Source organism: Phascolarctos cinereus, unplaced genomic scaffold, assembly GCF_003287225.1.
Source record: "Phascolarctos cinereus isolate Bilbo 61053 unplaced genomic scaffold, phaCin_HiC Scaffold_7;HRSCAF=346, whole genome shotgun sequence".
NCBI classification, from domain to species: domain Eukaryota; kingdom Metazoa; phylum Chordata; class Mammalia; order Diprotodontia; family Phascolarctidae; genus Phascolarctos; species Phascolarctos cinereus.
Window position 1 is genome coordinate 170,279,242 of NW_027556180.1, and position 137,561 is coordinate 170,416,802.

The 137,561-nt window shown below is 37.0% G+C and overlaps 2 protein-coding genes and 2 pseudogenes across 7 annotated transcripts; 2 read left to right on the top strand and 2 right to left on the bottom strand.

Annotated features, from left to right (window-relative positions):
* Positions 1-579: 579 nt before the first annotated feature.
* PCID2 (PCI domain containing 2) lies at positions 580-46,177 on the bottom strand. Of its 4 annotated transcripts, none has more exons than XM_078147335.1 (15): positions 46,110-46,177; positions 45,144-45,768; positions 35,417-35,506; positions 25,080-25,153; positions 23,987-24,069; positions 22,519-22,558; positions 20,980-21,034; positions 19,609-19,712; positions 13,906-14,014; positions 13,531-13,672; positions 8,305-8,405; positions 7,618-7,691; positions 7,345-7,470; positions 6,073-6,196; positions 580-5,716 (listed from the first exon to the last, which is right to left on the bottom strand). In XM_078147335.1, the coding sequence occupies exons 2-15, from the start codon at positions 45,177-45,179 to the stop codon at positions 5,627-5,629; spliced, it is 1,248 nt and encodes a 415-aa protein (XP_078003461.1). In that variant the 5' UTR covers positions 45,180-45,768; positions 46,110-46,177; the 3' UTR covers positions 580-5,626. The 4 variants fall into 4 exon arrangements, with proteins under 4 accessions (XP_078003461.1, XP_078003462.1, XP_078003463.1 ...); XM_078147336.1 differs by having other exon boundaries at positions 24,002-24,069; positions 46,110-46,175; XM_078147337.1 differs by having other exon boundaries at positions 13,906-13,981; positions 46,110-46,173.
* A 152-nt stretch (positions 46,178-46,329) lies between these two features.
* Positions 46,330-111,419, top strand: CUL4A (cullin 4A). Of its 3 annotated transcripts, XM_020965149.2 has the most exons (20): positions 46,345-47,226; positions 49,120-49,235; positions 61,034-61,137; positions 64,249-64,318; positions 66,098-66,171; positions 77,307-77,469; positions 82,477-82,566; positions 84,649-84,731; positions 88,278-88,345; positions 91,427-91,545; positions 94,165-94,357; positions 96,203-96,307; positions 96,586-96,696; positions 96,810-96,895; positions 97,003-97,110; positions 98,754-98,867; positions 100,265-100,370; positions 103,976-104,148; positions 107,167-107,319; positions 109,959-111,419. In XM_020965149.2, the coding sequence occupies exons 1-20, from the start codon at positions 47,061-47,063 to the stop codon at positions 110,052-110,054; spliced, it is 2,298 nt and encodes a 765-aa protein (XP_020820808.1). In that variant the 5' UTR covers positions 46,345-47,060; the 3' UTR covers positions 110,055-111,419. The 3 variants fall into 3 exon arrangements, with proteins under 3 accessions (XP_078003460.1, XP_078003458.1, XP_020820808.1); XM_078147332.1 differs by lacking the exon at positions 98,754-98,867 and having other exon boundaries at positions 46,344-47,226; XM_078147334.1 differs by lacking the exons at positions 77,307-77,469; positions 82,477-82,566; positions 84,649-84,731; ... (10 more) ...; positions 107,167-107,319; positions 109,959-111,419 and adding an exon at positions 66,672-67,075 and having other exon boundaries at positions 46,330-47,226.
* On the bottom strand, positions 57,226-57,730 carry LOC110193397 (small ribosomal subunit protein uS9 pseudogene; annotated as a pseudogene).
* Positions 89,066-90,638, top strand: LOC110193395 (poly(rC)-binding protein 2 pseudogene; annotated as a pseudogene).
* Positions 111,420-137,561: the final 26,142 nt, after the last annotated feature.

A 137,561-nucleotide genomic window follows, 5' to 3' on the forward strand; every position in this document is an offset into this window, starting at 1 on the left:
GTCAACCATTATGTCTAAACACTACATCCCTTTAGAACTCATCATTGTATACAGCACAGAAAGTCTGTCTACACTGAATTTCTGTCAGATTCTTTCCAGTTTTCCCAGTGGTTTCTGTTGGTTAGTGAATCCTTACTGCAGTAGCCAGGGCTCTTGGATTTACTTAACACTGGACCACTGTGTGTTTGCTTCCCTATGTTGCGTACCTAATCTGTTCCACAGATCAACTTGTTCTGATTACTGGTTTGTAGTAAATCTGAGATGTAGTACTGCTAAGCCTCTTCCTTCCCACTTTTTTGTATACTCTTTTATCTGCACACCCAGAGTATTTGATAGTTAAGTTCCCTAACCTTCCTCCCCTTTTCTTTCCAAATACTCATTTTTCCACACCCTTCCTTCAAGATCATTGAAACATAATGAAACCACTCCCAAGCCTATTGTCTTAGTCAGCTTATTCTATGACTCATAAAGACTTAACTTTATTCAACTCAAAAACCTGCCATGATTGCAGAGGCCTATGATGACACACACTCTCCACCTCCTGACAGAGGAGATGGATGCAGGAAACAGAAGGAGACATTTGATTATGCATATTTATTTTTCTTTTCTTTTTTCCCAAGGAGAGGGGACAAGTGTGGGTGAAGAGAAAACAAATGTGTATCTTAAAAAAGAAATCAAATTTTTAAAAAAGGATGCAAGCTCCTTAATGGAAGCTTGTTTTACTTTTGTGTTTTTATCCCTAGCCCTAGCCCATGGTAGAGATTTATGCTACAACCCATTTATACACAATGCATTAGGGGCAGGCTTACACAACCAAATCGTGGGCCTCTGTGTCAGAGTGGGTTTGTTTTGTTTGGAAGGGGGGAGGGGTTAAACGTGTGATTTCACTAGTATAGGGAATTTTCAATAAGAAACCTAAATCCCTCTACTCATATGGATCAGCAACTAAGGTATATTTTTATTATTAGTACTAGGATCATCAATAATTGTAGTACCAATAAAAGCAGCTAGTAGTTACACAGCGCTTTAAGGCTTGTAAAATGTTTTACTTATGTGATCTCCCTTGGTCCTTACAATAACACCAGGAAATAGGAGATATAATTATCTCCATTTTACAGATGAGAAAATAAATGATGAGAGAGATTAAATGATTTGCTGAGTGTTATATAAATAATAAGTATCTGAAGCAGGATTTGAATTCAGTTCTTCCAAACTCCATTTTCTGTTCTTTATCCATTTCACCAAGTTGCTTAGGGCACCGAGAGATTAAATGACTTGTTCTTGGCCACACGGCCTGAACTCAGACCTTCCTGATTCTGGACCAGCTCTTTATTAATTTTGCCATGCCAAGTCTTAAAAACCTTAGGAAACATTAAGGCCCATTCAAAAACAAGTGAAATATCAATAAGCACTGATATGAGGCCTATGAGTCAAATTTCCAATTACCTCCATTTTGAACATTGAAACCCATTTTTTTAGGAGACGCTCAGGTTCTAAGAACCTGGCTTAGGTAACTTAGAAAAATGGCACATGATAGCAGTTTATTCTGATTATTTTGAGCAAAGGTTAATAAGTCTAACAGTTAATGTAAACAGTACACGTACTTGGGCCTTTCCTGACACTTACATAAACACCAAGATTCTGTTTTTACCTCTATTTTCAAGGATGACAAACAAGGAAAAATACGCATCTACTACACAAAGGCAAAATCAGTTCCTATCCTCAAGGAGGTCATTTTCTAGCAGGAGAGAAAATAAAACTTGTGACCTAAAAACCCCAAACCTGTATGATAGGGCCCTGTTAGCAGCAGGCACACTAAGCATGTGAAAATGTTAAGTGAGCAGGAGTTTTTGCTATGAAATGCAAAAAGTATTAAGTTAGTGAACATTAATGACTTTTAAGTGCATTTAAAGATCACTTCAGGATAGGAATGGTAAAGAGGCTAATTTTTTTTAGCTATAGTCAGTAGAAATATTTCTGTTTCTTCCTTTAGTTTCAAGGATTGGGCCTTTCACAGTTATAAAAGGAGGCAAGTTGAGAACTTGTAACTCGAGTCTAAAATTAGCCAACTGAGATAAAAGTTTTACCCTCAGGAAAGGATACAAAATTAATCAGAAGACATATTTAGTGCCCAAAAGACTAGAGAGAATGGACCTGTCACAAAACCAAGGTAAGCAGATGGTCCCTGCAGTACGTATCCAGACCAGGCTGCAGAGATATATAGGAAGTTGTTTGGGAGTGGGTAGTATGGGGAAAAAATGCCAGGTCTAAAGAGGGTAAAGTCCAATGTGGAGTTCAGCACTAATAAACAAAAGGTCAAATTGAACTAGTGCATCATGGATAAGTAGGCAATATGGCCAAGGTAGGCAGTATCAAAATGAATAGTCTGATAAAGCAAGCCTCATTTTGCCTCTTAGAGACACTGGCCAATGACTATATATGGAAAGTACTGTTGAAGCAGACAGGCAGAGGTTGATGTCTAGGGGGTTAGAAAATGAAGACTATAGATCCAAGGAATGAAGTGACAGGGCTAAGGCAAAGATACTGGAAAATATAGCTCCACTGGGATCAATGAGGGAGATAATTAAACATAATAAAAAACCCCCAACATTTAAAAACAAAACATTTCATTTTGAAATATTTTTTCACTTACAATGGATGACAGAATATTTGATATTTTGAGCTATTTTCATTTAAAAAAAAGAGAGAGAGAGACTATTCTGTGAAGACTTAACTCAACAAACATAATGGTCTAGTGACCAGGGTGGTACAACATGTAAAGATCACTACACTTGGAGTCACTACACTCGGGTTCTTGTCCCAGTTATACCTGTATGAGTTATTACTCATCTATAAAAATGTAAAATACAAGGATTTGTCCCTTCCATTCTATGATGAATTATTTTTGCTCTTTAATCATCTGTACATATTTTTCTTCCTATCTATGCTCCACATATATAATACACTATGAAGAAATACGTTCATGTTCAAACTGATCATTTTTACATAAATGGTTTTAAATTATATGTATTCCACACAGATTGTGACTGAAGAAAGTATGGACCCTATAAATGGCTAGTGGCAGTGACTAGGAAAACAAAGGAAAAAAACAGCTCCTTGAGAAATTCCTCCACATCCTCAAAGTGACAGGAATGTCAAGCAGATCTTCTCAGTGATACTGACAGAGGAAAATATCTTAGAGGTTGTGTATTAAAACTTCCTCATTTTTCAAATGAGAAAACTGAGTTGAGATAGGTTAAATGACATGTCACACAGCCAGTTAAGATTAAAAAGATAAAAAAAAATTAAGCAGAGCAGACAATATGGGCTGGAGGTTTCTGAAATGTGAAGAAGCCATTACCTTTTCTTATATTTCTTAATCTTGAATATTATTCACCACCTTCCCTTATCAAAGTATCAAACTTGGTTTAAAGGATTTTTTCAATTTCTTTGTAGAATATCCCCACTACTTCATGCTCTGCAACAAATATCAGTATATACAGAAGCTGTAATAATCATCTTTGAGGCAGTCATGATGAGCAATGAAAAGCAAAAGTGTGATTCTGAGGTCTCACTTGGGACATGGAGGTGACTTTGGATTCTTGAAGGCTATACCAGGGAGGGAAAGCTTTGGTACAGGGGTGGGGAACCTGCAGTCTCAAGGCCACGTATGGCCTTCTAGGTCCTCAAATGTGACCCTTTGACTAAATCGAAACTTCATAGAACAAATACCCTTACTAAAGGATTTGTTCTGTGAAACTTGGACTCAGTCAAAAGGCCACACCCAAGGACATAGAAGGCCACATGTGGCCTTGAGGCCTCAGGTTCCCCACCCCTGCTCTGGTAGATTCTCTGTTGCTACAAGCATTTTGTGTATGGGCCCTAGAATGTTATTTCAAGATTACTTTTGAATGTATGAAATGCTAAACTCAACTTTCCAACTAATTAAATATCTTCTGTTTGCTAATTCTAAAGAAAATGTTAATTCCCTGTAGACCAACTAACATTGCTTCAAATGTGAAATTTGCTGATTAAAAAAATAAAGTGGACAATAAGAAAAACATCTAAGAAAAAATTTTTTCTTTTTCTTTAGTCTTCTCAAAGTTATGCACATAACAGTCTTGGAAAAAAGTAAGGATCTGCCTATGGTCAAAGATCCAGAAAATGGTCATGCTAAGGCAGTGATTCTAATTCAAGACTTCAAACTCTAGTGCTTATTTATAATACTGCACTATCTGCAAAAGTAATACTTCATATCAAAGAACTGGAAACAAAGCAGATAGATGCCCAACAACTGAAGAATGCCTAAACACATTATGAAATAATGTAATAGAATACTGTTATGCTGTAAGAAGTGATAGATATGATGGATACAGGAAAGCACAGAAAGACTTGAATGAAAGGATAGAAAATGATAAAATCAGAACCAAAAAAATATACACAATGACTGAAAATGAATGCTACAAAACTACAAATAATAAGCATGCACCCAAAGAAGAAATAAGGGAAGACAACTCCTCTCTCCCTGCTATTCCTTTGCAGAAGTTGAGGGTCTAGCAGTATGCACCTGTATACACTGCCATTTTTTTTTTATTGTACTTGTAGGTTTGCTGATTTTTTTCTCTTCTTTGTCTTAATTTTTTTTTTTTTGGTTACACGGAATGGCTCTCTGAGAGTAAAAAGGAACAGGGACGCAGGGAGAAATTTAAATGATGCAAAAATGAAAAGCTGTTCCAATCATTCTCACTGCATTCACAATATTGAGGGAATAGGGAAGACAGTTTTGCCAGAGTTCAAGTAAACCTGAAAATGAGAATGAACAAGGAGTAGGGGCTCTACCTTTGTATTCCTGGCAGACTGGGAGGAATCTGAACTTTAGAAGGGTTCCTTCCCTGGGACAAAGGGGACAGATATTTATAGAATATTTCTGTGCAACAAACTTGCAATATTGCAATGATTTAGGGGTCTGGGGCCATAATGACTCTCCAAAGCATTTTTCACAGTCAGAAAAAAAATGTGCTTATCCTGTAAAATCTGGAAACATAGGCTATAACGAGCAAATACAAGGAAAAGAAGCATTCAAAATCAAATGTATTTGCCTCTTAAAGGAATCTAAGGTTGCCAAGCTGTTATGGACAATATTCAAATGGAACACTAAAACCCTAATATTCTAAAAGACAACAGAGAATACACCATATTTTCATATATCCTGAATGGTTTTTTTCCCCAAAACAGTCAAGAAAAAGTACAAAGGTCATTTTATGAATAATACTATGAAAAGTAAAATGTGTAGCTGCCTTAAAAATATTCAAAACACCACCTTTTCAGAAGTTTTATAAAAGCTTCATGGTAGATTAGGAATGTTTTCTTTTCTCCTATAGAGAAACTTCAGATCATACTGAAGTTAACAGAAGCTGTATTTTATAAAGGAGCAATTCATGTCCTCTAGGTACTCTGCCAAGTTCATAGTCTCTGTGTCCCTGGGAAAGAAGCCATGAGAAGTTTCCAAGATTCCAGTTCCAAATGTAACAGGATTACTTTCGAGTTTCAACTACATGGCTTATTAAAAAAAAAGTTTTGCAAGTTTAATTTTTTGCAAAAATTGTTTGGACTTAGCGTTGTACAATCAACACACAGTTGAAAGTGGAGGAAAGGGATTTTGCTTGCTAACCACGAGCTTTTGATGCTGATGAGATATGTATCCTTTAATGTGGCCCTGAAAGAAGAGAAAAGAATAAAAGCAGGCTATTTAGAATTGGCTTCATATTCTTGAAATCACATTAAAGATGCAAAGTTTAGAATCCAGTCTTTGGCATGATTCCAAATACACAATGATCACTCAAGTTACTTCACTGTAACTTGGTACAGGAATCAAAATTACACAACCATAGAAGCCCTCTGCATACTACAGTACATATCAAAGAAAACTGGTTTTATTAAGAGACAGATACTGAAATGGTTCAACAAAAAAGAATAGATCACTAAGTGGTGTTAGGTTTACTTGAATAAAAATACAAATTCTAAAAAAAATTCTATTATGGCCATTGAAATTAAATCAAACAGAATACATACCATGTATATGAGATTGGCTAAAATGCACTGAACTTCATCAATATCAACATCTTCAACCTGCATGAATTTTAAGGCAACCAGAAAAGCATCAAGAGAGAGCTGATGTGTTTTGAGTAATAAGTATCTGAAATTAGAAAATACATTTTAGTTACATTTAGTTACAGAACCATTTGATAAGAAAAAAATCACTAATTATATTGATGGATTAAAACCAAAAAAAAATGTCATTCAGCATACTTTAGGTAACAGATGGGTCTTCAATAAAACTAAAAATTATGATCTGAAATAAAATCTATTAAGACAATTTCCTTTTCAGGGATGATGTGGGTTTAATTTACAAAGTTATTTCCTACAGTTAAAAAGTTTTTTATTCCTTCAGTATCAATTAGCTTAATAACTTGATATGACACTCAGAGATTTGCCATCCTAACCAAAAGCTTGATTTAAAATATTATAAAATCTTATTTTGCTTGCTGGCATTCTAAAGCTCAGCTCTTACTGAGAAAACAGAGGGGAAAAAAGCCTTATAACACATATGATATCATATAACATAAAAAGCTATAATAGTTACAAATTTAATTTTCTGATATATGGAGGGGAAAGCAATATCTGGTTGATTTTTAATAAAAGGGGCAAATAATTCAACATATGCCTAAAGCATGTGATTCAAACTGACAAAGTTTTAAAGTCTTCTTCTATTTTTCAATATATATGTAAGCACTTCCAAATCATAAAGGAGAATTAAATCTTTTTTTAACCCATTGCCAAAACACAACAGCAACAACAACAAGAAGCCACAGATGAGCCATGGGATAAGCCCACTGTGGGACGGAGTGGGCCTCTGGATTAGGGAACAGCAGGGGAAAACTGTCTGGCCAGCTTCATCTCTTTGCCCATGGCTGAACAAAAAATTGTGGGGCCATAGTCAGAGAATAAACTGATAAGACAAATTCTCCATGTCTCAAGAAAATGAACACCCTCTCTTTTTCATAACTTATTTGCATAATATAATTTATATACCACGATGCATTCTACTAGTTCAAGATTAATATTGCTGATATGCTTTTTAAAAAAAGTTATTAATATATTTTTAGCCAATATTGCTCCAGAAACACCCAAACAAACCCAACAAATATGCTTTGCTTACATTTAAAATGTAAATTGATACACTGAAAAAAAGATACTTCCCCACAAACACTTCACCCTTACTAAACGTCTTCTCTCTGCCCCTGTGCAATATCTTGTGTTATTTGAAAAAAGGGACATGCTTACACTTTCTTAAAGAGATTTCTATAGGTGATGATCTTCAGCTTCTCAAGAATAAGGAAAATACCACAGCGAATAAAGAAGGTTTCATGTTTTGTAAGAGCTTCATTTAGGAGCAGAAGATTTCCTTCACTATGGTGATTGATAGAAAAGATAGACAAGTGTAATTTATTATCCCAGTGAGAATTATCAAACAAAGCTATTTTTTACATATGACAAATGCACTTGAACTAATTTTACGGCATTTTAAAAATTAATAAATAAGAGAACATACTGTACCTCACAGCTTTGGTTACTTCTGCAAATTGCATAAGATGATATTTTTTCAAAAGCTCAACTGTTGGCATATGACCCTATGAAAAATGTTTACATTTTGTGGAATAAAAATTTTGGTATTTATAAACTGAACAAGCTTCTATAAACTCCTAACCAGTAAATAATAAAGTAAAACAAAAAAATTTATTGACTGCCTTCTTAGAATTTATTATTACCCTTAAAGACAGTCGCACAAAGATGTTTTCAATACAGGAAAAGTAATTCAATTAAGCCTAACAAATACTATCCATTTCTTTTTAAATACCAAATATAACTTTAATGTGCAGAAATTAAATACAGCTAAGATGAAACAAGAGGTGTTACATTTTCCTTGCTTTGGGAGTTAGTCTTTCTCAGGTAAGGTTGGCTAACTCACATGTTTTGTGAAAATAATAATGATCATGATGGGGGGGGTGTCTTTTTTTTTAAAGGAAGGTAACAGAAGCATAAGGCTGCTGAGATCTCCCCAAAATATCCATTATATAAATTAGTTCTACCCACCTCCCAAATTTCCTTTTCCTCTATTATTCCAATGACACAATACAGTTGAGATAATGATAAATTAAGAACATAAAATTAGCAATCAAGGCATCATTTCTTCCACTTCAAAGTCAACAGATCTAGAAAAAATGAAGATGCATAATCACTCACCAACAGCATTTTTACTGGCAGAAGATAAATCAGAATCATTCTTTTATTTTTCTGACTTGAACGGTGACAATGCTCAAAGGCAAATGATAGATATTCTTCAGCTGTAGGCAGAATACCCCCCCCCACAAAGAATATTTAAATTAAAGGTCATCCTAACATTTTTCAGCGCTTCTTTATCAACATTAGAGTAACATATATTACATTTTATCCCTCCTATGCCTAGGACAAAAAGTAGTCTCTTTTCCTCATACAAGAATGCAGCCTAACTCAATTTCTGTGATTGATGATTTTTTCTAAGGGTAGACCTCACCAAGATTCAACATAGATTGCCTGAGATAGCCTATTTTCTATGAATAAGAAAAAAATTCTTCTACGAAAAAGAAAAAAAAAGTCTTAAAATTCATAAGAATTGTCTAAGGATATTTGGGTTGGTTTTTTTTTTTGAGGAGGCAATGGGATTAAATGACTTGCCCAGGGTCACAAAGCTAGTGAGTATCATGTGTCTGAGGCCAGACATCTAAGGATATTTGGCAAGGCTGAAGCAACATCATAATTAGTCAACACAAAAGCCAACAATACATATACTTCGAAAAAATGAGTATGATAAAAAATGTTGTCTTAGTACAGGCTTCTGAAATGAACATACAAGTCATACAGGATAAAAATGGCATAGAGTAGCACTTACTGCCCTCTGGAACAATTACAGAATTTACTGGATCATACTATTTCCTTTAAACTACATGATGACTTATAAGCAGACTCTTATTATTACAGATTTGCAAATACCATGAGCAAATGAACTCAACATAACTACAAAATCTAATATAATGAATGAGGTGTCCATTAATATCTTCATTCCATTCTTGGATACCAATATTAAAAAAGGATTCTACTATGTGATTTTATATCATTTACAAATTAAAATTTGAAATAAGTCCTGCTAAAGACAAAGGTCTACTTTAAGATTTAAATAAATGAGATGGAGTGATTTTGTGAGTACCTGAATGTTTCTGTATTCTTCAAATTACTAAACTACTAGAAATAAGGTCAAGATTAGGTGATCCCTTTACCTGGCCTGATGTTGGACAAACCATAAATCATTCCACTTCCTACCAGATATTGGGGTAAATCTGAAGCATAGAAACTGGGTAGTATTATAGCATAGTATATATAGTCAACCTGGGTTGACACTTAGATTCTGAAACCCTGTGCCCTTGATACGGTAAATATTTTCTCCATGTCTACCAAGTATTAGCCTTTCTGTTGATTTCTAAAGTCTATAGCTTAAAAACAATTCTTTTTCCCTTGGTACAAAACTCAAATTGTAACCCAAGGGAAAATTTTGTTAAATTGACAAAAATTTGTTTTACAGTGTAGGAACATATATTTTACTATGTAAGATATGCCTATGATATTTTAAGATTATCCTTTTAATTTAAATCATGTATCAATATTAAAGCTATGATGGCCTCAGATTCAACAAAAAACACAGATATAGGAATATCTATATGAGATAATATTAACAAACTCACTTCTAGAAAATTAGTATCTTTTTTAAAGTTGAGCAATTGCTCAAAGGAAAAATATTAGTACACTAAATCTTAACTAGAATAAGCTTAAAACAAGTTACTATGCAAATTCATAGCATTTAAAAAAAACCCAAAACCTATTCCAGTCATTTTTTCCCCCTAAGTTACAGGCTTGGTTAAAGGAGAAACTGATCTGTATAGTCCTGTAAAATGAGATACTATAATTGCCAGCAAAATGCAGAGTTTTCACACTATTACCAAGTATTTGTAGCAGGTTCATTTCACAGACGATTGGAATGTGATCTAAGTGATTTAATAGACGTGTATAGAACAATCTCACTACTGTTGAACAAAAATCAAAAAAAAAAACCCCAAATAAATAAGGCTGAGAAAACTGATGATGCTAAGGGAGTATAAAATTTAAAAAATTTTATTAACAATTTTCTCAATGTTGGCTTAATGGTTCCTTTGAAACTAAAAACAGTAGAAAACTGCATATATATTAATCACTAACAGTAATTATGAGAAAGGAAACCACCAGAGAAAAATGGCAGAAAGCTTGCTAACCAAGTACCATTAAATTTAATGGCTGTGAATTGAACTTTCAAGTTCAAATCAACAGACCATGTAACTATAAAATCACTTAACTTCTTCATATGCCAATTTTATCATCATTTTAGATGATAACCATAGCTTTACAAATACAATGTTTTCCAAGCATAAAAGTTTTAGCTTATTTTAAGTATATTTACTTCCTCTAAAGCTGAACAGGTGGAAAACAGAAAGCAAATGTAATCAGTGAGAGCTAACAAGCATTTTACAGTGCTTATTATATGCTAGAAACTGTACTAAAGGCTGAAAATAGATAGCAATGATAAGGCTACACAGACAGACAGACACACACACACACAAAGTGGATAAATCATGAAATCTGAGGATCAATAAAAGGAACTCTGCTGTTTAACTGAGAGGAGACTCTTTAGAAACATAACTGCCTTCTTCGTGAAACTAAAGATCAGTCACATTCAAGAGGGATTAAATTTGTTTTGCATGTCTTCAAAAGGCAGAATGAAGAACAATAGTGGATACTGAAAAATGTACATTACTGCTGGACAGAACGAAAAACTTCCTAACCTGGAGAGCTAGCTGAAGATGGAGTGGGCTGGCTGGGGACAGAGTGGAGTGTTCATAACTTAAGATTTATAAGTGGAGGTTAGACAACCCTTTGTCAGGAATTTCTTGTTCACGTTGGACTAGGAAAGGTCAAGGCCATCTGAGTGCCCTCAACACCTCACACAACCTTTGCCAAGTCTTGCCATCTCTATGGCCCCAGGGAATGAGGGGTCCTTCACTTTCCCAAAGCTCCATCTGTGCCTTTGATCCCATCTTCCCCAATTTCCTGCAGGATCCCATAATCATCTCCCACATCTGATTTCTCTTCCATTTCTTCTCCTAGATCTACAAATCTGTTTAGGTCTCCCCTATTCTATAAAATCTTCCCCTTGATCCTGTTACCCCTTACAAGAACCATCCTATCTCTGCCCCCCTTCACTCACTCCTCTACTTGCAATCTGGCTTCTGCCCCACAATATTCCACTAAAAAAATGCTTTCTCCACAGATGTCAGAACCTCCTTATTGACAAGTCCATAGGAATTTAAGAGTCAGAAGGGACCTTAGACATCCTGGGATCACAGATTTAGAGTGGGAAGAAACCCTGTAGTTTATGTGGTCTATCCCACTTATTTTCTAGCTGAGGAACTTAAGGCACATAGAGGTTAAATGATTTGCTCTGTAAGAGGCAGAGGCAGGATTTGAACCCATGGCCTCTGACCTCAAATCCAGTGCTTTTCACAGAACTATGATGCCTCTCAATCATCTAGTACAACCCATCAATTTTAGAGATAAAGGAAGACAGTGATACCCAGGGAGGTGAAGCGACTTTCACTGAAGTTCAAACAAGTTAAAGTAACCAGAAGGGCAAGCTCCTAACCTAATTCTACCAATTCCAAACCCAGTGCTCGTTCCACCACAATCCAATGGTTGTTTTCAGTTCTGATTCTGCTTAATCCCTCTGCTGCATCTAACACTAATGACTACCCATTTTCTTCCCCCCGTCCTCCCTCCGGTGGATTCTAGAACACTGCACTATCCTGGTGCTCCTTCCTTTTTGGTCATTCCTTTTGTCTTTTTAACTGCCTCCCCTCCAAATGTGGGCCAGGATCTATTCTTTCTTTTCTCTTTTTACACTTTCCATTAGCAACCACAATCCCATGACTTCAATAATCACAGATCTAAAGATGTAGAGGTCAGCAAAAACCATCCAGTTCAAACTTTTTCTTTAATAGTTGAGGAATCTGAGGCCCAAAGAGCTTAAGCAATTTGCCCAGGCTGGTACAGTTATTAAGTGCCAAAAGTAGAATATGAACCCAAGTCCTCTGATATCAGAGCCAACACAGCACACCCATTCCACTGTACTATGATGATGCGGACCTAAACTGAATCACTTCTATGCAGGTAACTCCTATGTCTCTACCTCTGTTTCCGACCTTTTTCCCGTTAGACCCAGTTGGGAATTTCTACCTACCTACCTACCTACCTAGATACCTCAAACTGGACAGCCTATCACATCAAACTCAAGAAGTCAAACCTGGTCATACTACTCTTGCCCCAGCCCCATGCCCTACTTCTTTATTTCTGTCGATGGTGTCACTCTTCTACTTGTCACTCAGGCTCACAATTTAGGAATAATTTTTTTATTCTTCCCTTTCCCCCACAACATATCAGATCAATGGCCAGGTCTTATCAATTCTACTTGTGAAATCTCTCTTGCATCTGCGCTTTCCTTTCTAGCCCTATTGTGACCACCCTAGTTCAGGTATTCATTACCTCTTCTATGGATTATTATACAAGTTTCCTAAAAGGCCTGCCTCCAGTCACTGTCTTCTCTAAGCTATCCTTTACACAGATGTTATAATCATCTTTTTGATTAACAGATAAGATCATATCATTCCCCTGCACAAAAGCCTAAGTGGCTCATGACTGTTCAGCAGTGCCTGGCTTTCCAATCATGCCCCACCCTCTCCACTGTGTCTCCCAGCCCTGACACAGACCATCAGCCCATCTCAACCTAATGGAAACCTTTCCTTTCTACAATGTCCAGCTTAGGTGTCACCACCTTCTCCAAGCCTTTGCTAAGGTCTCCCAAAAGAGTGGTAACTTTTCTCTTTGCCCCCTTTTTATGGTATTTATAAATGGTATTAGAGCTATTTGTGTACTTGTCTTATTCTTCCACCAAGAATACAAGCAAGGATTGTGTTGTTTCACCTTCGCATCCACAGAGTATAGCAGAGTATGTGTGTGTGTGTGTATAAAAATATAGGCTGGTTCATTAACATATACAAAAAAGAGAAAGAAAAGAACAACTTTCAGTCTGTGATATTGGCTGTGAATTCTCTCTGTTGGAGGAGACAGCTGAGTCTTCTCTTGGCAGGAACAGGGAACTTTCAAATGTTTGATTTTCTTTGATTTTTAAGCAACTTTGGCTGCAACAAGGACCACAATCCAGCTCCCTTGTTACCTGCTGTCCTAAATGGAACTGAAATATAGTAACTATATTATGAGCTGAAGTTTTTTTTATTATGAAGCATGTTGTTTTCAACCCCTTTATCAATATCAATCACTTATCTATTAGGATACCTTGCTTAAAATCACTGTCAAACATCGCCTTGCGACCAACATAGTATTTGTACGTAACTCTCTGTGCTGTGCTGTAGTCATCTTTCAGATTTGAGCTATCAATTGCTCGAATTAAGGGCTTACAAAGATGAAGTTTGTTGATCTGTAAACAGGAGATTCAAGTTAGCACATAATATACAAAAATTAAATGTTAGATAAAATAGTACCATACTATCTCAGTAAGAATGTTTAAAACCATTCTATAAAATGGAAGTCATAAAACTTGTTACTTCCATCAACCAAGGTTAAGATAAATGTAGTATTCATGAGGTAATCTTCCTAGAAAGAAATGTACTTTATAAACACACATTATCAAGTATTAAACTAGAAACCTACCTTAAAATAAATTTTAAATAGTTGATTGACCAGAAATAGCATTCCCCATTTCTTAGAATCATCTATACCAGCACGACTGTTGCAAGAAAAAGAAGTGAAATTTCTGTGACTAGTTAAAATGAGAAAAACAAACAATTAATCAAATAAGCTTTTGGGAAGAAAGTTGTAAGAGCCAAGGGCCCTTCACATGTCACTACTAAAATGGAAGCAGGAAAAAAAAAGTGTCATCTAATACATGACACTAAAAAGGCTGAGAATTAGGAACTGTAATCCTGATTTAACATCTCTTAGGACAAGCTGTCTAACCTATTCTAAAAACAGTTTACAGCAATGTTATGCAAAAGCCTAATGGTGAAAAGCAGTTTGGAAAAATAGAAAAAGTTAAGATATGCCCTATTACATGAACATAAAACAAGGTTAACATTGAACAATTTAAATTTCAATTAAAACTAAACTTCCCATTCCACTGTGCCCTTTACATCTCTTAACTCTGCTGTCAACAAACATCCTTCCATCTTCAACTCATTTAAGCTCCACCTCTTCACTCTAACTAAAACCTTTTTCTCATCTGTGCACTTCACATCCCTTGAGACTGTCTCCACTGAAGTCACTCTTCCTGACTTACAGAGCAATGAGAATAAGTGGACATACTACTTGTTTCCCCACTGACAATTCCAGACTATTCCTCTACCATTATCTCTTAATGACCTCTCTCTTTGAAGTTCCATGTAATCCATGTATTATCTGCTCCCCCTATTTTTGTAGTTATATTCCAACCTCCAGATTATCCTTCCACTTTTTTTCTAGTGACTTTCATATTTAGCTCAATGTCTTCCCCTCCACTCTCTTTCCCAACTACTGCATTCAGGGATTTCATTGTTAATACCAAATCCCCGTTCACTAACCAGACCACACAATTCTTCAGCCTCTTCAACTCCGGTGACCTTCCCTATTCCACTTCAGCCATAGACATCATCTCTCTGAAATGAGTCACCTCCAAGAACCAGGATTTCTACAATTCTTCTGAATATAATTTCCTATCTTTATCATTCACAATGCCCTTGGCATGACCTTCAGTCTCCTGACCTCTGGATCTTCAGGGTCAATAATTTCCCAGCCTGGATCTTCATGGCCAACCACTTTAATGTTTCACAAACTACTGCTCTAGAATCCCCCTTCCCCTGAACTTTCAGCCATTTCTGACCTGAAAATCCTCATCCTTATACTATTGTACAACTTTGTACTATTATAGTTAACTTCTCAAATATAGTTTCAAATATAGTTAACTTTCAAAATTACCTCTTCAAATTACTTTGAATTGGTCAGGTGTGGTGGTGCATGCCAATGACCTTTGCTACTGGGAAAGACTGAGGCAGTGGGATAGCTTGAGTTTGGGAGTCCAGAACTACAGTGGAATTAAAGTTGAGTGGGTGACCACACCGAGTCTAACCCCAATATGATGAGCCCTTGGGACTGTAACACCTCTCGAATCTCTCTCTCAGTCTGTTGAGAGAGATTCACCACTCTAGTACAGGTCCTAATTTCCACCCATCTAGCTAACACCAACCACCACTTCACAGGTTTTCCTGGTCCAATTTAATCTGTTTGATTTCTCCTTTACACCAGGACTTCTTAAACTTTTTCCACTTGCAACCCCTTCACACTTCATAAACTACGATCATGATACCATACAGTTTAAGAAGTGGCAATTTATACCATTACAAGAATAATTTTTCTCATGTATATATCTGGTCATATTACTGCCAGTAGCCCTCTCTTGTCTGAGTAAAATGGAAACTCCCTCTACCTGGTATCTAAGATTCTCTGCAATCTAGTACCATACTACCCTTCTGGCCTCATCTCACATTACTCACTCCCCTCCTCGTATTTTCACCACAGCAAAACTAGACGACTTTTGGCCCCATGAACATGCAATGTGTTTTCTATTACTATGCCTTCACTCATACCATTTTTTATGTCTAACATGTCTTCCTTTCTCCACAGCTATTAAATATCTATCCATTCTTTAGAGCACAATTCAAAAGCCACCTTCATTAGAAAGTCTTCCATAATTCCTTCCATTAATAACAGTCTGCATCCTTACACTTCACATAGCACTTTGTTTGTAGCTTTACAATGAATATCATATATAGCTATTGGGATCAGTGTCTTATCCTTCACTAGACTGTAAGCTCCTTGAGGACCACGTCTTACTGAAATGTTGTAACTTCTTACAGATCATAGCACAGTGCTCTGCATATAGGAAGTACTTAATACTTCTTTCTTGTACTGTAAATTCATATGGAGAAGTGCACACTTCCCTTCCCCAATTCCTTAATGCCTTCATTATTAACCCAGTCTAGTATCTATAAACAAAGCAAAGAATAAAAACCATTTTCAGAAAAATTTTTAAAATTAACTAAAATTGTTTAATTGTAATTAGAATAGAGATTAAGAACACTTAACTATTCATATGACTACCTTTGCCCTTTACTTTCACAAAGGAAAACTCTGTGTGTTTTAAAAACACCTTTATAGAATAAGCATGTGCCTGTACAGAAGCTTTCTACAATCACAGGACTTTAGAGCTAGCAGGGAACATAGTAAAACCCCTTCATCTTATAGGTAAGGAAACTCCGTTCCAGGAAAATCAGCTGACTTTGCCAAGATCACCCCGGGAAAGGAAGGGAAGGGAACAAGTATTTTACTAAGTACCTACTATGTCAGGCACTGTTCTAAGCACTTCACAAATATTATCTCATTTGATCCTCACAATCCTGTGAGGTACACTGTATTATTACATCCATTTTACAGTTGAAGAGACTAAGATGGAAGTTAAGTGACTTGCCCAGGGTCACTCAGCTAGGAAGAATCTAAGGCTGGTTTTGAACTCAAGTCTTCCTGACTCCAGGCTCGGCACTCTATCTACTGATCAATGGCAGTGCTCTAACTAGGACTCAGGTTTCTCAATTCTTGGGATAATGTCATTACTTATATCAAACCCAGATTCTTTTCCTTCCAAAATTTTAGTGAATGTTAGAAAGGAAGTGACATACTCCATTTAAAGTGGCAAAAACTTTAATTGATTTTGTACAAATTATCAAAAAGATATATATGCTTGCCTCTAAAATGTTAAGTATCTGAAAAACCACTGTTTTAGACTAGCAAAGTCTGCCAATACAAAATAAGAGGCACAGAAATACAAACATAATCTGTATGTTTCTCCCTAATAATGAACCTTTGGCTGGTACCTTAAAGAACACAAACTCTTTTGCAGAAGAGTACACGCACACCCATGCTTGGGGAAGCAAGGGTTACACATTTACTTTACCTACTAGGAACAAATAGGAAAGACATCAAAATTTCAACTGAATCTAGGAAGCAGAACTGATGAGGGAGACTTTTTGGAAGACATTCAGATAGTTTCTCTTGTTCAATCACTTCAGTGGTGTTTGACTTTTTGTAACCCCATCTGAGGTTTTTTATTGCAAAAATACTGGAGTAGTTTGCCATTTCCTTCTCCAGCTCATTGTACAGGTGAGGAAACTGAGGTAAAGAGGGTGAAGTGACTTGCCCAGGGTCACCCAGCTGGTAAGTGCCTGAGGCCAGATTTGAATTCAGGAAGATGAGTTTTTCTGACTCCAGGCCCAATGCTCTATCCACCGTGCCACCTAGCTGACCATTACCTGATTTTTCTTCCCATTCATTCACTCACTCACTTGCCCACCCAAACTACGAGCATCACTGCAGAGAGATTCAGGATCAGCTTCCCACATCCCCCTGCTGTATTCAAAGAATTGCTTTTAATGTACAAATTCAGAGAAATTAGATATCAAGTCTGTCATGACCAGCTCCTATAGACCATTTTTATTCATGCACTCATCACTGCCTGCAAGCCTAATGTACAAAATGTGTTGTCTGGAGTTGGTATGATCTAGGGACCACTAAACAGTTGAGGCGCATTCCCTTCAGAAAACATCACCCAACTTTCTCCTCGGGGATCTGAAAGAATATGGAGTTGGCAGCAATGACTTCCCCCAAAAGCAGCAAATCAGAAAAAAATCCAATGGAGCGGTATATATCACTTTTGTGCAATGACAAATTCTCAAGAATAGAGGAGTTCCTGTGTCAGTAATTCACTGCATTAGAAGAAGTGTCCCTGAAGGATCTTTAATCACTAAATTTCAAGAGGGGAAACTTGCAGATTTCTTATTATTGTCTAAAATAGCTAAGAAGAGCTATGAATAAATGACTCAGAGCAGGTAAATGACCAAGTGATCATAAAGAACTGGCCTCCAGAAGAGGTGCTATATGAAAACCATGTAGCAATGGTGATTCTGATAGAGGGCGGAAATCAACCTACAAGAGCAGTCTATGCCAACAAAGTAGTACGGAAAGATCTGTCAGCCAAAGACTGCAACATTGGTAATCTTAGAAATAAGAACTAAGCAATGAGGAAGTGAACTTAAGAGTGCTGACAGTGATATCTGTTAGTAATAAAAGTTTATTTTATGTTGTGACCAGCATACTCTAAAATGGGAAAAGTGTCGGGCTACCAGTATGATGGACTGTCTTGGGGACTCAAAATACAAACATGACCTCTTTGACACAAAGGCATACACTTTAGCTCTCTAAGAATAACCATCCTACTTTTATGTTCTTCAATTTACTTTCACGATAATTTATAATGTTGTATGTAGTCATCAACCCCTGTACTAGAATGCTAATGATGAAGAATGCTACCCCCTTCCTAACAGAGAGGCAATGTACTCAAAGTGTAGAATGAGACATATATTTTCACATATGGCCATTATTGGAATTATTTTATTAAAAGAGCTAAAAAAATTTTTTTTTCAGTTGTGGAGAGGGCAATAGAAGGGAAAGGGTCTATAACGATGGAAACGAGGAAGGAATAAGAAGGAAAAGGAGGGAAAGGAAAGAGGGGAGGGGAAGAGAGAGAGAAGGGATAACAAAGCATTTTGCTAAAATGCAAAGAGAATATAAGGCCAAAAGAAAACAAGACAAAAGCAGGACAGCTCTTGAAAACTACATGTTGTGTTTATTATATGCTTAAAAAGAAAAGCAAGCTGTCCCTAATAGTCACAGTTTAATGGGCAATACTTTTTATTCTAACTTTGTATACAGAAACGCTCATTTTCTTGGGTATTAGATTCAAAATACAAAAATAGAATTCCTAACAAATAATTTTTATATTGTGTAAAACAAGTAGGGGTAATAGTTATGAGACTTTTTTAAACCTTTAGCACAGATGTTGCTTTGCTTACTGAGTGTGCAAAGTAGACTATGAAAAGGGATTAAAAATGAGGATGTTACAGCTGTGTTCTAGTTTTTAGAAATTCTAATGCTTTAAAGTAGAATTTCATCTATTTTACCTGCTAATCTGTAATTTTTCTTTGAAGACTTTGGGTATTTGCACAGAAAAGTAAATGAAAAAACTGTGCAGATTAACAGCCAACCCACTGGCTATTTCTCAGCACCACACAATAACATGATTAAACCAACTCACAAATGACAACTACAACAAAGAATTCTTAGTGATTAGGCTCTTACTAAATTATAAACTCCTAAGGGTATTTTGTCCTACTCATCTTGTATGCCCCCTCAATCCTAGCACAGTATTCTGCACATGGTAGGCATTCAACAGTGAACTGAATTAAATACAAACTTCCACTCTTTACTTACGTATCACTGGCACAGACTCTAAAACAGCTCATCAATAATTCAGCTGCTTTTTCCAACATATCCCCAACTTTACTTCTCCCTTTCTTCACCAACTGTTGGTCAGCCTAACAGAATACAAAGTGTTTTTTTTTCTGGATTACTTTATAAATTTAATAAATCTTCTGAATAACTTTAAAGTACAAAATATTTGACTTTAAAGCTAAAATATAAATTCATAATTGTAGAATAAAATCTGAGAAGTTAGATGATCTATGCTACTATATTTAAAGAATTTAAAAATAGAAAATTATCATTTAAAAAAACTCTAAGACTCAATAGTATCCCGACTCCGCTAAGTAACATATTCCAATTTAACCAGTTTTACCTTCATAATAAATAATTTGAGAGGGAACATGGTGAAGTGGATAGAGAGCCAGCATCAAAACCAGATCAAATCAAACAAGGGGCAAGTCAGACACACATAACATCTCAGAATGAATCTTGGGCAATCAGCTGCAGAAAAGCTGTTGACCTACATTCATGGAAGAAGTTTCCACATCAGAGAGTTCTTCACATTGATGAAATCACAGGTCCAAATGGAAAAATAAATTATTCAAAATTTAACTAAGGAGTTATTTAAGTTCTTCCTCATATCAGTCAGTAAACAAGAATTTATTTACCATTTACTATGCACCAGACACTCTGTTAAGTGATGGAGAGAATAAGAAAAGAATTTAATACACCTGTGTTGCATTTATGGTTTAGTCCTCAGTAAAGACAAGGGATGGCTGAGTCACTACTATGGAATAATAACTTTTCATATGCTTAAAGGTCATAAATTGGAAGTAAAAGGAAAGAGTTCTTGCTTCTTTTCTTTCGTATACTCTGACTATCCTGCCCCATGCCCAGCCACCAGGGAAGACATATCTGCATAGCCTAGCATTAGTTAACGCCTGGTTATATACTCACACTAGAAAATGTGTTAGCTGTCACTTGAACCTACACTCTCTCACGGTACAATTGCTTAAAAGAGGGCTTATCTCCTGTAATGAAAGAAAAACAGGAGTACCTCCTAAAGAATCATTGGCAGAATAATGAAGCCCTTTTGGCAACCACGTGGCAAGAATCACACATTTGTGGCTAGCTACATGCACAACTATACAACCTATCCACACAAATATCCCCTCAGAATCCTAGCACTTATGCCTTCAGAAAGTGTAGAATCAGTTAAGTCACTTCCTAAAGTTTTCTTCTCCATGCCAAATAATCCCAATTCTCGAAAATTTGGGGAAAAAGAAAATAAAATTATGCAGGAGCTAATAATAGATTTCAAGTACTGAGTTTACAGTCAACTAAGTAATCATAACATTCTTATGTTTTACTGCTACTTACATTATTTGCAAAAATTCGAAGGTCAAGCGCTACAGCATACATAATAGGCAAAGCCCTAGAGAAATAACAAGAAAAAAATTTTAAATATTTAAAGTAATTTTCTGTTAAGTAATTTTCTCTTAAAACTTCCCAACAGGTCCACCTGCACTTCCACACATGATTTAGGCATGTACTCGTCTGCTCAAAAATTTTCTACAGTGGTCCACCAAGAAAAATTTAAACTACTGGCAATCAAGGTCCCCCACAACCTGATACCACCCTACTTTTCTAATATTATTCTCTTTCACTTACTGAACTTAGTCTCTATCTCCCAACATTCCCTGGATTCTCTAGGCCAGAGCTTCTTAAACTTTTTGGTGTTGTAAATGGATCCCATGGACAGCCTGGTAAAGCCTATGGACCCTTTCTCAGAATAATATTTTTAAATACATATAATAAATTCTCCAGAATTACAAAGAAAATCAATTACATTGAAATATAGCTACCAATATATATTTTTTAAAGTTCACAGACCCTAGGCTAAGAATCCCTGCTCTAGGCCTTTTGTTTATCACATTCCTTATGCCTAAAATATCCTCCCATCTTTCTTCATCTGCTTAACTCCTACCTATCCTTTAAGGTCAACTCAAATGCCACCTCACATGTGAATATGTCTGTAACAATCTTCCCCTCCCATCATCATGATAATTAATCATGTTATCTACTGCTTTAAAGTTTGTGAAGGGCTTTACTTACATGATCTCATTTGATATTCTGCACCTGCTTAAGGTACTGCTATATCATTTAATTTTGTGTGTGTGTGTGTGTGTTTGTGTTTCATCCCCCTACTAGACTAGGGCTCTATAAGAGGCAGGGATCATAGGTTATCTAACCTCTGCATCTTTTCCAGTGCCCAGCAAAATGCTTTGACCAGAGCAGAGGTTTACTGAATGACCTGTTACACACTACATCCCTACAAGCAAATCTTTTCAACCTGTTTCATCTATACAAAGTTTAAAATCAAAATGAGAGTCAAATATACTTGTCCACAAAAAAGAAATGACCAAATACATTTCCTTCTTTGCAGAGATGAGGAAATACAATTGTTGAACACCACTGCATTCTGTCAGGAGTTGACTCGCTGGTTAGTTTTGGTGAACGGCTTTGTTTTTCCCATTTTTTTGTTACAAAAACACAGATGAGGGGCATAAAATGAAGGTAGGTAAAACAAAAGAGATCATAAAAAAATTTAAGTGTTGTCAAGATTTAAAACAGTTCAATGACTTAAAGGAGAAAAAAATAATATTCAATAAACTATGGGGGAGGGGGAGAGGAGATAGCGGAAATAAAAGGTTATTTATGAATAATATAAGCCCAAAATTTTTACATGCTACAGTCTTGATGACATGCCAATAAACTACACAGAATAATGGAGTTCATTTTTTTTTACTCAAATCTTAGAAACTCACCAAGAAAACACACATTTACAGATCAGAGAAGCTTAAGGACAAAAAAAATTTGCCACTTAAAAGTTTTTAACTGTTTTAGCAGACTACTTACCAGTTTTCTTCTTTGTGGGCTTGAAATGCTCGCAGGAAAGATGTGTTACATTAAGGAAGATATGAAATAGATTAAAACTCAAATTATATCATATTTAAAAAGACTATGTAGAAATAGTATTTAGGGGCAGCTAGGTAGTGCAGCAGATAGAGCACTGGCCCTGGATTCAGGAGGACCTGAGTTCAAATCTGGCCTCAGACACATAACACTTATTAGCTGTGTGACTCTGGGCAAGTCACTTAACCCCATTGCCTAGCCAAAAAAAAAAAGTATTTAAAAAATCATTCATGTTTGCCATTTTCCAATTATGTTACTAATATCTTCAGAATTCATTTTCATAAACCAATATTCCAAGTTGCTAAATTTCAACAGGTATAAATAGTCTAAAATAATTTTTCTTCATAATTACTGCCCCAAAGTCCACGAATATGCTGCTATGTAACAACACTGTAAAACATGTAGTGTAATTTCAAAAATTATATTTGGTTATCCCTAGCTTAGACAATCATATCATTATATTTATAATGGCAGTTATTCAGAAGCTTATAATGTAAAAGCTTATTTAATGGATCACAGAATTTTAGAACTAGAAAATCTAAAACCCAGAGATAATAAAGTTCTCATTTCTTATGACTGTATGTCAGATAGCAAAAGACTGTCTCTGTAGGACAGGAAATAAAAATTAGCACAATCAACAATCAGGGCTCTGGCTATAAGTCTATCAGTAAAGCTAATGATCTAAATATGCCTTAAGGTCATTTGTCACCATGAAAAATTAATGTGTTTTAAATACATAATTCCATGACTCAGGCTCAACCAACTGATACAATTAAGGCATAAAGCTTTAAATTAAACAAATAACTGTCCTTTACCACGGAAACATTAACAAAATCCTTGATCACAACATGGCTCAATGTTCCATCCTATGACATAATTTTTATATGAATTTAAATATTTAAGCCAGACGACACTTAGAGCTTTTCCTGTGCAGTTATATCTTGAAGTGATATACATCTTATTTATCCTATGTCATATAATGCCTTGCACACAATAGGCATACAATGGCTACTGAATGAATTAAGAAGGAACCATAAGCTACCTATGAGAAGAACTATGTCATTTTCATGTTCACATTCTTCAACAGCTGATGTAGTGCCTTGGACTATGTTGCTGTTTAATACATGATGAATTGAAAGGCTAAAATAAATTTTACTTCCTAATATTTTTCAATTCCTTTCCAAACTCCAAGGGGGCAGTTAGGTGGTGAAGTGGATAGAGCACCGGCCCTGGATTCAGGAACACATAACACTTACTAGCTGTGTGACCCTGGGCAAGTCACTTAACCCCACTGCCTAGCTCTCCACCCCCCCCAAAATAAAGTAAGAAAACTCCTCCCAAGCTCCACATTCTTGAACCTGTAATTAAGCACTCCAGTTATTACATAATTAACCTATGGGGAGAAAAAGATATTGAAAAAAAAGATATTGAACTATCACAGTCTGGCATTTGTATGCTTCAATGAAATCATGGTTTCCCACTGCATAGGTACACCTATTACAAAAAAAAGTTTTAGACAATTTATTTTTAGAAAAAATTATTTAAACATATCTTCCACTTCTACCACAAAATACCCTACCTTTGCACCGGTTTCTGAACGATAAGTGAAATGCTCCAAATTGAGCATTGGAAATGAGAGAAACAACTGTCTTAGAGGTGAGGCTGGATAGTGTTGAGATATGATCCCGCCCCTCACACAGATTTGGAACTACTTTGTGAAATCCCAGAAGCGGGGAGTCATTTCTTCCTGGTGTGATGAGTGGCCCTCAGCTATGTTAATAGGGTTAAGGAGCTTTAAATAGATTTATGTCTAGGACAAGTAAGCCTTATCAAGTTTCATCATGCTATCTGAAAGTATGGAACTCCACCAAAATCTGAACAGTGTGTTGAAAAGCAGTAAGAAGTGCTGGCTATCTCACTTCCCGAATGAAATCTCCCATTAGATTATTAGGCCTTTCTCTCTCACTTATTCAGTAACTATATTTAGGCTTCTCAATTAAACACATCCTAGCTTGAGAATAGTTTGTCCAAATGGATATTTAAGAAGTTAACAATAGTTATAAGAAGTTATATCCAAAATAATATTTACTTTGCTTCCATGCCTATTTCCTCAGCAGTAAGGCAAGAAGACATTTCCACACAAGTTAATAGTGAAGCTAAGAACAGAATCATGAATGCATTTTCCTCATACTTGAATGAAAACATTAAATATAGCGCCTTCAGAAAGATTAAGTGATGTATTTTATTTTATACTAGATACACATACAGAAATATAATTACCAACAAACTTAACTATAAAGGAAGCCTCAAGTTTCTTGAAATGGTGAAAAAATTTTTTTCAAAGCACTTAATGTTAACCATATAAACTCTTTATAGGCTATGTCACAGTAAAAACATCAAGATAGTTTTCTAATAGTTTCAATAAAAAAATCCAAAATAAAATCACCTAGTGAATTTAAGAATATTTAAGGGCCTCCCTTCCACCCACCACCAATTTACTCTACCTTAAATGAGCTGCAAACATTTCATCATACGGAGGTTCCAAAACTTGTTGACACTTCTCTTCTGGAGAGGGAAGCTGATTTATAGAAAAGGGAATAGACTTAAGATTTTAAAAGTCTGCACCAAAAGTAAAGGACATATGTAAAAAAATTTAAAACAGACCTTTTACAACAAAAGAAGTCATAACAGCAAAAATAAATAAATAAACAAGCCACCACAATAACTATATTTAACCTAGGTGTACAAAACACACTACATAGAATATAAACATCAACGGAAACCCAAACATATATTGTAATAGAGACCACAATGCTATTCTATCAGAGAACATTCTTCTTGCCTAAACTTCTCAATATTTCCAATCCTGTTAACATCACTATCATCTTAATATCCCAGGCTGAAATATTTGATGTCATCTTTCATTTTTACCTTTCCCCTAAAGCTCAAGTGTGTTACCAAGAACTGTGATTTTTTTCCCACCAAAGTGATTTTATTTTGGACACATACCACTGCAAACTTACAAAGAAATTTTCAATATTTTTACCTTGCTCAAGAATCAACATTGGCTCCCTACTGCCTACTGCATCGTATCTATGTGCATCTATCTACATTACTTACAAGGATTTCTAAATCTTGACTAGCTACATCCAATTTCATTTTCCACTATTCCTCAATGTGAACTTCTGGTCTAGTCAAGTCAGTATCCACAATATCTTTAACACGTTAATTCCTATATTTCCCCAGCTTTGTTCATGCTGCTCTCGCACTCTAAAACGTCTTCCCTACTCTTCCCCTTACTAACTCCTAGTTTATAAAGTCTAGCCTAAATACCTTCAATAAAATAAACTTTCCCTTAACAATTTCAAACTTTAGTCTAAAGGTCTACCTTTTATGGCTAAATCACTTTCAAGTGAAGGTACAGACACATAGATCAGTTAAGAAATGCCTGGGTTAACACAGGAAGTTGATTAACAGGCCGGAAATGAAATGAAAAAGTTCTCAGCCTCCAACCAAAGAAATCTGGCACAAAGGTGACACAAACAGTAATAAAATGTGACTGAATCATAGCTACAAAACATTTTAAATAATACCAAAGGTAATTTGAACTTAATCTAATTTTAAAAATGCTTAAAATAAACCAAGTATAAATTTTTTTTTATCTTATACTGAGTAGCATAACACACAAACTCAGATTTTAATTGTACAATAACAGCCAAATTCCAGAGCTCCCAGGGGTCAAGGAGAAAAAACTGCAAACAGCCAGAAAGAAACAATTTAAATATTGTGGAGTTGTTACAGTCAACAGTCAGGATTACACAGGACTTAGAAACTTCTACATTAAAGGATCAGAAGGCTTGGAATATTATATTCCTAAAAGCAAAGGAACAAGGATTACAACCAAGAATCATCTACCCAGAGAAACTGAGTATAATCCTTAAGGGGAAAAAACTGACCTACAATGAAATAGAGGACTTTTAAGCATTCCTAATAAAAAACCAGAACTGAACAGAAAATTTGATTTTCAAAGAATAAAGAGAAGCATAAAAAGGTAAACAGGAAAGAGAAAGCAGAAGGGATTCAATATGGTTAAATTACTTACATTCCTACATGGGAAGATGATGCTTTTAATTCTTAAGAACTTTATCACTATCAGAGCAGTCAAAAGGCAAATACAGTGACAGAGCACAGGGGTAATATCCAAAAACAAACAAACAAACAAACAAACATAGTAAGAAAGAGAACTGCACTGGGAAGAGGGAGGCAGAATGCAATAAACTATTCTACACAAAGAGGTACAGAAGAGCTACTACAGTGGAGGGGAAGGGTGGGTGGGTAATGTTTGAACCTTACCCTTATCAAAATTGGCTCAAAAAGGGCGTAACTTACACACTCAGTTGGGTATAGAAATCTATCTTATCCTGTAGGAAAGGAGAAGGGGAGAAGACTAAGAAGGGGGGCAGGAACTGGCAAAAGGGAGGGCAGATTGGGGGGAGGTGGTGGTCAGAAGCAAAACACTTGTGAGGAGAGATGGGGTGAAGGCAGGGAGAGAGAGGTGGGAAGAGGGAGGGAGGAAGAAAGAGAGGAAGAGATGAGGGGAGAGAGACAGAGAGAAAGATAGATAAGGGAAAAATAAGATGGAGGGAAATACATAGTTAGTGATCATAACTATGAATGTGAATGGGATGAACTCTCCCATAAAATGGAAATAGATAGCACAGTGGATCAAAAACTAGAATCCTACAATATGCTGTTTACAAGAAACACCTGAAACAGAGAGACACACACAGAGTAAAGGTAAGGAGTTGGGGCAGAATCTATTATGCTTCAGCTGAAGTAAAAAAAAAAAAAAGCAGAGGTAGCAATCATGATCTTAGACAAAGCAAAACCAAAAACAGATCTAATTAAAAGAAATAAGGAAGAAAACTACATCCTGCTAAAAGGTACCACAGACAATGAAGTAATATTAATACTAAACATATATGCACCAAAAGGTATAGCATGCAAATTTCTAAAGGAGAAATGAGTTATAGGAGGAAATAATAAAACTATACTAGTGGGGGACCTCAAATCTTCCCTCTTGGAACTAGATAAATCTAACCACAAAATAAACAAGAAATGGGAAGAAGACAAACTCAGGACTATATGAACAAAATTATAAGACACTTTTTAACACATATAAGGACAGAGCCAAGCAACTGGAAAAATATCAACTGCTAATGGGCAGGCAAAGCCAACGTAATAAAAATGGCAATTCTACCTAAGTTAATTTACTTATTCATTGCCATACCAATCAAACTAACAAAATAATTATTTTATAGAGCTAGAAAAAAATAATAAATTTCATAAGAAAAAAAGGTCAAGAATATCAAGGGAATAAATGAAAAAAAATGTGAAAGACAGTGACCTAGCTGTACCATTATCTCCAACTATATTACAAAGTAGTAATCTTAATCTGGTATTGGCTAAGAAATAGAGTGGTGGATAAGTGGAATAAATTAGGTACATAATACATGGTTGTAAATAAGCATAATAATCTAGTATTTGAGAAACCCAGAGATTCCAGCTTTTGGGACAAGAACTCACTATCTGACAAAAACTGCTAGGAACACTAGAAAATAGTTTGGCAGAAACCAGGCATACATCAACTTCGCATACAAGATCAAAACAGACAAATTAATTAGGACAAAAATTTAGACAAAGACAAATTAGGGGAACGTGGAATATTTTACCATAATATCTATGCATAAGCAAATTTATGACAAAACAAGAGATAGAGAATATCACACGAAATAAAATGGATAATTTTAATTACATTAAACCTAAAAGATTTTGCACAGGTGATCAGCTATGATTAACTTAGTTCTTCTCAGCAATACAATAATCCAAGACAATTCCAAAAGAGTCACATCCAGAGAAAGAATTATGGAGTCTAAATGCAGATCAAAGCATACTATTTATACTTTTTTTTGTGGCTTTTTCCCTTTTTTGTCTTTCTTCTTTCACATTATAACTAAGGAAGAAATATGTTTAATATGATTGTACATATATAGCCTATAGTAGATTGCTTGCCATCTTGGGGAGGGGGGAGAGAAGAGAGGGGAAAAAGACTTAGAACTCAAAATCTTATAAAAGTGAATGCTGAAAACTATCTTTACATGTAACTGGAAAAAATAAGATACTATTAAATGGGGGGGGGAAGGTTTTGCATAAACTAAACCAATGCAGCCAGGATCAGAAGAAAAACTGAAAATTTAGAAAAAAAAATTTACAGCAAGTTTTTCTGATAAAGGCCTCATTTCTCAAATATATAGAGAACTGAGTCAAATTTATAAGAATATGAGTCATTTCCCAATTGATAAATGGTCAAAGGATATGAACAGGCAATTTTCAGGTCAAGAAATCAAAGCTATTTATGTTCATATAAAAATGCTCTAAATCACCACTGATTAGAGAAATACAAATTAAAACAATTCTGAGGTACTACTTTACGCCTATAAGATTGGCTAAATGACAGAAAAGGAAAATGATAAAAGTTGGAAGGGATGTGGGAAAATCGGGACACTAATGCACTGTTGGAGTTGTGAACTGATCTAAACATTCTAGAGCAATCTGAAACTATGCCCAAAGGACTATGAAATCGTGATGAGCATCTCTTCAATTTCCGATTCTTAGCTACCACAAAAAGAGCTGCTATAAATGTTTTTGTACATATAGGTCCTTTTACTTTTTTTCCAAAAATGGGTGGAGCAGTTCACAACACCACCATTGGTGTTCACTACTTTCATGCTGGAGATCCAGCACAGTCTAAATCATATGTTATTCATTGCCATACCAATCAAACTAACAAAATAATTATTTTATAAAACTAGAAAAAATAATGAAATTCATAAGAACAAAAGGTCAAGAATATCAAGGGAATCAATGAAATAAATGTGAAAGACAATGACCTAGCTGTACCATTATCTGGTATTGCTAGAGTAAGTCCTGGACCATTGCAGAATGATTTCCTGGATGAAAGAATGTGGCTTGGGGCAGCTAGGTGGCGTAGTGGATAGAGCACCGGCCCTGGATTCAGGACGACCTGAGTTCAAATCAGGCCTCAGACACATAACACTTACCAGCTGTGTGACCCTGGGCAAGTCACTTAACCCCACTGCCTAGCCAAAAAAAAAAAGTGGCTTGATCATCCATACAATAAAAACCAAGTGGATGAAGAAACAGCTATTGTTCAGACTATAATATTCAGTTGACTGGACAGCCTATAAAGATCATCTATTAATAGACAGTCAGTAGTACCTTGGTCAGATACTGGAAAATGGACAATGAGTTAGTTGGGCCTATCTCTTTTTAAAAAACAGAATCTAAATCAAGGATGTATTCCACAGATGATTAGTTCTACCAAATAATCCTGTTTGCAGATAACATTGTGCTAGCTGGACCTAGCCCTGCAATACTACTGAGTTTCCTGGACAAGAGCTACAACCACTCAAAACTAAATACTGAGATGGGTTTGGAATTGATTGAGCAAAAGAAAAGGTTCTATTGCCTTTGGGAAATTGAAAAGCTCCTGTAATAACCTCAAATCTAACCCTAAAACAAAGATTTATCTTTTAAAAAGCAATTAATTTATATTAGTTTGATTCCAATGTTGTTTAGCTGTGTGTCATGCAAGGTTACAATTTTTGATCCTTTAAAAGACAATAAACCACATAAGTACCTGCAAAAAAAGGAAGCAGAGTAAGGATATCATCGACATGCATACTGAAAAATGAAAATGGGCTGGCAAGGATGAAAGAGAAAGGGATAAATGACAGACAGTAGTTGGTTGGTATCCTCATAACGTCAAGAGAAATTGAAGAAGGCCCTCAGAATGTTGGGTGGTATGCAGATGACAAATTACATTTAATGGAGAAAACATGCACATTGGTGAAATTATGGATCTGAGTATCTTAAAACAGTAAGAAAAAAGTTTGGCCTCGGTAGTCTGAGTACGAAAACGTCTGACACATTTCATTTTAATCCAACTTCTTATCTTATTTGCTATCAATTTACTCTCAGAAATGTGTTAATAATCAATCTGTGGGTATTCCTTCCAATAATATAAGTCACAAGCCTGTCCATGCTGTACTTACATCTGTCCATTAAGTTCATGAATAAGGTTCTAAGTAACATGCTAGACCCTTTTGCTTTCTCCTGACATTACAAAGGTAGCAATGGAACATGTGGGCTGTCTGTTTAATTCTCTCTTGTCTAGTAATCAGCCCCTATTTTTCAATTGTACATTTCTTTAATGACATCTTTTATGCCACTTCTGCTTTATTCCATGTTTGTAATATATTGCAGCTACTCAACTGACCATATACCCTTCCACTGCCCTGTAGGTTATCCTCAACTTCAATTCTATGAAGACTATAGTATTCTATGATTCACAGCCAAACAAAAACACTTAAAGAATAATGGTATTGAAAAGATGGGTGTTCTATCAATTAGGAAAAAACAACTAAGAAGTTGTGGTACATAATGTAAAGAAATTACTGTGCTCTAATAAATGACACATATGATGAACACAGAGATGCATGGGAAAAGTTATATGAAGTGATGCAAAGAAAAATTAGCAGAACCAGGAAAATGGCATTTACAATGACCTTGGATACGGATACACACACACACACACACACACACACGTGTGTGTGTGTGTGTGTGTTGCAAGCTAAGCAGAAAGAACAAAACAATCAAAACTTAATGTTGTAAAATTATAATGACCAACTTGCTCCCCAAAAGATATAAGGAAGCAATTTGTTCCCTTCTCTGCAGAAATTGCCCCCCTCAACACACACACAGACAGGATGGACTATGAGTATAGAATAGTATAGAAAACATAGATTTTATATAATCATTGTGTTGGTTTTTAGTTCTGCTAAATTGTTTTCTCTCTTCATTTTATTCTTTGTTACAAGGGATAGCTCTCTGGAGTCATTGGGAAAATGTAAAAATGAAAAGATGTCAGTTGAAAAATATTTTTTAAAAAGAGATAGGCCTTTCAAGGCCTGATCAAAAAAATCAAGACCATTAAAAAATAAGATATATCAAAGGCAATCCAGCCCTTTTCTCCACCTTTTAATAAATTGTGGGCCCAACTAACTCATTGTCCATTTTCCAGTATCTGACCAAGGTACAACTGACTGTCTATTAATAGATGACCTTTATAGGCTGTCCAGTCAACTGAATATCATAGTCTGAACAACAGCTATTTCTTCGTCCACTTGGTTTTTATTGTATGGATGATCAAGCCACATTCTTTCATCCAGGAAATCATTCTGCAATGGTCTAGGACTTACTCTAGCATATTATCTGCAAAAAGGAGCATCTGGAGGACCTTGCTTGCCATCCACAGGGAATTGGTCTTCACCTTGAATTTTGTACTGGCCCTCTTCCACGACTCTGGTGAGTAACTTTGGCAAATATGTTTCCTTGTTTTATGTTTCATTTGATATTAATAAGGCTTTTAAAGGCTATTAAAAAAAAATAATTTTTACATATGCATGAGATACACCCTGTTGAAGAAGAGTCCTTAAAGTCAGCATTTTTATCAATTCAAGCTTTATAAAAAGGTCAACAATAAATAAGCAGATACTATACCTTTCAGTCAACTGTGGTATATAAAGATGTGACCTACTGTCCAATACGCTTACAAAAGCCTGCCTGTTTCCCTTCTAATACCCTCAAACACGCCCTTGATACATATATAAATCATGCTCATAAAAAACTTTATTTGTACCAGAAACTAGGTAAATGGATCAATAGAAATTGTTAGTTGCTTTTTTCTAGTAATAATGAAGTCTGAGATTTTCTCCATGTCTTTGTTAGTTCCTCCTTCAAACACCTTGAAAATTGATTTAACACTCTCAAAACCAGAATGTCTCCAGCCTGAACCTCCTGATTTTTTTCACCTTTGTTTTCTTCAATGCCAATTCTACTTTCTCCAAAAGCATATCCAAGGACTATGATGCCAGATTATATATTATATATATATTATAAAAAACATCTGTTTAAAAAAATATTTGCAGGGGCTGCTAGGTGGTGCAGCAAATAGAGCTCCAGCCTTGGAGTCAGGAGGACCTGAGTTCAAATTTGACCTTAGACACTTGACACTAGCTGTGTGACCCTGGGCAAGTCACTTAACCCTGACTGCCTCACCAAAAAAAGCAAAAAAAATGTTTGCAGGTCTCTACAATTTTTTTTTGTTGTTGTTTGTTTTTGCTGGGCAGTGGGGTTAAGAGACTTGCCCAGGGTCACACAGCTAGTAAGTGTTATGTGTCTGAGGCTGGATTTGAACTCAGGTCCTTCTGACTCCAGGGCCAGTGTTCTATCCACTGCGCCACCTAACTGCCCCTCTGCAATCTTTCAGTAGTGTTTTTTGCCCTTCTCCCAGGTGCATCCTTAAATGTCCTTAAGATGATTTTGTTAAGTTGGCCAAGTTTTCTAAAGTCAGTTTTTTTCTCTACTGTTTCTTCCACTGTCTTATGAATAGATATGGTTCATAATCTTCCACTGTTCTTCACAACTTCCATCTGTCTTCTTTCATATATACCAAAAATGTCAAGACGAATAAGGCTCTATTTCTCCAGTAAGAATGCCCACCCACTGATCTTTCCACAATCTTACATTTCAAAAACTAACAGGTGCACTAGTGTTTATAGATGGTGTGATTTTTAGGGCCTTCTCTATTTTCTGTCACACTGCTACCTTCACTGCAAAATTAGAAGGGGTTTCATTGGTTGCTGCAGCCAAGTAACAGATCACTAATTGGTCAGTCTATTAGTCATGACCTATATGTACTTAAATAGGATAGTTCTTGGAAAGCAGATGAAGTCTGCTGCTATAAGAGTAGTCAATGTTTTGCCAGTATGGCAGAACCTGTCACATTTTACACTCCACTGGAACAGCCTTCAAGAAATCAAGATCACTTTCACACCACTGTGAGGGATCAGAATAGGGTTTTGTGAAAGAGAAAGGCACTACTGTAATATGAAACAAACAATACTATATTCCTAAGTGGGAAATAATTAAAATTTTGACTGCAAAGGATCTTGAAAATATAAAATGCTAAATAAGTGATACATAATACTACAAACTAAAATGAAGTGTCCAAATGATAAATTTCTTTCTCTTTTTTTTGCTAGGCAACAGGGTTAAGTGACTTGCCCAGGGTCACACAGCTAGTAAGTGTTATGTGTCTGAGGCCACATTTGAACTCAGGTCCTCCTGAATCCAGGGCCGGTGTTCCATCCACTGCACCACCTAGCTGACCCTCGAATGATAAATTTCCAACAAAGTGGTGTTGAAATTGTGATACCTTGGAGTACTCAAATTCTTCTCAACTTCTTATTCCAATGTTTCAGGAAAGCTACAAAGAACAACTCCACTTTTAAGGAAACTTGACAATCCTGATGGTATCCCCAACCAACAAAATGTGACATTAATTTGTTCCCCATGACCTGAAAACTCCAGCTTACAGACTGCTCAGGATGGCCCATGTTAGACAGTAGAAACTACTGGCAAAATGTCATCTTTCAAACAGGGCTCTAGATGCTGGAATACCCAGGCATAGAGAAAAAGGATTTCAGTGTTAGAGAGAGGCAAACTTCTGGGTACTTCCAGATTCCCCTTATACAAGCTATTCTGATGGTCAAGAATGGTTGTGAAGTGTATAAAGGACATGGGGAGATCCCAAATGTAAGAAAGTACTTCAGAATACTAAAACTCCTACAAAATAAACATTAACTACAAGATGAAGACTACAATTCTATCAGGCATATTTCCACTGGTAACTACTCATATGTATACTGTGTTTTATATTTGTTACATAATTATGTCACAAAACAAAATTTACTTGAAATGTATATGGTAAGTATTTTCACTTCTGAATAGGGCAATTAAGGCACTGAGGTGAGATATCTTACTAAAACTAGTCAAGGAGCAAGTTAGAAGCAAACCAGAATTCAACTGAGATCTTCTGACTCCTAGTCACATGTTCTTCACATTGTCGCATTTAAGGCCGCATCATCTTAATCTCTTCCAAATGAAAATTTTAATTTAGTCATTTGGAGACTCCCCACCTACCCTCCCCCCACCATCTCCCTTTACCTCCCTTTTCCTCTAATGCTACAAACTGAAAGAACTGGGGAAATACGGTTAATTTTTTTTTTGTTGATTTTTTTTTTTTGGCAATTGGGGTCAAGTGACTTGCCCAGGATCACACAGCTAGTAAGTGTCAAGTGTTTGGTCTGAGGCTGGATTTGAACTCAGGTCCTCCTGACTTCAGGGCCAGTGTTCTATCCACTGGGCCACCTAGCTGCCCCTAAATATGGTTAATTTTGAAAAGCTGAATTGAATTTTACTTAACTTTTATATAACTGAGGAAATAACTAAAGAATAAGGATTTTTGAAAAAGTAAATTAAAATTATATTCGCATATTTATTCTGTAACTTTAAAGAGACTTAGGGTTAAGAAGCCAGAGATGGCCCAGTTCAACAGAAAGAGCACTGAAATCAGAGTACGGTAACAGGGGTCTGAATATACCAGTCACGCTATTTATTTACTGTGTGATACTAAGTGTGCTGCTTAATCTCTCTGATCCATAAAATTAAGAGGTAAAATTAAATGACCACTGTGACTCTTTCCAGCTCTAACTATGATCCTATGAAACAAGGAGTCAAAAAGCTTTTGGTACTTCCACATCTGAATAGTAATACTTTTGTTTATATTCAAACAATGAACTTCCCTTAAGATAATGGCTATATTATATATTTTTCTCTCTAAACACATTTCACCTACCTGAAGCCGAGGATTTGCAACATGAGGATGCTTAAAAGATACCAACTCTGCACAAGATAATCCATCTCTGGTGTCAATTGCTTCATATACCTACAAAAATTAAAGGAAAAAACAAAAATGAAAAAAGATTCTTAAAAATTAGTGTTATACATCTGCAAGCTATTAACTTTTATATCAGACTTATATTCCTAATTAAATACTATTAAATTAATTTTCTTAACAAGAATTCCTTTAAAACTCATTCATTTATTTAATAAGTTTTACTAAGCAGCTACTATGTACAGAGGAGTATGTTAGGAACTGGAAGAGATAAGGCATTTTGCTTTCCCTCACAGAACTAATAGACAACAGTGGATAAGGCACCTACAGAAATAATTATAATCATGGACAATATTACATATTAAGTACATTTGAGAATTGGGAAAATAAGTACATCTGAGAAAACAAAGTGCTGTGGTAGGGTAAGTGACAGGTTTTGTGGGAGATGCTGGTTTTCAGTTAAGCTTTTTAGGATGAACAGGGATTCAAGGACAATGAGAAGGAGGAAGAGGAGTCCAAGCAAAGAGAACAGCAAAAAACAAAGGCAGGAGATCAAAGGGCATATTCAGGGGCAGCAGTACAGTTTGAATGGAGTTTAGGATGAATGGAACGTAATTGTATAAAATAAGGCTGGGCAGAAAGGATGGCTTCAGAGTGTAAAACGTTTTGAATGTTAGTCCAATCTGATTTAAATATCCCCATTCCTGTAATGGAATACTATTGTTAAAAAAAAATAATGAAGGCAAAAGTGTAGGAAAATCCTAGGAAGATGTTTGAACTAATACAAAGAAAAGTGAACAGATCCAGGAAAACAAGTTACATAATAACAACCTCATAAAAACAACTCTGAAAGACTTAATTCTGATCAACACAATGAGCAGAGGATTCATGATGAAACAGCCACCTCAAGACAAAAGATGCACTCAAGGTACAGATTGACATATATAATTTTTTGACATGACCAATGTGGGAATTTGTATTGCTTCTCTATGTATATATATTTTTATAAGGTTTTGTTTTTCCTTCTTCTTTTAATGAGGGGAGAAAAGATATTTTTGTTAACTGTAAAAATATTAAATTTAAAAAAATTCTCAATTAAGTCCTTACGGTAGTCTGGAGGTATTCATTGACCTAGGAATTGCTCCAACTACTAAGAGCACCCAATTATTTAGGGTTAAGGCCACAATGATAGTCAAGTAACAAGCACTGTAAGTGACTGCTATGTGCCAGGCACTGTACTAAGTGCTGGGGATAACCCCCCTCAAAAAGGTAAAAAAACCTTTGTACTGTCTGTGGAGCTCACAATGAAAACGACACTGTACAAAGAAGATATAAAGAGTGTAAACTGCAGATAAATCTCAAAGAGGAAGGCTAGGGAGAACCAGGAAAAGCTTCTTTTTAAAAGTAAGGCTTTAGTTCAAACCTGAAAGAAGGAAACTGGCTGGGAGTGGGGGTGGGGGGTGGAGAAAGGGAAGATAACAAGCGTTTATACAGTCCTACTATATCCCAGGTACTAGACTAAGCAACTCTAAAAAATTTCTTATTTCATCCTCACACAACAACCCTGGGAGGTAGGTGCTATTATTACCCCTACTTCAAAGATGAGAAAGCTGAGGTTGAGAGAGGTTCAGTGACTTGTGAAGTAAGTAGCTGTGGCTGGATTTGAACTCAGGCTTTCCTGACTCTAGCATGCTTACCAGTGCTCTGACCAATGTATCACCAGCTGCCTCTGGAGGCAGAACCAGGAAAAGCTTCTTGTAGAAAGTGAGACTTTAGCTGAGACTTGAAAGAACCTATTAGTTATCAACTAACTTTCAAAAATGTAATACTTTTTATGACCTATCTAAGATAAGAAGGGAAGGGGTAGAATAGGAAAAAAAATATTTGTATCAAATTTCTCTGATATGAGTTTGGTATCCAAGATACATAAAAAGAAGTATGTATACGTACACGTGTGTGTATATCTGTGTGTGTGTGTGTGTGTGTGTGTGATTAACAGCCATTTCCCAATAGATAAATGGTTAAAGAATAGGAACAGACAGTTCTCAAGACTTACAAAGTATTCACAACTATTTGAAGGAATGCTCCAAATCACTAATAAGAGAAAAATGCAAATTGAAATCACCCTGAGGTTTCACCTCACACACTGCAAATTAGGGGGGGAAATGGCAATAGTCAATGTTTGAAGGCTTGTGGAATGACAAGAGTGTTGGTGGAGCTGGTACAACCATTTTGGAGAGCAATTTGGAATTTCGAAAATAAAGTGCCTAAAATGTCCCTACCTTTCAAACCAGATTTTGTTACTGGTCTTACACCCCAAACAACCCCCATATATAACAAAATACTTACACAACATGTTTTGTAACAGCAAAAAACTGGAAACAAAGTAAATGCCTATCAATTAGGTAATAGCTAAACAAATTGTAGTTTATTAATACAATGGAATATTATTACTGTGCTATAAGAAATTACATGTCATGATGAATATAGAGAATCATGGAAAGATTTATGTGAAATGATACAGAATGAAGTGAGCAGAGCCAAGAACAGTACCTATAACAATGTAAATGGAAAGAACCATGCACCAAAAAATCAAAAATGAATATTAACAAAATTATAAAGATCAAGCAGTACTTGAGTGTTATACATCATACATTTTTAGACTTTTTCAAAGTATTGATCAGTTGTGTTGATTTTTTTCCCTCTCTAAAAATACTATTTGTTGTTTCAGATGGCTGCTGGGGACACAGAAGGGGAAGCATATTTAGGATAGCTATGATAATTTGTAAGAAACAAGATATTAATAAAAACTTGTTTTAAAAAAACACTTTAAAAAAATTTTATTGGCTATATTATTGCAAATCATGCTCTATAGCTACCAATCGACTCAGGTGACTATCACGGTCAAGAATAACGTTCTATAGCTAAAAATCATGGAACACATCTCTGATGCATTAAACTGCGTTTGATCCAAAGAGCAATAAAGAAATATACTGAGGGTAATAATACAGTGCATTACCAAATTAAGACCTATGCATAAAAAGATATTATCCAGAAAAGGAAGTGGCATACTCATGCAGGAGGACTAAAAGTTCAACAAATAAACATCCTGAGTGCTGCATTAATACACACAATATATTCAAAGAGCTAAAATTAGTTGGTGCATAGACATGTATTAAATGCCTGCTATGTGCCAGGAATTTTACTAAGCACTAGAGAAATAAAAAGAGCCAAAAGACAGTTCCTGCCCTATAGGAGCTCAATTGAGATGATGATGATCAGGAAGCAGTATGGGAAGCTCTCTACCCTCTAAAGAAACAAAAACAAAAACCCTTTCCAAAACAGATCTACAAGACATGACAGACCAAATTCTGATGGTGAAATCCAAGAAAAAGTCACAGTGAGTCATTCTTCCAGCCCATTTCAACTGAGGAAGAGAGGTGAAGAAGTCTGCAGATGCTGGTGAGAGGGTCTGGCCAGGAGCACCCACAGAAGAAACTGTGCACAAGTGTAAGAGGAGGTCCCAGATGGGTGCCATCTGACAGTGCCACCTACTATGCACTTCCAAGTCACAGATCCAGGGCAGACTGAGGAGGTGACCTGCACCCAGAGTGGCATTCTTTGGTAGAGAGATGGTATAGGCCTTAGGCTGTGCACAGAGAGAGAAGAGCCAAGTTTAGAAATAAGCAGCAACTACATTGCTCAGATCCCAGGAGCAGATCAGAGTTATCAGTTCTAGCTTCTAGCCCAGTCTGAAGCCTGTAAAGAAATGACCAGGGCAAGAACCCCAGGCCAAAGGAGAGCCTACAGTTCTATCTTCCTGAACCAGCTTCCAGGTTAGCTGACAGTAGCCAAGTCCACCAACAGTCTACTAGTGCTAAGACCCAAACCCAGTTCAGGAATCTGCGGACCTCAAATCAATCAAATTTTGTCCTGGATCAAACCATACTGGAAAAACTGAGCTGTCCCTGAGATTCTGGAATAACACAGCACTCAATATCCCAAGAAAGGAGCAACAAGACCATCCTGAACCTTCCCTCTAGAAGTATTCAGAGCCTAGCCCTAACACCAGATCTGAAATAAGAAAATACGCTGGAAGACTGAGCAGACAAAAAAAGAATAACACCATAAAAATCTATTATACTGATCAAGATGCTCAAGACACAGCAGCAGAAGAAAATGCTTCTAAAATATCTACCAGCAAATCCTCAAAGGAAAATGTAGTTTAGGCATAAATTCAATTAGAATTCTTGGAAGAAATGAGGTCAAAGTTGTTTTTTTTTTAAGTTTAAAATGTTTTTATGAATGAGATTGCTACAGGAAAAAATCTGGAAAAGAAATGAGAGCTCAATAAGAAAGAACAGAAAGGAAATTAACAGCTTGGCACAAGACATACAAAACCTTGCTCAAACAACAAACTCCCTGAAAATCTGAATGGATCACATAGAAGCCAATGAATCCATGAGTCAGTAAGAAACAGTAAAGCCAAGTCAAAAGACCAGATAGGGCTTTTATAGCAAAAACAAAACTGTCTTTAAAATAGATCAAGGAGAAAAAATGTAATAATTATTGGACTATCTGAATTCCAAGACCCTACACAAGAGCCTACACATCATGTTTCAAGAAATCTTAAAATAAAAAAAAAACTGCCCTGATCTCTCAGAAGCAAAGGACAGAGTGGAAATAGAAAGAATCTACCAGTCAACTACTACAAAAAGAAAAAAGTAAACAAAACTCCCCAGAAACCCAAATCCAGAGCTTCCAGGTTAAAGAAAAACATACGGCAAGCAGCCAGAAAGAAAGTATTCAAGTAGTGTGGACCCATAAGTTGGATCACATATAATTTAGCAGCAACAACCATAAAGGAGCAGAGAGCTTGGAATACAATATTCCAGAAGGCAAAGAATACAGGCTTACAACCAAGAGTAACTTATAAAGCAAAACTGAGTATACTCTTCCAGGGGAATAAATGGTTTGTAGATAGACAGACATAGAGCTATAGCTAAAGATACGTATGTAGGTGTGCGTGTGTGTGTGTTGGTACATACCCACACACATACATCCTTTAATCAGAGGCCTTGTAAACATTCCTTATAAAAAGATCAGAGCTGTGTAGAAACTCTGAAGTGCAAACACAGAAGTCAAGAGAAACATTAAAAAGAAAAACATGTAAACAACCATAAGAAACTAAACAAGAATTAACTGCTTATATTCAAATATAGGGAGTGGATATATGTGTCCTCACTATCACCAGAAATCATGGAAGGAGTCTAATTAGAAAGAAAGCATGGAAGTAGTTCTGTTATGCCTTAATAGTATAAAGAGAAGGGGCAGCTAGGTGGCGCAGTGGATAGAGCTCTGGTCTTGGAGTCAGGAGGACCCAAGTTCAAATCTGATCTCAGACAGCTGACACTTACTAGCTGAGTGACCCCGGGCAAGTCACTTAACTCCAACTGCCTCACCAAAAAAAAAAATAATAATAATAATAATATAAAGAGAAGAATGGAAAGAGAGAGGAAGAAGAATAGACTAGGGGGAAAAGTAAAGCAAAGTAAGGAAAAATCATCTCACATAATCAGGATGTGAGAGTGGATTTTTTTTACAATTTGGCTGACACTAGAATGTCAATCTCAATACAAAACACACAGAGCTGGGTACAGAAACACATTTCATTCAACAGAGAAATAAGAAAGGAAAGAAATGAGAGGGGAGAATTAGAAGGAAGGTGGATTAAGGGAGGGATCAGTCCTAAACAAAACAAATTTTAAGGACATATAAAAATATTTATAGCTCGTTTTGACGCAACAAAGAACTGAAATACGAGGAGTTATCTATCAGTTAGGGAATGATTGAATAAGTTATAGTATATGAATTTCATGGAATGCTATTATGCTGTAAGAAATAATAAAGGGGATGGTTTCAAAGAAACCTTGGAAAACTTATATGAACTGATGAAAAGTGAACAGAACAAGGAAAATAATTTATATAACACTATAGTGAAGAAAAACTATGAAATTTAGCAACTCCGATCTATATATGACTAACCACAATTCCAGAGGACTAATAACGAAACACACTACTCACTTCCTGATAGAGAGGTGAAGAGGTCAGTGGTGCAGAATGAGAAATTTTTTTGGATATGGCAAATGTAGAAATATATTTTGCTTGATATTATGCACACACATAACACACATATATGTATGTATATATACACATATACATATGTTTGTAAAAGTGTTCTATTTTTCTTTAGTTCTCAATTGGGAAGGGGATTAGGGTGAAAAGGAGAGAAGGCAGATTTTTATGATTAAAAAAATAAAATACAACATTTTTAAAAGAGCTGAAGGAAGGTCTACAACAAACAGGATGACAGAGTATGGATGAGTTACGAGCTGTACAGGTAAAGTGTTTCTCTCTATCTGTAAGATCATAAATCCACAAGCATGCTTCCCACCTCTTTGAAGAAATGTGATGAAGTATACATGAGTATAAAGAGTATAATATAAACATCTGAGTTCAGATACTGGTAATGTGTACATTTACTTTGTGAGACTACTTACTATTAAGGGAAGGTTAAGTTAGGGAGGTGAGGTCATAGGGAGAAAACAGATAGTGAGTGATACCAAAAAAAAAGGATCCATGAAATGTTAAATACACAGAAGATTGAAGAAGACAAGAGTACACATTGTTTAGTGGATGGGGCCGTTGGACTTGGAGTCAGGAAGATCTGGGTTCAAATACTGCCCCAGCAATTACTAGCTATATGATCCTCTACTTGCTTCAGTTTCTTCATCTGTAAAAAAATGAGGCTGTACTTTATGCCTCTAAGATCCCTTACAATTCTAAATCTATGATCCTATTACCCTAACACAAAAGGAGACACAAACAAGCAGGGTAGCGTTATTATTATCAAATTTAAATATGTGTATATGCATATTTATAATATATATATTTAAACTCCAGGTAACAGAAGTTCAGTTTCTTATACAATCCTCTTTTTTGGTTGTTTTTATGTTGAAATGTTCATGTTTGTTACATTCATAATGAAAAAAGAAGAGTTTAAAAATACCTTTTCTGAGGGCAGCTAGGTGGAGCAGTAGATAAAGCTCTGGCCTTGGAGTTAGGAGGACCTGTGTTCAAATCAGTCTCAGACACATGACACTTACTAGCTGTGTGACCCTGGGCAAGTCACTTAACCCTGACTGCCTCATCAAAAAAAAATAGATATATTTTCTGCACTGCCAAAAGAAAATGAATTAGTAACTGGTAAATTAAAAATTATGCATGTATTAAGATTCATAAGTTTTCTAACTTGCTAAAAATAGCATACTAGGTACCATAAAGAAATTAAGCTAAATGAGATCCACAGAAATATAATTCCAATCTAAACATGGATTAACAGATAATGTATTTTTATAAGTGCAAAAAAGAGTACAAAAAAATTTTTTTAAGTAAAAGTTTATGCTTCCTTCACAGAATGACAACAAGGGGAGAATTGGAACCAAATGCCAAACTGGAAAGAAAAAATAGATGGCTATCATGACAAAAAAAAAAGGAAATTATTACTACCAAAATGATCTAAACACATATCAAGGGTGTGTAGTTCACTTGCAAATCCTTGTGTGAATAATTTTCTAAAGTAGAGCAGTCACACAATTGCATAAAATATGTAAAAAATATAAAACCCCACTGTTTTTACTGAACCCACAAAAAAAAGCATTTGACCCAAGAAGCAAATGTTAACATCATAGAAGATTCCTCATAGATAAAATTAGATGATTTTAATAATCCTCTGATTTTCACTATCACCTGAGGATAGGGAGGACAGGAGACACATCCTCACAAAGGTGTTCATCACTGTTATGGACCATGCCCTAGGAAGAGTCTACAACAGAGTTTTTTATAGATGGTTGGGTGCTCTTGTTTGGAGAGATGTTGTGCTGGTTGCATTAAGCCCCAGTTACTACTGGGCCTCTTCATTGAGATCCACTGACATTCAAGAAACTAGCTAGGCAATCCATGGAGGGAAAACCAAAGGATGAATCCCTATTATCCAGACTATGACATGCAGGTAAAGGGGAAATCTATTCAGTCTATCAGCGCATATCTGTTACCTCTAATTCTCAGCTAACTAGAACAAATAATGAGAACTGGTCCAGAATTGAATGGGAGGAAGAGACAAATCGAACTGTACTTGGGAAATTACACTGGATTCCCAATGATTCCCAAGCTGCCCCTCACACAAAAACCCATCTCATTAACATTAATCAAGCATTTAAATGCCTACTATGTGTCAGGCTTGAAATGCTAAGTGCTGGAGATACAAAGACACAAAACAGTCTCTGCCTTCAACGAATGCGTATTCTATGGAAGGGAATCACATGTATAGATAAAAGCATAAACAAAATAAATACAAGGTCATGATCCGGTGTTATATCAGTAAAGGCCTAGTGTAAGAACTTGAACTGTATTCTGAAGGAAACAATTCTAAGACGTGGAAATGAAGAAGCAGTATGCTCCAAGCATGGAAAAGAACTGGTTAAAAGAGTTGTGTGTAAGGGACAGCAAGTAGGTCACTTTGGTGAGACCAGAGGGCACGAAGAAAAGTAATGTATAGTATTAGGCCTGGAAAGGCACCCCCTTTGACAGTAGTTCTCAGCTTTTTCTTGTGTCCCTTCAGTGGTCTAGTGGAGACTACCAACCTCTTCTTGGAAAGTATTTAAATGAATAAAATACACAGGACTGCAAAGAAAACCAATTATATTAAAATATAGTTATCAAAATATTTTTAAAAACAAATGCATGGACTTCAGGTTATTAAAATAACTCCTACTCTATGAAATTAAAATAGTGCTTCTAAAAAGAAAAGACAAAAGTAGCCGGTGTTGCAGACTGTGTGGGAAGACAGACCCACTAACATCTTGTTGGTAGAGCCAAGAATTAACTGAAAATGTTCCAAAAAAAAAATCTGGAATATGCAAAAAAAAAAAAAAATTACCAAATCATTCATTCCCTTTGATCCAGCCACAATATTGACATATCCCAAGGAGGTAAAAAAATGGAAAGATCCTGTTATACACCAAAACATTCCTAACAACCCTTTATGGCATTAAGGAAAACGACATGTCGTGCCCATCACTTGGGGAACATCTCAACAAAACTGGAGCATATGAATGCAGAGGAATATTACTGTGCCCTTAAAAAACACAAATCGAATTCAGAGAAAGATAGGAAGACTTGTATGCACTCATACAGAGCAAAGAAAGCAGAACCAAAACAGTATGGAGAACGCCTATTAAGATGTAAAGGAAAACACAAGGACTCGGATGACTTGCATGAAGCCTCCGTCCCAGAGGCCAGACGGTAACTTAAAATGCCCAAAGCAAAAAAAGAAAGACCAAGAATTGCCGGGAAATCGGTTCCCGCTTCACCCACAATTCGCGATTCTCATCTCCTCGAAAGATCATCTGCTGTTGAGATGAAGAAACTCGTGCGGGGTTGCCCAGAGAAGCGGAGACCCCCGACGGTGCCCGAGCGGCCGCTCTCTCGAACCCTCCAAGGAGAGGCTCGTGCGGCAGCTGGGACGGGAGGTTAGGGGGCACCCCCAAGGAAGGGACCCGGGAAGGGGAGCATCGGCGGCGACCCCGCCCCCCTGGCCCAGTCAGGATTCCCGGAGCTGGGAAATTACCTGTTGTAAATACTGGTTGATGGTGATGTGCGCCATGAAGGGGACAGCTCGAGGGCCGCGGGAAAGATTTCTCGGACCGAATGAGGAAGGGGAGGGGACGAAGAACTGAGAGAAGGAGCAACGGCTGCGGCCCGAACTGCTGGTTTGTAACCTGAACTTAGTTACAAGAGGCCGGGGTCAAAGGTTACGTTTGAGACAGACGTCACTTCCTTCAACAGGGCTCCTCTGGGAGGCCTGCCCCTTTTTGCCTCTTTTTGGGAGATCCACCGGACGCGTGTGCGCGCCCGCTTGTTTTTCTACCGGCTTCTGAAAGCCAGGCGTCTGAGCCTGGGGTCTGGGATGGGGAGTGTGGTGGGGAGCAGGGAGTGATGGGCTCCGGACGCACTCTGTGGCCGTTTCCGGGGTGAGGATAACTTAGGTGGAGTGAGCAGAAGGGAGGGGTCTCCGCACGTTTCTCTGGGGATTAGGGCCGGAACCACAGACCGCGGCTCCCGGGGCGGGTAGGAAGAGGGACCGAAAGTTTCCTCTCTGGAGCTCTTCTGCAAATGCCCAGCGACTGCGATTTTAGGGTTCGGTCAACTTTAAGGCTGAAGTACCAGCTGTCTGACATCGCTTCTGGTCTCGACTTAAGGAGAATTAAAAAAAAAAATTTAAAGATGTTATGTAATGCTTTTGTGACAAAGCCTGCCGTCTTAAAAAGGTTGCCTCCCTCCTCTTCCCCTGCCTCTCCATTCACCTCTTCCCTCTGGTCGCCCCACCTCTACGTCACCGGAATGGCGGCTGCCTGAGGGGCGGTCCGGCTTTTGGGCGTGCCCAGCGCAACGGCTACCAGGGCGGGTCGTTAAGAGGGGGACTTCTTACCCATCCTTGGCCTTGCCACCCTCCCCAGCGGGAAAGTCTAGAAGACTCGTGTTCCCGCGTGTAAAGCACCCCGTCCCCGCCCTAAAGGCTGAGATGGGAACACACAATGGTCGCTGCGAAGAATAGGGCGTCCGGACCTGTCGCACCTGAGGGAGGGAAGGGAGGCAGGAAAGGAAGGGGGAGGGGAGGCGGGCAGGTGAACAATAGGAAGTGTGTGCGCGCGAGTGTAGGAGGGGGAGACTGACGGTTGGGGTGGGCACGTGGGGGGCCGGCTCGTGGGGCGTCGCGCGGCAGTCACCTGGGCTGGTGGGGAGGTGGGGAATGTGTGTGTTGGGGAAGGGGAGGAAGCTGAGGAATCTGGCCTCTTGGGGGTCCGTTGGAAGCCGCGGGCTTCCCACCCGTCGGTTGTTTCCCCCACCCCGACGCTCTGAGGTCTCCTCGCTCGGCCTCTCGGCCCCATTTCTCCTGCTCTTCTGAGAAGAAGGAGGTGCCACCTTGTGAGAAGGGCCAGGCCCAGCCAAAAGTAGAGGCAGCTGGTGGGGGCAGGGAGGCGCCTCGGAGGTTTGAACCTCCGGGAGAAGTAGGAGGAGGAAGGGGGGGGCGGCGGTGGGAGGAGACGAGGAGCCCGGGGTCGGGCTGTGTAGACACGGAGCCAGCAGTGTACCAGTCAGGTCCTCACCTCGAAACGGGGCGGTAGTAGCACTGATCATTTGAATCACACAGGGAGAGGTGGGGGGGGAAGGGACCAGTAGAGAACCACCCCCTCCCCCACCCCCTTTTTCTCCCCCTCGCCCCAGTGGTCTCCCGGAGGAGATTGGTTGGAACTCCCTGAGCTGTCCCCCGCCGGGGCCTAGTTCTCACCTCCGGAGGAGGGACCGGGGCACCGGGCGGGGGGAGGAGAAGTAGGCGGAGAGACCGGGGCATTGGGGGAAGGAGGAGGAGGAGGAAGCAAGACCGGGGCCGCGGCCGGAGGAGGAAGAGGAGGAGGAGGAGGGAACGGGGCCCCGGTGGGGGGGCGGAGCGGCCGCCGCGGGTTTGTTTTCTCTGGCAGTAGACATGGCAGACGAGACCCCCAAGAAGGGGAACTTTTCGGCTCTCGTTGGACACACCAATGGCCTCACGAAACCCGCTTCCCTGGCGGCGGCCGCCGTCGCCACGAAACCCGGGGGGGGCGGGGGCAGTGGCGGCTCCTCAAAGAAATTAGTGATTAAAAATTTCAGAGGTAGGTAAGTGTGTGTAAACAAGGTGAGGGCGCGGAGGGAGGCGGGCGGGGAGGCTAGCTCGGGCCGGGCCGCGTCGTGTTGCCCCTGGGTTGCTCCCCTTTCTCCCCACCCCCAGGGCCCCGGGGAGGGCACGAGGGGGAGGGAGATTTGTGTCTTTCAGACTGACCCGTCCCATCTCCCCTCCCCCCGCGGCGCGCGCCGAGGACGGGGGGATCCGCGAGGGTGTCAGCGTGTTTTTTCCCGGTGGTACGAAAGAGAAGGGGGGGAATCGGTTTCCTGCGCCCCCCCCCCGGGCGGCGGCCCGCTATCCCGTCTCGGCGCTGCCCGAGGATTCCCCGAGCTGCATGACTTCAGCGGCAGCCAATGGGGAAGGGGCTCCGAGGAGGGCCTCCGCCTGCACGCGCTGCGGTGACCTTTGGTGACCTCGTTCAGTCGGTCAGGGCCCTCCCACTCCTGTCCGGTGGCTGAGAGATAATCCTGCTCTTCCTTCTTTTTGTCAGAAGTAACCCCTGCTCCCGCCCCCTAAGTGGCTGTCCTAGGGGTCTGGACTTATTCCCTCCAGTTATCTTGTTATGTTCATACTTAGAGAATAACAACCCAGAGAGGGGAGAGGTTAATAATGGGATACTGTAAATGGACCTTTGGTATCCTATACTTTGGTTTGTCATTGTGCGTTAAATCATTTTCCAATGTGTAGTAATAATATTCCTTGTATACTTTAGTCGATTCTGTTATCAGGAGCATTCAGAAATGTCAGTAAATCTTCACAGGTGTTGACTGTGGGAAGGTTTAATTCTCAACAGTGATTGTGGTGCTGTACATTTATTTTCTAGTGTAGAGAGAAATACAAATTGTCATTTTAACCTCCTGATCTTAAAAGCTAGATGAATTAAATGAAACATCACTTAAAAGAGAAGACATCTTTAAGGTTCATAAGAATTCAGATAGGGTCTTAAGGCTCTCCAAGCTTTTTTAGATCTCAGCAATAATACTCATCACTCCTTGAAAGACTATTTGACTTTTTTAAACTGGTTTGGCTAGTCTAAAAGCTTTTGTGATAAACAAGTACTGTGGTAGTGTACTTTATTTGATAGTGTTTTTATCAAATGCAGCTTTAGCAGTTTTCCCTCATTATTCTTGTAGAGTTGATAAGTGAGCCTAAACACCATGGATTTTGATACATGTCTATAAAGGCCTGTTAATCATATGAGGCAAAGGTGTAGTGGATAGTTGACCTTGAAGTCAGGTCAAGTTCTGTGTCTGATACTAGCAGTGTGACCATGTGCAAGTCATTCAACTTCTCAGTGCCCTAGAAACTCTTAAATACTTTGACAGTTGCACCTGGAAAGGGAATTAGCACATTAGGAGTTCCCTACCACAATGAAATTACAAGCCCAGACCATTTCCACTCTCCTAAAAAAGTATCATCCAGTATTGTTAACAAGTATCACTACAGCAGAAAAGTGCTACTACTTTCTGTGATGGTACTAGATATATAATGATTCATTTTTCTACCAGTTTATACAAACTAGCCATAGTGTTAGGAAATAAGCTTCTTTAATATGTAATGTATACTAGTAATGGAGTCAAGAGAATTTATCCATTACTGAACACTTCAAATAAGTACTTAAATTTTAAATCGTCATTATTTGGAGCTCGGTATAGTTATATCTTTATTAAGTAAGCTTTGTTAAATAAGACAAACTATAAACCTGCATTTTGCTTGAACTTATCTTTACCCAAGTATCATGTTATTGCTAGATATATTTATAAAGTTGATTTCTGTGTTAACCTAATATGCCTATTGTTTTGAATGCACAGTTTGGTAGGCTTTTTAAAACGATTGGCTATAAGCAAGCTGTTTTCTGTTTATTTTGTATCCGGTTTTATAGACAGACCGAAGTTGCCAGATAATTACACTCAGGATACATGGCAGAAACTTCATGAAGCAGTTAGAGCCATACAAAGTAGCACCTCCATTAAATATAACCTTGAAGAACTCTACCAGGTAAGTGCTCAAATGCCAGTGGGGCAGAGTTTTGGTAGAATGTTAGTATTTGTTAAATTGAGAATATCAGATTTTCTTCTACTTACAGAATGCTTAGGCTTGATCAGGAGAGTGTTCTGTTTTTAATGCCAACTCTTGAAAGCTTCATTATTCTTATAGCTGGGTGAGTGAGCAAAACTCTTCAAATTCCCATTTTCCCTCCCAAAGTATAACAGTAAAAGGTAAATTTTATCATGACACAAAAAGATCTTATTCCTGTTTCAGAGATTTAATATAAATAAGGCCTCTTAGCAAATGTAAGACAGAGTTTTCATTGCATTTGGTGCAAAAATGGTAGCAGTCTCTTGCTGAAGTATGAACATTGGCAGTGGATATTTTAATTTGAAGTAGACATTATTCACTATGCTTTTTTAACTGTGAAGAACTCAAGAATTCATTGTCAACTGTCTTAAACAATTGGAAGAAAGTGGATTTTAAGGACGCCTGTTTTACCTTTACTGTGGTTTTTATTTTTCAGGCCTATGATGCTCAGATCTAATGCAAAGCTCCTTTTTTCTGCTTAGTATGACACCTAGTATGATCTTGCTGGTGATATCTCACAAATGATATAGAACTCATTTGGAACCTGCAGATTGCCTACATAGGGGTAAATTCTTTTTATAGTGCTGCATGATTGTGTTTTTATTTCTCCTGTATTTAAGTATTAAAGTCAAATACTTGAAAAAAAACTTTAAACATGCAACATTGTAAAAAAAACAAAAAGAAAAAAAAACCCAACCCAATACAAGACATGTGCAGATTGTCCTAGGTCAGTAGGCAAACTGTAACTTCCACCTAACTTTGAAACAAAAATGAAGTCACCAACAGGTAGCATTCGAGGAAGACTGAGGGCTGTATTAAAATACAGATCTTAACAGTAACATCCTCCCAGAATAAATCATATCTGATAAGTAAGATGTTTCTTTATACTAAGCATTCAACCTATAAATCTAAATTCTTTGAAGTAACTACCTTGGAGCTATCCTGTGAACATTATGAATTTGGCGTTGTGGTGTAGAGTAGCTCTGAACGTGAAATTTCTTGAAACTCAAGATTTCACAGGAGTCCGAACAATAGGAGATGGAATTAGGACTAATAATATAAAGTACTGCTCTTGCAGTCCCATAAAGAAGAAGCCCCTTAGTGGGCCTTCATGGGCAATAATGATGATTTTCACTTTTGTCTTTGTATCTGTGGCACCTAGCACAGTTCCTGGCATATAGTATGTGTTTAATAAGTGCTTATTGATTGTAAGAAGTTGCTCTTCATATTTTCAATGAATACTGATTCTACAGACTAATTTGTTTAGAGAGAGCTGCAAATCTCTTTTGAGCATCTATACACTGGGGAGGAAATGCATGAGTGCTTCTCTTGTTATATTGTGGATTTAGCTGTAATGCAATCCTTTAATATGGACTTTGAGGATTGTAAAATGTCAGGGCTCCTAGAGCATTAAATGATTGCAATGGGGTCTCAAGTGGCACAAAGCACTTTTTTAACCCATATTTTTCTGTCATCTGATAATTCTTATTAGTAAATTTAGATTGTAGGAATTATTTACACCATCTAAAATTAGCTGGAGTTCTGTTGAAAATAAAGTTATTTCAAATATACTTATGTATTTCAGGAATTCCTGATTTCATCTGTGGGTCCTGGTATCAATCCAACATTAATTCAGTTCTGTTTAGTGTAGATAAGCATCCAGAGTTGCTGTGGCCAAAAAAAACAAAAACAAAAAAACTTCATCTCTTAACTATGTTTGATGATTAGTCTCTCCAAACATAGCTAGATAGGTCCTCAGGTGACAAACTCTGAACCTTTTCATTTTGGTAGAGAGTTAACAGAGACTATATTCTTCTTGAATTATGAAAACTCTTGTTCACCTGACCTACAATGATGCTTTGAGGTGAGACTTTAGTGGATGTTTTTAAGCACACGAAGATAAAATACAGTATTAATTGTATATCAAAGGTATGTGGTACTCTCCACTAAGAGTAATTTTTTGCTTTGAAAACTCATTAACAAACAGCTTTTCAGCACTTATTATACACTTGGTCAGCTTTTTGTCTTCATTATGATGTTTTCATTACCTTCAACTAAGCTTTCAAGCTATACTATTTTTTATTCCTGTTTCTCAAGCTGCTTAATTTATGGTATACTTTCCCCCATCTGACAATTTTCAATATCATCTTTTCAAAGGGGGACATTTTCTTACCAATCTTGTCATTTAGTTTGCATGATAGCTAAAATATATGTGATGTATATAACCAACATAATGTGGTTCATCATATTAAGTATTTGGATGTACAGAAGGTCAAGTTGTCCCCTAGGGAAAAGGGAAACTTGCCTGAAAACTCTGTGTCTCTTGTTTCTCAGGAATTCCCTCACTTAACATAAGTAGTTTATAATTACATTTTCCCACTGTTTCGCGTAAACTTATTCGTATAACTTCTCATATCTATGGAAGCTCCTCTCAAGTTTAAAATATTTATTTTTGCATATTGCCAGCATACCAATAAGAATACAGTTGCTTTTAATTGAGATGTTTGATTGTTGATATTTAATGCCTGTCCAGATTGCCTAATCTCAAAATTGATGACAAAGAAATATTGAATCTTGTTTCAAATATGTAGTAGCATCACTTGCCATAATTTGAAAGGTAGTGAGCTAGGATCTAATACTCATTTATCTAATACTGAAGAAGAATTTCAGATACTAAAAGTCCCCTTTAATAAGTCTCCAATGAGTTTTAGCCAGGTGTTCTGATTATTTTAAACAGAAGTTAACACTATTTTGATTCATAAAGGACATTCCTAACAAGTCCATTTTCTTGACCTTAACATTAAGTTATCAACAAAAATTGCATACGAAATAATTTTAAAGTGACTTGATCCCCTTAACTCCATTATGGTTCATAATCAAAATTGATTCAGGAGTGAATTCTATTAAAATGATTGGGTTCTGGGATCGCTATTCCCATGAATTACAGATTATAGAGCTGTCAAGAAAGAACTTTTTAATAAAGTCCTACATCAATTCTATGGATTATCAAGTGGTGAGGCTTATCTGACCTTTCTTTGTTCTCCGTAAAGATTAATAGTAAGTTAACCATCATTTTATGTGTTGTTATTTGCTGTGCAATATCTGCACTGACCAGTAGCATGCCCTGTGTTGGGATGGTGAGAAATTTATTCACATGCCTATTATAGAGAAAGTTATGTCCATAACTTTATTTTTGTCCTCTTGAATAATATGGTGTTCACATCTATCACATAAATCACAGTATCTTCTCTGTGGAGACTGGTAAGGCATTTTCAAAATCATTAGTCCAGTGGGGCAGCTAGGTGGTTTAGTGGATAGAACACTGGCTGTGGAGTCAGGAGGACCTGAGTTCAAATCCAGCCTCAGACACATAATACTTCCTAGCTGTGTGACTCTGGGCAAGTCATTTAACCCCAATTGCATCACTAAACACACACACACACACACACACACACACACACCACACACCCCAAAAAACAAAATCATTGGTCCACAAAGGCACACGCACGCGCGCGCGTGTGTGTGTGTGTGAGAGAGAGAAAGAGAGACAGAGCAGGTCTGTTCTACTAAATCTTGTTGACATAATTATTAGCTATATCTTATGTTATTCATCAGCAGTGGCTGTTTAACACTGGTCTTTATTAAAGTATCAGCAATGCAATCAGTCCCCAGATCTAATAGGGTTTTGCTTGTTTTTGTTTCATAAATAGGGACTTGAAGAAAAGGTAATGAAAATTGGCAATTTACATAGTTAGAAATTTGCTTATCTCCAGTGTTAAGAAGATCTGTTTTGGAGAAATCAATCTTTAACTAAAAATTCAATTTTAGCAAGACCAGGACAAAAACTTCACCACATTTTAGAACACAGAAAGCTAGTAATAAAATAATTCATGTTGATATATTGCTTTAAGCTTCCAGAGTGCTTGACTTAAAACAACCCTGTGAGGTAGATATTAGAAATATTTTTGTCCGTACTTTTCACATGAATAAATGGATGCTTTGAGAGAGTGAATCCCTTGCCCTTGATTAGACAGTTAGTATCTGGGGCAGAATTCAAATCCAGCTCTTCTGACTCCCAAGCCTGACACTTGAGTTACTATGGCAGGCTACCTCTAAGTTAAGCCTAGGGAGTTAACTTTAGACTTTTATATTTTCATGCACAGTGGAGATATATCTAAATACAATAAAAGGCTATGCTGATTTTCTTTTGACTGTTGGGGTTGTTGAACAACATCGTTAATGATTATCATGTGGTAATGATTGTAAAGATATGTGAGAAAAGGGAGAATTGAAGAGTTATGGATGATGTAGAACTGAAACTCAGGAGAGAGACAGGCTGGGTTTTTGGTTGTTTTTTTTTAACTCTGGCAGTTATTATGCAGATCATAATTAAACCCATATTAGAAGCTTATGAGGTCATTAAGCAAGAGAGTGTAGAAATAAAAGTGTCTGGAACAGTGCCTCAGAGTATGCCCACTATTAGGGTATGTGATATGGATAATGATATGAGACTAAAGAATGATTGGACAGGAGGTAGAAAAACTGGGAGAAAAAATGGTATCACATAGAGATGTCTTGAAAATCTGAGGTTGGAGAAAATGCTGTCAGATTTAGTGGTAAAAGAGATAACTATTTACTTGACTGACTTAATATTATCAGAAACTAAGTTGCAAAGGATTGAGAAGAGAGGAAGTGAAGGCAACAAATATAGACAGTTGTGTTTTGTTTTAGAATTTGGCTAGGAAAGAGGAGATGGTGGGATCTGGTGATGGATTTTAAAGATGGGGGAACTTGGGTGCTCTGGAGATACAAAGATTTAAAAAATGAAATACTACCTTCAGGTTTATAATTTAACTATAATGTAGCATATATTCATTCATTTAACAAATATGTACCTACAGTGTTCAAGGCATTGTGCCAAGTAATGGGGATCAAAAGACAAAAATGAAATGTTTCCAGTTCTCAGAATTCATAGTCTACTGTTGTGGGGATAATATGGCATGTGCCAATAAATATAAGATAGACAATTAGGGGGTTAAAGGAAAGACCAGACAAAATGCTACTTTGTTTAGAGAGAAAACAAAATTGTCCTAGGGAATCATGGGAAATCTCTAGAGGAAGTTGCTTCTGAAGTATAAGGAACATGAAAGGTGGCTGTAAGTACATGAGTACAGGAGAACCCTTCAGTTTTCTCCATGCCAAATAATGATCAATAAATCCAGTGAGAAACTAGTTAAGTGACTTTTTTTCACCCCAGAACTTCACAGGAGGTGTGCCAAAAGCCTGAGGGCAATAAGAGTGGAGGCCCCAAGCAGCAAAATCATTGGCAAAGCAGGGTAGCCTTCCAGCTGCACAAGGCTGTGTTCAATGGAAGCAAGTGTTAAGAGATCCCCAAGGAAGCACCAGGGGAGTCAGATACCCCAGGCCTAGGAGGCTCCCTAGTATCTTGTCCTGAGGTGCCAGAGAAGAGCCTGAAAAGCTAGTGTTCTGGACCTCCAAGATCCCAGCGGCTATAACTCTCAGCAGGTGGAGCTCAGTACAGGAAGCCAGGACACACAAGGTGACCACTTCACTCACAGGCTTATCGGGGTAGAGGCTGACCCCACTGTGAAACCACAATTCAGTAAGTGAAGTAAAAATTAATAGATCAAAGAAAACGCTAACTAGTATCAACAAATACTGTAAATATAAAGATCTCCAGAAAGAAAGAACAACTCTTAGTTGTAAGCAAAGACCCTTCCCCCAAGAAAAAGATGGACTTCCCACAAGTACTACATGAATTCCTGGGAGAAATGAAACAAGATAAAAAATGAAATAAAAGCTTTAGAAGAGAACTGGGAAGAATAAATAGAAGAGAAAATATGGTAAACCCTTATCCAAGTAAAAGATTCCCTGAAACCTAAACTTAGACCAAACAAATCAAGGACTGCATAAGACAGGAAGAAATATTAGAACAAAAACTAAAGAATGAAAAAAAAGAAGAAAATATAAGATATCTAATGTAAAAAAAAAACTGAAAAAAATACAGGTCAGAGAGAGATGATTTAAGGATCACTTGGACTTCCTTAAAACCATGTTGTTTTTTAAAGCTTGCACTCTTTCAGTTGTCATGAAGCATTTATGTAGTGCCAGCTATGTGCTGGGACCTGTGCTAAGTGCTTTACACGTATTGTCTCATTTACTTCTCATAACAACCTGGGAGGTAGTTGCTATTATTAGCCTCATTTCACATATAAGGGAACTGAGGCAGACAGAGGCTAAGTGTAACTCAAGTCTTCCTAACACCAAGCCCTTTATCCAGTGTGCCCCGTATTTCAAAAATTATAAAACTGCCTACCTCTATTACAACCAGAGGGCAAAGTAAAGATAAAAAGAAAAGTGTATATTGATGACCTCATGAAAAAATTGCAAAGGGAAAAAGGGCCAGGTATGTCATAGCCAAAATCCAAAACTGCAACATAAATGAAAACGAAGAAAGAAAAAACATATTGAAGCAGTTTTAAGTATACTTACTTAAGACCTAGTTATAAACAAGAGCAAATCTTAGAGTATGGTATTCAAAAAGGCAAAAGACAGGGGCTTACAACCAAGAATAACTTCCTTCTTCAAAGCTGAGTATAATTCTAGAGAAGAAATGGATTGGAGCCCTTTCAAGTATTTCTAATGAAAAGACCAGAGCCCAGTAAGATCTTTGACATACAAACATGAAAGCCAAGAAAACGTGGAATGATAAATTCATTTGAGCAATTGGAAGAGACTATATGATGGTATAAGGTTAGCATTATACCAGAAGGGAAACTCAAACCAAACTTTTAACTTCTAGACTAAAAAGATAGAGCCTCCTGTAGGAGGGCACTCTAATATTCTTGTCACATATGTGGATATCTGAAGAACTTATTCTATGGAAGAAAAAGTGTGGTAATTTATCCACTGAAAACTTTTTCAAAGTAAATTAGTATGGATTTTTTAATATGAAAAAGAAATTTCTAAGAACCTAAAGCTAAAATCAAAGAAGAGGTATTTACAGCCTCTCTTTTAAAATGGTGAAAGACTAATGTTTTGAAGATTGGATGAACAAAAGTGAAGGAGCAGCCTAAAAATCGTTGTTCAAAGGGACCAAAAACTACAGAAATCACCAAGATATTTTCAATGGTATTCACAAAGCTTGTGAAGTTTTGGGCTGTAATGTCATTCAAGATCCATTTCTTGGAATCAGATATGCACTTTAGAAAAAAAAATTTCAATTATCAAGCATTTAACTTTTCTCACTCTTATCTCTCCCTCTTCCCCCCGTAAAAATCCCCCTTGTAACAGATAAGCATAGACAAGCAAAACAAGTTCCCCTCATTGCCATGTCTAGACCTGTCTCATTCTACATGTTAGTAGCATTCTTTAGCATAGGTCCTTTGGAATCATGGTTGATCATTGCAATCATTACATTGCATTGGCATTGCAGAATTTGTAAGTGTTTCTAAGTTGTTTTTATCATGTTAATATAATATAAATTTTTTTCCTGACCCTGCTTACTTCATTCTCTATTCATAGAAGTTTTCCCAGGTTTCTCTGAAACTACTTCTTTATTTCTTTCAGCACAATAGTTTAGGCCAGGGTCATTACTGTCTGTTACATACAAACTGTGGTTGGTAACAAATGCATTCCCATATTTTATCTCTTTGTGATCTTTTAATATCGGCCTTGAGTATAAAAAGGTATTGGTCAATTTATAGGCGCTGTAGAAGCCAGAAGAATAGGATCCTGTAAAGTTTACCTTACTCAGGACCGTAGCCAGGGTTACCAGAGTTCTCTGGGCATGTAACCTTTTTCTTCTTTTTGCCTTCCATCTTCACCATCAGAGAAAAGAGTACAACCTCTCTTTCCTGCAACCTGATTTTTTTTTTAACCTGAGAAAGTCATATACCAAATTTATTGCAAAAAGACCCACAATCCCAGCAGTTGTCTTATCGATAGGATTTCTGGTAGCGAGCCCAGGCCCCAGGACCACCAAACTTCTTGGACTCGGAGCATCGAGGGTCAGCCACCAGTGGAGTTTGGTCATACTGGATAAGGATGTCTTTTATTTGCTTCTTGGAGGCCTCATCCACATATTTCTGGTAATAGGCCACCAGGGCTTTGGAGATGGACTGCCGGATAGCATAAATCTGGGCAACGTGGCCTCCTCCTTTCACACAGACTTGGATATCTACTCCAGCAAAACATTCCTTGCCTAGTAGGAGGACAGGCTACAGCAGCTTGTACTGCAGGGTGCGAGGGTCAATCATCTCCAGTGGTCACCCATTCACCTTCATCAGCCTATTGCCTCTCTTGCAGTGGGCCACAGCGGTGGCAGTTTTCTTTCGTCCAAAGACCTGGACGGACTGGAGCAGCCCCTTGGATGGCATGCTGCTGGCGGGCAGCGCAAACCCAGAGCGGGCTGGAGGCAGTGGCAGCGGTGGTGATGGCGGCAGAAGCGGGAGACTGGAGCTCCTCACCCGCACGGCGCCGAAGCATGAAAGGGCCAACCTGATTCTTTCTCACCATTGCCAGTCTGTTTTGTCTTTTGACTGTAAACACACATACATGGTACATAGATAATCTTCAGGTATCAATAGACCCTGATTTATGAATGCAATGTAACTCTCTCCAACTATTTTTTCAAATGCCAAAACATATCTTTAAATATTCTGCTTAGTTGTAAGGATGAGAGGGTAATCTTTTGCCCAGTGACAAAATGTAGTCCAAAGAGATAATGCAGGTAGATAAGAGAATCCTTTGAGATTAATTTGACTGGAATAAAAGGGAAATAAGCATTCCTGTTAGTCCTTGCAAGGCAAGAAAAGCCAGGTTGTCATGAGCTAGGTCTAACAGTACTGATTAGGAAGAGTTGTATTAACATAAGAAGAGCAGATAACTTTGATATTTTGATGGATCTGTGGTTTCTAATGTGGGCACTACCTCCCACAATGCTTAAGCAATCCAAGTCCATCCTGACTGATTTATGTCCTTCTATAACTACTCCACAAGCAGTCCATCCAACATCCTGGCTAGAGCTCTTCCTCTACTTCCCTTGATGTTAGCTAAAATGGAGCATTAGGTTGGCCATCAGTTCTGTCTTTCTACTTCTAACATCTTTTCTAGTGCTCTATCTCTGATGCTATCCTTTACGTTCTGTTTTTCCTTTGTCTAAACAACTCAGTCCCAATTTCTGAACTTGTCTAATACTTTTATTGGAATGAGTTCGTCCTTACAGGTGTCTAGGCATAACTTATAAATACCATTGCTTATCCAAGGGGTATATTGCGTTATCATATAATTAACCATTTTCCACATCATGAGGGAGATTTATTTCTAAACATTAGATTGGAAGCAAATCAATCCATATTTGAGAGCTTACTATGTGCAAGGCACTATGCCAAATTCTGTGAGCACATAAAGAAGGAGTTTAAAGTATGTGCATGTGAAAAGATTACTAGCAATTCATTACGTATGCTAAATGAATGATATGAGAAATAGAATCTAAAACCATAATTGCCATTAAAATACATATTAAGTACTTGCATGAACACTCCAGAAATCACTTATCTCTCCCTGTTTCATGAGCTCCAAAAGGTATTTCCCAACTCTAATATTTTGACATTACAGATTGGTGTGTTTTTCCCCCCCTGGTTATCATAAAGGTTGTCCCCAAATTGTTCACCTCAAAACAAAATAAATTCAGTGTAATTTAATTGTTAATTAAATATTTGCTGAATAGGACTTTGAGTAGGGAGAGGAATTGTAAATCTCTTGAAATTATAAAGATACAAGTGTCACAACTGAAATGATGTATAGTTGTTTCTTTAAGATATATGCTTAGCTGCAGATCTATATTACTTCCATATCAGTGCTTTTTGAAAAAGAAGATGCGAAGAGACCCTGCCCCCTGCCTTCAACTGAGCTTTGCCTCAGTTTATGCCAGTAATGAATACTCTGCATGTATTTTGCAAGGGATGCATTACGTAATATTTCTGTAGAGTTCATTAATGATCTATGGCAGGGGAAATTGTATAGCCTTTTTGTAAGGTTACCTTTGGTAAAAGAATTTAATGGAAGATTTTTGCTGACTGTATTTGATAAAAGAGCAGTATATATAATGTATTAGAAAGAAGCATATACTTACAGAACTTGATAAGATTCTCTTAGATCAATGCAAGATGATAACTAGAAGAATGTTGAGATTATAAAACTGAGTGTAAGTACTTTAGATGAATCCTTTATAATGAGTTTAAAATTGTGAATGACTCTAAAGATGAAATAGTGTAGTTCTCTATTTGACAGAGAGAAAAAGTGATCTATATTTACATTTCTGCGTGTCAGCATAGTCCCCGTATTTAACACTTTTAATAGTTGTATAATTTATTGGCCAGCCATTCCCCTATTTGGAGGCATTGTTGGAGAGGAGGGAGGAGTGTACATGTATACACATAGATACTTATGTTATGAATACTACTGCTGTGAACATCTCTATGCTTTGGGTCTCTGATCTCATTGTTATGGATATTCCTTCAAGGGAAATCTTGCAATATAGAAGCATTTTTTCCCTAGGCAATACTTGCCCAGTGCATTCTGTTGGTAACTAGCTCAGCAGTTTCTCTTTATGCAGAAAACTCAACAGTACATTTTATGATGGTAGAGATTGTGTTTAGGCTCTCAAATCTTATATACAAATTTCTTTTTTGGTTATTTCCTTGGAGTATATTCAGATATATTCATTTATTTTTGTCAAAGTTTCACTCACCAGTAACTCCAGTTTTCTATTTGATAAATATTTGATATTTCTTTTATATGGATTAAAATTAATAGATTACCAGTATCTATGCTTCGTGTGGGATTCAAGCCATATATTGATTATAGTTCAACCATAGTACTTTTTCAGCTCATGTTTTTATTACTTTTTTTTTTGTATTTTATATATGTGTGTGTGTGTATGTGTAGGGTTTTTTTGTTTTGTTTTTATTTTGTTTTGGTGAGGCGATTGGGGCTAAGTGACTTGTCCAGGATCACACAAGCTAGTGAGTATCATGTGTCGGAGGCCGGATTTAACTCAGGTCCTCCTGACTCCAGGGCCAGTGCTCCATTCACCGCGCTACCTAGCTGCCCCTACTTTTGTATATCTTAAGAATAAAATTATTGATAATCACATTTAAGTAAAATTTACCTACCTCCCTGTATTTATAATACTAGCTCAGCGCCAAATCCCAACACAAAAAAATGAAGTCAGAGCCAGTTATATCCATGTCCAAAGATGTGCACAAAGCAAGAAAGGGAACCAAAATGTTATTTTTGTTTTCCTCCTATTTTTGTCAGGAAATTTGAGTAGGGGCAAGGGAGGATATTTTGAGATATTTCAGGAGTGGTGCTAGCTATATCCATCAGAGAAACCCATTCCTTTTCTGGTATGTAAGCGCTTTAGATGCTTTAATTCTGCAGCAAGTTATCTACATGCAGTTGCAATTAAGTGATTGCAAAATTGGTAACATTAAATAATATTTGCCCTGAGTTAAAATGTAAGAAATAATGAATTTATGAGATATTTTATTCACTAAATATTTGTTAACCACTTACTATGTGCAAGGGAAATACTTGAACACTATCTCTTTTTTTATGCTAATGTAAATATAAATAACTGAAAATAGATATATTTTTCACTGTAGGCTGTTTATCGTTCCTTTTGCTTTCAGGCTGTTGAAAATCTCTGTTCTTACAAAGTGTCCCCAACACTCTACAAGCAACTTCGACAGGTTTGTGAAGATCATGTCAAAGCACAAATCCTTCAGTTCAGAGAATATCCTTTTTTTTTGGCTTATAAAATTATGTCTTCAAAACCCTCGTTACCTTATAGAAGAGGATAATTTTAGATTTGTTTTATGTATTGAATTATTAAAGTAACAAGTTTTTGCAATGCCATTACTGTAGTATTTTTCATCACCTGAAGGTTAATAGGATGTTCTTGTTAAATTAAAGTACTGGATATACAAATAGTTGCCAAAAATTGGTCTTGTAGATTGAGCTCTTGCATTTTAACTTTTTTTTTCTCATTTCCTCACTTATTCTTCTATACAAATTTTATTATTTTACTGTATGTGGTCTATGTTAAATTATGTTTCTATCTATGTACTGTGATGTGTAGAGCATTAAGGTGATCATCATTGAATTCTTATGATGTCATATTTAATTATTCTCCCGCTGATCATAGAGCTATAAAGTACTTCCTTGTGTTCTCTCTTTTTGTTTTTAATGATGTGACCTTTTATATTTAGATTACTCATTTATTTGGAGTTTATTGTGGTATATAGAAGGAGCTGCTGATTAAAACTATTGACTGCTGAACTGCTTTATGGTTTTCCTAGCAGTTTCTGTGGAATAGGGAGTAATTACCCCAATGATTTGTGTTCCTGGTTTTATTGAAACCTGGAATACTATATTCATTTACTCTAGAACTTTCTTGTCTCTTCTGATCTACCTTTGTGTTTTGTTTTTCACTAGTACCTAGTTATTTTAATGATTGCTGCTTTGTGTTGTGTAGCTGGAGGTCATGTTAGGTTCCCACTCCACACTGAAGAAAAAATGAAGTTTTTCCTTATTTCACTTGAAATTCTTATCACATTTTGGTATTAACATCCAGCTACTTCCGTGGATAATGAGATTATAACTTATGAGCACAGCTTATGATATTTGAGTTAATCATTTAAATGATTTCTTCCTCAATATGTATAGGTATCCCCAAAACACAGAATCTTTTTTGATGATATTGTGAACTTAGGTAATTTCTTAAGTTGGCCTGCACAAAAGGCATTTTATGGCATGAGACCTAGGATTTATACAATTAACTCTATCATGTCGATATGGAGGCTTATTTACTGTTACTCTCTGTCTCTTCCAAATACTCTCTTGACCCAGAACGTAGAAGGAAGTCTTTCCCAGTGGGTTTATAATTATGGGCTGTCTACTTCCTTAAAATGTAAAAAAATTCTTAAATTCCTGAAATATCTCTATTTTTCCTTTAATATGTATTATGTTAGTCTACTTTATAAAAACTAAGGCTTGACCAGATGGTAAGTACTTCGTTCAGTTCAATTTTGACACAGGCAGGCTGAGAACAGTTTCCTCAGATGCTTTTTTTTGTCTGTTACTTTCAAGTTAGTAGTGGGATGTGAGATGAAGTAGATATTACCATGCTTTATTTTTCATTTTGTAACAGAAGATATCAGTAGAATTAATATTCTCAAAAGGGAATTTATTAGATTATAGAAGGATTAAAAAGAAGAGAGTTGAAGTACTGGTCCAGGTACAGTCCTGATTACAGAAGCATATACTTCTGTTGATGACCTTAATTTCCAAGGGAAAACTCCTGAGAATATAAAGTATATCTCCATTAAGAATTCCTTTCATTTCTTTACATAGGTGATGTAGACAGATATTTTTGAGGAATATAGCTTCTGAGGGTTTTTTTGATGTAAAGCTATTGATTGCTTATCCCTAGAGTCATCAATTGTATACTACTACACCCTAGCATTTTCTATTCAGTTCATGTTAGAAATGCCAGTGTATGCAAAGACAAGTTTTGAACACAGGTTCTCCCTATCATAAAACATGATACCATCACCCTGTTTGCACTCCCATGCCTAATTATAACGTGGTTCTGAAGGAAAGCCTCCCAGAATGCCTAGTTGTTCTTCATTTGACCATTTGATTTATTAATGCTGATTAATATCTGAACAGTTGATCAAGAGGTAAAAGTCTCTTTCACTTTTTAAGTGAATTTAAGTGATTAAAATCAGTAGTTTTTAACAAAATTAAAGCTTTTTTCAGAACCTGAATCTTTATCCTTTTTAATGTTAATTATCAACTCCTTAACCATATTCAGTTGATTTTACTGACACAAATTTACAATATTTCATTTTAATCTCTAGTAACCTAAATGCATGATTCCAACTAGCATGGAGGTTTTTAACCTTTCTGTGTGTCCTTGACACCTTTGGTAGTCTGGCAAAGCCTCTCATCTTACAATAATATTTTAAATAATTAAGGAAATGCTTCATTTAGAAGTTAGTGAAAATAAAGATGTAATTTTTCCCATCCAAATTCATGAAACTGAGGTTAAAAATCCCTGATTTTGAGAAAGAAAAAATGAAGATCTCTTCACTTAAGCCTATGATGACCTTTCCTGACAGCATACAAATGATATTGTCAATGCTCAGAGTACTGTTCTTATTTTCTTCCTGAATTGTAATTTCCTTCTCTTTTAAACTGCATCTCAGCCTGCTTCAGAACATATATCTTAATGTTTAAGCATTATAATTCTAAAAGCTACTTGTTCTATAAATGAGATTTCATATAAATTTAAAGCATCTGTTTTCAATGTAAGTCAGAAAATTATAGTTAAAGTTCTAGGCTTTTTTTTTTTTACTTCAGGCCTTCCCAGCCCAATCCCTAATATAACCTTTTCCATTCTAAAAATAGCCCATCATCCTGTTGATTATTGTGACAAAGTCTAACTATTTTTAGGGTCTTAATGTCTCTAAAGTGAGACCATTAGGCCAGGCCTTATAGAGTTATAAGTACCCTGGTTTTAGTCTTCTGCTGACAGGGACCTGAGATGGGAAGCCTGATTGAAGTAGCATCCTGAAAATGGATGGTAGGAAGAGAAAATAGAAGCTGGACTGGGTGTAGAGAGGCACTCAGAAAGTAGCAAAGGAAATAAGAAAGTAAATGAAGGATCAGAGGATGTTAGAATTGACTGAAGAAGAGGATTAATGGAATGGGGAATAAGAGCTACAGGCTTAAAATATATGGTCATAGGTTTAACTTGGGTAATTATCAAGATAATATTTTAGAAAGAGAAAAGCTGAAATTAAGATATAAATGTAACAGTTTTCCTTAGCAGGTGCTGCACAGATTCTCTAGATAGTGTTTTATTTTTAAAGAAGATAAACAAATGCTGGCAAGATCATTGCAGACAAATGGTAAGGTCATTGTATTTTTCTGGTATTGATCATGTATTGTCTGCTTTCACATTCTACTTCAGTTATTAGCTTGTTGGAATAGAACTACTTGGATTTCAGCTTCTGTTTATTCAACTCTTCTTTGGTCCCATTCCAGTTCCTAGTAGAGGTGGAATGGGACAAAAAAAGAAAACAAAGGAGATTTGAGTAATTGGGGTGGAATTATATCACCCTCTCCTTTCACCTAGTCAAGAAGAAAGACTTTTAAATAATCACAGTTACTTCAAACAGTTACTTCCCCCAATGTACAGAACAGGTTAGCCAGACTTAATAGCTTTGCGTAGTCCAAGATATGATGATCTTGAATCTCAGCATGGATATGCACTGAGAAGTTGAGCATGATATGTAAAACTGTCATTCTGACTTGTTTTTTTCTTGTTCCTGAATGAGGTCTTTAAATTAAAATTTAAATTAAAAAATGAAACAACATTATTAAGTGTTATAAATCCCCACATTGTTATACTGTACATTCAATTGTTAGGTACAAAATTTTTATTCCAAGGGGCAGCTAGGTGGCGCAGTGGATAGAGCACCAGCCCTGAAGTCAGGAAGACGTGAGTTCAAATGCAGCCTCAGATCAAACAGTTGACACTAGCTGTGTGACCATGGGCAAGTCACTTAACCCCAATTGCTGCCCCCCCAAAAAAAAATTTATTCCAAAGCCAAACAAAATTTTTTCTCTTGTATACACTTCAGGGTTACTTATTCTATTGCTTCCCTCAATTAGCTAGTAAAATAGAGATTGTAATTTAAAACCAGGTACCTGTTAACTTTTAAAAGAGCTCTGTATGAGGAATCTGGTTACAAATGGGATAGGCTTAATTGTGTAAGAAAGACGAAATTAGCAACTTTAACTATATATAAGTAATTTTAAAAACCAATTTGGACTTAAAAATGATTTTTTGGTATTTATTTATAAGAAGAACAGTAGCTTATTAATAAGAAGAACAGTATTTAGAGGCACTCTGATATACTCTCATCATCCTTGTGTTAACTGTTTGAACTATCATTCTTTAATAGTGCTGGGCTGTTGTTAACTTGGTTTCCAAATCAATTAAGTTGGGAGTCAGATTGAGGTAATAGCCTGATTATCTTGGCATTACAATGGCCTTTTTGCTCTCGAAAGTATACATATATCCAGTTCAGTTCTGGGTATCACATACAAATATCAGGTCATCATTGCTGCTCTGTACACATATATTTTGTGGTTGGTATTCACATATTTTTAGAGTGGTAGGGAGAAAAAGAAAGCCTTGTCTTCCTAAATAGTATTGTCTTTTTGGTTTTGTTAGCGCTAAGTTTTGATTGAGGTGACTTGGTGGTATGTATACATATACATATATATATACTCCTATAATAGTTAAAATCATGCTGTCTATAAATTTCATACTATTCATTACAGTGTGTTAACTGTTGAAAAAGACTACACCTCAAATATGTATATGAGCATATTAGAAGAGGGGAAGGAAAACAAACTTATAGCCTTTTCCCTGTATAAGATTTACCATATCTGTCAGAAAATGGCCAGATTAAAAAGATTTCATTTATACTAATTACTTAGTGACCATGTATTAGGACTATGTTAAATAAAATGATAAAAATTCAAAATGAGAGCTTTCTTAACCTTAATCTCTTAATTTCTTAATCTTAAGAAAGAGGGTTAATATGTTCTTAGTAATAAAATTAAATGCATTATATTTATTAGAGAAATAAAAATTGGTATATGTTTTTAATTTATAGATCATGATTAGAAGTATTTTCTTGTTTTTGGATCGCACTTATGTACTTCAGAATTCAATGCTTCCTTCTATATGGTAGGTATCTTTTTAAATTTCTGTGGTGTAAGTAAATCTACTAAAAGTACAAAAACTTGTTAAAATTTTGTTTTCCCAGGTAGTTATTTTTGGTAATTTGTATATCTAGTTATTAGATTGTATCTTGATACAAAAACAAAGTATTTTTGACCCTAAAGTATGAGGCAGCATAGCATAGTAAGTAGAGGACTGGCCTTGGAGTCAGGAAGACCTGGGTTCAAGTCCTGCCTCTGGCACGTAAGTAATAATTGTGTGACTGTGGGCAAGTCATTTAATGTTTCATTGCCCAAGGCAACACTCTGGTGCAGATGAGTTGCCTATCTGCATTGGTGGAGGAATTTTCCACACCAGGAGTGTGCTCTACCATTGAAATCACAGGTCCAGACTAAAGGTATAAATAACTTTTCTTAAAATTCATATTTAATTTTAAAAACATTTTTCAAAATTTTAAAATGTATCCATTATCTATCTTCTCTGGAAACATGTATATCCTCTTCCAGGAACCAGAGGTCCAGAACAGGATTGGATTTACCTCAACAGGCTTTGGGGAGAAATCCTTTATGCCAGTGACCACTTCTACTTACCCAGATCTACCCCATGGTGTGTAGACATTGAGTAGCATGTGCCTCTGGCCTCCTTGAATAGAATGCAGGTAGGAATGGCCAGAGCACAGTGAGTAGTCCAGGGGTGCAGTAAACACATCATCAACACTACAGTAACACCTTTTGTGGCAGAATATGTGGGCCTGTTGTTGATTTCCTGTGAGATATTGGGGAAGGAGACTAGGCACATCGTGTTTTCGAAGAAATGGAAATGCTTCATATTCAAAAGTGTAGAGAAAAAAATTAGGCTGATGTATAAAAAGACAAAACTGTGAGAAAATATTAACCTGTCAATTAGTCACTAAAAATATTACAAATATGTGTGTATATTAAAATGACCATACAACTGAAAGTTTCAGCTTAAAAAATAAAGTAGAATACTGAAATCTTAATCTGTTAGCAGTCTCACATCATAAGCTGAAAATAATTTTTGTAAGTCACAAAAGAAAAATACTAAAGGATGTAAAAAAATTACTTTAATTACTTTTTTTCAGAGATTAACATTCATACAGTTAAGATGATGCTGTAAATACTATGTGTAACTTGAAATCAGATAAAGAATGTCCCTTTTAATAAGAGTATCTGTATTTCATCATAAAGTTGGAACGAAATATCCTTGATACCCTTGTAGATGCAGACTATGTTTAACATATGATAAAAGAGTTTCCAAGATTTATTTCAGGTTATACTTTTAAATATGGGGAAAAAATGAACCTTGAGATATAAACTAGAAACAAAAAAAAACGAGTCATAGTTAGAGGAATGTGAAAAACTTTGATGATACAAGTAGCAATGATAGCTCATTCATATAACAATTTAAAGTTAACGTATTTATACAGCCTCCTTTTGAGGTAGGTTCTATTGCATAATATTATCCCTATTTTACAGTTGAGGAAATAAGCTCAGAGAAGTTAAATGACTTGCCAGCGGTCACACATTTATTAAATGTCTGAGCCAGGACTAAAACCTATGTCTTCTGTCTCCCAGTGTGGTGTTCTTTCTGTTATGAAGCTAGGATACTCTTTTAAAAATACACACACACACACACACACACACACACGAGACTTTGAGGCTAGAGTAGTAAGACAGATATAAACCAAATTATATAATTGTTATTAATAAAGGAGGACCATGTTTAAGGGTAGGAAACTTAATCAGTGCAAGTACTGTAGTGGATAGAGCACTGGCCCTGGATTCAGGAGGACCTGAGTTCAAATCCGGCCTCAGACACATAACACTTACTAGCAGTGTGAGCCTGGGCAAGTCACTTAACCCCCATTGCCCAAAAAAAGAAAGAAAAAACAGTATATAGTTTGCTTGAATTCTTTCCATCTTAGGAAAAGTACTTTGCAAATTGGCTGTAAATTGGTCTACGTGGTCAAATCATGATGACTTACCCATTATAACAGACCTATTCTGAAAGGATAAAGCTCTAAATGAAAATGTTTAGTTGAAGATATTATATACCCAAAGCAACCATAACTGTGTCTTATTGATAAAAGCTTTAAGTGTTTACTATATGTCAGGTGCTGTGGTAGGTCCTAGAGACACAGATACAAAAATGAGATTATCCTTCTCAAGAATCTTACATTCATTTGGGAGGGGGGCAGGGTACAACATGTTAGTGGATAAACACAGATTTTATCCAAAATAAATGCAGACCAGTGGATGGCACTAATAACCAGGAGAATCAGGAAAGGCTTCTTGAAGGGAGCCAGTGATTCTAAAGTGAGGAGGGAGAATGTTCCTGATATGACAAACAGCCTGCAGAGAGGCTATGGGAGTGGGAGTTGGGGGGGGGGGGACCCATGGCAAATGAAATGTTGTATATGGAGAACAGCAATGGGCTCCTCTGGAACCTAGAACCTGTATTCCAGGCCAGAACATAAATTCATGGGGGGAAATAATATATAATTGGCCTGAAAAGATAGGCTAGAGCCAAACTGTGAAGGACTCTGCCAATTAGAGAGTTGCGTTTTATTTTAAGATCAACAGGAAACTCCTTGAGTAGGGTAGTAACATGGTCAGACCTGCACATTAGGAATATCAGCCATGATGGTAGCCGTGAGGAGGCGGCATTGGGGAGGGGAGAGACTGAATGAAGGGAGCCTCTTGTAATAAGAACCTGACCTAGAGTGGAGGTTTTTATACTAGTGAACAAACAGTATGAATAGCAAAGAATGAGAGTATTCTTTTCCTTTCCAGTCTCTAGTCTAAATCCCACAGTTACACTTTTTAAGGGTAAATAGGAAATCAGTCTTATTCTAGCAAATTTGCCATAAATTGTTCCCTAAATCCCTATTTCTATAGTTAGTTTTATACTCCAATGAAAAAGTATGGAATTCCAGGCTTTTGCCGTAGTTTTCAGCATTCTCATGTATTTCTGAATACCAGCTTAGTTTACTTCATACTTTATTAACTTTTTATAGTTTATATGTAAAGCAAGGGTTCTTAAAATTTTTTGTGTCATGGACCCCTTTCACAATCTTGACAACCTCTGGACCCCTTCTCAGAATAATGTTTTTAAATAATTGGGAAAAATTCTGAGTTTCAGTAAAAGTTAAGTGAAAAATGAAAATGTAATATTTCTTCTATCCAAATTTCTGGTCCCCTTGAAATCTCTTCATCTCTTCATAGACTTTAAGGTTACTATAAAGATTTACACTATAACCCTCTATATGCTGGCCTGCATGGATCTATTAGGCCACCTAACATATTAACACTGTCCAGAAACTTGGCTCATAGGACCCTCTTGACTTTGTTTTACAGTGTATACATATATTTTTATATATATGTTTACATAAATGTATGTATATTTAAAATACATCCCCACAGGATGTAAGCCTTGGAATGCGAAAAATTCTAGATTTCTCTCATTAGTAATGTTACTGTGTTATGTGTTTATAAAGTAACTTTATTTGTCCATTATGAAATTCCACTGCTGCCACCAAGTATGAATACACATTTACCTCAGATGGGAAACATTATTTCTATCCTGTGGTAGCTGACCAGGGCCTATAAAATTAATTGAACAGATCTGGGCCTAAGGGTATCAGCATTCCAACAGTCCTTTGCTCTCCTGCAGCACACTTCAGATATTTTGCTCAGTCTCTGGCCTGATGCCCTGCCAAACCGTAGTTCCTAGACCTGTCCCCTAAATTTTCTTCCATCTCTTGTATACTTCTCATTCTAGCACCTGGGTATTTTGAGTTTCAAGCAACTGGATCCAAGTGGAATTGAATAAATTTAAAAATTGGAGAGAGAATATGAGAAAATCAGAGTACTAACAAATTATTTTAGCCAGTGCAAAATTAGATTGCTCTCCAGTTTGCCAAGTCTACCTCATTTTCCTGAGCAATCTCATGTGGCCTGTTCCAATACCTTATGGCATCAGTATTCCCTATTAAAGACAACCCCCCCACATCCCCTGAAGTCTTCCACTATGTTCTTCAGCAATTTCAACAATTACGTATTTGTTATGTGCAGAATACTCTTGTGCTACAAAATTTAAATAGGATTTCATCCTTGCCCTCATAAAGCCTACCTCATGGGTGAGGTGACACATATAAACAGTTGTTCTTTTTGCATTATAGTTATACAAGAAAAGTGTAAAAAAAAAGTTTGTGTGATGTGACTGGGGAGAGTTGAGGTCTCATGGAAGAGATCACATTTGAGCTATACTTAAAAGAATGGGTAATATTTCAAAAGGCAGAGATGGAAAGATTTCATAGGGAAACTAGAGTGGCATTCTGAACTAGAACCTACCAACTTATTGGGCTGCATGAGTGTCCCCTTGTTAGAATGGCTCTTTTCTCCAGCTTCCATTTCCCTGGAGTGCATAATCAAGGATTTGTCTTCTTCATCCCTGCCCATTGCCTTTCTCCATACAAAGCCAGTGAGAAAGCTGCCTCAACATTGTGCAAGTCTGATCCTGTGCCCATAAGCTTATGTTAAGAGGTAATGAAAGTTGTATTTACTTCACTTTACCATCAAAAAATCAGAACTTACCCATAGATTAAATAGAACCTCATTTCTTTGAACCATCATGTAGAACAGGTTGTCAAATTGCAAATTGTAGAGAAGCAGTGAGGAGTAATGGATAGTAGACTGAACTTGGAGTCAAGTACTTGGGTTCAAGTCTCACCTCTGATAACACACTGTCTGTGTGATCCTGAGTAAGTCCCTTAACCTCGAAGTGCCCCAGGAAGCTCTTTCTAAGCCTGTATGTGGTAGAAGAGGTACCAATATGCATCAGTAGAGGAGGTTTCCTCATTAGGGCCTTCCTATACCAATGACTTCACAGGTCCAATTCAGAACACACACGCAAAGTAAGAATTGGCACACTAGTGAAATTGGAGCATGTTGGTCATTTTAATCCTACTTGAACTCCACAGAGCTTAATTTAATAGACTTTTAATATGTGCTTCCTTATGTTAACTTTTATAATTAAGTTTAAAAAAACATAGTGAAGGGAAAAATGATTATCCTAAAGTAGTAAATTAAAATGAATTGGTAGCATCAACAATAAAGGGGACAGTTCAGTGAATTTGTGATTGGATTTAAAAAGATGTATCTAGCACTAGCCACCCAATTTAAATCTGGCTGGATTCAGTATTATCCTTTAACAGAATGTAAAGAGTCAGAGTACCTTAGTTTGAATCCTGCCTCTGCTACTTATTTTTCGTATGTGATCTCAAGTAAATCACTTCACCTTTCTGGGCTGGTACTTTTAGATTGCTATATTGTACATTTTCTAACAATCATTTGTAAAAATTGTTATTTTCTGGGAACACTTTAGAGTCACATGTCTTCACTAAAGGAACAAGAGAGTCTCAAGGTAAACAAGTTAGCTTTGGAAAAAATGTCTGGGTGTTTGAAAAATCCCTGTAATTATTTTATTATTTGTCAAAATTAAGATTTCAAAGACATAGAGGATTTTAATGGGAATAAGAAAAACTAAAACTGTCAGTATTTTTTTTAATTTTTTTAAATTTCAAATGATTACATCAGTTTTGAATTATTTGCAAATGAGCGACTTACATATATTCCTAAGAACATTGTCTTAAAAATAGTAAGATACTGCACATAGAACCAATATGTCCTATTAATAATCTTGAGGAAACAAACTTTTGTTTATTATCTTTCTTCCTCAAGACTTATTTTTAAGGTCAAAGGAATTGATTTTTATACACAGTAACACTTCAGTTTTCTAGCCTTATAGGGGAATGAAGTATCCAGAATACTGGGTACAGTAATTTTATTTTTTAGTTATCTGTAGCTTACCATAATCGTATAAGCACTGCATCTTTTTTGTCTTAATCATTTATTATGAAAATGTTTATAAAATGTTCTCTTCTTTGTTAAGCAGTACACTAAATATGATTTAATTTTCCTTGATTAATTTGAGGTATCCGTGGCTATGTTGTTTTCAGCCAGTGGTTTTTCATTCTCCTCCTTGATTAGGTCAGCTGGCATTGCTCACTACTCTCAGGAGGCATGATTTTTACATGTCTTTCCACAAGTACCCCCATCCCCATCCCTGCCACCTTCCATTACTTCTGATCTAGAGTAGCCCTAAAGAACCATAGGTTGCCATGGTCAACCAGATGGCTAGTTTTTTTTTACCAATAACTTAAATTGTACACATGGAACTTGAGCAGTCAGCTTTGTTTAGCCTAAGGAGAGTGCATGGGCTTTTAATGGTGGCTTTTAAAATGTGAAACAGTTATTCCCTTGAAACTTCTATCCACCTCAGATTGATTCTTCCCTTATAATAAACCAAAACTAATAGATCCCATGAACTCAATCACGTTTTACATATGGAGACTCCACCTCTGTTCTGAGAAGAGAAAGCAGAGTTTCATTATTCAGGTTCAGTATTGGTATGACAGTTCTTTTCCTTAATGCTCAGCCACATCCACATCTTTTCCAGTTTGTGGCTGTCTTCTAGATGGTTGAGTTTGCCAGAAGTTGGCTAGGTAAATGATAAATGAGGCATTTCTCTATGTGACTGGGTGGGGGTTTGTGGGGGAGCAAGCTGACTTGTATTATCAAATGAAAAAAATAAGAAACCATGGATATAATAGTCACATTTTTGAACATCAGTTTAAATTACTTTAACATCATTCTGCAAGTATTGCCTACCAGAAACCAAGAAACTTTTAATGTGCCTGATTTTGCTTTTTTGAAGTATAAAGTAAAATGCAAAGTGTAAGTTTAGGCTTTTAAAAGATGAGTTTTCAGTGAAATAGGACAGATTAAAACAATCTCTACCAAAAGGTAGAAAAGAAATTTGCAACTCTTACACTTATGAGTCATAAATTTTAAACAAATTTTCAGTATAGTTGTTAACAATTATTTGTTATTCTGTAGTGTTTTAAAATAATGCAAACTTTCTTGCTGTGCATGAGAAAGTATTTGTGTGGCTCAGAAACTCTTTTTGGCATTGTGTGATCATCTTGCTTATGGAAGGCATTTTTTTTGCCTTCAAGAGTATCAAAACGAGGCTCAGAAAGTGTGAACAACTGTTTATGGGAATGTTATTTCACTACATTTAAACTGTGATGAAATCATTAAAGAGAAATCCTTAGCAAGGTCATTTACAATTTAGCATTTCTAATTCTCATGAAAATATTCTGTTCAACTGAAGAAAAAGTATAGGATGATATTTTTAAAGATAATATATTTGTCATTATAGGAATGTACAAGTGTTTATTAAAATATTTTAGCATATAGCTATCCCAGAAGGTAAATATTCAGATATTAGCCAGGTTTCTTATATTGAGAAATTAAATGAAAGTAAATTGTTCTGAAGTAATACGTGCTCTCATAGTGATAGGAGTTACAGCTAGAAGGGCCCTTAGCGATCATGTAGTCTAGTCTCATTTTATACATGAGGAAGCTGCGGCTCAGGCATATAGTAAATGACATTTCCAAAGTCACATAGGTAGCAGATGGAAGTGCCGGGATTCAAACAGTAGTCTTCTGATTCCAAATCCTTCATTTATCTTGTTAGGATGATGATGGTGGTGATGGTGTTAGTGATTGGTGATGATGGTTGGTGATGGTGGTCAGATGCAGTGAATAACATTTGAACTGGCTTCACACACGAACAAAATAGCATGAGTGTGTTGTGTGTGTGTGTGTGTGTGTGTGTGTGTGTGTGTGTGTTTGTAGACCCGGTAACAAACTGTGTGTCTGTTTTCCAAGGGCCAGACTAGCTGTGTATGCAAAGGTTTATCACCAGAAGGTTGGCTACCAGGTGGTGATTTTTTTTTTTTGGCCATAGCAATCCATTAAATGGACAAAACACAGTACTGCCCTCAGTTCTGTGCAGTGCCCTTTCATTTCTATAGTGGCAGAAAGTGGGGCAGAGAGCACTAAAATTCACACAGTCTAAGAGCATCTACAGACATTCAGTGTTGGTACTCTTAATGTGTGATCTTTGTGCAACAATCAAATTGTCACACTGTTGAAGGAACTGAACCAGATTCTTATTGGCATTTACTATGAATGAAACCAGAAGAATTAAAGATGTTACAGCTAAATGGAAGGACAGATCAGAAGTTCTCTTCCAGGATATAAATAAAGGAATTAGTCTCATCATGCACCCAAAAAACAAATACCTTCTGCCTGTGTCTCAATATTTTATTTAAGAAGAAGGTTGGAAGGCACTGAATGGCAAGTACTTGAATGACATAATGAAAACCATTTCACAGAAATGCAGTGGCTGTGAACGTAGTCACTTCAGAACCAGTATTGTTCATCAAGTCAAAATAAATATCACCTTAGAAGAAAAGGATTTAAGATAAGAAGAAAACATTTCATATGATTATAGAAACTCTAATTTTTTATGTAAACCATCAACTCAAGATAATGGGAGTCTTTCACCATTTTTGCAGGGTGGGTGGGTAATTTAGTCAGGAAATAGTCACCACAATTCCAGGGTTGCAAAGAGCCCAGAAATTAACCTCAGTCAACAAACGCTGTGTTTTTGACAAGTGGAAAAATGTGGCAGCCAAAGATATTGCCTGTTTGTTAGCTATTACAGGATCATTTGCCTAATATTAAAATGGAAGATGATGAAAGGCAAGAAGTAGTATCACTTCAGCAGAGTAGAAAAGGTTTTGAAGAGCTTGGCGTTAGCTCTGGCTATCCCAGATTATTCCTAGGGCATTTATAGGTAAAATCAGGAAGTTTAACAAACATGATAGTAATTTATTCTTAAAAATATATATATATATATATATGTAGTGATCTAATCAGCCACAATTTGGATTAAACTCTCATTATTTAGTGAACAAGAAAGTGGGAGTGCCAAGGAAGAAGTGTTAGACCTGACCAGATACATAAAAGAGAGATCTTTAGAGGTGATACAAGTCACCTTTGGGTGATTTCTCAAGAAACTGGGACTGATTTTTCAAGAAAACTTAAAAAGAATCACAGAAACTGCATTTAGAGGGAATATGTGAGAAAACATACTGAGCTTCCTTACCTTGGGAAATCTTTGTGTGATTAGGCTAGGTTATCTTTTATGAAAACATAAGAGAGGATCAGGCAGAATTAAATGTGAAACTAATTGAATATGTATTAACCCAAGATGTTTGCTAGTGTCATGGAAGATATCCTTTGAGGCTCCCTGTTGATAGCAAGATTCTCCACATTTGTTCATATGACGTACAAAGTGCAGCAAGCCCTGGAATATAAATTCTCCTTTGGATGATTTAATTCAATAAACAGTATCTGCTTTGTGCAAGGTTCTGCTTGCTACCACAGTAAGGAAAAGAAATAAGGTGGTTGTCATGGTGGACAAAATTTATTAAAAACATTGCCAATACTGTGACATGTTGCTGATTCAAGCATCCTGTTAAATTAGTTCATCTTGACCAAGCAATACAAATGGACAATTAGCTAATACTAGAATTTTTAAAGAGGAAACTGGACTGGATTAGACTTGAGAAACTATACTGCTTTCAGTAATCCAAAATTGCAAAATGCCTCAGAAGGCTAAATTTTAAAAACTAGTGTTCTCCCAGATTCTGTATGGCCAATGGAACACTATCTGCATGGAAGAATCGAAATTATAATTAATACAAAGGGCAGTGGAAATAGATGGTAGGCAAAGATAATTGGATTTACAACTTAAGAAAGACCTGAGAGATCATCTAGCCCAACTCCTTCTTCTTGAAGATGAGGAAACAGGTGTTAAGTGATTTGCCCAAGATCACACAGGTAGTAAGGAGTAGAGCTGGAATTTAAATAGGGTTTTCTGACTCCCAAATCCAGTGGCACAGACCACTGCACCACATTGCCACTTCTAGGCTTCAGCATGTTATCAATAAATTGCATGTGATAAATAATATAAAAGACATACAGATGGATAGTTTGGTATTTTGATGCCTTTGGGCCATTAAAAAGAATGAGAAAAGAGGCCTCCAACATGTTGAGTAGGTCTTCTGTGGAAGATTTATGGAAAGACATGGATAAGAATCACAGGATGAGAAGGCATTGGAAGGGTTGCAATCTGCATTGGTGGAGGGAGTACCCACACTGATGAAATCATGGATCCATCACAGTAAGTATACATATGTATAGATATTTTAGCAACGGGCTTTAAGCAGTTAAAGAATATTTTAACAAAACTGCATAAATTACTGGTATGTATCTGTTACATAAAGATGAAAGTCTTGACCAAGAGAGGCAGAAAGGAATTAAATTTAGAAGTTTGGTGGAAAAAAAGGAAATATGGGGAGCGGAGAAAGGTAGTAAAGCAAAGACAAAAGGTACTGGATTCTAAGGCCCATAAAATTCATAGCCAGTCACCCAGCAAAAGTACTTTGAAGCCCTGAATTTAGGTGAGCAGCATTTATGATCCAGGTTTACATTTCATATGGTAGAGTTAAATATTTGCACATGCTGTACCAAAAGTGGGGGGTTATGACCCTACTTTAGAAAATATGACTTGCCACGTTCCATTAAAGTGGTACAACCTTGTTTCTATTAAAGAAATAGTAAGTACTCAGGCTATGTACACAACATTGCGCTGGGTGCTTACAAAGGCAAAAATAAAACAATCCCTGCCTTTACATTCTAAGGGAATTGAGGAAGAGGGGAGGAAACATGTACACAGAAAATACATAATAAATTTGGAGGGAAGGGAATATACCAACAACCAGGAATCAGGAAAGGAGTTTTAAGAGGTAGCCTGTGAGTTGAGCCTGAGATGAGAGAGAGCATTCCAGGCATAGCAGACAGCCTGTCAGAGGCAGGAAATAGAATGTCGTGTATAAAGAATAGCAAGTAAAGTGGTTTGCAATATGTAGAGTGGGTGAAGGGGAATGACATGTAATCATCCTGAAAGAAATGTGTGCTATTTAAAGAAACTTTAGGTGTATTAAGTTGGTAAAGAATATTTCTGACATTCTGATACATTCAGAGAATTAATGATGTCTTTTTGCTGCTAATTCTATAATAGTAAAACTCATCATATTGACTGACCCCCAGATCTAACTTTGCTCTTCATTGTCTGTACAGGGACATGGGATTAGAACTATTTAGAAACCATGTTATTAGTGATAAGCTGGTTCAAAGTAAAACTATTGATGGAATTCTTCTGTTAATTGAACGAGAGAGAAATGGTGAAGCTGTAGACAGGAGCTTATTACGAAGTCTTTTGAGCATGCTCTCTGATCTTCAAGTAAGTATATAATCTTATGATCCTTTCGATGCAGCTGGTAAATCTGACATTCTAATTCATACATTAGAATGAAAAAAGACTTAAAAATAACTGCATAATTTTCGATAATGAGCTCAATTGATTTTTATTTCTTATTTAATGGAAAAAGTGGCATTGAGTAAAGGACCATTCTTGGAGTTGGGAAGACGTGTCTTCTGCTCCAGCCTCTGACATACCAACTCTGTGACCATTGGCAAATCATTTAACGTCTCAGTGGCCCAGGCAAAACCTTAAGACTGCAAGTTACTGATAAGTCCCCTTTTTGTACCAGGGGAGTGAATTTCTATTTCGGAAGTTCATTAAACCAATGAAATTCCAAGTCTAGAACTTAACCACCCCCCACCTCTTTTGGGGGGGGGGGGAAATGGGGGTAGAAAAAAATTTTTCCTTTACAATGTAATACAATAGATTTTTTTAGAATGCTTTTTAAAAAATATTTTAGTTTTGCTTATCTGAATACATCCAAATGCATACCACTTAAGAGACTTTATTGCATTTTTTGAAATGCCAGCTTTGGGAAGCTAGAGTGGCAGCATTGTAGTCTTCTTGATTTGCTTCTAATTCTGTTACTAGATATCACAGTATAGGATTTTCTTTCATCAAATAGCATCTTTGGAGAACAGAGTAGTTTAAAAGGATGCAATTAAAATTATCTTGAGGGTATTTGTAATACTTTGATTATCAATTTTGTTTTTCCTTTTAGTAAGCAGAACCAGCAACAGCATAAAAGTAGACTAGTCTTGGTTTTGGTTTCCTAACCTCCTCTTTCTCTTTCCCTTTTTCACCTTTCATAGCAGCTTTTACAGCCAGTTCTTTGAAGTTCTGGCTGTGCTCTCCCTTATTAAAAACTTCATTTTTAAATTCTGCATTTGATTACGCCACAAAAATGAGCATTTCCATATACACAGCAGAGCACAAAAGGAGGATTGGTTTTCCTTTCACACTGCTTGCTTCAAATTTTACATGTTACTTTCAGAATTGTCTTGCTTATCTGTTCTATTCTTTGCATTTTTTTTATGATTGTGTCATTCTTTGACATCACTATTTCAAACTCCCATTCTCTATTAGGTATTTCCTTCCCTAGTAAAAGCAGAGGGGGGGACACTTTTGTAACAAATAAGCTGGCAAACAAAACTCAGCCTATGGTGCCCAAGTCCAGAGATAGGTCTCCCTGTACCATCACTTCTCTGACAGGAGGTATGTAACATTGCCTCATTATGGCTCTCTGAAGGCATGCTTGGTCATGGCTTTTATTTAGTTCTCAAGGCTTTGAAAATTTTTATTTTCTTTATGACATTTGTTGTCCTTGTATAATTTGGTTTCCTACTTCTGCTCACTTCACTCTGTATCATTCCCTATTTCCCAGGATTCTTTGAAATCATCTCTTTTGTCATTTCTTAACATTATAGTGATGTTCCATTGAATTTGGTTAGCCATTCCCAGTTGATGGGCACCCCTTTAGATTACAGGTCTCTTCTTTTACTCCCTCCTTAAGGGTCAAGAGATTCGTTTTTCTTGTGACTATTCCTTCCCTAGGATTAGGCTCCCAATTAACCTTCTCCACCCCCACCCATTCTTTATTTCTCTATTGAATTTGATATATTTCTGTAACAAAATCTGTTTGTGTGTGCACGTGACATGAGGACGTGCATGTGTATTCAACCTGACTTTGTCCAATTCAAATAAGAGTGAAAATTTACTTGATTCATGGTCCCTGCACAACCTAGCTGCATCTTCTTCTCTTTAAACATTTAACAGGCCTCAGAACAGAACCAATCCATTTCTAGATGCTTTGATTTGCTTAATACCTCAATACCCTTCGAAGACATTAAGATTCTGAAGGGATACTTTTGTTAGATATTAACACTACATCATCACTTGCGCAAATAAATTTGCCTTTCTAGGTTTCTCTTGACGTTTACATTCAAAGTTCCTACTCAGTTCTGTTTTTTTCTTTAGAACTGTTGGAAAGTTCTCTTCCATTCATGTTTTATTTTTTTCCCTTGTAGGATCATGCCTACCTTTGAAGGAGTAAGTTAATTTTGGTGGTTAGCCTATATCTTCTTTTTGCCTCTTGGAATATAGTATTCTAGTATCTCTTCTTTCTATAGCTAAGTCTTGGGTGATCCTGACTGTAGGAACTTAAACTACTTTCTAGACCAGGCCTGCACAACTTGCGGCCTTTGAAGTATTTTTTCTTTACTTTGATATGGAAACTCTGGATTTTGGCTATAACACTACTGGGACTTGCTTTTCAAATTTCTTTCTGGAGGTGATAAATGATTTTTTCTCTCTCTGTCTTTACTTTCCCCCTTATTCCTTGAAACACAGTGTGCAGGCTTTTTTTTTTTATCATGGTTTTTCATAGAGTCTGGTTCTTAAATGAACTCTTCTTGACCTTTTTTACAGACCTCTTTTTGATACCAGATAACTTAAATTGTCTTTCCATTTTAAAAAATCTTTTTATTTTTGTTCTCATTTTCTTGTCTCATGTAGTCATTGATTTCTATTCGGCCTATTCTAATTTTCAGAGTCCATTATTTAGGTAAGGTTTACTACTTTCTCTTCTAAGCTCTTCTTCCAATTCTTTCCTCTAGAGCTTTTATTTCATTTTTTTTTCATTTCTCTTAGGTTTTCATATAGTCATTGTGGAAAATCGATTTTTTTCCCCTTTAGGTCTATGCTTGCTGTTGTTAAGAAGTTACTCTCTCTTCCTGGTTGAATTTTTGGCCATATCTAAGTCTACAACAATTTATTACCCAGTGGTCATTGGCTTCAGTTTACTCAAATCTCCAGCCTTAGTTCCTTAACGGTCTTTGTGCTAAGGCCAGGCTTTACAACCCTCCTGAAATAGTAGTTCATTTTGGATGGGTTGGTCAACCCTACTTTGTCTCAACTCTGGTAACTTGGGTTCTTGTGCTAAAACCTATCGTCTGGCAATTTTAGACGTTCATAGCACTAGATCTTCTAGGCTCTTGATTGTGTATCAGGACAGCTGCCAGATGGCATGGAGCCCTTGGGCCTGGGGTGTCATACTGCTGCTGATCTCAGTGTCTTCAAAATTCCACAGAGGTGGCATTCTGACCTAAGAGGAGCCCTTCAGTCTTGATGCCTGAGGGGCGAGACAGACAGACAGACGCGCTCACGCGCGCGCGCGCACACACCCCTCCCTTACATATGTTTAGCTAGCTTTGCTAGAGGTCCCAGGGACTTCCAGCTGACATATTGCTGTAGTTCTGGTTTGCAGGATTTTACCTCTTATTGGGTATCTTGAGCATCATTTCATCCGGTTTAGCTTTTTACTGGAATAGGGATGTGGAAGTGGGTAGCTTTCCTCCTTTCAGGTAGCCTTGTAAGAATAGAGCTGTTATTTGTCATACACAGATTAGCCACTTTAAAAGAATTGGTGTGTGATAATGTACACAGAACTATGCAAATAGTTGTCTGAACTGTACTGAACTATTCTTGGGTGATTAGGTGGAACCTGGGAAGACCTTATGTATAAGTAATTAAGCCACTGACTTTGAAATACAATTCATATTTGTGAAAGGCTGTTCAGTGCAAAACAGGAGTTCCTTGTAGAGTTAATGGATTGTGGGGGTGGGGACAGAAGTCCTATACATATATTTTTTAATTCTGCCTTGAGATGTTAAGGACAAGTATTATCAAAATCCCCTCTCTTCCACATTTTAACTCAGAGGAAGGGGCAGAATCCTAACTTAACACTCTGCAAAATAAGTATTGCTAATTTTATTGTAAAATTCAAAAGGTTTGCTTTTATGTGTAAATATCCATCTTGTAGACTTCTGAAACACTGCTAGTAGACATAAATAGGTTTAATTAAAAGTGCTAATTAATCAAAATTGGTAACAGGCTATATTACATGCTACATCAAAAAGAATTTAATAGATTCATTTTTCTCCTAAACCAGTCAACTGTTACTTTTCAGTGTGATTTACTTGATTACAATCTTTTTAAGCCAGATGCTAGAAGAAAATTACATCTGAGCTTCAGAAGCTTTCTCTAATTACCTGCTCTCCTAAATGTTAATGCAGGAATACACCACATATAAAGTCAATTAGCCAAATAGTTTTATAGTAATCTTAATACTCTTATCTTCTGCAGAGAAGAATTATTCCTTACTTAGCAGTGGAATATCTATCCTTTAGAAAATACAGTGTTGAAATTCAGCTGATAATTTTCATGTTTAGAAAAATATTGAACTATAGGCTAGGGAATTCTTGAGGAGAAAAGTAGCACTTCTTCCCATCTCTCTTCTAAAATATCACAAAATTTGTATTTGCTTTTACCTTTATCTTGATCCAAACACATTGTTAAGATCCTTAGCTAAGCTCATGCTTTTTATAATCTCAGATCTCTCTCTGTAAAGACTAGTTTTTAAGAATTTTATCGTCTAATTTTTGGCCACCCAGTAACAAATACCAAATTTTGTAGTATTGCTGATGAGGAACTGCCATTTGTGACATTGGTTCCACAAAAACACAACCTTATTTGAAACAATAATGTTAGATTGTAACATTCAGCCTAACATTCCTTGCTAAGAAATTTTGACATTTGGAAACCAACATTTACTCATATGCTGTAGCTGTCTCAGGAATCTGAGTTGGTCCAGCATGCCTCCAGGAGTTTAAGTAGCACCAAGAGATCCAATCTGGCAAATGTCTGGAAAGTTGTAGCTATTTCAGGTATATTTGAAGAATTGTTTCAAGGCCCAGCATGGCAGTGACACCTGCAGCTGGGAGAGGCAGGGGAGCAGTGGTACATAGAAGAGCATATGTATGGAAAAGTAGATGACTTTTTAGTTACAGTTAACATTTGACTTACTCTTGTTTTTCCCTGAATCTTGGTGGCAATTACATGTTAAAATTTCTTAATGTGACCTCAAATTTAAAACAGAAACAAAGACTTTTAATTTCGTGTCACTAAATAATAATATTCATTTCTTAGGTCTATAAAGATTCATTTGAGCAGAAATTTTTGGAAGAGACTAATTGTTTATATGCTGCAGAAGGCCAAAGACTCATGCAAGAAAGAGAGGTAAAAATGTTAAATATAATCATCAAATATATTTTTGTTTCATGTCAACACTTATACTTTTAATTTTAACATATGTACATTTGCCAACACACACTTTGGAAACTTTTCTTACAGCCATGATCTAGCCCCAAATAGGATTTTGGTCTTTAGCTAAAAATAAAAATATCCTAAGAGATTTAATAATCCCTACCATTAATATAAACTGTATGTTTCTATATTAATTGAAAATTTTTATATTATTCCCCAAAACAGAAATTCAGTAAGATAACAGAAAATAGAAATAACACAAAAATATTTTTTAAATGCCTTTGGCAGCTAGTTGGATGGAGCACTGGACCTGGAGACAGGAAGACCTGACTTTATATGTGGCCTCAGACACTTACTAGCTATATACCCTTGGCAGGTCCCTTAATCCTGTTTGCCTCAGTTTCCTCATCTGTAAAATGAGCTGGAGAAGAAAATGGCAAACCACTCAAATGTCTTTTCCAAGAAGACCCCGAATGGGGTTATGAAGAGTTGGACACGACTGAAATGACTCAAGAACAGTACAAAATGTTGAATGTTAAGGTGAAATAGATCATGGAGAAAAGAGTCATAGGATCATAGATCTAGAGCTGGAAGAGACCTCCAAGGCTGTAACCCCCTCTTTTTAGACAAGGCCTTAGATGCGACTTGCCCGACACATGACATATAGTAAATAGGAGAGGGAGGATTTGAAACCAGGTCCTGACTGACTCCAGAGCCAGTGCCCTTTCCACTATTCTTCCACTATATGAATTGAAATTCAAAAACAAGTAAAACACAAGCTAAAAATTAACAGTTGTCCAAAAAAATTCTTAGAATCAGAATATTTGTGTTGGAAAGGTCATTACAGGTTATCTAATTCAACACCTCCCTTTTTATAGATGATGAAAGGGGCCAAGGAAATGAAGTGAATTACTCGGGGTTGTCTTGCTAATTAGTGGGAGAGCTGGCCCTGGGAACTTGGTCTTCTGGATTCTGACCAGGCTATTACTTTTTCAGACTCTGCTAGTGCTCTGACAATGGTTTCTTTGCATGTGACTTGGTTAAGCAAGTCCTTTGAACTCGTCTCCAAAATGTCCTTCATGTAGTTGCCACGGACCCTGGCTATGTGGTTTTCTCCTCATTTGGCCAAGGACGTTCCAAAACTGAACTTTGCCATCTCTTTAGCTGCCGAGGAACAAAGTTATTGTCCTTAAAGAGTGACACTCGAGCTGGTTTCCCTGTGAGAAACTTTGAAGTAGAGAAGAGAAACCTCATACTACTTTACAGAGCCTGTTTTTTAATCAACTCTGCATCAAAGCAGATGTTGAATGGATGGAAGCATAACATTAAGGTCTTATATTTTCTAATTCAGTAAATTGTTCACTGGCACATAAACAAGTGAGTTTCTTTGTCCAGACAAGGGAAGCCCGTGGATCCTCACTAAAAAAGAATATACATCATTGTGCCAAATAAACTCAGCTCTCAATGTCCAGTCCATTACCTGATCCACTTCAGCCATTGGTTGCCCAAGGACAGTGCAACAAAACAAAACCGTGCTGTTTCATGGCACCATAATGGAAACAATATGCAGCGATATTTCCTCAAAATGAATTTTAGTGATTAAGCCAAGAACAAAGAGGGAGACAGTGCTAGCAGTAAAAATAGTGTTGAGGGGGAGAAGGGGAAGAGGTTGGAAGGGGTATATGTGAAAGGAAGAGAAAATACCTCATTAATTGAAAAATAAAAGTGAAAAAAAGTGTTGGATTTGGAGTTAAAGAACCCGAGTCCAAATCATGACTTACTACTTAGTACCGTATGTGACTTTGAGCAAGACATTCCACATCTCTGTACCTCATCTTCTTCATCTATAAAAGCAGTTGTATTATCCCTCTTACAACTCTAAAACTGCAATTCCAAAATCTTGGTATTTTGTTTCTAGCCTAATCTCTAAATTTAAAGTTTGAGGAAAATGATGATTTTTTTTAACTTCCCAGAAGAAAGTGATCATAGAAATCAATGGCGATTTTATTGTTATTTCTGTGACATCATTGATCTCTTGGCATTTTTTGTTGAAAGGTCCCAGAATACCTTAACCATGTAAACAAACGTTTAGAAGAAGAAGGAGACAGAGTAATAACATATTTAGATCACAGCACACAGTGAGTAATATTTACTTTCTCTAATTTTACCATAGTTAAAATTTTCTTCTTTTGGTATATTAACTCTGAGAAGTCCTGGTGGTGGTATTATAATCATGTAAGTCACATTGTTAACATTTATGAAGCATTCACAAGGCAAATCTCCACTAAGTGCTATGTCCTAATAAGGTGAAATTTGTTTTCAAGGAATCAGCAAGTTGGGTGGTAGTGGTCTGGAGGACTTTGCCATCATCACCTTTGAATTTATATACTCAGGATACTTGCTCTAATGGTAGGAGTTCCCCGTTTTCAAGGAAATTAATTCAGGCTGAGCTATTTAAAAGTACTAGACAAAAAGAGACCGAGTTGTTATTGATGAGACTCAATTGGAATTTACCAGATATTGAATATATGAGAATTTCATTAGGTGTACTTCAAATATTGAATCTTCAGTTCCATACTTACTCATATAATTCCTCCATTCCTTTTAGGAAAAAGAAAATGGTCTCCACATTTCACCTAGGTTGAGGGCACAGGGGTCTTTCATGAGCTTGATCCCACTACTGCCCAACACTGGAACTTTGTTCCATTTTCCGACCTAGGCTAGTTCACCCCTCCTTAGGCAACCTGGTGGTTCCCTGCTCTCAGGGACTTTCCATGTTGATGCTGAATGTAGTTTGGGCACCTTAACAGCATAGTGTCCCCAGCTCAAGAGTTCTGACAGCCCCAACCACCTAGGTAGCAGGGATTACAGGTAGGCACCACCATACCTGATTTTGCTGTTTTTTAGCCTGATGTTTTCAACCTTAAAATAAATTGGTAGGTAGGTAGAAAATAGAAAGAATTAATGTAAACTTTGATCTGTCGATGTCTTAGCTTACATCAGTGAGTAGAACTTCATTAGTCAGAGCCTGAGTGCCTACAGTAATGATGTATACCTTTCATTCTCATGGGACTTTAGTTTTCTATTTTTGATCCAGTGCACCCTCTTTAATTTTATTGCATTGTTTAATTCTTCTGTTCCCACAGACACACTCTCTGATTTCACTCAAATTTTTTGATTTTACTTAAACTATTCATTTCTCTTTTTTATTTTTTATTTCTCACCCTCTTTTAACCCTCAGTCTGTTTGTAGCTTTACTTTTATTTCTTCTTTCTGTAAGCGCTGTGAGGATAAAACTTCTGAGGACTCAAACTGGAGTTTCCTCTTCTATCTCATGTTTATGTTATTGCCTTTGTAGATCAAATCCATTCTCTGTTTTCTGCTGTGCTTCTAGAAATGTTGATCCCTGAAGGAAGCAGTGTTGTCGTTTTCTCTTCTAGAGCAGGACATCCTCCCATTTCAGGTCCCTTCATCTTAGTCCCTTCCATTCATTGCTTTTGTCTTATTCCAGATAGCCGCCAATCATGAAAGAATAAAGAGATTACTATCTTTTTACTATATACATATGGACTTGGTGGACCTGTATTATTTTTCTCCCCTCTGTCTCTTATCTCCTCTCTCCCTGTTTGTACAACTTCTCACTGTAAGTCCCTCACACAAAATCTATTGATTCACATATGTAGATCAGGAGATTTAGTCCATAGGCTATTAATTCATTTCTTTCCTCTTCCTTTCTCCTCATTCTTTAATTTCCCTTAAATCTTTTGATCTTTAGTCTCTTTTGTTCTTTGATCCTCTTTGTTTTTTTTAACCTCACAGTTCAGTTTGTTCAAAAATAAAAATAACCTATAGAAATGAGTAAATTTATTCTTTTCATTTCTTTTTCCCAGTCACTTTTTTTTTAAATCAAGATCACTTATCTTTAGCTATGGAAGTGATTTATCTTACTACAGATACTTTGGATGGTTTCTGTTTCAGAGCAGCATACTGTAAAGGAAAGAATGATAGATTAGAAGCCATTGGCCATTTGCTAGTTTTGTGACTCAGGACAAGTCACTTAATCTTTCTCAGCCTTAATTTCCTCATTTGTAAAGTGAAATAATAATACCTCACAGGGCTGTAGTGAGGACCAAATAAGATAATGTATGTAAAGTACTTGGTAACTTTAAAGAACTTTGTATATACAAGGTGTGACTAAGGCAGGAAGGGATGTGGAAAGCCCCTTATGTGGGAAATGTGAAATGAGGAACAAGGGGAAAAAAGCAAGTATGATAATTGTGCCCAATTTTTTTACCTTATATCTCCTGAAAAAAATTGTATAATATAATAACTGTAATTATATATAAATATATAAATTTGCAGAGTACTATACAAATGTTACCTCACTTGATCCTCACAACCCTGGCAGGGTGGGTACTGTTATTGTCCCCATTTTACAGTTGAGTTTACTGAGGTAGAGGTTGTGACTTGCCCAAGGTCACACAACTAGTAAATGTATGAGGCTGGATTTGAACTTGGTCTTCCTGACACCAGGTGTTGTGGTATGTGGATTGGCAAAATTGAGAGTAATCTAATCTAATAGAACAACCCAGGGACTCCATTGTGCCTCAGATGTATCTAGTGGAGACCTTGAAATTGGAGATATGAATGTTTTTTCCTGTTAGAACTCCATCTTGTGAAATAGGAGCATGAAAACCAGTGTCTTAGTAGCATACAGAGCACAACTGCTGCTGGCAGGGAGCTCTTTTTAAGGACTGTGATATTTCAGGCAACAAAAAGCATTTTCTTCCTCTAGGAAACTGAGGGAAACCTACATAGTTGTGGCACAAAAGGCTGAAATAAGAATTTAGGAGGGATGCAGAGGGAGAATCCCCCTGAGCTGGGATACTGACTGCTGTCTCCAGAACTTAATAACTCATGGAGTTATGTCCGTAAGAAATTTTTTTAGAATGCATCGTCTTCACTGTCAGGAATTGTCTTTCTCAAACCTAGATATTGGAGTGGGTATAGTTTAAATGTTTTTCTTGTTGGAGTCTTTTACTGACAGACTTTCAAAAAGGCCAAATTATTTTTTGTTCTTTTGAACTTCATATAATTTTAATATAATCGCACATAGCCAATTCTTTTAAAACACTTATATTGTGATTTCTTCATAAGTTAAAGAGTCTCCATATTAATCTTGCTAATTAAATATTATTTTTAATATGTTTGTATATTGCCCTTACTGTTTAGAGCTTTTTGGTCCTTGCTATTAATATTATACTGCTCTTTTTCTAGAATCATGGAGGATGAGCTATTCTCAATAATCCAGTGTGCTGATTGAGTTTTTATGTATACCATATGTGGATCACTTACATTTCAGAGAACTAAAATAGAGTTTTTAAAAAACTTGGTCATTATGTGGAATGCATTTTAATTTTTTTTTAATGATTTCAAAGGTGACTTCAGGATCTTACAGTGCTTCAGTCTTTATGAGCAAGCAACTCTCAACATGACATAGTGAAAATTTTCTGGCTATTTTAGTTTCCCTATTTTTGGGGTTCTAGATTCATGGGCATTTAGTATATTTGCTTCAGAGAAAAAAAGTTCTACTTGTCACGTGGAATAGTCAAGTGTATCAATTCCTTTAAGCCTTGTAATATTTTTGGTGTCTTTACTTCTTTTTTTTTTTTTGCTTTATATAGGAAACCACTAATTGCTTGTGTGGAGAAGCAGCTTTTAGGTGAACATTTAACAGCAATTCTACAAAAAGGTAAAATTTTCAATATAATTTATTTAAGTTATGTCCATCATGCTCTGCAATAATTTGTATAAGTTTATATAATATAAGTTATGTCCTTCATACTTTGCATATTTATTCTTGAGTGAGTTTGTCGAAGTGGAGCTCCTATCTGTGAAATCCTGATCTCCTCTGCTACTCACAGATACAAAAGTTATGACATCAAGGTTCTTGCCTATAACATGAAGAACTAGATCTTTGGGTCCCTTCCCAGCCCTGATGTTCTATGAATCACTATGAGTATTCATTAAACTCCTACTTTGTGCCAGAGGCTCTGATAGGTGCTAGGATACAAAGACACACACACAAAAAGAACTCTTAGGGAGCTTATATTATCCAAGAGATCACTTAATTAACACAAGTAAGCATAATGGTTTTTGTTTTTTTGGTGTGGCAGTTGGGGTTAAGTGACTTGCCCAGAGTCACACAGCTAGTGAGTATTATGTGCCTGAGGCTGGATTTGAACTCAGGTCTTCCTGACTTCAGGGCCGGTGCTCTATCCACTGTGTTACCTAGCTGCCCTAACATAATGGTTTTTGTTTTATAAACACTGATCTTAGATATGGTGGTGGTTCCATCATAGATGGTAAAAATTGTTGCAGGTCGTGAAAGAAAGAGAACCTTAGCTGTTAAAATTTGAGGGGAAACTGAAGACAGATATGATATAACTTACTGCTAAAACTTGTACCAAGTGTTTTTTGTGCTAGAAGGTCCCAAGAGACTTTCATCAATCACTGCTTTGAAATGTGACTAACAGGCAAAAGGATATAAAGAGTTAATAGTACTGAAATCTAATTACTTCAGAGAAGCAAGATGGAAAAATAATCTAATGTGCCCAAAGTTTTTGGCTTCCACTTCCACCAGTGACCAAAGACTTGACCACTTTACAAAGTCCAGATCCCCAGAACACTGCTCAACATGGACACTGGTGTGATTGAAGATGGATTAAATGTCACTCTCACCATCCAGCTACTTGTGCATGGAAAGGAAGTTAGAAGCATTATTGGAAAGAAAGGAGAATCGGTCAAGAAGATGCGTAAAGAGAGTGGTGCTCGTATTTAACATCTCAGAAGGGAATTGTCCTGAGAGAATAATTACTTTCGCTGGACCCACCAATGCCATCTTTAAAGCTTTTGCTTGATCATTGACAAACTGGAAGAGAATATCAGCGACTCTATGACCAATAATACAGCCGCCAGTAGACCTCTAGTCACCTTGAGGCTTGTGGTCCCTGCTAGCCAGAGTGGCTCTCTCATTGGAAAAGGAGGATGCAAGATCAAGGAAATAAGAGAGAGTACAGGTGGCAGGGGATATGCTACCATATCAGCTCAACTGAGCGGGCCATCCCTATTGCTGGCATCCTGCAATCTGTTATTGAATGTGTCAAACAGATCTGCGTGGTCAAAGGGCGTGACCATCCCATACTGGCCCAAGCCATCCAGCTCTCCAGTCATCTTTGCAGGTGGTCAGGACAGGCAGCAATAGTGTGAGCTTTTCCCACACCACCCCGTCCTTGTGCCTCAACCCTGAACTGGAGGGGCCACCTCTACAGGCTTATACCATTCAAGGACAGTATGCCATTCCACAGCCAGATTTGACCAAGCTGCACCATTTGGCAGTGCAACAGTCTCCCTTTCCCTTGATGCATGGCAACACCAGATTCAGTGGCATTGAATCCAGCTCTTGAGAGGTGAAAGGCAGGTTTGGATGCATCTGTTCAGACTACTTCTCATGAACTCACCATTCCAAATGATTTAATTGGCTGCATAATCAGGCGTCAAGGCACCAAAATCAGTGAGATTCGTTAGATGTCTGGGGCTCAGATCAAAATTGCCAATCCAATGGAAGGATCTACTGATAGGCAGGTTACTGCTGCTAGCATTAGCCTGGCCCAGTGTCTAATCAATGTCAGGCTTTGCTCGGAGATGGGTGGCATGAGGAGCAGTTAGAACAATGCAGACTTACCCATAACGCCCTTCTGCTGTTCACCACCCATGATCCATCTGTGTGGTTTCTGAACAGTCAGTGATTCCAGGTTTTAAATAGTTTGTAAATTTTCTATTTCTACACAACTTTATCATCCACTCATGATTTTGTTAAATTCCTTACTCTGTTCAGCTGTTAACGTTAAGAAACATATTTAGTTTTATAAGCTTCCCCCTGGTTTTTTTGTTTTGTTTTGTTTTGGGTTTTTGGTTTTTCTGTTTTGGAGGGGCGGGGCTTATGAACTTTTTTTTCCCTGTTTTTGTCATTGAAATGGAAGAGTGGAACATTAATACATTTCAGTTTAGTTCTGTAATGTCAGGAATTTTTTTTAAAAAATTAAAAGATGGACTGGAGCTTTTCCCTTGTGAATAGAAAAAAATTAAGGTGTAGAAAAACTAGAAATTAAAAGTTAACAGAGCCATCAAAGAGAAGTAAAATAACCAAAAAGTACGGATTGTTGGGATTTGTTATCCATGTCATAAACTATTTGGGGTGTGAAACATGGAATAAACTGGCCCAGGAAGCACTTAATTCATGAGTTTCTTAGTAAGAATTTATATGACTGCTTGGTAGAATAAAATGTAGAGACTACCCTGAAGACTAATTCTGCTTTTAAAAAATGTTTTCAATTATTTGGATACCAGGACAATAAACATTAAAAATGGAATGACAATGACTGTTTTATCAATTGACAAAAAAAAATTTTTTTTAATCTTTTACAAAATCATGTTTGAAGGAATTGTAGCATTCTGGGGGGAAATTATGTCATTGTTCATTTTGAGGGACAAGTAAGTTTTTTATCTAGTCTAAATAATGTACTCCTTTTTAAAAGCCAAGATTAAAAATTAGTAGCAGTTGAGGCAGGAGCTGTAAGTTCTCTTGGGAGCTCACCATATTGAGACTGAAATTAGTGTGGCTGTCAATTGACTTAGCCCATTGGAGTGCAGAACTGCTAAGCTGATCTTCCAGCCTCAGCCTCCCCAGCAGCAGGAATTACAGGTGTGACTTTTTAACACCCAGTTATTAAATAAATAAATGTATTAAATTTTATATTTTATTTCATTTTAGGACTTGATAACTTGCTTGATGAAAACAGAGTGCCTGATCTCACACAGATGTATCAGTTGTTCAGTCGAGTAAAAGGAGGGCAACAGATACTACTGCAGCACTGGAGTGAATACATCAAGGTATTTCAGATCAGTGTTGTGGAAAATGCTTAGCATTATTCTAAAATGAAATTCAGGCCTTGTATGTTTTTTATAATCATATACATTTTTTTCAGTCATCAGGATAGAGCTCTGGCCTTGGAGTCAGGAGGAACTGAGTTCAAATCTAGCCTCAGACTCTTGATACTTACTAGCTGTGTGACCCTGGGCAAGTCACTTAACCCTGATTGCCTCACCAAAAAGCAAAACCCCCCCAATTTCCACATTAACCATGTCCAAAAGATATATACAGACATATGTATACATAGTATGTATATGTATGTAGATATACACACACACACATGCACATGCCTCATTCTTTACTGAATCTTTGATAAGTGATAGATAGCGTATTTCTTATTTAGTCTTCTGGAGTTGGACATGGTGTTGGAGAGTCCCTAAGCCTTTCATGATTGTTCATTTTTGCAGTTGTTGGCGTTGTATACATTTTCTGGTTCTGTTCTCTTCACTCTGTGTCAGTCCCAAGTTTCTCTGAAACCATCTCTTTCATCATTTCTTTTATATACCATAATTTAATCAGCAGTTTCCTAACTGATGGACATGCCCTAAACTCCTATTCTTTGTCTCTTTTGTACATCTTTAGAGTTCATTTTCCTAATCTATCCTTTCCTTCCTTTTCACCTTTCCCTCCTTTTTTCCTGTTGAGGGAAATATTTCTGTACCCAACTCTTTAAGATCATCAAGGTATAACAAAAACCACTCTTAGGCTTTCTAATTTCTGTCTTAACTGGACTCCCTTTATGACACTTGATAATGGTAGGGTTCAGAAGGGACATATATGTATATTTATTTATTTATTTGAATGTTAAGCAGTTTATCCTTGTTTGGTCCTTGATAATTATTTATGGGGTTTTTTTATATTTCTCTCAATTCCTGTATTTAAACTTCAAAATTTCTCTGTAACTCTAATCTTTTCATCATAAATTCTCAGAAAGTCCTCTATTTCATTAAAGGCTTTTCATCTCTATAAGATAATACTCAGTTTTGCTGGGTCACTATTCTTGGCTGTAACCCTATAATCTTTGCCACAGTGGTTGCTGCTAAGCATGTGTGATCTTGGCTCTGGACTTCTATCTTCCTGGCCACTTGCAGTATTTGTCTTTGTTATGGTAGCTCTGGATTTTGTCTGTGATATTCCTGGGAGTTTTCTTGTGGGGATTTCTTTCAGGAGGTCACCACTGGGTTCTTTCTGTTTCTACTTCACCCTGTTATTCTTAGAGATCTCCATAGCTTTCTTGTAAAATTTTTTGAAATTGGATGTCTATACTCACATTCCAGTAGTCCAGTGATCTTTAAACTTTTTTATCTGTTTTTCCAAATCATTTCTTTTTGCTTTCAGATACCTTACATTTTCTAAGTTTTCAGTCTTTTGGGTTTGTCTTCGTATTTCTTGTTTTTTCATAATAGTCCATTCTAATTATCAGAGTTTGTTGCTTGGACAAGATTTTGTTCCTCTTGTATCAAGCTGTTTATTCCCTTTTTAATTCGTTCTTTCACAGCTCTCTTTTCTTTTCCAATTTTTTCCTCTACCACTCTTGTTTCATTTATAAAAGCATTTTTTAACTCTTTATCTCTCCAATAATTCTAGTTGAATTTGTGCCTAATCTGTGTTTTGTTTTTGAAGCTTTCCTTATACCTATTTTGTAGTCATTCATTTTCTGGATTTGTGTCTTGAGCATTCCTTTCACCATGATAATTTGTTGTTTGCTCATTCATCCAGCTGACATTGGATTTGATGTTAGGCCTGGCCTCTTTGTACTTCTGGAATGGAAGTCTGGACAGGTCTTGAAGCTTTTTGGTGGAGTTATTTAGTGTTGTGTTAATCTAGGATCTCAGGGAAAGCTCAGGCTGGGGACCTGCAAAATTGATCCCAAAGGGTCTGTTTCAGGGCAGAGTCTGTTTGCTTCCTGCCTCATTTGAGCCCTCTAAGCTCCTGACCTGGGGTTAGGTCTAGGCAACAGTGGATGGCTGCTAGACTTAGCCATGATCAGCTATCTGGAACCTCTGCTGGTTCAGGGGGACAGAACTGGGATTCCTACCCTCGTTTTCCTTCTGCAGGCTGCAGACCTAGCTAGAAGCTGGAAGTGAGACCCCACTCTGCTAATGCTTGCTTCTGAACTTGACTCTTTTTCAGAACACTATCTAGGGCCTCTCTCTCTGGGAAATTTTGCAGGTTGTGTGCTACCACCCCCAGCTGACTAATAATTCTCAAAACAAAAATCCTGTTCAGAAACATTTGTCAAAATAGTTAACTTTTATAGTGTGAAAGTTAACTCAGAAATTGAACCATGAACTTGGCCTTATTTTCATTACTAGATAAGAATGGTTTCGTTTGGTTAAGCAGGTCTTTTTTTCTTTATTTTAATGAATGTTAATAGACCGCAGAATTTTTCAGCTTAAAGTTACTTTAGAGTTGGCATTTAAATACTGAATTTGGAAAGTGGTTTCAAGATAAAATTCACTTAAGGTTATTAAAAATTCATTTCTAAGCCTCTGTCTATTTTAAATTGTATGTTTGATATAAGCATAAGAAAATAATTTTAGATCCACATGTGATTTAGTATTCATTTGTTTTTACAGACTTTTGGAACAACAATAGTAGTTAATCCTGAAAAGGACAAAGATATGGTGCAAGAACTACTAGATTTTAAGGATAAAGTGGACCACATCATAGAAGTATGCTTTCAGAAAAATGAAAAATTCATTAACTTGATGAAAGAATCCTTTGAAACATTTATCAACAAGAGACCAAATAAGCCTGCAGAACTAATAGGTAAGAAAAAAATATTTACATAAAACATCTTTTAAACATTTTAGAAAAAACAAAGGAAAACTCAGGGAAAAGACAAATTAGTTGCAACGTGAATATAAAATATGCATAAGATTTACTGTACAAATAAAATTCTCTTTCTGGAGAAAAATTTCTCATGCCCTTATCATCATTCAGACTTGGATTTTCAAAGAAAACCATTGTGAAGTAACTCACTAACCACATGAAAACAGATACTCCATTAAGAAATTTTAGTTTGGCTTCCCAAAATGGAAATATTCAAAGGAATGATGAATAAATGTTGCACATTTTAGACTAACTTGGATACAAAGATTTCTTAATATGTGTAAGTTGTAATAACTTCAAAGCTGCAGTTTATGAAGACTGAATGTGCCTCTTTCTCTCTCTCTCTCTCTATTCATATATATATCTATATCTATCTATATGTATATATATAGATATAGATAGATATAGATATATATACATATATAGATATAGATATATATATATAAAATTTCCCATCCTACCAACTGAAGGAAACTTTTATTAAGTAATTTCATTGAGATGGCATGTTATATGTCATTACCTAGACTTTAGATGTGAGTACAACTGTGAGACTTAGTGTATAATGTCCTAGACCATCTCTGTCTTAAGGGGGACATTCTCTTTATCATCTCTGTATCATATAGTCTGCAGAGGGATTAAATTAGATGAGATTTCACAAGCTAACAAGATTATCCACTGAATGCTATTAAAGGTACCCTTGATTGTTTATACTAGGAGGAAAGAGAGCTAACTTTTTTTTTAACTGGTATAGCTCTGCTTATCAGAGAGAAATCATTCTGTACTAATAAATAAGAAGGCACATACTCTTGAAAGCCAATACCTTCAACACTGGAAGTGTTTAATCTTTGTTGAATTGAGAGAAATAATTTAAAATGAAAGCAAATTTAGAATCACTCTTTTATAAAATAATTAGTCGCTGATGTCAGAATGAATAATTCAGGATTCCCTAGAAGCTTCATGACTTAGGAGACATTAAAAGAGTTCATGAAATATTTTCTTAAATGTATGAATCACTGAGGAAAATTATTTGGCATATTTTGTACACCACCATCATCAATTTCTGTAACTAAGGATTCCTCTGGGTTTTATACTTACTGTCCCTCTCTAAGAGTGCTGTTCGTAGTTTGTCTGCGTTATCCTGAGAATGAAGATCTCTTATGTGTAAAGCCTTCTATGTAGCAGACCAGACAGTTTCTATTTAACTTCCCCAGCCTAAGACCCAAAGAATGCCCTTTTTCCCTGGTAGGAGAGGAAGTCATAAATTAGAGAAAATGTAATCTGAAAATCCAACATTTCAGTGTCATTATTAATATATCATGATACACCAGTGTATGGATTATTTATTTAGCCCACTGTATTCAAACCTGTCTTTGAAAATATTACTAACATCTTAACAACCAAGCAAAAATGTATTATTAAATATGAAAATACCATTTCACAGCATATTATAATATTGCTTGGCCAGCATAACGTAGTGTATAGAGGGCTGATTTTGAAGTCAGGAAAACATAGTTCACATCTCACCTCTGATACTCTGGGATCTAGTACAGTCCCCATAACCTCAGTGATCCTCTCAAAGTAGAGTTAGTTGCAGAAGAGTTGGTTATTTATATTGGTGCAGGGAAATTCATTCTTCCCAGGAAGTTAGTTCCCTATACCAATGAAATCAAAGATCTGAACCACAAAACTATTTCAGAATGATAGTTGGTCTAATTATGTTTTTTGGATTTTATATCGTAAATGCATATATAAAAACAATTTTCAATTATTTTTATGTCTTAGCAAAACATGTTGATTCCAAGCTAAGAGCTGGTAATAAAGAAGCAACAGATGAAGAACTAGAAAGAATTCTTGACAAAATTATGATAATATTCAGATTTATTCATGGTAAGAAATAAGCTACATTGAACAAAATTGTATCTTCAGAAATGTTAATGGTGCTAGATGGATTAAAATTCCTTTATCTGGGCTTGATTTTTATTTAAATTATGTCAATTTCAATAAGTAATTGGGGAAGAAAACTAGTCATTTAAATGTCATAAAAAGTTGTTTTTATTCCTAAATAAATGCTACTCAGGGATCTTTCGACTGAAAAACATCTTTGAATATTAAGTCCTCCTTGTAACTCAAGATGTAATTTTATTCTTATTTTGACCCACAAATAGGTAAAGATGTTTTTGAGGCATTTTATAAGAAAGATTTGGCAAAAAGACTCCTTGTTGGAAAAAGTGCTTCTGTTGATGCTGAAAAGTCTATGTTGTCAAAACTAAAACATGGTGAGCAATTGCAACAATGAGATAGTCTTTCCCATCTTTATTCTTGGAGATTCTTCACAATTACTATCTTTACTTCTTTTATATTTCTTACAACCCTTTCACTTTTGGGACAGAATGTGGTGCTGCTTTCACCAGCAAGTTGGAGGGGATGTTCAAGGATATGGAGCTCTCCAAAGACATTATGATTCAGTTTAAACAGGTACATTTTGTTTACTAAGTAGATGGTCAAATGATTTTTAAAATGTCTTGTCTGTGTTTGTTATGGAAAAATTAAGTTATTTTAAAAACTAATGTATTTGTTTTTAGTACATGCAGAATCAAAGTGATCCAGGTAATATAGACCTGACAGTAAATATACTCACCATGGGATACTGGCCAACATACACACCCATGGAAGTGCATTTAACTCCAGAGGTAAGTGCTCTAAAAAGAAGTATTTTTATAGCACATTTATTGATAGTTTCTTGGAAGCCAAGTATGTCTAAGAGCTACCATCTTAGCATAAACTCCTCTATACAGACATATTGTCAAAAGGTTATCTTGGCCAATTTGAAAATAATTGCTTTCTCTTTCCACCAATTTCTATTTCTTTCATGGTTTATCACTATGTGACTTTCTCTTAACCTGATGATTATAAAGGTAAGAATCGAACATTGTCATTATCATAGATAATGCAGTGAATAGAATGCTGAATTAGGAGTCCAGAAGACCTGAGCTGAAATCTAGCCTCAGAAACTTATCTACAAGATCCTGGGTACCTAGGACCTTCTGTCTGCCTCAGATTCCTCATCTATAAAATGGTGATGATAATAATAACACTGCTTCTCAGAGTTGTGAAGATAAAATAAGATAGTATTTGGAAAGCACTTTTCAAATCTTAATACACTATATATATGCTAACTGTTGTTGTTGTTGTTGTTGCTGTTTATGTAAATATTACCTGCATGTAGATCTGGGCACTATACAAAGTTGCCTTAAACAAGTATGGCTACTGCTGTTTCCTGAGAGCTTATAATTTAAGTTGTGACATTTATGGAGTCTGATAATATGCCTACAAACTGAATAGATATTGAACAAATGGTTTTGTTGTTGTTGTTCAGTCATTTCAGTCATGTCTGACTCTCTGTGACCCCATTTGAGGTTTTTCTTAGTAAAGATACTGGAGTGGTTTGCCATTTCCTTTTCAGCTTGTTTTACAGATGAAACTGAGGCAAACAGGATTTGCCCAGGGTCACACAGCTAGTAAGTGTCTGAGGCTAGATTTGAACTCAGGAAGATGAGTTTCCTTGATTCCAGGCCCAGCATTCTGTCCACCTTATTTAAACAAATTGGGATCAAAGACCAACAGAAAAATTATTCATTAGACACCTCATCTTTAACTTTATTAGCATACTGACCATGATGGGGTCAAATATGGATAGTTCAGGGTAATTGATAATCATTATTATTAAAAATTTAAACTTAAATCCAGAGAATGTTGGGAAATCATAAGTATTCTAAAGCATTGGGCTGTTTATAGTGTTAGTAGCACCTTGAAAATATCAGTTCACTTTGAACAGATTCAGAATATCTTTTGTACAGTTCCTGAGAAGAATTAGTACTATTCAGTTGTATCTAGAGTTACAGAACCTTTCTATTTTGTACATTGTTCACCAAATAGCAAGGATTCTAGCACAGGTTTCTTTAAACAAGTTTAAATAGATTCATCCTTTGGTTACCTATTTTTTTTTATAGCATCTAATTTTCCAATTAGAAAATGACTGAACCATGCATTGTAACTTTGAGAAATTGGTGACATAAATAGCCAGCAACACTTCTAACAGCACAACCATCAGATAGAAAAGAAAAAAATTTTATTTCATCTAAGTTAAAAAATAATTTTCATAAAAGCTATGTGAAGAAGACTGAGCTACTCAATTATTCTTTTTAAGTAAATCTGAGATGTTTGGTTTTTCATTCAAATCTAGACTATGAAGAAATCAGATTTAATCTAGTACAGTATTCTGGTTTTTAGGTAAATAAAATTTTGCACAAGTTTTTCCCTTTTATATTGACAGATGGTTAAACTTCAAGAAGTATTTAAGACATTTTATCTTGGAAAACACAGTGGTCGAAAGCTTCAGTGGCAAACCACTTTGGGACATGCCGTTTTGAAAGCAGAGTTCAAAGAAGTATGTTAATTGAGCATTTGTTTCATAAGCATAATCATTTTATCAGGATTTTTAAAAAATTTTAACAAAATAAGGTTTCTGTCTTCCCCTCTCCTGGAAATACCAGTATAAAAAAAAGTGGTGATTTTTCTCTAGAATATAAGAAAAGGAAATCATCAGTAGTGACACTTAATTCTATACAGTAGGCTATGTTCCTTACCTTAGGCAACTTTAGCAATTAAGGAATTGCCAAAGAACAAAGACAAATACCTTGTCTTTAAAAATAAATTGGTTTCTAATAAATTAAAACTTAGTTGCTGTAATATAATACTTGCAATTAAAATTTAAACTTGTGTCGTGTTTCCTAAGGTATTAAGTAACCAGAATGTTCCTCAGTTACATTTTATTCCATCTTTATTTATCTGTATTAGAAAAGGCAAGAACAATTATTTTCTGATTTATCTTAATGAAAATCTGCTATAAATTTTAAACATCAAAATAATGGCGTGAGCTTTGATAACAATTTAATTTTTAAAGAAATGCTTTTGTGGGCATGTGCCCAGTAATTTCTTCTAGTACACTGTTTTGCACAAACTCATTTTCTCTCTGAGAAGGCATGATAAAATAATTCTGAATCAAAACTAGCTCAGATGATCTTGCCTGTTTTATTTGGTAAAGAATTATTTCCAAAAAAAAAATTTATCAATCTCTGAGAGAGATTTATTTCTTCGTAGGGGGAAAAAAAGTTGAAGTAAGTGAATGGAGCCAAACTGAGCTTGTGTATTTGGTGGTATATATCAGACTTACACAGGGAACCTGGGCTTAAAGAGTCTCATGCCATTCAACAACAGCCTTTGGGAAAATAGTAAGGAAGTTAGTAATGAAGGACTTTTGGTTCCATTAACGTGGGAATTCCTTCCACCTATACAGATGGCAGCCAGCTGCTAATTTGTAGCCTAAATGGGAATATTTAATAACAATAATTTTTTTTCTTCCTTCATAACTTTGGTTCTCCCTTCTCTTCCCCCTTCCTTTTTTTTTTTTAATGACAAAACCTGTGATCTCTTTGGGGAGCTCCTAGCAAGGAATTTCCTCTTAACAGTGTAGACAGGCTACAATTTATAGCATGGTATTAGAGGTATTAAAGGGTCTAGGAATTTAGACACTGGGAGGTTGATATTTGGATCCAGGTTGAACTATCTAGCCACTAAGCTCCCCCCTCCTCTCTTCTGTTATTTATTTTGTCTTTTATTCCTTCTTAAATCTATTGGTTAACTTTTGAAGGAAATGCCCATTGACTTTAAAAGGAACTCAGTAGGATAAGGACAAGAGATTAGCATGGTGGTAGGGTTGGGGGGCCAGGGGGTATACTGTTTCAGAAATAAATGTTAATTTATTTACCTTTTTTTTTCCCTTAGGGAAAGAAGGAGTTTCAGGTGTCACTCTTCCAGACATTAGTGCTCCTCATGTTTAATGAAGGAGATGAATTCAGTTTTGAAGAAATAAAAATGGCTACTGGTGTAGGTAGGGAAAACGACTTTGTATATTCGCAGTATCCAGATAACATCTTCAAAGCACTTACTTGTTTCTGGTGGTATTCTAGATGCTATATCATTTTACCCTTATTTCTTGAGGAGTTCAGTACCTATTTCACTTTTTCTCCTCCCAAAACTCCTGCCTTGATGTTATGGGATTGAACTTTCATGGTGATACTACCTCAGACTCCCTTGAGAGCCATTTCCAGTCATCCTAATCTATATCTTGCCCCTGGACCCAGAAGGCTGTGGAGGACAAAGTGAGGCAGGTGACTTTGTGTAGCCCTTCTTCACTTAAATCCAATTCACCTGCAAGTCATGGCATCACCTTCCTGATGTCATGGTCCTCTTTGAGAACAAAGGATAAACAACAACAACCTCAAATTCCCTAACCTCTCACCTCTTCCATCTCCTCAAGTACCATTACATTCTATGTCAGCTACTCAGGAATATTCACACCCTGCTTGTCACTGTTACCCACTTCTTTGATCAGAAAGTCTGAGAATCTTCTGTCTCACTATACCCTCCTAACATTTCATCTCTTCCCTATTCCTCACCCTCAAAGCAACCTCCTATCCCTCTACCCTTTGGGAACTTACTGCTCTTCTATGACCTTTCTTTGCTCCCTTCCCAATATTGACCCCATAGTTAACCAATTCACCATAACCCTGTTCTGTACTCTCATACGCTTATCCTGTTGCTGCTTAACTCTTGCTAAAATCCAGCCTTGAATTGCCTCCGCCATCTGTATTTCTTTACTCCTACTCAGATGCATCAGAATGGAGCTTGAGGAAATCAGGCAATTGTGCTGATTAGATACATGATGAATTGTTATCTAACTTCAACTGGGCTCTCTCTGCAGTGAGGCAATGTTTTTATAACCCTAGTTAGTGTATTTGTTACTTTCCACAGCTATTCCAAATTCTCTTCTCAAGCCTCTTCTCCTATACATCTCCCTCTCCTATCCTTTCCATTGAAGATTATACTTCTACTTTACTGAGAAAATTAAGGTCTTTTTTTTTTAAATGAGCTCTCTATCTTATTCTCAAAACCTAAACATCACTCCCCTCTCTTCTTTCCCTGTTTCTGATAATAAGGTGACCCTCCTTGCCAAAGCTAACCCTTCTAGATGTGTCCTTGATTCTGTTCTCTTCTGTTTTCTCCAGTAGATTTCTCCCCTTCAGTCATCCTTTCTCTCTCTTTGTAATCTTTAAGTTTTGTTACTCTCTTCAGACATGTCTAAGTCTCCTTAACTCTTAAAACCCTCCCCCAGATATATAGTGAATTGAGCAAAACCAAAAGAACAATTAAAAGACCCTTGGTCTTTGGAAGAAAAGCAGCGGCAAATCTGGACAGCACACTAAAAAGCAAAGACATCACCTTGCTGACGAAGGTCCATATAATCAAAGCTGTGGCGTTTCCAGTAGCAATGTAATAGGCTGTGAGAGTTGGACTATAAGGACAGCTGAGTACTGCAGAATCAACACTTTAACATTGTGGTACTGGAGAAGGCTTTTAGGATATCAAATCAATCAATACTTAAAGAAATTAATTCAGCCAATTCACTGGAAGGTCAAGTGTGGAAGCTTAAATACTTTGGCCACATAATGAGAAAACATGATTCATTGGAAAAGATGTTGGGAAAGATTGAAGGCGAGAGGAAAAGGGGATGAGATGAATAGATAGTGTCATGGAAACAACAAACAAGCTTGGACAAACTTTGAGAGATAATGAAGGATAGAAAGGCCTGGCGTGCTATGGTTGATGGGGGTCATGAAGAGTTGGACACTACTGAACAACAAAAAAGCACGATTTATGCGATGAGTGTAAGGGAAAAAAATTTGATAGACTTAAACTCTGATGATCAGTATGGTAACCAGTCATGACTCCGTAAGTACGAGGATGAAGGGTGCTTTCCACTGCTTGGTAGAGAAGTGATGGATTGTAGATGCAGATTAAAATGGAGAATTTCAGACATGACTAATTCAGCAGAAATTTGTTTCCGTATAATTGTTACAATTTTCATTTGTGGATGGGGGCACTTGTTGGGGATAGTGGGAAGGTAGTGTTAGTGAGGCCAAGAAAAGAGTAGGAGGAACTTGAGAAGGGAACACCAGCAAGAACAGTGTAGAGTTGCCATATTGAATGTGTGTGCACAACCATGTGAGTGCTGTGCGCGTCATGGGGTAAAAACTTTAACTAGACCCTAGAGTTTCCTCAATCTGTGAACCTGTCTCCTCCCTAGAGACCTGTCTCTATTTATTGCTTCTACTTCCTCTCACTTCATTCCCTTGTACCCTGGCTTCTGACTTGTCCCTCAGTTGAAACTGCTCTTTACTGATGATTTCTTAATTGCCAAATCTGATGGTCTTTTCTTACTTCTTGTCTTTGACCTCTGCTGCATTTGGCATTATTGACTGTTCTCTCCTCCTGAACACACTAATAGGGGTTTCATTACTCTCCTGGGCCACCGCCTCCCAACCTTACTACCTTCTCAGTCTCCCTTGTAACAAAACTCTTAACTAAGTATTCCCCAAGCTCCTAGCTGTGTGACTCTGGACAAGTCACTTAATCTCCTTCAGCCTCAGTTTCGTCATCTATAAAGTGGGAATAAATTATTTTACTGCCTCACAGATAATCTCTGTATAAAAGAATTATAGATTTATATGTGCAGCCCTGGCCTCTCCCCTGAGCTTCAGTCCTACGTGGCCAGCTGCATAATAGACATTTCAAACTGAGTGGCCTGGAGATATCTCAAACTTACCATGTGCCAACTAAAGGTAGTCTTTGCTTCCCAAATCTTCAATCTCCCAGGTTCATGATCTTTGAATTACTCCCAACTCCTCCCTCCCCCTCACCTCACATAATGATTAGGTTTCCAAATCAGGCCATTTTCCCTTCCCTGCATCACTCCTATCTGTCTTCTCACATGACTATGTGGGGGCTGAAATGCCCTCTCTTTACACAGTCACCAACTTGGTGTAGGCTTGCATTACCTCTCATCTGGAGCACTGTAGGGGCTTTGAATCAGTATCCCTGCTTCAAGTCTCACAGTTGTCAAACTGGTTTTCCTGCAACATGTATCTGACTTATCCCTCCTCTACTCAGTTAATTCCAGTGACACCCTATATAAAATAAAAATTCCTCTGTTTGCCTTTTAAAGCCATTAATAACTTGGCCCCACCCTTTTTCTCCAGCTTCATTATACCTACTTCCCTTCTTCTACTCTGTGATCCAGCCAAACAGGCCTTCTCTTTGTTTCCTTACTCATGGCACTCCATCATCCCTCCCGGTGCCTTTGCAGTGTCTACCTCCAATGCCTGAAATGTAACCCCTCCTTTACACCCCCTCCTAATGGATCCCTTTTACACCCCCTCCTAATGGATCCCTGTCTTCAAGACTGTATGTACAACACCTTACAGTGTCTGGCATGTAGTAGGTCTGTAATAAAACTTGACTGATAGGTAAGTTGGGTCCTCTTCTTATATATAAAATGGTGATTATTTAATTGTATCATCAGAATGACATTAAGTAATTACAAATGTATTATTCAATTAAATGTCAGGTTGTAACTACCTTTTTTCCTGTATGCAGAGGATAGTGAATTGCGAAGAACCTTACAGTCTTTGGCTTGTGGTAAAGCACGAGTACTGATTAAAAGTCCAAAAGGCAAGGATGTAGATGATGGAGACAAATTCATCTTTAATGGAGATTTCAAGCATAAATTGTTTAGAATAAAGATAAATCAAATCCAGATGAAAGAAACTGTATGTATTAAATTATGTATTTATTTTTATATTCCTATGATGTACTAATTAAAGAGTCAGTTCATTTATTTATGATCAAATTTCCTTGTGTTAGTACGGGTCAAAAGTATATGCCAAAGTATTCTATATTATGACTACATTAGTTTTTTTAAAATAGATTTTTAATGTTCATTTTAACTGATAAAAGCTTACTATCCAAAGTTTATAAAAAACTGATACAAATATAGTCAATAATGTAATTCACATTGTTGAAGATGAACAGCTCACACATAAGGAGATAATTAGTAGTACATTATCACATACAAACACACTGCCCCACTAATAATTAAAAATAATTTTGTCACCATTATGTAACTATTAATGATAAAACTCATTTTGGGTGAGGCCTAATAACAGGAGGAGATGTGACAAAATAAGTCAACATTTGTATGTCTATTGCCATTATAAATTAGCACATACTTTGTAGAAGTCAGGGTACAATGTATAAAAAGAACAAAACTGTCCATTCTGACTGACCTTATAATTATAGTTTGGGGAATATAACCCTAGGAAATAAACCACAAAGGGAAATTTTAAGAAGTTTGCCAAGATTCCTGGCATTGCTGTTTATATTAGTAATAAATTAGAAACAACCTATTTACTGCACCATTGAAAAGTATGAGCTAAACCCCCATCTTTCTCCTAGTTCAGCCATGTCCACAAAACACATGTCTACTACCATCTCACCCCCCCTCCCCTCTAGGGGCCCAGTAGGGTGCTACAGTATTAATCACCTGCTGGAAATGATCTTCAGTGTGTGTCAGTCTTGGTTTAAATTGATTTGGTCTGTCTGGATTGCCATCTACTGCTTCTTTATAAGCTTTTCTCTAAGCTCTGAAGATTCCAAGCAGATGATGAAGAGCTTCATGTTCTCCATTTCTGCTATGTCCTACCTCCAACCCTATAACAGCTCCATGATAAAGACCCAAATCTCCTAAATTTTAAGCTTGGACCTAAGGGCTTTGAGGTTTTCCCATTTGGCCCTTATGCCAGAATAAACAGACAGAAATTTATTCACTCCTGTCTCCTTTAGTAACTGTTACAACCCTCCTTTCTATGTTCAAAACTTGAGGCCTCACCCCTGTGAATCAGTGGTAGAAAGTCTTCTCCATTCCTTAGTTCCTTGGAGACTCTGACTTTATCTGTCTTGTAGGATTTGCTGTTCGTGAGCTCAAGCCCTGTCAGTGTCCTCTAGCTCTAATTTCCTCCCCAGCCTCCTTAGTTCAGGCACCCAGACTGCTTGGGACATTTTTGCCTGTCTGTTCTTATCCCACAGCATTCTGATTAGAGGGGGTTGCCCTTGCTTCTGTAGTGATCCAAGTGGCCCAAGCACAAGCCAAGGTCATTCCCAAGTTGGGGGTTCTTCAGTAAGTAGGGTCCAGGCCATTTCCTAGATGTGGGTTTCCAGGCTCAGCCTCAGTCTTTATTATCTTATAACTTTCATAGCAAATATAAATATGAGAAAAAATTATGAAAAGTAGGGGCTAACCAGACTTTTTATATAGTAACATTATGGAATATAGAGAGGTGAATAGTTAAAATAATTTTAAGTATGTGAACTATGTGTCCATTTAGGGAAGCAGATATATATCTGCTTCCCTGAATATCTTTGTTTTATAATCTTTATTTTTTTGCCATAATTTTACCATTTGGGATTATTTCATGTAAATAATCCTAAATGGTAAAATTATAATATAAAAAGCACAGGATTTGAATTCCAAGTACCTATATCCAAATGCTAACCCTCCGTGTAACTTATTGCCTGTGTGATATCTGGCAGGTTACTTTAACCTTTCCAAGCCTGTTTTCCTCATCGGAAAAGAGAAAGCTAGATTAAATTATTTCTGTAGTCCTTACCAGATCTGAATCAACAAACCTGTGAAAATTATAGTATGGTAGAGCAAGATACTTTCTATTGAGTATATGTTAACACTCCCCTCCCCCCTAGTTCTTCTCTATGAAATGTTCATTTGTGATATGTTCAGATTGATAGTTCTAATCTACTCGTGTGAGAGCAATTCAATCACTTCACCTAATTAGAAATCTGGTTTTTAGTCTCTTAAGATTTATATCACTTTCTTACATGAATTATTTACAAAGAAATCATTGCCAAGATAATTTTTTTAAACATGGAATTAAAATAATTCAAGTATTTGACCACTCTCCTTGTTCAAGACACTGCCTTACTTATGTACCTAGAGTTGTTACAAATGGTAAAATAAAGAGGTTCAGATAAGAAATACCCTAAAATTCTTGCATAAATAAAAATTAATTATATATGTAGATTGCTGGTTTATTGCCTTGATTTATGAAATCTTTCATATCTCAGCAAGTGCAGTTAGGTTTGCATATCCATGTGTCCATAGACATAGGGTTGTAAATTAAAAGCTAGAAGGAATCTTCAGCTTCACCAGTCCAACCCCCTCATTTTCATGAGGAAACCCAGAGGAGGGGAAATGACTTACCCAAGACCATACTGGTTATGGTAAGTGCTTTGGCTCCAGATCCCACACTCTTTAATTGCACTTATTTTAAGATATACAGAGGCAGCTAGGCAGCACATTGTTAGCACATTAAATAGAGTACTGGGCCTAGAATGAGGAAGATCCGAGTTCTAATCCATTCTCAAATACTTAACAAGTTGTCTGAATCCCTGGTGAGTCACTCAACCTCTGTCTGAATCAGCTTTAAAATGGAGGGGATAATAGCACCTACCTCTCAGGGTTGGTAAGGATCAAATGAGATAATATTTGTGAAGGGCCTGATGTATAATAGGTGTTATATAAGTTATGTTATTATTACTTAATGAATTAAAAATTGGTTTCATTAAAAATCTTATAATGCAGAACAAAATAATCTATGTCTGATTTGTGATTGGGCCTGCCATGTAGAATTATTTTCTCTAGAATTCAGGGATATTAAGGAACTAATTTTGAAAAGTTTCCTTTATTTCATTATTTTATTATTATTAAACTTTAGGTTGAAGAACAAGTTAGCACCACAGAACGAGTGTTTCAGGATAGACAATATCAGATTGATGCCGCTATCGTACGAATAATGAAGATGAGGAAGACCCTTGGTCATAATCTTCTCGTTTCTGAATTGTATAATCAGCTGAAATTTCCAGTAAAGGTAAATATAATATCTTCAAATTGAATTACAGTACTTAAGTTATATTTTATTAACTGACCATCGGTCAAGTATGTTTTGTTCATTTAACTATCAAGGGATTAATTCATAATCTCATTTCACACATATCAGCTAAGCCTGTGTCACAAAAATTAACATCTTCTTTTGAACTGAGCATAGAAACATACCAGGAAGCAATGGTCAGACCTTTAGTCCAATTTTTTTTTAATTCTCTAACAGTGAGTCTGCTGATGTTTTCAAACAAGGAAAAGATGGATACTGCTTAGTCTTCTGCATGGACTTTTCCTCAATATGTGTACACTGCGACCTTCTCAGAAAATTTGGAAGGTCACTGCATGTGGTTACTTTAAAAGTTAACAAAAGTAACATGGGTGGAAGGGATTTTCACAATTTATTGTTGAAAATTTTTCCATTTTACATTAGTTAGTACCTTCTAGAATGTTTTTTATATAACTTGGGAAAGAATTCAGAGTGGTGAGGAAGTGGCAAACAATATTAGTCTCTTTCTTCTCAATCCTGTTTTCAGTGATGCGCTACCAAAGGATGTGCAAAATTAAACCAAGATAGAGAAAATTCTTCTGAAAATACTTCCTTACCAAATCTTCACTATCTTTTTCTAACATCTCTATCTCTGCTGCCCTACCTTCCTTTGTTTTCTTCTTCCCATTCATCTCATGTCTTTCATATTTCCCTAAGTGATTCTAACATTTGACTCCTGTGGAAGAGGTGTTTTATAGAATTGGAATCCTTTAACTGGATGACAATTGTCTATCCTAGTGATTTCAAACCTGTGAATATGAATGGTCCTTTTTAACAATGAAAAATTTTATGAATCCTCACTTGAATGATAGTTATACTATTTTTATCTATTATTTGAGAAAATAGATGACAAAAAGCTATTGTGAGTTCATTTGTGCTTTTTAATCTGAATTATATATCACACAGCAAAAATAATGTCTGTATGTGTGAAACAGTTATTAAAGTCTAAAGAAGGTATTGTTTGTTTATTGTTTATCCCATTGTCTTGTTCGGTTTGTTTATGCCATTGACCCCTATTTTTAAATATGAACTTTCCATTACTACATCTGACAGCATATTATTAATAAGGGTTAGGATATGGTATAGAACCAGAGGTGGTTTTCTGATAACTAAATAAAATATATTGGTTTCTACTGAATCTATTTATATGAACTTCTGTATCATAAACATTGTATATCTGTTATATATGTCAGTCATATATCTTGTATACCTGTAATACTTCCAAGAACCCATTATTTGAACAATTATGTGAATGCTTTTTCCTCTGAAACATTTCAGGCCCTTTTTACCTTTCTAGGTGATTTTTATGAATTTTTATGACCAAAAAACCAAATCACATTGTCAGCAAATTTAGCCAGTGTCTTATTTAATTTGGTAGGATCTCCCAGGACTCATACTGATTTCATAGACTTGAAGAACTTACTGTCATCCCCCACATGAGCTATTAAGGGAAACTGTCATAGACTAAATATTACAAATGAATACAAATATGTTTTTTATTTAATGTGACATTAAATAGCTTCTTGGAGTTATGGAAACACCTACATGCCTTGATTTATTTGTACTTGTAAATTCAAAGTAAGTATTTTCATAGGACTATCTCCTCTCATTCTAGACACTATAACTTAACTTAATGATAAATCAGTTTAGATTTGCAGCCCACATATTACATTTCATCTTAGATTTTATGCTTATTTTTCATGTGGCAAAAAGACCTTTAGGGATCCTTATGTTTTCCAGTATATATTTGTGCTTCCTCCCAGCTTCATTTGATCTGCAGATTTGATAAGCATGCCATCTGTATCTTCATCCAAATAATTGATAAAAAAGTTGAACAGAACCGAGCTTTATTGCATTCTCCTAGAAAGCTCTCTCTACATTGGCACTGATTCATTCATTAGCACTGCTTGGTTCTAGTTCAGCCATTTCAAGATCCACTTTACTATCATTCTATCATTTATTTATGTCTTGCCCACAAGAAAACTTAGAGAACATACTCTTGGACTTGGATTTTGCGAGGCTTTTCAACACTCTTTGTAGTATTTCCCGGTCCTACCAGTATAATAATAACCCTGTCAAAAAAGACACAGAGGTTCTTAACGAACCCATGCTGGCTCTTTATCGGTGTTCACAAATATCCTTGAGACCATCTGGTATTTCTGTTTTCCAGTGTAAGTATGTGTGGTATAATAATTGAAGGAAATATTTACATTTGTTGACTATAATACACTTGAAAATTAATAAATTTTCCTTTTTAAAAAATATTTGCCTAACAATTTATATTGATTAGTAACTACTAAGCAATTTTTATATTTCACATCAGGTAACCATCAACTATCACTTTTATATGGAAAAACTTTCAAGGGAAATAATAATAGCTGATTATAACATGACTTAAGCTAACATTTAGTATCTGTATTAGTATTTAGTATTAATGATATATACACAGGAAAATTCATAAATTCACTAATTGTTTTCTCCAGCTTCTAAGAGCAAATATAAAGGTGAATATTAATACATTGCTCCTTTTTAATCATCTCCTATATTAGGAAGTCTAACACCACTATAATATTTTCTTTTAGCCTGGAGATTTGAAAAAGAGAATTGAATCTCTAATAGACAGAGACTATATGGAAAGAGACAAAGACAACCCTAATCAGTACCACTATGTTGCATAATGAAGACGACAACAGACTGTTTTTCATAAAACACTAGAATGTATCTTCAGGACACTGAAACATACCGATGCTGTTTCCAGACCTACTTTCAGCAGATTTTCAGGTTGATGCATATGGTTCAATCAGCTGCATGCACTGCTGTGGATGAGAAAAGCAAAGGAAATGTTTCTTGGATCATCCTTAGTGATTTTTAAATGGCATACATCTCCTCTTCCCCAACCCCACTACCCCCCAATCTTCCTCTTATTCTGTTAGACCATTAAGATTGTTTCTACTGCTCTGTACAAAATAATTTTGAAGTTGGACAGGAAGATACCAATTAAAAGACATTTCCTCTTGTGGACTTTTTTTCTGTGACAAAACACCGAAAGTTTGGTTTGGATTTGTGTGTGATCATGAATGCACATCATTAAAAAAAAAAAGACCCTAAATGCTGCATTCTCTAGCTACAAAGATTACTTAGGTATTTACGAAAACAAGAAACCTTAATTGATGAACACTTAGGCAGAAACATTTCAGTGTTGAAATACACTGACTTTTGAATTATGCACCATGAATACCAGTATCTATTTCTGTTTCATTTATTTTCAGGTAGTTTTAAACTTTGCAGACTGGTTTTTTATAAATCAGGTTTCTAAGTAAGATCTCTGAAGTGCCAAGAGGATGCTTATGTTGAAATATAGTGAACCATCAGATTCTGTATTTTAGCTACGGTATTCATTTGTGAATTTCATGTTTGGGATTTGTGTTTTTTGGTTTGTTCTTTTTTGTTTGACATTTTAAGATTGAGTCTAGCGGACCCAGTTTTCTGCATTAGGGTTACTGCTATTTGATTTTATTTACTGTAACTATAGTATTGCTACAGTAAACCTTGGTTGTGTTTTTACAGTCATGCACAAGGATAGTAATCATACTATGTGCTCTACCACTGTAAAAAAAAATTTATCAAAGGCTTTTTAAAGTCTTGATGTTGTGAAAGCAGAGGTTATTTTGTCTAGAGAGGCTAAAAGAATTTTGTTGGTATCTTGTTTCATATTGTATATATGTAAGTGGGTTTGAATTAAAGAATGGAAGTTATGTAGCTATATAGTATGGTAACTATGAGCAAGATACTTTTTGTGATAACATTTACAAGTACCTCTGTATATTTTACTGGATTTGCATAATAGCATGTTTCATTTTGATTAAAAGCTACCAAAGGAGTTTTGATCATGACATAAGTGTTTAAGCAATACTTTTCAGAAAATACTAAATTTATGTAATTTGATTTTGTGCACAATTAAATCCCCCTTTTAAAACATGCATTGTTTAAAATGTGACATCTTATGGATTTTCGTATTAAAGTCCTCATTCTTTCTTCAGGCATCATCATTTCCATTGCTTTTATTTCTTTTTCTTGGTTCTACAGGATGTAGTATATAGAAGCCAAATAGATTTCTACTGCATATATATTAAGTTCAAGAACTATGTCTAGAGATTGTTAATATTGTAATTTAATGTAGACTTATATTTTGAATAAAATTAGTTTAATTTGCCTAAAGATTACAGAAATAAAATTTTGTGATATGTGAAATACAAATTTCTCATAACTTTTTAGCCATCATATCTACACGTTTGATGCAAGCACCAGGCAAACAATTTTTGGTTAAGCTACATAGCTCTGCATAGATTCAAAATACCCCTCTCCAAAAAAGGAGCAGACAGCATCAGTGACTATAAAGACCAGGTCATTCTTCCCTAATCATATTTTACCATACACTGCCTTGAGGGAAGGAAAATGATGGCAATGTTGCTGAAATTTTTTGTTTTCCCTATGATCTCAAAAACCTGTCAATGCTTTTTAATGCTCTGTTTTGACTAGTTAGATTTTTATTCCTACTGTTTTCAGAGATGACCCTGTTTTTCTGCTATTACTGGTAAATCCCCATCTTTGAGCTGTAAGCACTAGTTCCAGTTCCAATTCTGTTTTTTCTAAGTTTGTCAGTGTCATTTAAAAATCCTGTCCTTCAAATTTGTTTTTACCTATATTCATAAAATGAATCAACAGATAACCTAACTGTGACAGTTGAATCCACAAAGTTTGATTCATCATGAGAAGCACTATTTTATTCTATAGTAAAAAATTTCATCGTACATGTACCATCCTCAGTGTTTGAAAAGTTGTTCTATGTAGAGTGATAGGTACATTGTTGCATTTCATACTTAAAAAGATTCTGTGCTTGAAAATGCTACTTAACTGTGTAAAGGACTAGCTAGTTTCCTAGCAAATCTTGAAAAACATCATCTCAATCTTATCTCCTTTCCCCTCTCCCTATTTCTGTTTTCATCAGTATTCTTTTGTTCATATTTTGTCGAGTCCATTTAGCAGGATGTAGCACCAATAAAATTAGATTAGTGCAAAAATACAAACATTTGCATTTTTGAAGGAAAAAGTTTAACCAAGTCACAAAATAAAGATAATGTAAATAGCTCTGAATACAAAAGTTGTCATTTTCTTTTTCAATGACAGTGAACATTATATATTTGTAATTTGGTTATGCCAGGAAGGTAAAAATTTAAAATTCTTGTATTTCGTTTCATAACTTCATCAGGCTGATTAAAAAAAGATTTTTCTAACATTCAAAACACAGTTTAAATCAATTTTAGTATCATACTGCTATGATGTTGTCTTCTTAAGCATTTCTGTGCTATCACTAGTGGCACCCAGAAAATAATATTACAGAAATTGAGACCATCCCTTTTCCTATAGTAACAATAACTGAAGAGAGAGTGAATTGATAGCATCAGAGAGAATTAGTCTAGGGACCATGGAAGTCTTTCCTCATCTGTAAAATGGGGATAATACCTGCATCATCTTACAAGGTGGTATTGATAAATGAAATGTGTATAAAATCATTTTCTGTACCTATAGAAATTTGAGCTATCACCCTCGACACTTAAGAAACAAGAAGAAGAGGATGAACCAGCAAAAGAGAGAAAGGTGCAGTCAGGCATCATGAGACTCATAAGAGACTACTGTCACATAAACCAAGAGTTTATGACTATCCAGGCATAGAGTTGTCAATAGTCTGAAGTGCTGCAGAATGTTCATAGTAGTGCTTCCAAAAAACAATCATCCTGATTGAGAGGTCATTGGTGTCCTTTGAGAGTTATGTCAAGGAACTGGTGAGATCAAAAATCACAAGGGATCTTGCAATGTATAAGCATAAGCTACTCTTTGTAGGTCTTGGGGCTTAGGCCACGAAAGAGAAGGGATATAGGACAAAAGCCTAAGTGGGTGACAGCATTATTTAAAGGTGGTATTAGAGGGGAAAAAGGATCCTAAGCTTGTCAATAATCATTTATTAAGCACTTACTATTTGCCTGGCAGTGTGTGACCATGTTTGTAGGCAGTGAGGAAGGAACAAGTAGAGAGGAAGAAATTGAAGAGATTGAGAAAGAAGAATAATTGATATTAGAATGAGGTCCCAGGAAAAGCCACTACATCCGTGAGACTGAAGTTAAAAGAAGATAAGTGAAGATAAAGAGAAGATTTGAAGAGAAAATGAGGGAGCCCAATACAAATGGTCTAAAATCCCAAAAAGTAAGAGACAAGCCATGCTGAAAAGGGAGGAGGGAATAAGAGTAGAACTTAGGGAGAGATGAGGTTTGGGGCAGTTGTTATAGAAAGTATAGGAAGTAATAAATCAGGTATGTAAATTACCTTGGATAGGTGAGAGCCCAGTTGACAGCATTAATTGGTGACAGACACTGCTTAGTTTTCTGATTTCTTCTAGGAATATTGAGTAATTGGGTTAGGAGAGAGAAAGCAGTTGGTGAGGATGACCTGGGATTGAAGATAACAGGATTCAGATGTGGAAAATAGTGCCTTATAGAACTATTATTGAGTCTATGCTGTGAAAGGAAGAATAAATCTACAATCCTACTTTTGGCTTCCAAAGGAGAAGGCTGTGTGGCAAAGGGAGCTGGAGAAGGATTTTAGTTTAATAGGAAAAGGAAATGGTGAAAGTAGTTAGGATGACTTGTGAAGAAGACAAAATTAAATGTAGGAGAACTTTTAGAAGAAACTTGAAGAAAGGGCATCAAGGAGTAGGTAGTTCATAAGGAAAGGTAAGTTAAGTGAATGAAATAGTAAAAATGAAGATGATGGAGCAAAGAAAAGTTAGACCTAGCTGCCATATTGTTGAGAGAAAGGAAAGGAAGGTGTAATTGTCAAGTTTGTAGGTTCCCAAAGTGGGCAATACCACCCCCTGGGGGGATGCTGGTACAATCCAGGGTGGGCAGTAGTAGCAACTGGGGGGCATTGAATAAAAATAAGGCAGTGGTGAAAGCATAAGGAAAGAGGAACATTTTGAAAAACTTCATACCTGTTTCATCTGTTGTGTAATAAAGTCATAGTGATTACATTATTTTCCAAATAAACCACAAAATGCAAGTTATAACCCATCAGTGGCCAAGTCTACCGACAGGTCTTAAGCCAGTGCTGGCAGGCAGTGCATTATTGGGAAGTCCAGCATGCTTGGGCAGGAATGTGGGTGTAATGATTTGTTTACAATATAATACTATATAGCTACATGACCAGTAGTGCATCGTCAAAATTTCAGTGCAGGAAGAAAACCCAGAAATTTACAATAAATTATTAAATTAAAAAAAAAACTTTATATTTTTTTGAAATGATGCAAACCATTAAAAGATTAAGGGAAGTAGATTGGGGGTGGGGGTGAGTGATTTTTTTTTAAAAGGGGCAGTAGGCCAAATGAGTTTGGGAACCTCTGGTCTAGTTGTTAAGATAAAACAATATAGTAAATAAGGATATAAAAGTTTTAAAGAAGTTCTTACATGGTGAACTATCTGCCTACAAGCAATTTGGAAGACAAAGCCGAGTATTCTAAACCAATTTGGAGAACATGGGAAGTTTGAATTACATTCATTGTTTTGGTTTTTGGCAAACCAACTTATTAGAAATTAAATGTGAGAGAACTTGAAGAAAAGTGGGAGGAGAAAAAGAAATGAGAAAAGACTTGCAAAGGACTCAAGGAGTAGGTAATTCATTAGGGAAGGTAGGAAAATGTAAGTCAAGTGAATGAATTGGTAAAAAGGTAATGTTAGTAGGGGGAAGGAAAGCTTTCTGTTCCTCCACAGTCCAGCTTATCTCTGTCTAATACTTTCAATGGGGGACAGTATGATCACAAAAGCGTAGGACAATCCTGTAAAAATCATGTTAGTGCCAAAGCTTAGAATGAGCTTGAGCTAACCAGGAAAGCTAGACAACAGAAGGGTTTGGGACTTGGGAAGTTATTTAAGTTCCCCAGGGCTAAAAAAAAAAAAGTCCACAAAAGATTGGACCAAAAATGGCAGCTATAACTGGACAGAGTTGGCTATAGAATCAGGAAAACCTAGATGCCAGTCCTCCTTGCAAACGATGGCTGTGTGATTCTGGGCCCATCACTTGGCCCCTCAGCAGCCCAGGGAGCTCACTTGGGATTATAAATTTCAGAGCCAGGGCCAATTGGCTGTCTTTGGTCAAGGGAACTTTCTCTTCAGGACTTCCCCTATATCAATAAAATCACTGGTCTAGGGCTAGGTGAGAAGAGTTAAGACATAGTATAAATAAGGAAATAGTAAGAGATCTAAAATTCATTTCACCTAGACCAGATGAATTTCTGAAAGATCATTGAGAGTTCCGACAGACCTGAAGAAGGTGCTTATACCCAAAAAAGGAAGATTATGCAAACTATAGGCTAATGAAATTGGTATTGTACAGATTCTCGGCCAGATTTTTAGAACATTTTAGTAAACAGCTATTAAAAGGAAACCCCTCAAAAGGCTACTTGGTTTCAGCAAGAACTAGTGGTGCCAGACTAATTTTGACAGGGTTCCTTAATTAGTAGATCAAGACAATGCTGTAAGATATAATTTGGATTTTAGTACAGTTAGACTATGTGTAAGCCCTTGGAGGTACAGTGATATACAAACAATCTATATACAGGAGTAATTGGAGATATTCACAGAGAGAAGGCACTAGCATTAGAGGGGATCAGAAAAGGCTTCTTGTAGAAGGAATTTTAGCTGAGATTGGAGGAAGCCAGGGAAGCCATAAAGAGGGAAAGAATTCTAGGCATGGGGGGACAGCTAATGAAAATGCCTAGAGTCAAGAGATGATGGATTATCTTGTTGAAGGAACAATAAGGTCCTTCTGTTAGTGGATCACTGAGTGCAGGGTGGGGACTAAGGTGTAACATTACTAGAAAAGTAGGAAGGACCATGTCTTGAAGGGCTTTAAAAGCCAGAGAGTTTATATTTGATCCTAGAGGTAACAGAGTTGATTGATTAGAAGACTGACGTGGTCATGACAGCTCTTTAGATCAATTTGATGACTGAGTAGAAGATGTACCACAGCGGGGAGAGATTTGGGGTGGGCAGACCCATCAGTGGGCAAGTGCAGTAATCCAGGCAGGAGGTGATGAGGGCCTGTACCAGTGGGGTAACAGCTCAGAGGAGAAAAGTGGGTGTGTATGAGAAGGTAGAATCTACAGGACTTGGCAACTGATTAGATATGGGAGTGGCGGTAAGAGAGTGATGAGTTGAGGATGAAACCTGGGTGACTAGAAGGATGGTGGTGTCCTTGACAGTAATAGGAAAGTTATGAAGAAGAGAGGGCTTGGGAAAGCTGATGAATTCATTTTGCAACATGTTTAAGATGTCTACAGGACAGTTCAAGATGTCCAATAGTCAGTCAAGCATTTATTAAGCCCTTGCTATGTGCCAAAGAGCTGTACTAAGAAATTGAGGATACAAAGAAAAGCAAAAGACAGTCCCTGCTCTCAGGGAGCTCAGTCTAGTAGGTGAGACAATCTACAAACAATTATGTACAAACCAGAAATACACAGGATAAACTATAGGTAATTAACAGAAGGTGGAAATTAGCATTAAGGGAGATCCAGGAAAGCCTTCTTATAGAAAGTGGGATTTTAGCAGGGACTTGAAGGAAGTCAGGAAAGGCAGGAAGCAGTTGGAGATGGGAGACAAGAGGTGGAGAAAGATCAGGGCTGGATAAGTAGTTCTGAGAATCATGATCATAGAGATAATTGAATACACAGGAGCTGACGAGAACAAGTGAAATAGCATAGGAAAGTAATTTCTTGAGAAAATAATGGAAAGCTGTAGATGTGGAAGAAAAATAATCCACTTGGATTTTGGCCAAATCTGTCAGCTCCATATCTATTTAGTCCTGCCCTAAGCAGTTTCCAACTCACATTTCATAGTAATTGTGAAACAAAAGAAGAAATTCCATAGCTAGAATAGAACAAAAACACATCATTTCAATTAGAGTTTTTAGAATTATTAAGCAAGTGGTCAATGTTAATGTTTGCGTACACCTTGAAGAAGATAAGCTTTCCTCAAACTAAAGGTGAACAAAAGGGATATTTAATTTTGTTAAAATTAAACACTCCCACTTAATTTTGGTTTTTCATCAATTCCTTCTACTCATCTCATTCGGTTGAGAGGGAATGTGCTATTGTTAAGAGGGCAATGAACTTGGAATTGGGCAGAGCTAGCTTCAAATACCACCTCAGACACTCGCCACCTTTGTCACTCTGGGTAAAATATTTTGACTTCTTAATGCCTCAGTTTTCTCATTTGTAAAATGAGGAGCTTGCACTTGATAGCCTCTAAGAAGTTCCCACTCTAAGACTATGATCCTATAATCAAGCTACACATTCTGTCTTTCAGAGAATTAAGATCATTCCCTGAAACAGTCAACACACATTAAGTAAGTCCTTAATATTTGCCAGGAACTACACTAAAGAAAGTCCTTGCCCTCAAAGAGCTTATATTCTAATGGGGAAAGACAATACATAAAACAGGACAGTTAGGGGCATGAAGGCTGAACAGGAGGCAAGGGAAAGCATCTACTTCAGGGCATGGCAGCAGAATTTGGAGAAGCAAAAGGAGTGCTGGGAGAGGCATGAAGGGTGGCTGGCCTGGGGCCTTCCTCAAAATGGAGGTTCCAGGAAGAACACATCAATGAAAACAATGGGCTGCAGGGCCAGAGGGTGAGAAAGCAGGTGAGGCATGAAGATGATGATGTCTGGAGAGTCAGAGTTATGTCTGGAAGAAGAATAAAGTCCTCTTCAAGGGAGGACTTTAGGGGCAGCCAGGTGGTGCAGTAGATAGAGCAATGGCCCTGGAGTTAGGAGGACCTGAGTTCAAATTTGGCCTCACATTTAACTACCTATGTGACCCTGGGAAGTCATGTAACCCTGATTACACAAACTGATCTCAGGCACAGTCTGTTAATTATTTTTTTTGTGAGGCAATTAGGGTGCCCAGGGTCACACAGCTAGCGAGTGTTATGTGTCTGAGACTGGATTTGAACTCAGGTTCTCCTGACTCCAGGGCCAGTGCTCTATCCACTGCGCCACCTGGCTGCCCCTACAATCTGTTAATTCTAAGGTCTCATTTCATACCTGTTGTCATCCTTTAGGCTACATATAATGACAAATATAGCATTTTGTGCTTTACAAAGCTCTTTACACATATTAACTCATTTGATCCAGCAATCCTGTGAAGTAGGTACTATTATCATTCCTATTCTACAAATGAAGAAACTGAGATTGAGAGAGATTCTGTGACTTGCCCAGGGTCACAAGGCTAAGTATTTGAGGGAGAATTCAAACTCAGGGGTTCCTGACTCTAAGTCCAGCACTCTGTCCGCTATATCACCTGTGCTGGTTCAGTATAAAAAAACTGACATCAGTAGATGAAGGAGAAGTCATCATTGATGATTTGGTTTCTACAAAATCTAGACATGAGAATCTGTCCAAAAAATCTTAAAAGACCTTAGTTAGAACTATTCACATGGGCTTAATGATTGATCTTTTTGTCCCTGAAGTTGTAGATCTTGTGTAAAGTCATATCCATTTTGCTATGGAGTGGCAAATTCTCTTTTAGGGCTGTGGAGAAGTTACCTAGACTTTCACCCTGCCCTTTCATTACTATGTCAGCTTCTAAAGGGACTGAAGCATTTTATGGGGTGAATTGTGGATACAGGATTGAAAACTTTGACGTTTAATAGCAGTATTGGTGATTAGCAAACAAGATAAGGGTTCCTTCCAGTAAGCTTCTAAAGCTTTCCTTGAAGGACTTTTATATGGATCTAGTCTCCGAGATTATAAGAAGTTGGCACTGTTTGTACATCTAGGACCTGTGAATGGAGCCCCTTAACATTTTATCAATGTCCTGCAATAATTCAACATGTCATCAGCCAAATAAAGATTTGCATAAAAGAGGGAAAGAGTGAGGATGCTACCAGGATTCTCATCAGTTTTCTCATGAGTACTTCATGAAAGCTAAGAACAGTTTTTCTACTTGGGGTGGATTTCACATTCAGAAGAACAAGTGATAAGGTATCTAGACATTTTAGACCAGTTTTGCCATATACCTTGACCAGCTCATTTTTCAAGATACTGATCTGTATTTTTACTAGTCCTGCTGATTGAGGGCAGTGGACATGCTGTTGAATTTGTAGAGCTTTACAAATTTCCTTAATTACTTGGCCATCAAGTGAGTCCCTGAATCACTGCTGATGAACAGTGGTACTCCAAATTGTGGTATGAAATCTCTCCAATAGTTTTCGTTCTTTTTTTTTTGTAACTGTCATTGAGTCTAGGGTTCAATCCATCATAAAAACATGATACAATAATAAGAACATATTTATAATTAAAACATTTATTATTCCAATAAAATTAGCTTGAACATTGAGAGGGGAAAAGAGATGCCGCTCTCATTTTAATTGGTTTTTCCACACAAAGGGTCTGACATATGGGGCAAATATAGCAATACTCTTGGGTGGTGAAGGACAATTTGGAACTTGCCAATCACCTAGTCTCCTTTGAGATTCCACAGAGCATGCAAGCAAGTTGAGGCACAATCACCCTGGCCACAGCCAGACTGTCATCAGTAGGAACAATCTGGCTGCAAAAGGTGTGCTGCCAGCCTCCAGGCTACTTTTTCAGGTTCAGAGGCCTGATCTTGTGTAAAAGCAAGACCTTCTATACTGACTAATGGAGGTTGGAAAGGAAGAAGAAAATGACGATTGTGATGCCTGAAGGTGTGAAGAGGCTGAAGCCTTGGTTGAGGAGTCTACTAAGGTATGGGCTAAAAGACAGTCTAATAGCTAGATTCAGAACTGACTCAAAGAGTAGTCAGTCATGGTTCCATATCATGCCCCAGGAATCTGTGCTTGACTTTGTGTTCTTTCTGAAATACTTTTTTTGATCTGTTTTTGTGAAAAGTGGATCAGTATACCAATGGTATACTAGATATACTAGATAACATAGTGGATAACAGGATTAAAATCTAAAAGGTCTTGATAGACTAGAACATCTACTGGATCTAATGAGATGGAATTAAATAAGGAAAACATAATGTAAAATCTCATGCCTGGGTTCAAGAAATTGATTTTACCAAGAAGATGGGGAGGCGTGGTTAGATAGTAGCTTGTCTGAAAAAAAAATAATAACTTGAGGGTTTTAGTGGATTTACAAGCTCAGTATGAGTCAACGGATTTTGACAGCCAAAACAACTCTATTGTGATCATGGGTTAAATTAAGAGAGGCATTACTTCATAGTCCCACTGTACTCTACTGTGGTTAGACCATATCTAAAGTAATAGTGTTCAGTTCTGAGTATTACAGTTTAGGAAGAAAATTGATAACCTGGAGTATATCCAGAGAAGGAAGACCAGAACAGTGAAGGGTCAAGAATCAACAAGCATTTAAGTGATTATTTCATGCCAGGCTGTGTATGGGGTGTTCAGGAAGGATTAGCACATCTCATGTGAGGGCTTGCCAAGCTCTTCAGGGCTACTCATCCACCTTTGGTATCCACCTTCACTCAACCCTCTCACCTGTGGCTCCGAGAACCTGTAACATGCCTGGATGGACTAAACCAGGTTGAGGGTAACTGACAGGCCTCAAAACCATCAGTGAGTTAGGGGGATGTCTACCCCAAGCATATGAAGACTTCCCCTGGTGGCAGGGGTGGATGAGAACAATTCGTTCCAAGGGCCATCTGAAGCAGGCATCTGAAGCAGGTGCTGTGGAGCACTTAGGGCTTGGTCAGACATTGACGATGCCAAGGTGACCCACTGCATCTGGAGCCATCACCAGTCATCCTGACTTTTGTCTTGCCACTGGACTTCAATGGCTCTGGAAGAGATAGTGAAGCTGACAGCTTTTTGCAACAACTCTGCCTCACTTAAATCCAACTGAATTCAATTGTGTCTCTTCAGAAGTTAGGACAGACAACACAACATTTTGTGCCAGGTACTAGGCTAACCGCTGGGAATACAGATCCAAGAAGAAAGACAGTCCTTGCCCTCAAAGAGTTTACATTCTAAATGAGGGAGACACATAAAAGGAAGTAGAAAGGGGGAGGGAACAAAGGGACCAGGCCATGGTTAAGTTTGGAGTGAAGCCTGGAGAGGAATGAGACACGGCTGCTTTAGGTGCCCTCCATAAATGGAGACTCTGGGAGGAGCGATCTAATCAGAGAGAAGCTTCAGAGGTGGAGGGAACTTCCAATGTGTGAATTCCCAGGCTGAAGTGAGGCTTCAGGATGAAGAGCTGGCATGGCAGAGGAATTCCAAGTGCAGCCCGAAGAGGAAGGTGTGTGTGTGAAGTCTTAGTCATATGAGAACTACTTGAAGGAAATGGGAAGATTTAATCTGAAAAAGAGCTGTCTTCAAGAATTTAAAAGACTGTCATGTGAAAGAGGATATGACTACTCTGCATAGCCACTTTTTAAAATCAAATCTCATTGTTATCTTAATATTTCATGTAAGTAACCTCTCACCACCACCCTCATATAAGCCCTCATTACTTCTCTCTCAGCTATTACAAAAGCTGTCTAATTGTTTACCCTGCCTCAGTTCTCTCCCCACTCCAATTCCATCCTCCACTCACCTGTCAGGCTCAAACTCTTCTCACCCTGTTACTCCCCTACTCAGTCAGTTTCCTATCTTACCTCCAGGGTCAAATATAAGATCCTCTGTTCAGTATGTAAAGCCCTTCCAACCTTGCCAGTCTTCTCACCTTTACTCTGTCTCCTCAGCCCTACCTCTCCTAACTTCCCTGGCTTCCTTCAAGATGTAGCTTAAACCCCACTTTCTGGAGGCCTTTCCCAGTCTTGGTATCATTCCCCCCACTCCTAGGCCTTTCCCTCTAAGCCTCTATTTACAACATATATATCTTAAATGTTTTGTATGAACCTAGTTATTTTCTTGTCACCTTCATTAGAATGTGATCTTCTTGAGATCAGGGACCATGTTTTTGCCTTTCTTAGTATCCTCCACCCAGCACTTAGCACTGTGCCTGGTACATAGTAAATGCTTAATAAATGCTTGTTGACTGACTGACTCGTTCTGTTTAGTCCCAGAAGACGAACTTGAAACAATGAGTAGAAGTTGAAAAGAAAAAATTTAGGCTTGGTCTCACAAAAAAACTTATGACAATTAGTGCCACCCAAACTGAAACAAACTCATTTGGAAAGTAGTGGGTCCTCCTGTACTCTGCTCCCCTCCCGAGGATTTCAGACAGTATCTTGACAACCATACTTGTTTGATAGGTTGTGGGGGAATGCTCATTTAGGGATCTGAACAGATAGCCTCTGTTCTTTCCAACTCTGAAATCCTCTGATCCTGTGAATCCAGACCAGGAGTGATAGGCTGGGAGAAAAGGGAGAGATGAGGGAACCTGGAAGCTGCTGTGAGAATGAAGAACAAGATCAGGAGTGAGGCAGGTGGGAGAGACTGAAGGATGGGAGATTGTGATGAAATAAGATTAAGAGACAGAAGAGATGAGGAAATTTCAGGTGTGACCACTCCTATGGGTGGCTGAGATAGAGTGGAAATAGAAGGCAATGGAAGTTAAAATGGACCACGACATTCAAAGAGTCACCTATTTGAATTTTGAAATCACAGATGATGATAGCGGGGGTCAGAGTTGAGAAATGACAATTAACCAAGTGTTGAACTCTCTGAGGAAGTCTAGTGGCTTGAGAGTTAGTAGATAGCTTCAACAAGTATCTGAACAAGGCAACAGTATCAGCAGATGATCTGATAAATGAATAGACTAGTACTGCCATACATAACAATACTAACATGTGTAACATACATATATGGTTGTACATGTATAATAATATCTATAACAATACTAGCAATAATATATATAATATTAACTTCACGGAGAGAATTGCTAACTTGTATTATCATTTTGACTCACTTTTAAATTGCTAACTTCTATGTTTCTTGAGCGTGAATTTTGACATATTGCAACCAAGTCTTATTCTGTGAACTACATAAAAGGACTCTGGTACTTCCTTATCAACTTATTCTCTTCAATTATATCAAGACGTACAAATGAAGAAGGGCCTGTGTAGCCAATCAATCTTTTTTCTCTTCTGACTTTTATCAAGGATAAACAGAAATCTGTTCTAGTTCTTCTTCAGCACAGCCCCTGTTCCCTTTGAGATACCATGTCCTCCCAGTTCCTCAAACTCAAGCTCCCATGACCTCTATCTTCCTTCAATCTATCTCTGCTATTTAAGAAAACCATTTAATTCCCTTCATTAAAATTCCTTTAAGTAAACTCTTAAAATATTAAATTACTAGACCATGTTGTATGCATACTTGTTGCATGTGTATTTTGGGAAATAATATAATTTTCCAGTCTACAAACTTGCCTTAAAAGTCATTTGAGAAAGTCCGCTATCTTCGAAGGTTATGAAAACTAGCTAAAGGTTTTGGTTCCCTTTTTTCTCTAAAATCTTCCTTTTTAGGATTATCTAGTGGTTTGAATGCTTCAAGGAAGGAGATGTATCTTATTTAAACTTACATAGATGAGGAAGTTGTATAACAAGATTCCAAATGAGATGTGGACTTCTGGACCTAGAAAATGTGGTTACTTGCTTTGCTTGATTATACATACTTGTTACAAGGGTTTAATTATTTTTTTTCCTTTTAAATTGAGGGGAAGATGGAAGGGAGAGGAAATAAATACTTGGTGATTAAAAAAATTAAAGAAATACAATGAAGAAAGAAGTTATATAATGTGACAGAGAATTCACAGTAGAGAGAATCTGAATCCAAAGAGATTAGGAGAATATTACATACATACATCTTGATAATTAAACTTGGCTTTAAATAGATATTTATTCTGGAAATGGAAAACTCAGGGGACATTGTAGCTGTTTCCAAATACTTGAAGGGCTGCTGGGTGGAAGAGTGATTAGTCTTGGTTTGTGTGAGCCCCAGAAAGGGGAATTGGGACTCATATGTGGAAGTTGCAAAAGAGCAAAACAATCCTAAAACTATTCAAAAGAATAACATTGAGAGGTGGTAGATTCCCTCCCTTTAGAGTCTTCAATGACCATTTGGTGGGCATGTTATAGTGAGGATTCCATTCCTGTATGGACAGGGGTGGGGAACTTGCAGCCTTGAGGCCACATGTGGCCCTCTAGGTCCTCAAGTGTGGCCCTTTGACTTAATCCACACTTCACAGAACAAATCCCCTTAATAAAAGGTTTTGTTCTGTAAAACTTGGAGTCAATCAAAAGGCTGCACCCAAGGCCCTAGAAGGCCACATGCAGCCTCACCCCTGTTAGGCTATATGGCCTAAGGTCCCTTCCAACTCTCAAATTCTGTGATTCTGTGAAAGCAAGCATATAATTGCTACATATTTCTAAGCAATTATTCATCAGGTATGATTCATACCACCTGTCAATTACTCTCAGCCCAACATTGTAAGTGAAGAGTGAGGTATTTTGTCAAAACAATGAGTTGCTTTTTAAAATTATATGTAAATCTATCTAGTTTGGATAATCCTTCACATCACTGGCTTTTGGCCAGTTGTGGCTAAGAAAGTGGTATGCTCCTCAGACCTCTCAGTTCTATTGTGTGGTTGTTGTTTTTTGTTTTGTTTTGTTGGTGTGTGTGTGTGTGTGTGTGTGTGTGTGTGTGTGTGTTTAACTTGATCTGTGATTTCCTAAGGAGAAAGAGGACCTCATCAGTGCAGCTTAGCATTTTCTCCACAGTTTTAGGGAGTTGCCCAGGTGCACAAAGAGCAGCTTGCCCAGAGGCACACAACCAGTGCATGGCAGAGGCAGGTCTTAAGCCCAGGTCTTCCTGCTTGTGAGGCCAGCTCTCCAGCTATCATACCATGTTGCCTCTCTCTTCTATATTGACTGATTTGTTGCAGTCATAAGCTACACTACCTAATACCATTTTAGTAACTTCTTCTGGTACTTATGGTCCTTCAGGTAGTTTCTCCATTACAATTCAATCATATCACTTAAAAGTTCAAGTCAAATAACAATAATTTTCTGGTCAAGTCCAACCTGACAAGAACAAAGATTAGCAACAGCTTCATTAGCATTATAGACATTCAATAGACCAGGGCAGACTCCCGAGCTTGTTCAGATGGTGTCTCTGCACAGGACGCTAGGGAGCTGCTTCTCAGAGAATGGTGATAACTAATAAGAAAAGGCCTTGGAGAGCCTGGAGCAGACATGGATGTGCTGTAACTGGTTCTAGCTGGCGGCTGCATGTTGGGAGGAGCCTTTTCCAATTGTCTGTGTTACCAGAACTATCCACATGCTTCCTGTGACCCTCTTGGTTGCTTCTTCACCTCATCGTTACCAGCTATGCTCTGACAGTGTGACAACATCCAGTGAGAGGCTGTGCACTCTGTCCTGAGGGCAGGGGCCACGGAGCCTTCTTTCTCCCCTGGAGACCATTTGACCCATTCTTGGCCTTCTTGTTTGTTCTCAATTCTAGGTACAGGTAAGTGGAGTCTCCAACCTTAAGAGAAACCATAATCCAGGCCGGCTTTTACAGCCAGCACAGCATCTATGCCCTGAGGAGCAAGGAGCGGCCTTTGGGAGTGATTCATCTAGGGGCAGGTACCATATCCAGATGTGAACTTGGTAGGACCAACACTACATGGAACCTGAGCTACTTAGAGATAACTATCCCAGAGCCTGAGCTGGTGTAGAGGGAAGCATTCCCTTCGGGTACTAGAAGAAATGCTTGTACATTTGTTTGGTTTTTAAATCCATCTTTGAAGTAAATATCTCTTTGTAAAAGCTACCCAGTGTTAGGGGATTATTTAGAATTAGGGTGATAGCGGCCCCCTAAAATAGGGGGAACAGTGGTAGGGGCTAGAATTGATAGCAGCAAGTAAAGAACAGACAACCCCCAAACCTTCAGGTATCTGAGAACCCTGAGGGAGAGGTGTAGGCTGCCTGACTTTGAGAGAGAAGCCAAAGCACACCCGTTACAGACACCTAGCAGACTATCTGGGCAAAAATACATTATGGTTGGTATTATTTTAATAAGTAATTAAATCTTCATATGAAAAAAAACCAAGTTAGGGCAATTAGGTGGCACAGTGGATAGAGCACCAGCCCTGGAGTCAGGAGGACCTGAGTTCAAATCTGACCTCAGACACACTAGCTGTGTGACTCTGGGCAAGTCACTTAACCCCAACTGCCTGAAAGAAAGAAAGAAAGAAAGAAAGAAAGAAAGAAAGAAAGAAAGAAAGAAAGAAAGAAAGAAAGAATGAACACAAGAACTTGAGTCATGTGCTATGTTACTCCTTCAGCAGGAATTTGGGTCTATCATAGGCCTTGCTATTTACTTGGTGTCAATTAACCAAAATTTCAGGCATCATCCATTGCTTGGAGGGAATTATTAATTATTAATCTCTATAGGGTTGGCTTTGCATTTCTAAGTGTATTGAATGTTCACAGACATCATCCAGACATTATCTGGCATCCAGTTAAGTGCTGCTTGACAATAAATATGGCACTCAGGTGACACTGATCAAACCATTCAGCTGGATCTTGTAAAGTAGTATGTCTAAGTTTCAAATATAGATGTCATTTCCTATCATGATGAATTCCATGTGTTCAAATTCTTTCACTTGAAAGGAAGCTCCCAATTTATAAACAGACTGTGTTCCAAATGGTGATTATTTTCCATTGATTATGGAAATTTCCCATATTTTCCATTGATTATGGTTAGGGACCCAGGGTAGCCTACTAAAGCCTATCTAACCCATGCTGTGGCTGATATATTGGCCAAGAAAGATAGTTGAAGATATCACAGTGTTAGCAAGAGAGGGTCACAGTCACTCACTACATAAAACAGAAATACAAACAATTAAAATAAATTTGTAAATGATTTTTTAATCAAATGGGAATGTCTTTGAATCGAAGCAGAGTTGAAGAGGTAGATGGAAACTTGGAAGGCTGGCCAAGGCGGCTGCTTGAAAAAGTCCAGCTCCTCCACACTTACTCCAACAAAAACCTAAAATTCACAACAGACCAAATAATGACCAAGAAATCCAATGAGTTAAGTCCAGTAAGTGACTTCATCCACCTCAGAACTGGACAAAAATCAGCTAACAGCCTACGTGCATCAGGGGAAAAGAGACACCAGAAAAACCAGTAGCAGCACAAGCAAGCAAGCCCTAGCTTCCCAGCCAAATCACACAATTGTAGCCTGCAGAGCTTTGTCCTGGGACAGTAGGGGCATGTGAACTCTGCTTTAAAAGCCCCAGCAGGGTTGTCAGGTCACAACTGGGCTTCAGTGTCCAAGGTGAAGGAACTAATAACTCCATAACAACTGCAAGTAGAAATTCAAAGAAAAAAATAGATTTTCCATGAGGACTACACGGATACAAAAGAAGCAAAGGATAAAAAATAGAAAAGCTCTTGAGGAAAGAACTAGGAGAATAAATAGTTTATCAGAGAAAGTGGTAAACCTTAGCCAAGAAATGGACTCCCTGAAAAACAGAATATACCAAACAGAAATCAATGATGCTATGAAACAGCATGAAATTGGACAAAATCAAAAGACTGAAAAAATAGGGAAGATGTAAGACATCTAATATAAAAAATGACCTGGAAAACAAGTCAAGGAGAGATAATTTAAGAATCATTAGACTCCCTGAAAATCATGATTAAAAAAAACCCACCCTAGATTCTACATTTTCACATATATGTGTGTGTATGTATGTATGTATGTATATATATACACACACACACACATATATACATACACCCAAATCTACCAAGGAGAAAGTGAAGATAGAAAGACTCCAGCGTTCACCTCGTGGAAGAAATCCCAAAATGGAGAGTCTCAGGAATGTCACCAATCACACCAAGGAAAAAATACAGCAAACATTCAGAAATAAACAGTTCAAGTACCAAAGAACCACAATCAGGATCACACAAGACCTGGCTGCTTGTACTATGTAAATGACAGGGTATTTTGGAATACGATAGCCCAAAAGGCAAAAGATTTAGGCTTTTAAGGAAGAATTATTTGCTCTACAAGACTGAATAATCCTACAGAGGCCAAAAAAAAAGGGGGGGGAGGGCAGCTAGGAGGTGCAATGGATAGAGCAGTGGCCCTGAAGTCAGGAGGACCTGACTTCAAATCCAGCCTCAGACCAAAGACTTGATACTTACTAGCTGTGTGATCCTGGGCAAGTCACTTAACCCCAACTGCCTTAAAAAAAAAAGGAGGAAGACCTTTCATAAATAGAGGATTTTCAAGTATTTCTGATGAAAATACCACAGCTGAGAAGAAACTTTGAAATGCAAACTTAAGAGCCAAGAGAAACCTAGAAAAATAAATTTATTTGAGCAACTGAAAGAGGCTATGTGACTTTGTAGTGTTACTGTTCTAACGGGGGTGGGGCAATAAATAACTGTCCTTTTGTGAACTTTAAGGTCTTCAAAGAATATTAAGGTAGTTAAATAAGCAAAACAGAGGACCTGAGAGGCAGATTGGTTCTGTTCTAAGGACTTTAAGAGAGGAAAGAGAAGGGAAAGTAAAAGCAAAACGTGTGTTGAAAGGAGGATGGGGACAGTGAAATGTGCAATTTCCCATAACTGGGGATGCAGGAGAAGAAGAGTATACAAACATGGAAGATGAGGTGGGGGGATTGGACATCAGATGAACCTTACTCTGATCAGAAACAGTCAAAGGAAGATTGAACACACACATACACAAACAATTTGGTGTAGAAATACATAAAACCCAACATGGGAACGAGTCCGGATGGTTAAGAGGGAAGATAATACCCGGGAGGAGACAGGCACAAAGAAAACAAATCTATTGATTCTGAAAAGGGGACTAAAAGAGAGAAAAAAGCAAAGCAAAGAATTAAAATCTAAGGGGAGTGGAGGAACCTGCCTGAAAATAAAATAGAATTGAATTTTTGGAAAAATTACCTAATGGGGAGTATGTTCATTATTTAGAAAGTGGCTGAATAAATTATAGCATATGAATATAATGGAATATTAGTGTGCCATAAGAAATGACAAAAGAGAAAAGTGTAGAAAATCCACTGCTGCTTATCATGTATAATTTCTTTGATTCATTAACTGGTATGATGAAAGGGAAGTTAATTTTTTAAATAAGTGTCCAAGAGTAGGAAGAAAAAAGAGAAGAAAGAAGTTTAAAATGTATGTATGTGTAAGAAATTGCTAATTAATTTGTAAGTGATGAAGGAGGAAAAGGAAGGAGCAGGGCCTCCCAAATACCTTCCAAGAGAAGAAAGGGTGTGGCTATGAAAAGATTATCAGATAATTTCCCATGTCAGCCTCTAGGTGGTGGTGTTAGTCCAGGACAAATGGTGGAGGGAGGTGGAAGCAGATTAGAGGAAGGAGAGGTGAAGCACTTAGTGCATCTTTCAGTAAGAGATATATACTGGAATTTTATCTGGGTCAAATATTTCTCAAAATAAGTAGGGCATAGATTTTTTTTCATTATATACTCTGTTGGGGGCTTTAAAAATAGTATTTATTTTAATTGGACATGACCTATAATTACATTGAACTTGATCACTGCTCTATAAATGTTTATGTTGACCACTAGGTCAATTAACCTTACCCAGATTGGTACTATAGTCTATTATATTATTAGTCTCAGAAAAGAAAAAAAGCAATTATGCTTTTTAATTTGGTGTCTCATTTTTTATTACATAACTAGATATTTAGCTTTCTATTACTCCCTATTTCTAAGATTATAGCTAGGGTACTACAAAGATAGAAATGTCAGGACTGAATGGATATGGAGGGAGACGAGTCTAAATGGCACCTTCATTGGGAACCTGAGGGCCTGGGAGGATGATGACATCTTCCACAGTAATAGCGAAGTTAGGAAAAGGGGTAGATTGGGTAGGAAGGGAAAATAATAAGTTTAGTTCTAGATATTTTAGGTTTAAGATGTCTACAAGATGTCCAGTGCAAGCTGTCCAATAGACAGGAGGAGATGTGAGACTAGAGGTCTCTGAACTGGAAAACTCCACATAACACTCAAATAATTAGGTACATAGATGAAAATTGAGGGCTAGAAATTAGCTAAAGTGTATGTGATGTTAGTATTAACAAGCATGTACATAATCCCTATTGATAGTGTTATCGCTGCATGCAGCTAGCCAGCTTTTCTTTGTTAGTTAGCCATGCTTATTGCTTTTGCTTGTTTGCTGTGTACTCTGGATATGCCTGTTCTTTTGAAATGTGCTTGTGCTGTATTTTGTGTGTAGTTAGGCATGTTATCACTATAGAATCCCTGCAGGTGATGCTCTGAATAGCGCCATGTTTACTGCATGTGCTGTTGATATGCATTTGTGTTATTTCAGTTTCAACCGACAGTTGGTTACCTGGGACACCAGGAAAATCATCCTTGTTGCTGTTTGTGTTTTATATTTATAGGTTTGGGACATGCCCCAGCTGATGTTTGCAAAGGGACTGCAAACTGTCTTGTTCAGGGGAGGTATGTAACCCCTGTCCCAAAGCATTGGTAATGGGACTCTCCCCTTATTGATGGAGATGAAGGCCCTGCCCTATATGAGAGGAGGGGCTGAGTTGGTGAGAGTTGAGAGTACTCTAGCCTTCATCAGTCCCCTTTTAGGACCCTTCAAGCACAGTTCCTTTTGAGACTCATCAAGCTATGAATCAAGTTTGTTGGGGGTTTTTTGGTTTGTTTTTTTGTGCTTCCAGCCTCCAGTTTCAAGAGAGAAGATGGATGAGGCCAATCTTACTTCAGATTGCTTGAAAGAAAAGGCTGGGAAGACATGAGAAGACCTGGTAGTCTCCATCATGTCCCCATATCAGCTTGCTACACCAGAGACTTCAGGGAGTTTCCCCTTGGGTGAAATCCAGGACACTCTCTCTTGGTTGAGCTGAGTTATTTCACCCCCAGTGGAGAGCTCCTTCACTCTGTACGGTCCAGTACATATTCTCCTACGTAAAACTTCTCTGATTACTATTTTTCTATGATTTGGATAAATGGGTTATTTTGCTATTTGCTATATGTGTTCATTGCAGCACTGGTATTAGTTGGGAAAGGGGTCAAGGATATAGAGTTTGAGATCTCCCTTCTCCTTACAGATGGCAAAGCAATCAGAAGTTACGTGGAACCCAATCACATCCCCTAGACAAATGATATTTAAGAGAGCAGAGAGATATACTTTTGGACTGATAACCCCTCTCTCTAAGGAGAGCAAAGTGGTGCCCTCCAGACAACCTCCTGCTTGGAGAAGATGGGAAGAGAAGAAGCTAGGGATGTCTGTTCTGCTTTTCTTCAAGCCACACAAGGACAGTGACATCGGCTACATGTCTCTGCAAACATAGGGCTTCCCCACCCTTTTCTTTCCTTACACATAGTACTCAGTATCAATGGTTGTTGGTGTTGGTTTTTTGATGTATACTACTGTCATTCTGTATATTATTTATCTGGCTTTGCTTTAAAAGGAATTCAAAGACCATTGTATCACATATTTGGTTTATATTCTCCATGTCTATCTCCCTCCTCCCCTTCAGAAAAAAGGCAATTAGTTGCTTTTGGACTTTTCTTTCACTTTCTCTCTGTCACTGCCAAATTAACATTGAATACCTTCTTTGTTAAATGTTGAATTTTCTCTCCTATTTTTATAACATGCCTTTCTGTCTAGTAGACATTGCTTTTAATCTTTAAAGGGGTCAGGCCTCTTTTCCTATGGATATTCTTAAAACCCACATCTGAATAAATAGAATAGTTTTAAAATATGATTCCATTGTTTCTTCACAATATTTAACAGAGAAGAACAGTGAACAAATTCATTAAAGCCTTTTTTATGCTCCCATTGTCAAGACTAATAATTTGCTTTGACTAGGTATTCAGGAGTAAATGATAGTGCATTTGGATTTTCCAAGTAGGTTTGAAGTTGATGCGTCTTCATTTCACAGAAGGTACCTCAGCCCAGTTAAAAAAAAAATTAAAAATGAATGTTTCAAAATTACAAAGAACAAGGAAGGCTTCAAAGAACAGACAAAAAACATCTTTCCCCCTTCCATTGCCAAGGTGGAACATTGTATATACTGTCAGTTTTTCAATGTATTGATTTGTTTTGCTACTTTTTATCCTCTTTTTGTTTTTTAAAAAAATTCTTTGATAAGGGATGGCTTTCTGGGAGGCAGAAGGAAGTCTGTGGTAGAAATTTAAATGTTATTATACAATATGAAAACTAAAGATATAAAAAAACTTTTTTAGACTATAAGCTCCTTGAGGACAGGAAATTTTTTTTTGCTTCTATCTGTATTCCTCCTGCTTAGCACAGTGCCTGATTATATAACTAGCACTTAATCAATGCATTATCATCAATTTATTTTTAAATTAGACTCCTACTTACTCTAATAAATTACTATACTTCACAAATGTATAAACAGAACCTTGATTCAGTAATCCTTTCATATCTTTATACAGTGATTCCCTCAAATAGTGGTGACTCCCTTAATCTTATTACTTTGCATTTATTTTGTATGTGTGTATGTGTATATATGTCTATATACACACATTCTTTGAGGGCAGTGACTATTTTCATTTCATTTTTTGTAACCCCAGTGTCAGGCACTTACAGATGAGTACTTAAATGCTTATAGATTGATGTCTATCAGGAACTTGGCTTACTAATAACTTCCTCTATCTAGAATACCACCAAGAGCCAGAAATTAATAATAATAAAAAAGAAAGCCCTCCATCATAAACATGCATAGAGTGGGGAGCCAGCTGGGCTAGCACACTCTGGAACAAACATTATCACTGACCCTTTCCCTGGCCTCCGTGTCTCAGTGCAGTCAAGGCAAATGGGACAAAATCCACAAACTTAAGCTTGTGTACTTTACTGATACTGGAGTCAAATGTCTCAGGCCTTCAATTAGAGCCTATTTACCAAGCTTAGTTAACAGGTTTTTAAGCCTCATAGATCACAAGTAGCAAATTAGAAGGGTCCAGAGGGCTACTGTAGACAAATATACTGACAGCTGAAAGCAAGGGAAGAAATAGGAAAAACAGAAAAGGCAGATCAAACTGGTCCTCCAAAGCTGTGACTTTGGAGCACAAGACCAGCCTAAATTCTCAGAATCTCGCCACCAGAAGTCTTGTCACCAACTGATGATTTTTTTTGTCCATGACAAGTCATGGAAATTGTTTACTGAGAGACAGACTGTATAATTAAAAAAAGTTATCAATTTGGTATCATAATGAACAAAACAACCCTGTTTTGCAGTAGACTGAATTTACAAAACCTGACTCAACTACTTCCATCATGCTTAGCTGAATACATCAATCCCTGCTGTGCTGCACAAGCCACTCTTTAGATACTCATGACCCACCAAAGTTGCACCCAGAACACAATTAGAGGCCAACTTTCCTAGACAGGCTGTATTCCATTGTTGTTACTGTTCAGCCTTTTTTCAGTTGTGTCTGACTCTTCATGACAGCCTTTGGGGTTTTCTTGGCAAAGATACTGAAGTGGTTTGCCATTCCCTTCACCAGTTCATTTGATAGATAAGGAAACTGAGGCAAATGGGGTTGTGACTTGCTCAGGTTTACACAGCTAGTAAGTGTCTGAGGCCAGATTTGAACTCAGGAAGATGAGTCTTACTGACTCCAAGCCCAACACTATACACAGAGCTACTTGGATGCCCTAAATTCCATTCCATAGAAGGCTGCTGATTGGCTGTATGCCCTGAGCAGTCCAGCAAAGGCTACATAAGCCAACTCTACACTGGACAGCTAAGGCTCCAGGTAGCCTTTCCTTAACCACCAGAAAGTCACTTTTCCTTTCAGTTTCGCTACTCCCTTTATTTGACCTTGAGTCATGTGGTCCTGCTTTTGGGTAAGATTCTCCCTGAACTCTCAAGAACCTATGCTGAGTTTCTGAACATCTTTTTCAGAAGTCAGGGAGTGTTACCAAACTATAAAGAAAGAAGCAGGGTTCGTAAGAAGAGTGAGGTGGGGATGCTCCCAACTCTGCCCTTTGTGAAGGGGGGAGGTCCACAGGTGTTGCACATTGCATGTGTTTTCAGACTTTTTCAATGTTTTGATCAGTTCTGATTTTTTTTCCTTTTTGTTTTTGGTCTTCTAAAAAAAATACTGTTTGTTACATGGGATGGTTCTCTCTGAGGAAGAAAGGAAGGATACTGGGGAAAACTATGATACTGTGAAAAACAAAAGGCATCAACAAAAACTTATTTTAAAGTTTTTTAAAAGAAGACAGGGAGGTGTGTGGCACATTTTGGAAATAATCTCAATTAACAATAGTTAAAACAAACAAACAAAAACCTTTTGTTATTTAAAAAGGTAAACTCTCAGCTATCCAGAAAATTAGAGTTATTTCCCACAAGTTCTAGACAGCCTAGATTTTGCTAATACTACATTGTTTGTGGGGAGTGTGTGTGTGTGTGTGTGTGTGTGTGTGTGTGTGTGTGTTTTAAGTTCAGGAAAGATAAATACTCCAAGAAAGTGAGCTTAGTTACTCATCTCTTCATGAACAATTGCACAGCCATTACTAATTCAATCCTTTGGGTCCCATTTACTCCTGTTACAGAATCGAAAACACTTTGTAAACCTTTAAAATTACCATCAGCAATCAGGAGGAGGCATTATTTTCCAATGTCCAACCCTGAAACAATCTCCATGTCCAAGGACAATTTACTATGAAGAAAAATGGTGGCCAAGAGCTCCTTGTAGTACCCCATGAGGAACCTTAGAAATCAGCAAACATTATAACTCGGGACTTGATCTGTTGCTTTGTTGATTGTCTAGACTTAAGAAAGTGATAGAGAATAACATACGTTAATAACATAGATTAAACTTGAAAGTGTATAACGAATTTCAGAGAACTGGTTGTAAAATATTTACCAGCACACCCTTGACCCTAGGTGAGTCTGCCACTCTCACAAATTGGACTCATATTGTACCATGGTCTCCACCCTAGTGTCCCAAAGGTCTCTCTTGAACTTGAAAGATAGGGCTATGTGACCACTCCTAATATGGTTGAGATAATACTGGAGATAGAGGTCATGGTAGCGGAAGTTGAGGAAATGAGAGGACAAGGTATTCAGAAAAATCAGAGTTAGGGTGGAGAAGATGAGAAATCTTATTGTAGAGGGTGAAAAATGACCTAGCTGTCCATGGGTGACAGCAACATGGATTTGAACAGCATGCAATGAACTCCAAGGGAGAAAATGGAGTTGTGAGGGAGGTGTATCCTTTAAAAAAATTATTTGAGGGCATTTTCCACTTAGCTTGCCCCAGTCCCATTTTGTGAAGAGGTACAAAATGTTATTTATGGCTCTGTCATCAGTCAAGTGAAGTCAAATCAACAAGCATTTTAAAATACTTTGTACCTAGGCTAAGGAATGTCCCTGCCCATGGGGAGTTCACAGTCTAATGGGGAAGAGACATTATACAAGCAACTATGTAAAAACAAGATATAAACAAGGAAAATTGGAAATAAGCTCAAGAGAAGGCACTAGCATTAAGTGAGATTGGTAAAAATTTATTTCAGATGATGGATTTTAGTTGAAACTTGAAGAAAGACAGAGAATTCCAGGCATGGGAGACAGCTATTGAAAATGCATTGAAATGATGAACAGGCAAATTTTAGAAAAACTTGGGAAGATTTACATGAACTGACGCTGAGTGAAGTAAGCAGAACCAGGAGAACACTGTATACATGATGACTTAGCTCTTCTCAGCAATACAATGATCCAAGACAATTCCAAATGACCCATGATGGAAAATGCTATCCACATCCACAGAAAGAATTATAGAGTCTGAATGCACATCAAAGCATACTATTTTCACTTTCTTTTTGGTTTTTTTTTTTGTGGTTTTTCCCTTTTGTTCTGTTTCTTCATTCACCATATGACTAATGTGAAAATATGTTTAACATGACTACACATGTATAACCTATATCAGATTGCTTGCTATTTTGGGGAGGGGGAAGGGGAGGGAAAGAAATTTGGAACTCAAAATTTTATTTTAAAAATGAATGTTTTTGAATGAAATGAAATGAAAACTATCTTTACATGTAATTGGAAAAAATAAAATGCTATTTCCAAAAAGATAAAAAAAGATAAGAAGATGCATTGAGTTGGGAGATGGGGTACCTTATCTGAAGAATAACAAGAAGGCTGAATTCACTGGATAGGAGAACACATGGATGGCGGTAAAGTCTAAGAAGACTGGAAAGGTTTGAGAGGGCCAGGTAAAGACAAATAGAGGATTTATATTTGATCCTAGAGGTAAGACAGAACCACTAGAGTTCTGAGGTGGATGGGAAAGTGGGAAGGGGGACATGGACAGGATGGAATGGAGTGGAGAGACTTGAAACATGGAAGCCAACCAAAAGGCTGTTGCAATTGCCCAGGTATGCGGTGATGAGGGCAGTATCAGAGGAGAGAAGAGGGTGTATAGAAGAGAAGTTGGAAAGGCAGAATAATCAATAGGACTTGGCCATAGAGATTGGATCTAGAGGGGTAAGTATCAGGAGTTGAAAATGACAACTAGATTTTGAGCCAGAGTGAATTTAAGATGTCTACAGGACACATAGTCCAAGATATCCAACAGTCAGCTGGAGACGCAAAATTGGAGATCAAAAAAGATATTGGGGCTAGTGATTTGTGTGGGGTCACAAGGTTAATAAGTGCAAGGGTGAGGACTAGGAGCCAGGTCTTCTGATTCCTAATCCAGGATTCTTGTTCTTTCAGGCTATACTTTATTATCTGGAGTTGAATTTTATGAGAAAAGCATAAGGCACAAATCAACCATCAGTCCAAGTTTTAGAATATGGATCATAACTAGAACTGCAAATCAATAATTTTGACAACTTGAACTTGAAAGATAGGGCTATGTGACCACTCCTAATATGATTGAGAGAATACTGGAGATAGAGGTCATGGCAGTGGAAGTTGAGGAAATGAGAGGACAAGTTATTCAGAAAAATCAGAGTTAGGGTGGAGAAGATGAGAAATCTTATTGTAGAGGGTGAAAAATGACCTAGCTGTCCATGGGTGACAGCAACATGGATTTGAACAGTTTGCAATGAACTCCAAGGGAGAAAACGGAGTTGTGAGGGAAAGAGGAAGATGGAGGATCTGAAA

What these genes read in the sequence shown, in the direction of transcription:
- CUL4A (XM_020965149.2), top strand. Translation starts at nt 47,061, where the DNA reads ATGGCAGACGAGACCCCCAAGAAGGGGAACTTTTCGGCTCTCGTTGGA. An exon ending in GTTGTCAAAACTAAAACATG is followed by an intron (nt 96,697 to 96,809) that starts GTGAGCAATTGC and finishes CTTTTGGGACAG; the next exon opens with AATGTGGTGCTGCTTTCACC. An exon ending in AAAAATGGCTACTGGTGTAG is followed by an intron (nt 100,371 to 103,975) that starts GTAGGGAAAACG and finishes TCCTGTATGCAG; the next exon opens with AGGATAGTGAATTGCGAAGA.
- PCID2 (XM_078147335.1), bottom strand. Translation starts at nt 45,179, where the DNA reads ATGGCGCACATCACCATCAACCAGTATTTACAACAG. An exon ending in ATGTTTGCAGCTCATTTAAG is followed by an intron (nt 24,070 to 25,079) that starts GTAGAGTAAATT and finishes TTTTTGTAATAG; the next exon opens with GTGTACCTATGCAGTGGGAA. An exon ending in AGAGTCTGTGCCAGTGATAC is followed by an intron (nt 14,015 to 19,608) that starts GTAAGTAAAGAG and finishes CATTTTAACTAG; the next exon opens with TCACAGAAATTTCACTTCTT.